At 41.0% G+C, this 128,502-nt stretch overlaps 4 protein-coding genes across 5 annotated transcripts; 2 read left to right on the forward strand and 2 right to left on the reverse strand.

Moving 5' to 3' along the window:
• Positions 1-10,491: 10,491 nt before the first annotated feature.
• On the forward strand, positions 10,492-21,450 carry LOC134205410 (peptidoglycan-recognition protein LE). The gene is made up of 7 exons (XM_062680641.1): positions 10,492-10,830; positions 10,904-11,068; positions 11,298-11,407; positions 15,966-16,218; positions 16,274-16,384; positions 16,446-16,725; positions 21,225-21,450. The coding sequence occupies exons 1-7, from the start codon at positions 10,776-10,778 to the stop codon at positions 21,355-21,357; spliced, it is 1,107 nt and encodes a 368-aa protein (XP_062536625.1). The 5' UTR covers positions 10,492-10,775; the 3' UTR covers positions 21,358-21,450.
• On the reverse strand, positions 20,261-44,806 carry LOC134205408 (WASH complex subunit 4). 2 transcript variants are annotated; one of them, XM_062680638.1, is made up of 10 exons: positions 44,661-44,806; positions 44,087-44,595; positions 43,741-43,965; positions 43,433-43,681; positions 42,843-43,352; positions 41,792-42,769; positions 22,307-22,550; positions 21,842-22,237; positions 21,492-21,763; positions 20,261-20,279 (listed from the first exon to the last, which is right to left on the reverse strand). In XM_062680638.1, the coding sequence occupies exons 1-9, from the start codon at positions 44,683-44,685 to the stop codon at positions 21,498-21,500; spliced, it is 3,402 nt and encodes a 1,133-aa protein (XP_062536622.1). In that variant the 5' UTR covers positions 44,686-44,806; the 3' UTR covers positions 20,261-20,279; positions 21,492-21,497. The 2 variants fall into 2 exon arrangements, with proteins under 2 accessions (XP_062536622.1, XP_062536621.1); XM_062680637.1 differs by lacking the exon at positions 20,261-20,279 and having other exon boundaries at positions 21,399-21,763.
• A 4,139-nt stretch (positions 44,807-48,945) lies between these two features.
• LOC134205414 (caspase-like) lies at positions 48,946-51,088 on the forward strand. Its single transcript, XM_062680643.1, has 3 exons — positions 48,946-49,256; positions 49,791-50,044; positions 50,201-51,088. Exons 1-3 carry the CDS (start codon positions 49,144-49,146, stop codon positions 50,740-50,742), a joined length of 909 nt encoding a protein of 302 aa, XP_062536627.1. The 5' UTR covers positions 48,946-49,143; the 3' UTR covers positions 50,743-51,088.
• Positions 51,089-51,614: 526 nt separating this feature from the next.
• Positions 51,615-78,935, reverse strand: LOC134205413 (delta(24)-sterol reductase-like). The gene is made up of 5 exons (XM_062680642.1): positions 78,497-78,935; positions 62,563-62,749; positions 62,211-62,499; positions 61,831-62,152; positions 51,615-52,522 (listed from the first exon to the last, which is right to left on the reverse strand). The coding sequence occupies exons 1-5, from the start codon at positions 78,677-78,679 to the stop codon at positions 51,989-51,991; spliced, it is 1,515 nt and encodes a 504-aa protein (XP_062536626.1). The 5' UTR covers positions 78,680-78,935; the 3' UTR covers positions 51,615-51,988.
• Between the last annotated feature and the right edge of the window lie 49,567 nt (positions 78,936-128,502).

Here is a 128,502-nt window from a genome sequence, read left to right on the forward strand (position 1 = left end):
GCAAGTGGCCAGCTTTTCCGGGCCCATCTTGATGAGCTCAGCTCCGATACCATCCTTACCAGCTGCTCTATTGGTCTTTAGCTGTTGAATGGCAAGGGGCTGGTTGGCTTCCATCGTCCGCTGAACTGACGTAGTCATCTCCTCCGCTGCCTTGACTTTCACTGCCTGTACTCTCAGCGCCATTCAGATGTTCCTCGTAGTGCTGCTTCCACCTTTCGATCACCACACGTTCGTCCGTCAAGATGCTCCCATCCTTATCCCGGCACATTTCGGCTCGCGGCACGAAGCCTTTGCGGGATGCGTTGAGCTTCTGATAGAACTTGCGTGTTTCTTGAGAACGGCACAGCTGTTCCATCTCCTCGCACTCCGCTTCTTCCAGGCGGCGTTTCTTCTCCTGAAAAGGCGGGTCTGCTGTCTCCGCTTCCGTCTATAACGTTCCACGTTCTGCCGGGTACCTTGCTGCAGCGCGACCGCCCGCGCTGCGTCCTTCTCCTCCAGAATCTGTCTGCACTCTTCGTCGAACCAATCGTTCCGTCGACTTCGACCCATATACCCGACGTTGTTCTCCGCTGCGTCGTTAATGGCTGCTTTAACTGTACTCCAGCAGTCCTCAAGAGAGGCCCCATCGAGCTCACCCTCTTCCGGCAACGCTGCCTCGAGATGCTGCGCGTATGCAGTGGCGACATCAGGTTGCTTCAGTCGTTCTAGGTCGTACCGCGGCGGTCGTCGGTACCGAACATTGTTGATGACGGATAGTTTTGGGCGCAGTTTAACCATCACCAGATAGTGGTCCGAGTCGATGTTAGCGCCACGATATGTCCTGACGTCGATAATGTCGGAGAAATGCCGTCCATCAATCAGAACGTGGTCGATTTGTGATTCTGTCTGCAGTGGTGATCTCCAGGTGTACCGATACCGGCTGTGTTGGAAAGTAGGTGCTACGAATGGCCATATTCTTGGAGGCGGCGAAATCAATTAGTCGTAGGCCGTTTTCGTTCGTCAGCCGGTGAGCGCTGAACTTTCCAATAGTCGGTCTAAACTCCTCCTCTTGGCCAACCTGAGCGTTCAAATCTCCTATGATGATTTTGACGTCGTGGCTTGGGCAGCTGTCGTACTCACGTTCCAGCTGCGCGTAGAATGCGTCCTTATCATCATCAGTGCTTCCGGAGTGTGGGCTATGGACGTTGATTATGCTGAAGTTGAAGAACCGGCCTTTGATCCTCAACCTGCACATTCTTTCATTGATCGGCCACCACCCGATCACGCGCCTTTGCATATCGCCCATCACTATGAAAGCTGTTCCAGCTCGTGTGTGTTGCCGCAGCTCTGGTAGATGGTATGATTACCTCTAAACGTTCGCACCATTGATCCCTTCCAACAAACCTCCTGCAGCGCTACGATGCCGAATCCACGGTCCTTGAGCACATCGGCGAGTATGCGTGTGCTCCCGATGAAGTTGAGAGATTTGCAGTTCCACGAACCGAGTTTCCAATCGCTAGTCCCTTTTCGTCGCAGTGGTCTTCGCCGATGGTTCCGGTCCGTACTCTCTTGTTGATTGTTCGTTGCTTAAGATTTTTAAAGGCTGGCTTGCAGGGCCTGACACCAAACCCCTAAATTTCCGGAGGACCATTCCTCCTTATTTCCGGTGGACCATGGTGCACAGTTTCACTTAGAGTCCCTCGCTGGCACTCGGACGATGATCAGCCGCCCTAGCATGGAGAACAGACGCTGTTGTGAGCCGATCCTGACATGGAGAACAGACGCTCAATAAGATTTGCACCTCCGAAGAGGAGCAAACCCCCTTCCTGTCAGCATACGACCATAGTTCCCACCGGGGTTGGTTACCCGATCTTCCCTAAGGTTGCTCGTATCCCGGCCAGCACCGCGGGGAGGTAGGGATAGGAGTTGCTGGGTAAGAGGCTAAGGACCGCAAGATGGGGTCTATTTTATTCCTTCAGGTACGCGAAGTACCAATGGTACGCTTTACCCAGCATTTGCCGTGCCAAAAATGTTACATATGCAGTTTCTCAAACAAACGGTTCAGTTTCTCAAACAAACGGTTCAATTCTGTTATCGATACCCTATTAAGTCATAAACTTGGTGTGCACAAGAAGTAAAATAGGTTCCAGAAAACAATACCAAAAATTAATATGCTAAATACTTCAGGCATAGCACATAGCACAATACCAAACGCGTAACAAATTATTATTCGTTTGGTTATAAAATACTTAAGTATGTTATGCCTAAAGTATTCTCGATATAAATTTTTGGCATTTTACCTCTTATGTAACGCAAGCTCATACCAACTTCTATCATTGAGGTCGTCGCTCCTGCTCGGGTATGGAAATGCTATAATCGAGATAACGAGTACTAAGGCAGGAGGATCCACTAAATGACATAGAATAAAGGAAACGTGGGATTTACATATCACAATATCTTCATTCCCAGAGCCAACTATTTGTTGATCTTTTAATTGCTAAATAACATACATCTGTATAGTTTGATTGTATCAATTTCAGCCACTGTGCACTGTCACCACTGTTACCACGTGTGTCTGGGTCTACAATTCATTACACTGCTCTGACTGCAACCTGCAGGAATGATTTGATTGCCCATCCATATCAACTGACTTGCAATGATGACGATCATTTTTATCTTACTTTATTACCGCTGCCTAGATTGGGTAGAATATGTGTGCAAATAACTATAAATTGTGGTTTTCAAACTGCGTAGAACGCTATGGTAGAGTATTAACAGGAACAATACCTGATGTTTTCGAAAGTTGGTAAACATTGTTTATGGGCACAAAGAAAGAGAGAAATGCAACAACCTCCAGGGGCGATCACAATAAATATATATTATATGTTGACGAACTGTGATAGAACCCTGATAAACATTTGTTTTCTACTGAATTTTAAAACCAGTTGATTGAACCAACATAATCAAGAGTTTCTGTAGTTCAGTTATAATTCACGCGCTTACAATGCTGAGAGTGAATGGGTTCAAATATTCATCATATCTAGGACTCAGAGCACAGATAGTATATCGTGATATACCAATGCATAAATGGATATACACCTTGGTAATCTCGCAGTGAATAATATTTCAATAAGGCACGCCTATTTTGTCGGGAGCATCGCGATATGTGAAAGAGTAATTTTTGTTTCCATTTGCTGTAATTTAATTTAATGTTCGTTGTGTTATCGTTTAACAGTCCAGGTAGATCGGAAGGATCACGAAATGAAGAATAATGACCATTCTCAGATGACCATCATCCTCAAGCTAATTTTCTCGAAGCATTAATTCAACTTGGAAAATCTCGTGCATAAATAAGTTTATGATTCCGCACATTCACTTTTTATGAGTAAATCTAAGAAACACAAATCCGTTTAAAAAAATCACATAGGGAAATAAATTCATCTCACCGTAGAAAGAAGAGATTGAGCGCCAATTTCGACAAGCGAAATCGATAAACACAAATCATCGCAAAACTTATACTAAATGCCTGCAAGTCTGCATCCCGCATGCTATGAGCTCAGTTGTGATTGATCTGATGTACAGTTAGTCTCAAAATTGAGCGAACACATTCGATTAAATGTAGCTCGATTAAATTGAATTGAATCGGTAGAGGCATTAGTACTAGAGCGCTAGTAGCGCTGTCGGTTTGACATTCATAGAACCAGTACATTGGCAGCTATGCCGATACAAACTAGATGTTAGTCATGCGAATAGGAGCGACACTAGCAATCTTATACTTTTGAATCAACTATCCATCAAACAGCTGTGCCTAGCCTTGAGCAAATCTACTATCTGATTGTTGTTCATCCTGTAACAGGGTGTCCATTCAAAATCGATTTTCATATTCCTGTTATTTACCGGTTGGAGGAACTGATACTAAGGCTGTGAACCATTCCACCGATTCGTTTAACTTTTAGTTAAAATTTGACAGATCGATGGTTATTTCGCCGTGGTTAAAAATAACCCTGCTCCGGAGCATGGTTTGATTTGACAGTTCGATAGTTAAACTTTGTTCGCGAGAAAATTGGCGCCAAATCCATTTCGTTCTAAATAACTATCAATCTGTCAAAACTCAAATGGGTCGGCTTCGGAGTAAAATTTTAACCACGATGGGAAAATAACCATCGGAATGTCAAATTTTAACTAAAAGTTAAACAAATCGGTGGAATGGTTCACAGCCTAAAATATCATATTAGCGGATATAGGGCCAATGCCCACGTAGCGGTTTTTCAACGCCACGTGCACGCAGCGTTAAAATAACGCTGGTATGCATCGGCGTGGTGACGCTGCGTTACCACTTTTTCCCGGTGCACACCTGCGTCTTTTTGACGCCACGTGCACTCTGCGTTGAAATGACGCTACGTGGGCATCGGCCCACAAACAGAAAATCAGCATTTTTTATGTTTGTTTCATTAGAGTTATTAGTTATTAGGGCTGAAAAATGGTGGGTTGACATCAAGGAAGAAGCGCCCAACATAGCTCTGGTCCTCACAAGTTCCTATCTCACGCTTTCACGGGTCATCCGATGACAAAAGATCACCAGCTAAGGGTTGTGTGCTTAGCTGGTAGTGCAGAGTGAGAAGGTACGTCTCGAGCGTCTGTTCACCAGGAGGTGTGGCTCAAAGAGCGTCTGCCTGGTACCCAGCGGCTGATTAACGAAATACTGTATCGCGTCAGCTATACCTAAGGTGGCAGCCCCAGAACCTGGACGAGTGAGTCTTCTGGCTCGTGAACTGCAGAAGGTTGGAGTGAACGTGGCCGCTATTCAAGAAGTCCGATGGCCTAGATCCGGAGAACGTGATTTCCGAGCCGTGGACCTCACTATATTCAAATATAATATTTATCACAGCGGCGGCGAAAAAGCAGGGCATGGATTTGGTTTCATAGTGATTGGCAAGCAGATGAAGCGAGTGATGCGGTGGAAACCCATTAGCGAACGAATCTGTGTGTTGAAGATACGGAGAAAGTTCTTCAATTACAGCCTAATCAACGTTTACGCACCGACAAACGATAAATCCGACGATTAGGAGAGCTGGTGTGCAAAGAAGCGGTACCATTCTCACAAGATTGCATATGGGATTCGCGGACGATATCGATATTATCGGGGTTGATCGCCGTGCCGTAGAAGAGGCTTTTGTGTCGTTTAACAGGGAGACAGCGAAGATTGGATTTGCTGGATCAATACCAGCAAAACTTAGTACATGGTCGCTGGCAATCAACGTGGGTTCATTAGAGGTGGTGGAAGTGAAATGGTGCTGGATATTCTTCCAGTGGCTGTATACGGCCATCAAATATGGACGTTAAAGGAAGCTGATCGGAGAGCTTTCGGAGTGTTTGAGCGTAAGCTGCTGCGGACAATACTCGACGGTAAACAGGAGAACGGTATTTGGCGGCATCGCACAAATCACGAGTTGTACCAGGTGTATGAAGGGCTGGATATTACTAAGCTTATACAACACGGCAGACTACGGTGGGCAGGACACGTTGTTCGTATGCCGGAAGAACGTCAAGCGAAGATAATATTTAGTAGAGAACCCGGAAGAGGCCGCAGACTTTGTGGAAGGCCGCGTACACGATGGCTTTTTGCAGTTGAAGAGGACCTGAGGGCGCTCAATGTTCAGGACGAGTGGAAGCGATTGGCCCAGGATCGAGTCCAGTGGAGAATTCGGCGTAGGTTCATCGAAGAGCTGTTGCCCATCAAAGTGCTTTATTAGAGAGAAGGCTCAGTATGAATCAATCCCATTTTTGTCACATGCGGAATCGAAGGAATAATCATCCACAATAATTTATTATGGATTCTAATTCTAAAACAGAGAAACACTAAAGATGAGCCAGCCGAGGGCTGCAAGTATCTTTAATAGGAATAATCAATAATTTCAATTTTCATTGTTCAAAAACACTTTCTTAAATCCTTTTTTTTTTATTTCTAGATTTTTCAAGATTTTTAATTCATTAAAAAAAATTCACTGCCAATTTTTCACCACATTTAAAGTTTGAAAATTATCATCTAATATTGCAATATTAGAATTTTCAAAGTAATGGAACTTTTTTCTATGAAATATTTTGGATTAAAAAAAAATCTCAAATTCCGATTTGCGATCAATTAAATCTGTTAAACAAAAGCAAGAGCAGAAAATTATTTTTTTTTGTTGGCGCTTGGTGTGATTTGGCAGAACCCCAACCATTTATAAATTATATAGACTCACTAAGCATCCATACGATATCTAAAAATATTCTTATTATAAATTATTTGCACAACAAATGCTGAGTTAGCATTAGTATTGCGCGTACCTGAAGAAAAAAATATACCCTCTTACCCAGCAACTCCTATTCCTACCTCATCGTGGTGCTGGCCGGGATACGAGCAATTTTAAGGATAACAAACCCCAGTTTAGGGGGTTGGTGTCAGGCCCTGCAAGCCAGCCTTTAAAAAACTCACGCAACGTATAATATAACAAGAAAGTACGGACCGGACCAATCGGCCAAGACCACAGGTAGGCGGGCAGCGTAGTTCGCATCCGCGCGGTGCTCGCTGGAAACGATAGCGTATCAACGGCAGTTGAAGGGTTAGGCGGCTAAATGGACAACAACGAAGGGAGCGCTGGTTTGCGAATTGAAACTTAAACTGCCAGTTAAGTCTCAATTACGGTTTACGGTACGGTTACGATTGTGTATTTTGGTATATTGTTATATTGTGTATTGCGAGGGCTGACAACCGAGTCATTCTACTCCCTTAGTAAAGCCGGGTGAAATCGACTCAAAACGGTGGGTGAGCTAATGGCAAGGCTGCCTTCCGTCCCATAAAACCGTGGCGGGCCTAGTGGCGGGCTGTCCAATCCTGCTGCCTGGTTGGTGACCAGACAGAAGTAGGCTCAGATGAACTCCCTGACTAACGCCGATCTGGCTCTGAACACGAGAGTGTCAACCCACGCATGGCCTCCCTGCTTGCTCGCAAGCATAGGCAACCATGAGATCACAGAGGCGACTACTTCAATAGGATTCGATGGAAGCGAGAAGGGGGAGACACGTACTCCGGCAGAACCATTCTCCTTCCTTGGAGGGAAGGTCTCGACGCAAGAGGTGATTGGCACCACCTCGAGTGTCGCGCTCCAAACGCGCCCGGCAGCAGTCAGAGGGTCGGTCCGGTAACGTTAAGCGGCGCCTAACTGTTACGGACAGCGGTACGGTGAGCTCGATAGGGCGCCCGATCGCCGAAAGAGGGCACCCAATCAGGCGAAACCACGAGGGAAGGGCAACGGTGCGGCCCAGGCTACTAAAGCCTAGGGTGATGGTAGCCACTCTGCGACGGCTGCTCAGCGGACTGAAAATCCCTGGCAGCTCGTCAGCAGAGTTAAGAAAAGGGAAGATGGTCCTCACCCCGCAAGGAAACTTAGGGACAGAGGTGAGGACTTGTTGGTCAAGACCGACAAAGAGAGGTATGCCGACGTTCTTAAGACCATGCGAGGTGCCGAAAAGCTTTCGACACTGGATGAGGACGTGCGAAGCGTCAGACGCACCAATGCAGAAGGCCCAAAGCTTCGACAGCAAAGTTTTCACCGCGGCACTGGGACTGGAGGGTAACACCGACAGTCTTACAGGGGACGCATTGACAGCTGTCCTGTCACGCGCATGCGATGCCAGCATGCAGAGGAGGGCACCACCGAGGAACGGTAGACCTCCAGCATACAGGTGGAGTGCAGCAATCGCAGACCTTCGGTCAACCTGCCTTAGGGCTAGGCGAAGGATGCAAAGAGCCTGCTTAGCTGTTCAGAGCTAAGGGATGAACGCCGCTTGACGTTCAAAGCTGTGAAGATGGCCCTTAACAAGGCCATCAGTAGTAGCAAGAGACTTCCTCTAGCTACTACTAGGGTTTTGACAACCTATGCCTGAACGCCAATGCTAATCCTTGGGGCGATGCTTACAGGATAGTAATGGCGAAGACCAGAGGGGGGCTGGCGCCTCCCAAACGGTCGCCGGAAAGGTTGAATCGCATTATCGAGGTTCTCTTCCCGTCCCATGCCACAAGTCCTTGGCCACCTCCAGCACCGCACAACGCGAGTGCTGAAGTGGCTGAAGTGGCAGCGGTGACGAACGAAGAGTTGTAGTTGGCAGCGGTGGCCCGAACCCTTGATACGAACAAAGCTCCGGGGCCCGACGGAGTGCCAAACCTCGCTCTAAAGGCAGCGATCATGGTTAACCCTAACATGTTCAGGACAGCCATGCAGAGATGCCTCGACGAGCGCAGTTTCCATGATAGGTGGAAGAGACAGAAGCTGGTGCTGTTGCCGAAGCCCGGGAAACCACCAGGAGTACATACCAATCTGCCTAGTGGACACCACAGGGAAGTTGCTTGAGAGGATTATCATCAACAGGCTGACACCGTACACCGAAGGTACGAACGGCCTATCAAGCAATCAGTTTGGATTTCGTAAGGGTATGTCCACGGTGGATGCTATCAACTCGGTTGTGAAAACTGCGGAAGTAGTGATACAACGCAAGCGGAGTGGAACTCGATTATGTGCGATTGTGACGCTTGACGGCAAGACTGCATTCAACAGTGCAAGCTGGGATGCCATCGCCCTCTCGTTACTCCGGTTGAGCATTCCGGTGGGGCTGTACAACATTTTGAAAAGCTATTTCCAGAATCGCGTACTCTTATACGAGACCGATGAAGGGGAGGGTAGTGCTTCTATCACCGCAGGTGTCCCTTAGGGATCTATCCTGGGCTCGGTGCTATGGAACACTATGTACGACAGTGTTTTAAGACTGAAGTTCCCCCAGGTGTTAAGATCGTTGGCTTCGCTGACGACATAACGCTGGAGGTTTACGGAGAGTCGATTGTTGAGGTGGAACTGACGGCTGCCCACGCGATCGCTATAGTAGAGGAATGGATGAGCTCAAGGCAGTTGGGGCTAGCTCATCATAAAACGGAGTTGGTTGTTGTTAACAATCCTAAGTCAGTACAGGAGGCAGTGGTTCGCGTGGGCGACTGAGATCATTTCCAAGCGGGAGGTGAAGCTCGAAGTCGAGGTATTCAGCTATCTTGAATCCTTGCTTCTTCTTCTTCTTCTTGGCATTACATCCCCACACTGGGACAGAGCCGCCTCGCAGCTTAGTGTTCATTGAGCACTTCCACAGTTATTAACTGCGGGGTTTCTAAGCCAGGTTACCATTTTTGCATTCGTATATCATGAGGCTAGCACGATGATACTTTTATGCCCAGGGAAGCCGAGACAATTTCCAATCCGAAAATTGCCTAGACTGGCACCGGGAATCGAACCCTCCTCAGCATGGTCTTGCTTTGTAGCCGCGCGTCTTACCGCACGGCTAAGGAGGGCCTTGCTAACGACTGATAATAATGTTAGTCGTGAAATACGAAGACGCATCATCTGTGGAAGTCGGGCCTACTACGGGCTCCAGAGAAACTGCGGTCGAAAAAGATTCACACCAGTATCATGTACAAAACGCTCTTAAGACCAGTGATTCTCTACGGACATAAGACTTGTGCAAGCACTCGAGGTATTTAAGAAACGCGCGCTTAGGACCATCTTTGGCGCAAGAGACAGTGTATTGCGGTGAAGGATAAACCACGAGCTAGCTGAACTCTACGGCGAACTCAGAGTTAAGAATGTTAGCTAAAGCTGGAATAGCTTGATGGGTAAGGCATGTTGCAAGAATGCCGAACAGAAACCCTGCAAAAATGATGTTCGCTTCCGACCCCCTCAGTACGGGTCGCTTAACATTTTGAGATTGGAGGTTAAGGGGTCATGTTATCAGCTTCAAGAGATCACGCCAGGGTTACCTCGGTCAGAGAAAACAATTTCGCTGCACAGGATTTGAATCCAAAAGAGACTGAAATTCTTTATCTCTTATAAGTGAGTCTCTCACTTATCATTGCGGCGAGCTTTGTAAAATTTTCAAGCAAATCATGGAAAAGTACACGGTCGAACATTTTAAGCGTGAAAATGTTTTAAAAACTGTCATAGCATTATTTGGCCTACTCAGCTCTATTGTATACAAAGGTGATTGTAAGGCCAAAGACAGGAAGCAACTCATAAGCAGGATCAGAAGCAGCATTCCGAAAATCGATTAGACGGATCCGTAGCCGTGATGAACTTATATATAAGAAAAAAAAATCACGTTGATAAAGTAATACAAAAAATCAACAAAGAATTGGAGCGAGTTATAATCTATTGCTAGACACCACATCCACAATCTAACAGATAGAGGAATGGACAGTCTGCTTCGTTTGTCCATAATCCTTCAAATTTTCGTATGCAGTTTCATAATCAGTTTTCAAGTCGTCTGGCATGGTATATCACAGAGAACAGATATCCAACTCGGATTAAAATTGCACGTATACAGCCTTTTTCAAATTAGCAATAATGTATATCAAATCCGTGGTGGCGCTACCATCGCTTAAAAGCTATGCAGATGTCTGAATTTTTATTTTCACCACTGAGCGACGCATCATACTGTATAGGAGACGCAATTGGTTCAATTCAAACATATTTCAGTTTGAATCCATACACAAGTTTCCAAACAAATTTACTACAGCTCGGACGTGCGTTCGAATACTTGAACTTGAAGTTATATGCGCCTCTTCCACAAACATTACGTCGATATCGGAAATCGATGATAAGATAAAGGAGCATGTGGTGCTGGTGGCCTATTGGTGCAGCTCCGCAGACTATAGTGAGCGCTCAATGTTCGACAAACGTGGATTTATGTGAGGTAAAACTTTGTGAGACTGCAAGATGAACCCCAAGGAGAATGAAGCTGTGCGAAGTGATACGCCTATTTTAGTCGATGGTAAAGTTTGATAACAAAATCAAGAATTTATGGCAACTGGATTTATTTTTCGCTCTTTGCTCTATCACAAAAGAAAAGTGCAAGCAATGGGTTGAAAGCAGCGAGTTTTCTGCGATAAGCGATGACGTATCTTCTTTATGTGGACGCAGTACCGAGTTCAGCTCAACCGTTGCCGACAGTGACGTGAATTCCATAACAGACGACATCGGAAATATCAACATTGGAAAGATTAATAGAGGTAAGGATTAATTTCTTGTTAGAAAATAAAGAAGAACCGATATTGGCAAATAAAGGTTGCATGAAGAAGAAGAAGAAGTTGAAAGATGATATTTGAATTTTTGAGAAGAGTTTTGAAAAATTTCTCGTATGCTTCCCCGTGAATTTTTTTTTAAATATCATCCTTCGACTTCTTCTTCATGCAACCTTTAATCGCCAATATGACGTAAACTGTTTATCTTGTATTATAGGGCACGAGTTGAAGATTGTTTCAAATGGTGGCCAAACCGATATCAACAACACTGAAATATTACAGAATGTGTTCCAGGGAAACAGTACTCAAACGTTTGGTAATATTCAGGTATGATGCAAGATGTTGTAGATCTATTGTAGCTTTACCCGTATCCTTAGTGTACAATCGATATCGGTTCGATACAGTTCTTGTTTTGTTGCACTCAAGAGCATCATGACAAGGTATTGATTTTGGGACAGTCACACAGAGCAATCTTATTGTAGGCGCCTCCCTTTCCAATAAGAAATCAAAATATATTTGCCCACGCTTTTTTAAACTTTATTTATGTGTTTTAGGATATTTGCTCATGCACTTATTATAATTTTCCTGATTCCTTAATTGCCTAATGCATATCTTAGTCACTCAATTTCTTAATTTTTCAATTTCTTAATATTTCAATTACGTAATTTTTAAATTTTTAGTGTCCGGGCCGATCCGGTCGCCAAACGATGAATGGAATTGCTTCCCTGCTCTCTCGCGACAAAACAAACACGTCCTGACATGTCAGGAAAGAAAATGTTGTCGCCCAAGCAGGAAGCCGTCGGGGTGGGTGAATGTTCTTCTCGGGAACTTGTGGAAGGCGAATTAACTCTCTTGCCCTGAAAAGAGCGGTTTGGGTTCCACAAGTCCGTTGAAGCAACAACTCGATGGCCGGCGGACTGCTGCTTATATGGACTCGGCTGGAAGGATGTCTAAAGGAAAGACTAGCCACTTTTCTTCCTCTTATGTCATTTTTATTATGTTTACACTTTGAATTACACATTAATACTGACAAAACACTCGTGGCGTGCGCCACTTTTATAATCTGATTTGTTGCATTGGCACCGACACGATTGGCACCTAAGCTCCGCCTCGTCATCGTCGTCGTCATCATGATGCTCGGCTCGAACAAAAGAGCGTTGCTTGCATCGCCGGCAGACTGGGGAATAATACTGATGGATGCTTCGCAACAAGTGGGTTTCAGCGTGAACACTTAGCTTAGGCTAGTTCTCCGACTGGATTGCTTATATCCACTGCTACGTTGTCTCGATCCCTCGGCGGTCGTGCCACAAACTTTCTAACTCGAATCCTCCTGACTCCCCCCGGCGTCGAGGGTGGTATACTAGTTCCGGTGAAGGAAACTTCCGTACTGATGGTGCCCGACTACCGGTGGATATCGCAGGGGACGCTTTCGCGCATTGCGCCGACTTCATCTTCGGATTGCAGAGGTGGTCCGACAGTTCCGGTGGTGGATGACGTTCGCACTGGCGGTGTCCTACATACCCGAAGCACTACCTTCTTTCTTTAGTAGGTTGGCGGTCGAGGACGGTCCGACGATTCCGGTTGGCAAAAGACTTCCGGTTCGCTGGCGCCCGACGACCCGAGACCAAACACTGCTCACTGTGCTGGATTTCCGTCCAAACCGACTCTTATTTGTGGGTCCCTTCTCCATCGACACTGCAGCTCTCACAGTATTTGCGTCACGACTCTGTTTACCGCATTCCACGTACCTTCATCGCGACACATTCGCTCTGCGATGTTCTTCTACGTACTTCCGCAAACCTTGGGCAATCGAATACCACGTGTTCTGGAGTCTCTTCAACATTTTCACATTCTGGACATAATGGTGAATTAGTATGTCCGATCCGATGTAAGTAGTTCTGGAAGCATCCGAGGCCCGACAGAAACTGCGTCAGGTGAAAGTTTACTTCACCATGCTTTCTGTTCATCCACACCGGCAGGTTTGGGATGAGCCGGTGGGTCCACCTTCCTTTCTCCGTACTGTCCCACTCCAGTTGCCATCTCGCCATCGAACGGATTCTCACCTCCTTCCTTACGTTTCTGGTGTCTCTTCACCGATAACACTCGAGGGTGATGCAGATGGGTAGCATCCCAGCAATAACGCATACTGCCTCCGACGTTATCGTTCTATATGCGGTCGCGACTTGAATGGTCATCAGCCGGAACACACTTTTCAGCTTTTCCCGGTACCGCTTGGTTTGCAGTGCATTGCCCAAAGAAGGAACCCCATATCGCAGTAACGATGACGAGACACAAGCTAGCAGACGCCTCATGCTGCTTCTTGGTCTGCCTACGTTTGGCATGATCCCCGCTATTGCGTTCATTGCCTTCGCCGACTTTTCACAGGCGTAGTCAACATATGGCTGTTGAAATTTAGCCGATCGTCGATCATCACTCCAAAGTGCTTCAGTGATCGCTTCGAAGCAATCGCATGACCTCCGACGACGATCTCCATCCGCTGGATCGCTTTGCTGTTGCTGACTAATAGCACCTCCGTTTTGTGGTTAGCTATATGCAGCTTCACCGTTCATCCAGCGCTTGATCATGGCTATCGTCTCACTCACCAACACCTCCACTTCTTCAAGAGTCTCGCCCATCACCGCTAGTGAAACGTTGTCTGCAAAAACCCACGAACTTTCCTGGGTAGCTGCAAAGTCAACAATCCGTCGTACATCCCGCTCCAAAGAGTTGGACCAAGTATGGAGCCCTGGGGAACACCCGCAGTAACGCGCATCGATTTATGCCCTGTGTTCGTATCGTACATCAGAACTCTACCCTGAAAATAACTTTTCAGGATATTGCACAGATAGTTGGGGACCCGCATCCTGTGCAGCGCCACCGCGATGGCTTCAAAGCTGGCGCTGTTGGACGCGTTCTTCACGTCTATCGTGTTTACTGCATAGTATCGATCACATTGTCTCTTCTGTTTGGACGCCTTGTCAGCACTTTCGAGCACTGTTCGAATTGCATCCACCGTCGATACTCTTTTACGGAATCCAAACTGCATCTTCGACAATCCGCGTTCCCCCTCTGTACATTTTGTCAGCCTATTGAGGATGATCCTCTCCAGGAGCTTCCTAAGCGTGTGTAATAGGCAGATAGGCCTGCAAGCGGCCGGATTGCCGGGTGACTTTCCTGGCTTAGGAAGCAACACCAACTTCTGGATCTTCCATATTTCTGGAAAATTGCCTTCGTCCAGGCACTTTTGCAGCGCCTTCCTGAACATGTCCGGGTATGCCAGGATCGCAGCTTTTAACGCAACGTTCGGTATTCCATCCGGACCTGGGGCTTTCTTCGCTTTTAGGCGTTTAGTAGCTTCTGCAAGTTTGCTATTGGACACTTGTCGATCTACGGGGTTTGCTTCTCCTTCTTCGTCGTACGGTGTTGGCGGCCACATGGTCGGATCATGTTTCGGGAAAAGACCCTTCACAATTGCCTTCAACTTGTCCGGGAACATTTCAGCTAGCGTTCGATAGGCCTTTGATCTTCGCCATCACGACCCGATACGCGTCCCCAGGGGTTGGCGTCTGCTTCTCGGCACAGCTTCTTGTAGCAGTCTGACTAAGTCGCTAAGTTGGCTAAGTTGGATAGCTCGTTTCAATGCGGTCTTAGCTTCCCGGAACACCGCCTTGCGTTCCTCTCTCTGGTTCCGTCCTTGCTCTCTGTGCCCGCTTCCGAGCTTTGAGGCAAGCAGCGCGTAGCATACTGAGCCTGTCGTTCCACAAGACGATTGCTTCCCGGTTCTAGTTTACGTGGCATTGTAGCGTCGCAAGCCCTTCCCTTTCTTCTTGTTAGCTTGGCCGCATCAATGATCTCGGAACTGCTCCGGTCGAAGTGCCTCAACGAATAGGTCTTTGTTGAAGGCTTTCGTTTTCCACTTCTGTTCACTAATTATCCTTCTTCGTGTTGCACCAGCAGGGTTTCGTCTGCCAATACGGTAGCGAATCGCCTGGTGGTCGCTGTGAGTGTACTCCTCGCAAACTCTCCAGTCCATACTTGCCGTCAACGAAGGACTGCAGAAGGTGAAGTCGATGATAGACTCCCTCCTATCTCTCCGAAATGTGCTCACCGAGCCTTCATTACACAATCGTACATCTAGCTTCGCTAGAGCTTCCTGCAGGATTTATCCTCTTGTGTTGGTCACTCGACTATCCCATTCCACAGCCCAGGCATTAAAGTCACCTCCTTTGACTACCCGCCTTCGTCCGATCAACTTATCGGTTAACTAATCCAATATCTGGCTGAACTGCTCCACGGTTCACCTTGGAGGTGCATAGCAGCTGCATATGAAGACGCTGTTGATTTTGGCTATCACGAAGCCTTCGCATGCACTCTCTACCACTTCTTGAATAGCCCATAACTTGTATCGCAGCCAAACCCGTTCTATCTGTCACACAGTCGCCGTTATCAGGGGGAACTCGATACGGCTCTGCAATTATCGCGACATCGCCCATCGTTTTTGCTGCTTTTAAAAGTTATTGAGAAAATATTAAAAATTGGGTTTTTAATTGCTGAATAATTACCTAATTCTTGACCTAATTTCTCAATTGGGCACATCGTTGACTTTTTGCAATTCAAACTACGTATCCGATCGACCTTGGTGGTTTTATGTTCGTGGTTTGGACGAAGATTGTTTTCCGGATGATTATTTTGATAATGGCAATTGTTATTTAGTTGTTTTTTTTTAAATCTCTAAAACAAATTATTATTAACAAACTGCAAAGAATTAATCATAATTGACATCCATGAACTTACACCAATCTCCCATAATGCCTAATTTTGAAACCAGTGCATCCCGGATGCGATGCATATTCGTTAGCTTTAATTTCCATCTCTAAACTTGCAGGTGGAAAACTCTAATAAAGTGCACGTTGGTAATGTAACCTATGTTACGGGTCCGATACACATTATTCACACCAGTGGCAACAACCTTGGATCCATCCAGCAGTTTGTGACGAATGCTACACCATTGGCTACCAAAGACGCTGAGCAGTCAGTAAGATCGGTTTCTGATGCAACCAGCGGAGAAACGGAAGAAGAAGCCGATTCAGATGAAAAAGTGGAACGTAATCGAGATGAAATTTTTCTTTCAAACGTTTGTATGTAATCCTGTTCTATTCGGTATAAAAAATCTGAAGACAAAACATATTTCAGCTAAAAAGATTATAGGCCGAGTATTGAGAATCGTTGACAGAAGGTCGTGGTTAGCACAACCTGCTCTTGAATACAAAGACTTGAAAACCCCTGTACCTTATGTAGTTATATGTAAGTAGCAAAAATTGTCACAGAACATCTTGAAAAATATTTAAAATTCATCAATTCACAGCTCACACCGCCACAGAGTCAGCCGACACGCAAGCCGGAATGGTCTACATGGTGCGAATGATTCAGTGCTTCCACATTGAATCGAGACGATGGAACGATATCGCCTACAACTTCCTGGTGGGAAATGATGGCAATGCCTACGAAGGACGTGGATGGAAACGGCTTGGTGCGCATACCCTCGGCTATAATTCTCGTGCTATCGGTATCAGCTTCGTTGGTTGCTACATGAACGAGGTTCCGGCGGATATAGCCCTGGACGCGTGTCAGGCTTTGATACAACGGTAATTGCCTAAAATAAGTAAACTCACCTTCTGTCTTTTATACTTTTTGTTACATTCCCATATTTGTAAGCGCTCAATAATGCATATTTGTGTATACGTGCATATTTTGTAGATACGCTTTTTGGAACTTAGCTTGGCCGATTAACTCGCAACAAGTTGCATTCGAAGCGTTCAATTCTCAGCCCCTCCACCAAGCCCTTGTCAGCCGCTGGAAGTGCAGCCCAAACGATAACGTTTTGGGGTTCGCGTCTTACCGACACGGCTGCCCGACGAAGACGGACAAATTGTTCGCATCTTGGGCAAAGTAAGAGCTGCGAGATGAGGCGTGAAGCAAAGTAGCGCGACTTTGAATCTCCCAACAAGCCACCGATCGATAGAACTGTTCTAATAAGCAGAATAGCATAATAGCAGGTTAAAATCGATGTTTTTTGTGGGACTTACTTAGGTTCTCACTTCTGACATGCCATGCGAGGCTGTCTTGGGTGCTCGCCCTTAACATACCATGTGAGTCTGTTTTGGGTGCTCACCTCTAACATACTACGTGAGGCGGACTTGGATGCTCACTCTACTCTCCTCTGCCATACTTCCAGGTGTCGATAACGATAGGTACCAACAGTGCGCTCAATCTTCTGCCATGCCTCGTGGTGGCGACTGCGGTTGCCACCCGCTGCAACACTCTTACCTCGACATATGCAAACCTCTCATTCACTTCCCCGCGCTCAGCATGTTTTTGCTCTAACTAACCAATAACATTAGAGTCATGCTAACCGATTGCTGCTCGGCGCGCCAGATTCTCTGCAAGCTGCAGGCAATCTGAGTGGTTGCAGTCAAAACTGCGTTTCACTTCTCCACCGCTTGGCACATCCTCTGGGTAAGGGTATCCGGGGTTGTGTCCCAACCGTAAATGTCTAGCATAGCTCTTCTTTCGACGTCGTCGACACCTGGGCAGTCAGGGCAGACGGGGTTCTCCGCGTACCGAAACCTGTAGAGGTACTGCCGGAATTAGGTCAGATGGAAGTGAACTTCCCCATGGGGTCTCCCACTCAGGTCGATATGTTAGGTATCAGCCGGTGGGTTCACCTACCTTTAGAAGAGTTATCCCACTCACGCTGCCATCTGGCACCCGAAGTCACCCTGATGCGTTCGCGGGCTCCTCTGGTGCCACGTAGCTCGAAACACTCCTCGTCTTCCCGGATGACCTGCCCCGACTGGCATCATGCTTGCAATCACGCAGGCTGCATCGTGTGATATCGTGCGGTAGGCAGACATCACAATGAGACACATTAAGCGGAACGTGCTCTCCAGCTTCCGCAGGTAAATGGTTATCCTTAGAGCTCTCGCCCAGGACGGGCCGCCGTACCTAAGAATAGCTACACACCTTGGAACTGTTGGGCATCATCCTTGATAATGCAGCAACATCAGTCGAAGCCCTCTTGCACGCATAGTAGACATGGCTGGCGCAGGTCAGCTTGTCGTCTATTACGACCTCAAGAAGCTTCAAACTCCGCTTTGATGCGATCGCGACTTCACCCACGTGAATCACTATAAGGCTTGTGCGCGATAAAATCTGGACACCTTTACACACGTATAACTTTTGAAATACCTTATCAACGAGTGAAATAGTTTGTAGAGTGATGAATATATGTCCATACTTACTGAAAATATATTTCTTATAACTGTTAGAAGTACTTAGTGAATGATTGCGTCGAAGAAATTGGAGATTCGAAAAGCAATTGTGTGCAGCCGCAATAAAAATTCGGGACTCTCAATCCGGAAACTGGCTGAAAACTTTTTGTATTCATGTGAACACTGCTCATAGCGTTTTGAAATTTGTCGATGCTTGTTTGACAATATCTAACACGTCGGAGAGTGGAACAAAAACGGATTTTATGAACCGCCAGCAGGAAGCGATGGAGAAACGTATTCTATTGAGGATACACGATCTTTCGGCACGTATTATTTCTCGGGAAAATCAAATGTCACCAACTTTCATGCATACATCGAAGCATCGACAATGAATGAAGCCATTTGAAGTAAAAACTGTGCTGGGATAAACCAACTACAGCTTATTTTCATTCCTAAAGATATGTGTCCAGATTTTGGCGCGAACAAGCCTTATGTTGAGCCGACTTGCGGTTGTTGACGATTACCACCTCCGTCTTATGTTGAGCGAGCTCCAGGCCTCTAGCACTCATCCAATCCGCCACCTCGGGAATTGACTCCCCGTAGACCCCCAAGGTTACGTCATCGGCGAAGCCGACGATCTTAAGACCAGGAGGGAACTTTAGCTTCAGAACACCGCCATACATAAAGTTCCATAATACCGGGCCCAGTATTAAACCTTGCGGAACTCCTGCGGTAATAGGAACGCTTCTCTGACCGGCATCGATATTGTATAATAGTACACGGTTCTGGAAATAGCTCTCCAAAGTCCGGTACAGGCTCATCGGCATTCTAAGACGGTGTAACGAGAGCACGATGGCATCTCAGCTTGCGCTGTTGAATGCGTTTTTCACACCAAGTGTCACTAACGCACAGTATCGAATACCTCGCCTTTTATTTTGGATCGCTATATCGGCAGTCTTTACCACCGAGTTAATGTACTTACCCTTGCGAAAACCGAACTGATTGCTTGACAGGCCGTCTGTACCCTCTGAGTACGGGGTCAGCCTGTTGCGGGTGATCTTCTCTAGCAACTTGCCTGTCGTGTCTATAAGACATTTTGGTTTATACGCCGATGGGTCGCCTGGCGGCTTCCCAGCATCAATTTTTGCCTTTTCCATCTTCCGGGGAATCTTCACTCATCAAGACATCTCTGCATAGTTAGCCTGAACATGTTCGGGTTCGCTATGATTGTTGCCTTGAGAGCGCTGTTCGGAGCTCCATCAGGCCCTGGAGCTTTGTTCGTTACCAGGGATTTGGCCACCGCGAGTAACCCTTTGTTCGTCACCGGAGCCACCATTTCGGTCGCACTCATATTGCCTTGCGGTGCAAGAGGCCAGAAACTTAAGTGCAAGAAATGTGTCACCAGTTCTAAATAAATTCAGCATACATTTGATATAATTTTTGGACCTCGCTCGTCTTGCCACGATGGGGGGAGGGGGGAGCGTATCGCCCCATATGATAAATAATGGCATCATAAAAATACCTTTTTTAAACCATAAGATACTGAAGCGTCATTAATCAGTGTTTTTTCAATTGCGTTTATTTAAGGCTCACTCGCTGCAATCAGCTTTACAGAGCCGATATCACTTAATACTACTACTCGTACTAGAACCCTTCCCATTTTTATTATCCAACATTTTCTTCCCTTTCTCTACAATTTCAATCTGTTCCGCGATGAGGAAACGCTGATTCGTACAAGTCTTTTTTGCATCTTTCTCTCTAATCCTCTTTGACCGCCGGCATTTGTTCGTCATCTCAGTGTACTAGGATGATGAATAGGAATTGTTGTTTTCGATGTCGGTCCACTCGTCATCGTTTTGAGGTCGATCTTTTGCTGCGGGTTCATTAAACGTTGGAGGCGATGATTGCTTTTGAAAATTGTGTGTCGGCTGGAAGTCATTTGAGGAAATTGGCTACGTCACTGTTGCTATTGTGATGTTTGCTTATTGACAAGTTTTTTTCGTGTGCTCTGCCTGATGACACTGGCGACATATTTTCCCTGAATACAGTATGTTACCATCGTATTGTATCATCCGATGGTTATGAACAACGGAATATGTTGGAGTAAATTAATTCGCAGCACTAATATACCATTTAAAATCCCCGGAAAGCAATGCTTCCATGCTTCGTTTCGGATAGAAATAACTTCGCCATACAGCAACCATTCGCTAACTGGGCTAGAACATCGGTCCAGTTAACAAGCCCGGCTTTTTAACTGGGCTGACGATGGGATTTACGATTCATTGTTATGATCGGTGTTAGCGAACTGTTGCTGTACTTGATCATTAACTCGTGTACACCACTGTGACTTATCGTTGTAGGTAGATCGTGGATTCTAACGACCACCGCCTTACTATCAACGTAAACCGGAATCTTGTGTTTCGTTTGAAGAACGTTTTTTAAAGACACATAATTTAAACTATGTACTAGGATTTCTAGGGGCCCTCCTTAGCCGTGCGGTAAGACGCGCGGCTACAAAGCAAGACCATGCTGAGGATGGCTGGGTTCGATTCCCGGTGCCGGTCTAGGCAATTTTCGGATTGGAAATTGTCTTGATTTCCCTGGGCATAAAAGTATCATCGTCCTAGCCTCATGATATACGAATGCAAAAATGGTAACCTGGCTTAGAAACCTCGCAGTGAATAACTGTGGAAGTGCTTAATGAACACTAAGCTGCGAGGCGGCTCTGTCCCAGTGTGGGGATGTAATGCCAATAAGTAGTAGACTAGGATTTCTAGATAGACGATGCAGATGTATATTACACTTTTCGTTAAACTATTTTTTTTTGTTCATCCAATCTGAATTTAATTAACAATTTTGAACTCTATTCCCAGAGGTGTCGAGCAAGGATACATCCAACCAGACTACAAATTGGTGGCACACTGTCAGTGTAGTGCGACAGAAAGTCCAGGGCGAAAACTATTTGAAGTGCTCAAGACGTGGCCTCACTGGACAGCAGATCCATGACAACGTAAGGATTGTTCTCATAAATTATTTTTGTAGCAGAGTTGTGTTATCGATCAGTTCCATTTGTAATAAACGTTCATTTCGGATTATCATAACATTATCTTACCTACTACAGTACGTAGATTGATACTCACTTTCCGTTAATCGACGGCATCGTTGAAGAAAATTTTCGCACTGCTCAAATTGCAAAACAGAAGATCGAATTCCTGCTGGACCATTTTCAGCCGCCTCCGTGTCAGAGCGAACGTTTGCATCAGCTTATCGCCATCGGCCGTTTTTACGAACTGCTGTTGTTGCTTTTCTAGTTTTTCGATTTCGTGGTTATACTTATTCTTTACTGAACGGAACCAATGCAGAGAGTTAAACTTCGCGGTTTGGTCCAGCAACTTGAGAATGTATGCAATTCCTGTAAAATAGAAATGATGTACATAAGTCATTTTGGAAAATAAGACGTGATCTAGGTCATTTTGCCGTTAATGCTTACCCATGGCAAATCCATCGTCAGTAAATAAGGCACCCACTTTATCCTTTTTTGTTATTTTTTCTTTTGCCTTCAGAATATATTCCACAAAGTTAATCGTTAGCGGCGGAACAATCATGTAAAAGTTTTGCAAATGTATGTTCTCCGCATGACGTAACGATAGGAAGGCATTCACCAGCAAGCGAAAATAGTTGGTATCAACTCGATAGTTTTTATACAAATTATTGATATCACTTTCCAAGATCTCGGCTGCCGAGATGGTCATCTCATGGAGAAATTCATCCTTGCAATAGCTGGAAAAATTCAAATCCCCATCTATAAGCGGTAAATAAACCGTTGCCTCCGTACATTCGTGTAAGGCTCCCGAGCGTATCATTCGAACGTATCCCATGGCGTTACCTAAAATGAAGAAAACAAGAAAAATGTGTTATTGGATGTTAAATAAAATTTTATGTTTAAAATACTTACCAATGTGACAAATCAACTTCCTGAATAAATCCATGTAGGTTTCTCCCGCTTCCGATAGACCGAGATTTTTTATTTTGCGATTAAATGCATGCGCTCGATTGTAGTCATACGTTTGGTTCAATGCCTCAGCGTTCTCCAGGAAATATTTAGCATCACTCGTTAATCGGGCTTTGATTTGCTCATCGTACAAGAAGTGCGAGAATGCAAAGAACTTTTGGCGCAGAAATTGGAATGTGTAGTTCACCTGTAAAACACGAGATTTTATGACAATTCAATTATAGTCTGTATAAGGTAAACCTCCTGAACGTGGTTCGCAACTTTAATTAAATTTCTTTTAGACAATAAACATGTGTGATATCAAGATATGTATGAGCGACCTTATTGCGAAGATCGGATCCGACAACTCGAACCATGGGACGCTATGGTCTCGAAGAAATGAGCGAAAACGGAGAGCTGTTCGCAAAATTCTGTGGTAATAACGACATGGTGATCGGGAGATCGCTCTTTCCTCTTCGACCGGTTCACAAGGTCACGTGGGTCTCTCGTGACGGCTTTACAGAAAATCAAATCGATCACATCTGCATCAGCCGAAAATGGAAACGGAACTTTCTTGATGCACGGAATAAACGTAGTGCCGATATCGCGTCTGATCATCACCTCCTCATTGGCGAAGTCTTCTTCTTCATTAGCAAAACATCCCCCACTAGGACATTGCCGCCTCGCAGCTTAGTGTTCATTAAGCACTTCCACAGTTATTCACTGCAAGGTTTCTAAGCCAAGTTACCATTTTTGCATTCGTATATCATGAGGCTAACACGATGATACTTCTATGCCCAGGGAAGACGAGACAATTTCCAAACCGAAAATGGCCTAGACCGGCACCGGGAATCGAATCCAGCCACCCTCAGCATGGTTTTGCGTTGTAGCCGCACATCTTACCGCACGGCTAATAAGGAGGGCTCCCATCGGCGAAGTACGCCTGCGCATTCGTCGGCAGGAGGAAAGAGTTGGACGATGGTTCAACACACACCGACTGGAAGATGCCACGGTGAAACGGTCCTTTGTTGAAGAACTGGAGATGCGTGTTGCAGATATTCCGGAAGGTGTCAGCGTGGAAGACCAATGAATCGCCATCAAGAATGCGTTCATCGCCACCAGCGAGAATAATCTGGGCGAACTGTGTACCCAGAGAAAACAATGGATCGCCGATGAGACCTGGAAGAAGATAGAGGAGCGAAGAGAAGCCAAAGCCGCAATAGAGCGATCAAAAACCAGATGAGCCAAAGTCTTAGTCCGTCTACGATACTCGTCACTGGAGAAAAAAGTGAAACGCTCATGTCGACGAGACAAGCGAGCGTGGGTTTACTCTTTGGCCGACGAATAAAAGAGCGCCGCAGCAAAGGGGGGACATTCGGCTATTGTACGATATCTCACGACGCTTAAGATAAAAGGGGCAAAGATGAATGCAACGATGCCTGCGAAAGACGCGAATGACCAGTCATTGAACGACCCAACCGACCAGCTGAAACGCTGGTTCGAGTACTTTGAATTTCGAACAACTTTTTCAAGTGCCAGCCAGGCCACCATCACCTCGACATGATCTGCCTAGGATCCGACGTATAACACGCGTCAATATACCGAAGCTTCATCACTGCTAGAGATTCAAACAGCCATCCAAAGCATGAAATCGCCCCAAGGGTCGATCGCATATCAGCCGAGATGATCAAAGCGGACCCCATGACATCCGCTCAACTACTGCGTTGGATGCAAGGTATCTTAATGGAGGAACTGGCAAGGCATTATGTTGCGTATACCGTTGTCAAAGTTCTATGCAAATTTATCCTTTTCTTGGTATTCATTGTGTTCGGTCGGGAAAAAAATCGAGTTCGGTGGACACAATGTGGACTGTATAACTTCGAGACTTCTGAGCACCATTCTTTGCGGGCGGACAACACGTTAATTTAGCGGTCGGAATAATTAGAAATCACGGTCGAAATTGAATTTAATAAACTTTTTTTTTTCTCAGCGCATAGAAAAACACTAAACTTGGGGCGCATCGCGATGTTGCTTCGTCGGTAGTCGGACTGAGAGTGATGCATAAAATGGAGGCAAACCAGATTCAAATTTTTCTTCTCCTTCCGTTGCGCGCGCTTTCGCGCCGTTTCTAATGTCGTTTTCGTTTTTGAGGTGTAGCGACACCGTTTAGTGCAGCATTTTGCACGGCAAAAACGAACGTTTTGAGTGCAGTTGGGTTTGTTTGTTATGGATACCTGTTGGATACCATAAAAAGAAAACAATAACAACGGGAGAAACTTGACAACAAACTACACTACACGGCACACTCTGATTTTTTCTGGTGCTACACTGCTTGTTTCAGTGCAAGAAAAATGCTACACTGGTGTAGCACGAAAATCAAAAACGAACATTTTTGGTGCAAAAGTGTAGCACGAGTGTAGCTACACCGCAAAAACGAAAACGACATAAATTTCCTCTTTCGTCCTTCTCACTTGAAACTGTTGAAACGCATATACATAGCGCTTGCGTTTGCTGATTCAACTGTGGCGTACACGGTAAAGTAGATCAGGTTGGCCTTGGTTTTCTTCAATTGGCAAAACAGATAACTTCGCAATGGATCGGGAGAAAGTTTTGCCTTCGCTGAAAACGTTTACAACACGGACCACACTGTCGGGACCAGGATATACTTTGGTGATACGACCGAGCTTCCAGTGCAGTGGAGGTCGGTTTTTGTCCTGCAGAAGCACGATCATCCCAGGTCGAACGTTCGATGCGGTGTTCCAGTTTTTCTTCCTCGGTTGCAGGCTGCACAAGTAATCGCGAGACCAAGCCCTCCAGAATTGTTCTCGAAGTAGCTGCAGATGTTGCCAGCGGCTAAGCCGGCTGATCTTGATGTCCTCATAGGTTGGTTCGGGTAAGGCAGTCATTGAGCGACCAATCAAAAAGTGTGCTGGAGAAATCACTTCTGGATCAGCTGGGTCTCCGGATATAGCGAAAAGTGGTCTCGAGTTGAGAACGGCCTCAATTTCGCACAATATTGTTACCATTTCTTCGAAATTTAACGTTTTATTTCCTATCACTCGTTTCAGGTGTGTCTTGGTACTCTTTACGGCAGCCTCCCACAGGCCACCGAACTCGGGAGAGTCTGGCGGAATGAAATGCCACTCAATTTCTTTCAAGTGACAAAACCTTACTATCTTGTCTACGTCGGGCTGGTTCCGGAACATCTCGAATACATGGTGAAGCTCATTCTTAGCACCATGAAAATTTGTCACATTATCTGAATGAATTTGCGAAACAACTCCTCACGAAGCGTTGAAAGGCGGCGAGAAATGCGTCGGTTGTCAGATCGGACACCAACTCCAAGTGTACGGCCTTCGTTGCCATACAAACGAAAACCGCGATGTAAGCTTTGACCACCTTTGGACTTCACAAGCAAGGAACACACCAGTAATGCTGAAGACGGGGGATGGTTTCACTCGTTGTTTTGGAAGATCGCCCATGAGCTGAGAAATGCCTGTTGGATTCGATCGAAAGCATTTCACGCATGACCTAGTCACCTGTCGAATGGTTGATCGAGCGCGTAGCAACCAAAACTGCTGTCTGATTGCAGAAAGAAGCCCAGCCGGTCCAACATGCAAAAGTTCGTGATGTATTTCTCGGATCAGGCGATGTGTGATTGGACTTGCGTTCGGAAGAATCAGCTGGTGCTTTGATTCGTCGGATAAGTTGGAATGCTTGAGTCGTCCACCGACCCTTAGCACACCATCATCGGTGTAGATAGGATTGAGATTTCCGATGCGTTTGCAAAGCGTTTTAGTTTTCACTCGCTGGATTTCATCGCGTAGTTCGATGTGCTGAACCACGCGTACGATGACCATCGTCGACCGTCGAAGTTCTTGCACGATTAGATGTCTTCTGGTGATGCGCTCCTTTTTAGGCTTGCGCGCGTTGTCCGAGAATCGCATTACCCATGCGATTATTCGTTGAAGCCGTCGGAAAGAACTGCAGGTTTCAAATATTTCCAGCTGCTCTTCGATGAGCGCCGGCATTGCTGCTACATTGGCCTTCAGTTCCGGTAGATCCTCGTCGAGCACATCATTCACCACCTCAAGACTAGTAACCGGTGAGTTGATATACTTGCCACCAGTCCAGAACAGTTCGCTAACCATAAGCTCGCATGGAAGCATCCCACGAGATACAATGTCCGCTGGGTTGTGTTGGGAACGAACATAATTCCAAAGAAGTCCATCGGAGTTGGCTTGAATCTCGCTTACACGATTACATACGAATGTTTGTAGCTGATAAGGATGCTTTTTCAGCCACGCCAAAACTATTTCGCTGTCGGAATATAACACTACCTTTCGTATGTTGATGCTGAGGGCTGGCAGCACCTTGCAGATCAGACGAACGAGTAACAACGATGCGCACAATTCCTTGCGTGGAATCGTAAGTGCTCGGAGTGGTGCCACCTTCGATTTGCTGATTAGCAGTCTGGATTTGACGGTTCCATCATCCATTATGCTTTGGATGTAAACGCAGGCTCCGTATGCCGCATTAGATGCATCTGCAAATCCGTGCAGCTCGTAACAAACAGCACCACGAAACGTTACTTGGCGAGGGATTTTTACCTGCATCAGTTGAGGGAGCGCGGTCTTGAGGTTGTTCATTCCATTTGTGTTTGGTCGTCAACGGGTTCGTTCCAATCCAGTGTACATTGCCATAAGCGTTGTACCAGAAGCTTTGCTAAAAGGATAGAAGGTGCGAAACATCCTAGCGGATCGTAGTGTTTCGCTACCTCCGAGTAGATTATACGCTTCGTAGCTGGTGGGTCGCGTTCAGTTGGCGCCTTTGCGCATTCGGCAATTAAAAGTTCATCGGTGATTGGCTCCCACAGTAGGCCGAGAACCTTGATTACTTGATTGTTGACATGGCGATCTGCAAGCGGCTTCAGCGTTTCTTTCTCGTCTTCCGGAATACGTGCAAGTAGCTCGGGTGAATTAGAGCACCACTTGGGAATCCACCACGAACCAACATCAATTGTAGCTGGTGTTGTGCTTCGATAGCATCGTCGATCGTAGCAGTCCCTGATAAGACGTCGTCAACATAACAGTCAGACTTGATGATATTTGCTGCTACCGGGAATGCCGCTTCTTCTTCGTTGGCCAGCTGCACCAGGCATCGAGTGGCTTGGAAAGGCGCTGAAGCAGTACCGTAAGTGACGGTCAGTAGCTCCAGAATTTTCAGCGGATCGTTCGGATTCTGCCTCCAATATATACGCTGCTCGTGTATGTCGTCGGGGTGCACATTAATCTGACGGTACATCTTGGTAATGTCCACCGAGAAAACAATCTGGTGTAGTCGAAAGCGAAGCATGATGGAGACGATGTCGCTTTGAACTACTGGACCTATCAGCAGCACATCGTTGAGCGACAGATTCGTTGGAGCAGATTTAGCGCTTGAGTCGAAAACAACCCGACATTTTGTCGACGAGCTTCCAGGACGAAGTACCGCGTGATGTGGCAAACAATATGGCTTGATGTTCGTATCGTCGTCGACCACATTTACCTCTCGGCCACGGTATACAGAAAACAAAGTAGGCTCGTTAGAAAAATGACACTTCGAACGTGACGCATATTTTATCGCCACATGTTGGAGTGCAAAAGTAAGCATGCTGCGACCGTAGAGCATCGTCTCGGTCCAGCTTGTGCGAAGATAGCAGTGACGTCACATGTTTACATTCAAACTGATTGTTTACATACGTGATGAGCCTGCCTTGTTTTTTGTATGCCGTGCCTCTCGGCAATGACCAAGTTGCAGATACTCTCGGATGAAGCCCACTTATTGCGCTTTCAGTTAGGGGTTGCGCTGTAGCCGATTTTCTAGCATGAAAAAGCGTCTCATTGCTAGATTTCGGCAGCTGTCCATTTGATTGGCGTTCTCTTTGAGCGGTAATCGAACCACAAATCGTCCACTGTTGTCTCGGAAGTGTGTTGATGTAAAATGGTCTTCACATCGTTGTTCTTCGGTCGAAGTAGTGGCAGCATTCGGAACTTCTTCAATCTTTCTTTCTTCAAAGTTTTTTAGTTTTTAGTTTTTTAGTTTTTTTAGTTTCTTTTTCCTTTTTTTTTTTGTGATTAGTCTCCTTTCTGTTTCGTAGAGCACCATAGCTCTTGCCATCCGGAAGATGCTCCCAGTCGAACCATTCCTCGAGCACGGCGACACGCCACATCGTCCCTGACGCCAAATACCCGGATGAGAAGCTGAAATTCCATGATCCCAAATCCTTAGCCCCGTCCATCCTTAAACATTGTAAACTAACCTCGAGTCACCACGAGTACGCTGGCTTCTACCCCTCTCTTACTAACTGAAAAATTAAATGATATTGATTGTATATATCATAAAGAACCATGGCTCCGTAAAGTGTTATACACGCCTGAGCCTACCAAATAAACGAACTTGAAAAAAAAAAACTTCTTCAATTTCCCAGAATTGGCGAATCATTTGTTCGACAGAATCGAGAGATGCAACATGGGAATACTAGATCGCTTCTTCTTTTCGTGTTGGCCGGTAAGCACCAGTTACTTGCCATCCTAGGTGCGAGTTTCGTAGCTCGGGAAGATCGTCATCGAGTGTGATATGTCCTGGTTTCATCAGTGCAAAGAACAACTCTGCACCAATCAGCATATCAACTTTGTTGGATTTGAAGAACGACGGATCGACTAGTTGAATACCATCTGGGATTACCCAATCAGTGACATCGATGTTTGTTGTCGGGATTGTTCCAGTGACCTTGAGGGTCACCAGGCATTCAACTGCTGCACGGAAATCACTGCATCGGGATTGAAAAATGAACTTCCACCTTGTCTCGTGCCAAACTCCTGACATTGTTGATGCCAGATATGGGAGCATTAGCACGCTGCTTTTTCATTCCAAGAGTGTTGGCCATGCTTTCGGTAATGAAGTTCGCTTGGGATCCACTGTCCAGAAGGGCTCTGCACTGATGGATTCGGTTGTCTCGGTCGGTCGCTAGAACTACTGCAGTTAGCAGTAGCACTGTTTTCGGAGCGTGGTCGTTGTTCAGGTAACATGTTGTCGTTACATTGTCTGACGAATCTTGTTCCTGTGGAATACACAATGAGGACGTCGATGTCGTTCCGAGATCCGCAGTTCTCAACTCAGTCGTTGCGATAATGGTTTTAGACTCCAACTGGTTCGTAGTGTCGTCATGCAGTTGCGTGTGGTGTCGCTTTTGACATTTTTGGCAGGTCTTTGATGAAGGGCAGGCATTAGAGCGATGTCCCTTTCGGAGGCAGTTAAAGCATATACCTGCCGCGCGTACTTTCTCGAACTTTTCAGCACTCGACATTGTGTTGAGTTTGTTGCACTGATAGTTTCGATGGAGTGCGTCACAGAAATCACATTTCTCGTTGAAATTTTCGGCATTCGTTGTCGCTGCGTGTGATCGCTGGTTAGCAACCTTAGCCGTTGGAATCTGAATCTGCTGTTTCGGTGCTGGCCTTGTTGATGACTGCAAGCAAGCAGCTTCGCACCTCTCCAGCACTTGACATTGCGACTTTAGAAAGGCGATCGTGGGGCGATATTCTGGCAACTTCCCTGGTTTCAGAGATTGTTCCCATTGCTTACGTGTCGACTTGTCTAGAGCTGCAGTCAACAGATAGACAATCATCAACTCTGATACACCCTTCAACTCCTGGTTCAAGTACTCGAGACTCTCGACGTGGTTGATACATTCGTCGAGCAGGGATCGCAGTTCTCTGTGGGATTCGGATGTCATTCTCCTTAGGGATAGGAGACCTCGGATGTGTGTCTCCACAATTACACGTTGGTTCTCGTAGCGTTCTGTTAGGATTGCCCATGCCTGTGCGTAGTTGCCTTCGTGTATCGTCTTTGCATCGAGTACACCTGCTGCCGCTCCGACCAGTGCCTTGTCCAGGTGGTAGAGCTTGATGGCATCCGAATCGCGGGATTGTGCCATCACATCCTGAAACATGGCTTTGAATTTTGGCCACTTTGTGTACTCACCATCGAAAGTCGGGATCGGTGCGGCTGCTGGTGTATGACAACTTGCGCTGGTGGGGCAACCTGAATAACCGGTTGTTGCATGATTCTTGCTTCCACTGCGGCGGATGTGTGGTCGAAATAGTTTTCGAAGCGAATGTATTCAATTTCTTGCGCTTCCAGCTCATCATCCGGAACAATGGCAACAATCTCACTGTGGTATTTCGAGTATTCAGTGTACGCTGACTGCAACTTCGTTGCGTACACTTTCAAATTAAATAACTCGATCGGAAGATGCACGTTCACACTTTCGTAGATGCGCAGAATCTTATTCATCGCCTGGTCCCTCTGGCGTTTGAGGGATTTAATTTGCGCAACTATTGCGGGATCACATACAGCAGCCGTCGGGGAACCGATCGAGTTCGGTGGACACAATGTGGACTGTATAACTTCGAGACTTCTGAGCACGGTTCTTTGCGGGCGGACAACTCGTTAATTTAGCGGTCGGAATAATTAGAAATCACGGTCGAAATTGAATTTAATAAACTATTTTATTCTCAGCGCATTGAAAAACACTAAACTTGGGGCGCATCGCGATGTTGCTTCGTCGGTAGTCGGACTGAGAGTGATGCATAAAATGGAGGCAAACACGATTCAAATTTTTTCTTCTCCTTCCGTTGCGCGCGCTTTCGCGCCGTTTCTAAATTTCCTCTTTCGTCCTTCTCGCTTCCTGTTGAAACGCATATACATAGCGCTTGCGTTTGCTGATTCAACTGTGGCGTACACGGTAAAGTAATTCCGTACGGAACACATTGATTCATAGTCAATTTAGCTTTATCGTCTCAATCACGAGAATATGTGGGGCGCCCTGAGACGCAAGAAGGTTCCTGAGAAAATCCTCGGCCTCATCGAGGCACAGTTTCAGCGCCCCAAAACTAAAATTCTCATTGGGTTTCCGTACTGAGGATCAAGAATACAAACAAATTCAAGCTATAGAATATGAGTCATGTTCGAAATTTGAGTTGAGAATTTGAGGAAACGGTACAAAACACGTTCTATCGCACACTTTTTCATCGAACGCTAAAAATAGAACTAGAAACTCGGATTTCGATAATATTCTACGTCCTAGCTAAAACACGTCCTAAATCGCGCGAACTGTTTGCTTACTTGACAGAAATACGATAAAACAGGACCTGATTTATTTTAATTTCGTCCGTACAAAACAACAAAATATGACCGCCCGAACTATCTGCTTATTGTCAGATTCTGTAGATGTAATACACTGGACGGCTGTTGTAATGCTCCAAAATGGGTGCTTGCAAAAAACTTCTCGCTGCTAATCACTGTTGAAAAATACGACCGCGCTAAACGATACGCCACAATGCTATTTACCAGGGTTTGCAGAAATCACTTTCAATAGATAACGAACAACGATAAAAGAGAGGCACAAACCTCTTCGATAACAAGCCATGAAAACAAAACTATCGCACTTGTATAAATACAAGTTGGAATAAAACTGATTCAGATAGGCGGCGGGTTTGATGAAACGCGTTGTTCTCGCTCATTTTATGTTGGGGACCATATTTTTTTGCCCAGTTGTGTAAAACAAGTTGAAATGCATCATCAGAACAGGTGCCCCCGCAAATGGGGCTTATTAAAAGAAATTTATCATGGGTTGTAGTCCCCCGAATCCACGGGCCTCATACGCCTGTCACTGGCGAACAAAGCTCGTGTACTCTGCATCGAAGCTTAGAACCACTGTTAGGGCGCAATCGTTAATGCGAACATTTATTTTGTATATTCGGTTAGTTACTGCAAATAAATTCTTTTTCGAGTCTTTTCAATCAAGCAGGTATCTCAAGCATACCACATCGTTATATTGCTACATGATTGAGTGTTTAATTTTGATAGAATATCGAAAACAAAAGTGTGCATAAAAATTCCCTCGCCATAGCAAAAAGGTGGTAGAGAATTAACACTGTTGTTTACATTTTAGAACCAGCACATGTCGAGGTAGGGATTCAGTGCTTCGCCTTCTCCCCCTGCCCGAATTAGTTCATTATCGTAACAGCTACCGATAAACTTCTCTCACGGTGTGCTACCTATCGAGAGTGTATGCAGACGTGATAAGTGAGAGATTTTTTCATTCTCCTTTGGATTCAAATCCTGCTATTTACTCATAAGAATCAAGTAAACGGGATGCAGAAAGCGCAGCCTGAATGGTACGCCGCGTACATTTTTTAGATAATCAGACAATACTAAGCAGAAACACGACAAAACAGACACTGACTGATTTTTATTTAGACCGCACCGAACCAGAGTCTATTATATAGAGTTGCGCAAAGAGGATCTTCTTAATCTTATTCTGATTGATGCTCTTGTTATTATGTTGAAAACTTTCATTTTTGTTCAACCCTTCAAGTGACTTTACGGGAGTGATCACTTCTAAAGCTTTTTAATTCGATAACCAAAGTCACCTACAGAGTGCAAACACGTGTGATTCTTGTTGCAACTTTATTGGGGGTGTATTGAAGTTTTTGAAGCTGTTTCTAGAACAAATCTAATACATTTCAATTCATGAGTTTTAATTCGCCATAATAATCATCAGGCGATAACAATACTTCCGTCTTACCAACAATCATTTGTTTACTTTGCTCGATAGGTAGACGGTTTGACAGTTCAATAGGTAGATTTGGCTTCACTCTTTGCGTAACTCTATATATAATAGACTCTGCACCGAACAACAAAGTCGGACCGCGGAAGCTATCTGCTAACTGAGTAGAAACCCGACAAAACAGGCACTCTCGTTTGGCCAAATTATTGTGCTTCCAGTTGAAGTTTGAGTTTTTCCTTATTTCCTGATGTCGTAACTGCATCGCGAATAGTGCGCATCTATGCCACCGCCGTGCGCTATGATGCGCACTAGTCGCGACGTAGTTGCGACAAAAGGAAACGGGAGAAAACTCGATTGTCGCGAGAGCTCACTTCGGTTTTCAACTGGAAGTACAATATTGGCCGAAAATATCGTACTCCGAAATAGTCTTTTGGACGAAAAGGTCTTTTGACCGAAAGGGCTGAATGGCCATTTAGTCGTATGCACGGAAGATGGAGAATACCCATTTAATGGAGTTTATTTACCCGTTTTTTGGAATTGTTCTGATATGTCATAAAATGGGTTTTTTTTTCGAAAACAGAAAATGGGGGTTTTATCCCCAATAATTAGGATGGCGCATCAGACATAATTATGGGTAAATGGTACTCACAGAACTATTTGAGCACAGACAAACAGACATAACACTCTTCAAACTTCCATCGTTCACTGATTTACTGGTCAATTCAAATAATCGTTAGTTGGCCAATCGATCACTCGTGGCGCGCGCATCGTTTTTGCTCGAGTTTGACGTTTGCTCACTACCGCCATCAGGTTCGTGATTTGCCCAACTAACGGAAATCAACAGATGTCGCTAGTGTTTGAACGACGATGAAATTGATGAGTAAATGTTCAATGTGTTATGTCTGTTTGTCTGTGATTTGAGTAAAGCGAAATCGCCATTTTTCTTTCCGCGAAAATAGCGTTGTTATAAGTTTATCCTCGAGTTTATCGATAGAAAATAAGATAATAAATTACGATTTTAATGGAGAAGCAACGATGTGTCGTATTTTTGTAGGATTCGAGGTAAGTTCTGAATGTTTTCAATTCTGAATTATTTATTATCCTCCCGCTGTTATCCGTGCAGTAAGTGAATACAATCAATGTTCTTTCTAATTTCATTATCTTAGAGTGAATTTGTTGACCAACTGTGACAGTAGCAGCAGAACTAATCGTCGGGAGCAGATGTTTGCAGTTCACACAAATGGTTCCGGTAAATGCATTCGGACACCATAACAGTGCCTCCCGCTGCTGCGGTTCCACAGAATGGAATGGATCCCAAAATCGGAAGAAATGGGCATGAAACCAGCACATACTGCCCAACCCAACATTTAAACTGAATCTAGGTGATTGCATCAGCGGCTGCAGAAAATATTCCCACAGGAATCATCGTTTCGAAGCGAGCAAAATAGTCGTTTACTGAAATAAAACTATTTGCATGTTTAGGAAACGGCTGTCCCACGGGCTGTGCCCATTTGACAGTGTTTTGAATGTCCAAATACGATGAAAATTGATGGAATAAAGATAATGAGTGATGATTAGAGATACTTTATTCGACTTTGATTCAATTAATGTATTTTTGATTTCTATATCCGATCCTGAACCTTTTGTTTATGAATAATGAGGATTTTTTACCCATTTCTGATCGAAAATACCAAGAGTGAAAAATACCCATTTAGTGAAGTTTGGTGAGCTTACCCATTAATGGGTAAACGCGATTTACTCATTAAATGAGTTATGCCGCTTTTCTTCAAAATGGGTACGAGAATACCCATTAATGGGTACTTGAAAATGTCCGTGTGATCCATTCCGCCAAATGGCCCTTTCTATCTAACGACCAAACGGCATTTTCAGCTGGCCAAACGACCATTTCGACCAAACAACCTGTTAGAATTGAATTGAATTGAATTTTTGGTCAAACCGTTTTTCATGTAATAACCGTTTCGCCCGAAATGTCTTTCGCTTTCCGCGCAAAAAAAGCTTTCCGCGCAAATTCCGCAGTCTTTTCTATGTTTATTTTGTAAAATATCCGACAGAAATTCCGAAAAACTTTCCGTGAATATTCTGAAAATTTTCACACAGAAATTTGTATCGATTTCTTGCAGACATTCTGAAGAATTTCTCACGAATAAATTTCCTTGCGAATTCCAAAGAGATTCCAAAGAATTCTCGAAATTTCAAAGTAGTTCCGGTGAATAATTGGGAAATAATTTCGGAATGAATATTTTAGAAAAACTGAGAATGTTAGCTAAATTTTTGAGCACCCCCACTTTACATTCCATGCATGTTCATCCCACATGCCACTCTTGTTTTACCTTTCGTAATGTATATTTCCCTTTTTGCTAATACATCAGTTCATTCCTATCGTTCGTGACAAACGGTCGTACATCGATGTACTCTCGAATCCGAAAACACCCCGATAGTAGAAAATACAGTCCACTGCTTCCGGCAAGCGGACATTGTAGTCCTTCAGTCCGGATTTCCGTGATATAACCAGTGTTTAAGAATCGGGACAGTGTTTCGTCGCGAAATATATTAAATATTTGAGAAATTCAAGAGCATTCGTCCATCGCTTTTCGGCCGAATGTAACGAGGTGCTGGCGGCCATTTTGTGCTTCGCACGCTCGTTCGCCTAACGAAAAGAACCTTGTGATAGTGTTTGTGAGCATTCGTCCGTCGCTGACCGGTCGAATTTCTAAGAAAGTGTATGTGAATGTGCGCATACATCCGCCGCTGACTGGCCTGTTCATTGTGAGAATGTGAGTGTGTGCTGAAATGATACACACACCGAAGAAGTCGATTGAAGAACAGAAGTTGCAGCAAAAGAAGAAAGAAGAAACGAAGAAAATGGATGAGCAGTTGAAAGTGTTCATTCATCAGAGAGGGGCAGTGAAGGGGAAGCTCACCCGAGTGAAAAATGCGCTGGAGCACAGTGAAGAAGATCCGAACCCGAATATAGCAAATGTACATTTTCTGCGAGTCCATTTGCGCACAGTGGAGACCTGCTATAGTGAATTCAATGATTTACAAAATAAGATCTACGCATTGCCCCTCTCTGATGAGAGAAGATCAGAGCAAGAAGACAAGTACATTGAGTTTGAATTCTTGCACAACGATCTCAATATACGCCTCAATATGCTGTTGGAGAAAGCAATTCAACCAGCTACCAAGCCTCAAATTGTGGCCTCGAGCGCCGCTCCATCGTTTGTTGTACCTACTCAGTCCCACTTGCCACCTCTACAAGCGCCTCTACCGACCTTTGACGGGTCCTACGAGAAGTGGTTCTCATTTAAGTCAATGTTCACTACACGCTTAAAATCAATAACACAGAGATGTGTTTGCATCACACAAAACGGACCTAATGCGGAACATCCCCTAGATGAGCGATAGTTACACAGCCACAAAAATAGCTCGTGTGGTTTTATTGAAGCTTGGATTTCAATATTTTCAACAGTATTTGGTTCCTCATGAAACAAGGAATCTGTTCAAACGTTAACATGTTGAAAAGGACCGTTATCACGACCGTACGAGGCATTTTTGTGCCTGTGTAACTGTCGCTCATCTAGGGGATGTTTCGCATTAGGTCCGTTTTGTGTGATGCAAACACATCTCTGTGTTATTGATTTTAAGCGTGTACTATTATAAACCGCTACAAACATGAGGAACCTGCGATTAAATTATTCCATCTTCGAAACTCTCTTGTGGGCGCGGCTAGCGGTATTATTGACCAAGACATAGTCAACAATAATGACTATGACGCCTCAGAAGAAAGGCGTATTTCCTCAGTACGGTTCTACAGTCGACTTCCTGCAAGAGCAGTGCAGGATTATGGAGAAGATTGACATCAACCCAAAGTCGTCGATGGAAAGTGTTAAAGTGAAAACGATGAACAAAGGTCACTCTCTGGTGACTACGAATGAACAGAAAAAGGAAAACAAGTGCCTAAAGTGTAGAAACAATCATGAGCTCTGGAGATGTGAGCAATTCAAAAACATGACAATAAGTGATAAATACAGTGCGTTGAGAAAGTGGGGCTTATGCTTTAATTGCCTGCAGCGGGGACATCGCACGAATGGATGTGCTTCCTCATTTAATTGTCGCGACTGTGGTAAACGTCATCACACTATGCTGCACAGCGACAGTCCCTCAACGCTGGTATCAACGGATTCCACTGCGAAACCCAGCAGCGAAATGCAGTCATCGACAGACAAGAACAAGAATACAGAAGTGGCGCATTTGGAATCGGCCACAACTCTGTGTATCAGTATTCTTTCTTCCAAACAGACGCTTCTTTCCACTGCAGTCGTAATGGTCCACGGAAACAGCAGCGCACTTTATCCCTGTCGAGCTCTCTTAGACTCGGCATCGCAGATCCACGTTGTAACCGAACAATTTGCGAATTTGCTATCGCAGCGAAAGGAACCTGCCGATTTTTTGGTTAGCGGTTTAAACGGCAGTACAACCCACCTACGGAAAAGAATCCGTACTACAGTGAAATCTCGCGTAGCAGGCTTTACAACCGAATTGGATTTCTTGGTTGCTCCACGCATCACCGATGAGGTTCCGATGAAAACGATCGATGTCTCCAATTGGCCAATACCGAAGAAAATCGAGCTTGCGGACCCTACATTCAACCAACGCGGACGCATAGACATGTTGATCGGCGCTGAAATCTTTTGGAACCTACTGCAAGGAGGACGGATCCAAATCGCACCGAATCTGCCAACCCTAATAAACACAGAGTTTGGATGGATTATTGGTGGAATCGTGGATGAAGAAGGCCCTGTTATCGCTCGCTCGTTTTGTCAAACTGCGAACGAAGAGCGATTAGAAGATTTGCTCAGCAACTTTTATCGTCTAGAAGCCTGTGATGAGATCCAAACTACCACAACTAAATCCGATCAGCAATGCCTGGATCATTTCAAGTTGACGCATTTTCGGGACGAACAAGGAAGGTACTTCGTACGACACCCATTCAATGCACGGAAAGATGAATTGGGTGATTCTCTAGAAATGGCAACTCGCCGATTTCTGAATCTTGAACGACGACTGGACAGGGAACCGGAGCTCAAGCTACAATATAGCGCATTTCTTGATGAGTATATAAGATTGGGTCACATGCGGGCCATCGAGATTGACGATACCTCTTATTCAGAATCAGCGTTCTTCCTCCCGCACCATTGCGTGTTAAAGCCGACGAGTACTACAACGAAATTAAGAGTTGTTTTTGACGGCTCTGCGAAAAGTTCATCTGGTGTATCAATTAACGATGCATTAGAAGCAGGCCCAGTAGTTCAGCGAGATTTAGCATCTATTCTGGTGAACTTCCGCGCATTCCGATACGTCATAACTGTCGATATCCCTATGATGTTTCGACAGATTGGTGTTGCGTTTCCCGATACAAGGTATCAAATGATTCTGTGGAGGAAGAATAAAACTGAGTCACTAACTGCGTGGGAACTACAAACCGTAACCTACGGTTTGGCGCCGTCACCGTTTCAAGCTACGATGACATTTAATCAAGTTGCTGAAGATCATGGTGATGAGTTTCCTTTTGCTGCGTGCGCCATCAAGAAGGGCGCGTACATGGATGATATTTTGATGGGATCGAACACGTTACCGGAAATTTGTCAGCTGCAAAAGGATGTGACCGATCTTCTCGCAAAGGGTTGTTTTAGAGCACATAAGTGGTGTTCAAACGCAATAGAAGTTATGAAGCATATACCGGACGAGTTACGCGGAATCGATTTTGAAGTAACTGGAGACAATCCGAGTATGACAGTGAAAACCTTAGGTGTAGTCTGGAATCCGACAGAGGATTGGTTTACTTTCCGCGTTCCGGACGGTGATCTGAGTTCCTGTACTAGGAGACAAATTCTCAGCGAGATAGCAAAAATCTTCGACCCTATGGGGCTCATCGGGCCGGTAATCACATCGGCGAAGCTTATACTGCGTGAAGTTTCATTGCTGCGGGTGGATTGGGACGACCCGGTCCCACAAGACTTGATTCAAATTTGGAGGTCGTTTTGACTAGAACTGATGCATTTGAACGAGTTACGAGTTCCCAGATGGATTTCTTCCGAAATTGCAGTAACAGTAGAGCTACACGGGTTCTCCGACACATCGGACCACGCCTATGGTGCATGCGTTTATACCCGAATGGTCCATCCGAATGCAGAAGCTACAATGCACTTGGTCTCCAGCAAATCAAGAATTCTTCCTACGATCACTGATGACAACGAAGAGAGCCGGTGTTACCTGATGGGGAATTACCCGAACTACGAATAAATTTGGCATTGGAACGAATGATACCAGGGAGGTTGAAATTTTTCGACAGATTGAGTAGTTACGATAAATTGCTGCAATCCATGGCCTACGTTGTCAGATTTGTAAATTACATAGTATCAAAGCGACGGTCTATCACCAAGGGACCGCCTACTTCTTCCGAAAGAGCACAGGCACTAACATTAGTGGTGCGGTTGGTTCAGCAAGAATCATTTCAACCTGAAATTCTAGCACTGAAGAAGGATGGTAAAGCAAGGCATCGGTTGTGTGGACTAAAACCATTTTTTGATCCAGTCGACGGTGTACTGAGAGTTGGCGGCAGAATCAAACACGCATTCATCCCCTATGACAGTCGTCACCAAATGTTGCTTCCGGCAAGGCACCCATTCACAACGTTACTCATCCGAAGTCTGCATCGTGCCAATTTGCACATCGGGCAGAAGGGTCTGCTCGCAGTCATCAGGCAGCGGTTCTGGCCGCTGAATGTGAAAACAGCTATCCGAAAGATTATTCGAAACTGCACCACCTGTTTCAAGGCCAATCCAAAACTGTGCAGTTAATGGGCGACTTGCCCTCTTACCGTGTGCGGCCTGCTCCTACATTTGCTAACACCGGTGTGGACTTTGCTGGTCCATTCCTGCTAAAATCGACATCTGTTGGACGAAAACCATTGATCACCAAATCGTACGTATACTTGTCTGTGTGTATGTTGACTCGAGCCATACATATTGAGCTTGTCTCGGATTTAACTACGGATGCATTCCTCGCTGCACTTCGGCGGTTTACTAGTCGGCGAGGAGTACCAAGTAAAATGTTTTCGGACAATGCGACTAATTTCATTGGTGCGCAGAATGAACTGGAAAGATTGGCAGAAATGTTCCGAAACCAGAAGGAAAAACGTAAAATCGCCGAATTTTGTAGCAAGTTGGGATTCGAATGGTCGTTTATTCCACCTCGGAGTCCTCACTTCGGGGGTATCTGGGAGGCAGGGATAAAGCAAGTTAAATACCACCTCACCAGAATAGTCGGAGATCGTAAACTTTCGTACGAAGAGCTGAATATACAACTCTGACCCAAATAGAAGCTGTGTTGAATTCGCGGCCGCTTGCCCCGTCATCTGATGATCCAAATGATTTCTCTGCAATCACCCCAGCCCATTTCCTCATTGGGCGAGAAATGCAAGCTGTGGCTGAGCCTTCATACTTGAACCTACGTGAGTCGACTCTCTCGCGATGGCAGCTGGTCCAAACCATGCTACAACAAACCATACTACAACGCTGGATTGCCGAGTGTTTGCCGGAGATGCAAATCAGATCGAAGTGGCTAAAACGAAGCAATATTCCTTTGGGTGCACTCGTACTCATCGTGGATAAGAATGCCCCACCGTTGCATTGGCAACTTGGGCGGATTACGGAACTACATCCTGGACCCGATGGAGTGACGCGTGTTGTATCATTGAAGACACCAAAGGGGGAGTATAAACGCGCAGTCACCGAAATTTGTTTGCTTCCTTTAGACGTGGACAATAATAATTGAAATAAATTTCAATGGCGGGTGGATGTTAGCTAAATTTTTGAGCACCCCCACTTTACATTCCATGCATGTTCATCCAACATGCCACTCTTGTTTTACCTTTCGTAATGTATATTTCCCTTTTTGCTAATACATCAGTTCATTCCTATCGTTCGTGACAAACGGTCGTACATCGATGTACTCTCGAATCCGAAAACACCCCGATAGTAGAAAATACAGTCCATTGCTTCCGGCAAGCGGACAGAGAATTTTGTAGGGAAGCTCCTCAGACTTCTCCGGTTAATGTCTTAAAAATATAGAAAAAAAATGAAAACCTAATGAAATGAAAAAATTGCTACACCGATTCACGTCGTCGCCGCCGCCGGCCAAAATTATGACAAACGCCGCCATCGACGATTTGTGGACCGGCGCAAACCTCTACCCAGAATAAGGCAATAATACAGATGACGCTCATAAATCGAGCATCAGTCTAGTAAAAACCCTTCTTTTAGGTCTGTCTCATTTGGAGAATTAAACTGAAATTAAAATTAAAAGTGACATTTCAATAATTATCAAATAACCCTGCTCGCAGAGCAAGATCACTTTTGACAGATATCGAATCATTTTGCATCGATGTCTTATTGGAATTGCTAGATAGCACCAACCATTCTTATGATTGGGTTATTTGCTAATTTTCGAACTGTCACTTTTAAGTTTAATTCTCCAAATGAGACAGAGCCTTATGTTTATGCCAAATGGTCATTATGCCAAATGGCCCTGAAATCAGTATGACTAGTTTTCTTTATTGTGCCAAACGGTCGTTATGCGAAATGATCTTTATGCCAAATGACCTTTGGCTATTCAACACGTTATGCCAAACGTGGGGTATCGTGCCATTTGGGGTAGCCCTCAGTTCGCCAAAGATTTTCTCCAACAACCCGTGAACGATTACTTCACCCTGTTATAGGGAACCGAAAAAATAAATGAATTTCTTCACTCACCGTTGTATTGATGATGCCATTTCCGTGACGCCGCAACGAGTTGGCAATATGCCCAATGTTAACCGTATTAAGGAAGTTGTTGTTACTCGACTGCTCGATGAAGATTTGGAAGTTCATGTTGTACACGTAATGGCTGACAAAGTGTTCGATGTTATGCATAATCTCCAGCACATCCAACCCCTGTTCGAGCGTTTGTTTTGGCAGCTGATCCTCGATGGTGTCGATCCCGAAAGTGGTCGCATGGCAACGCATCTCTTTGTAGATCTTCCAATCGTGCTGCGAGATTGAGGCCAACGTGTAGTACGTATTGCTTAGGTAACGTTCGACGTGTTCCTTCACACTGAAATACTGACCACCGACGAGAATGGGCTCCATTCTTACTAGGGAGTAGATCTTACTCAGGGCCATAGTAGTGTCGGTGAAAGGATTGTAAGGCTCAATCTGGGCAGTCTTGCCGTAGTAGTCCAAGCGGATGTACGATTCAATGTGGTTACTGATTTGACAAAGCAGTTTCTCTTGAAAAGATTTTCGATGATTTTTTGCCAGTGTTGTTACCGCTTTTTGCATGCAATCGTTGGAAGCGACCTTAGCTACTGAATCACTGCAGCCCGAAGCGGATTGCAGCAAGTATTTCAAGTTGTTTTGAGCTGTACTCTGATCGTAGAAATCCGAAATGTATAGCGAAATGAATGTCTGATGCCAGTAGAGGAATTGCGTATCGCTGAGATGTTTCAATTTAGTTTGCAGATTTGCCAGAGTGTCGAGTTGATCGAGGAGAATACGCATTTTTTCGTAGCTTTCTGGAGAGAAAGTTAAACGTGGATCGCTTATGGAAATTGCCAAACGGGCAATAGTTAGACGAGTGCGATTGGCAGGTCCACTCATGCAGCGTTCGATCACGTGGAAGGCCGAAAGTTTATCGATGAATATTTCACTCTTTTTGAGCTTTGCCTGCTTGGCGTCGGCTATTAACTTTTTCTGTAAATATTAGAGAATATATTACTAACTTTGATCATTCTTTCAATCATATTTTTAAATGATTAACAGATACCTTGGAATGCGCTACAATAACAAAAACTTTATGCTGCAAATGCTGGATTATAAACTGGTTGTTCTCCGCGATGGCTCGCTGATAACTGTCGAAAAAATTCTGAACAACTTGCAGATACTCCAGAAGCTTTCCCACCGCATGAAACATCTGCTGACTGATGGATTCGTGCATCAGCAGATGCAAAGAGGTTATCGATTGCACAAGAAAGCTGATTTCCTGCGCGTAGTGAACACCCTCAAAAATTAGTCCGCATTTCTGACGCAAACTGTCCAACGTTGTGTCATGCTTTGTTGTTTTGAAGGCCGCGGTGGTTCGAACCAGCCAGCTCGTTATCTGGATGCAATACACGAGTAACTCCTTAACCATGCTTTTCTTTCGGTAGGTGAGAGCGGCCTCTCGTGCTTTGCGATAATCATTACGATCGCAATCGCGTATGGATTTGTGACCATACTTTCGGAAAAAATCATCCGGAATCCACATTACCTTCCCAAACAATGGAACAGCACAAAACTAGAAGAAAAGCAGAATGGTGAAATTAGGTGATTTGGAAGATAAGATACTGCTATTAACAGTATACAATCACAATGTACCTTATCATTGATTTCCATCAAATTTTTAATCACTTTGTTGTCAATGCTCACAAAAATATAGTGATACAAGTTAACCATGGCATTCAGCTTAACTACGTTAGTAGTTTCATCAATGCTGGACAGATGCGCGCTGTAGCTACCAACTTCAACCAATCGTTGTCGAAGGTATTTCAAAAACTTCTCCGAAAGTATCGTTGCCGACTCAAGGACCAGCTTCTGTTTTGCGTTGAACATGGCCTCCAAAATACGCTGAAATTGTATAGGCCTAAGCAACAAAGTATTGCTAAGATGCTTCAAGTTTAATTCACCTTATAAGCATTCTCGTCGAGCCACACCGAAACATCATCGATAGCTTTGTTCAAATCGTAGATTTGATCCGTTTCGACCGGTTTTGTCATTTTCTTTGGATTCATTCTTAGTGCTCGCATTTGTTTCACATAAAACTTCCAGTACGTTTTGAAGACTGAACTTCCGAGGACACAGTCAAACAATAACGGCATATACATAAGTTCAGACAGGTAGTTGAACATAAGCTGGAATGGCAATATATTATTTGAAAACTTTGTTGAAGGAACGCCACATTAATACATATCGCAATAGATAGCCCGTGGATCCTGAAATTAAGAAACCCCATCCTATTATACACTTACTTACATCCATTTCCCAATTGGTATAATTGAAATTTCCCAGCTTATTCGATGGATCGAAAAGCGCACCTAGCTGCAACACGATAACCACGGCCACCTCTACGATTCGCTCGAAGTAGCATTTAATCCTGGCCAGGAGTTCGATTTTCCCGCTAATGGCCAGCAGAGATGATTTGTCCACCGACACAGTGCTGTCCTCCCGCAGCTGATCCGTACTATCATCCAGCGATTCATCGAAGCAGAGAAACTCCCGGATGATCAGCTCAAATTCCTCCTTCAACTGATCCACTTCATGGCATAGGGCACTGAACGAATACAGGATCTTGTTAAGAATTTTGTTGTCGGTGTCGATCAGCTGAACGCTGCTGAGACTTTCCTTAGATGAATCCAGCTGGACCGATATCGTTTGGGCTGATTGCTCGTCGCCATCTACGGCGGATGAAAGTCTTCGTAGTACAACGTCGTAGTTTTCGAGGAACATTCCGAACTCTTTGATTTGTGTTGCTCCATAATAATCTGAAAATGTTTGCGCGGAAAAAAAAAGTTAGCCGTCAACATAAAGACGGCGTATGATAACTTACTCAAGTTCTGCTGATTCCGGTGCATTGTACATGGATGTAAAATCACAAAATCTTTGCCGAATTCCGATAAAAATATCACACAAAATTGGAGCACAAACTAAACAAACATAAAACTGTAGGTAAACAATTGAAAAAGGATTGTACTTTATTTTATGTATCGCCAAAAGCATCGAATTGTAAAAAAAACTATTGTTTATGAAACATGAGAAAACAAATATTAACAATTTCTAGTTGGATTTATATTAAATACAATTTGAACAAAAATAAATAAATCAATGATAAATTAAGCAAAAATAATCGTACAATTTCTAATTTACATTTAGGACATTTTCAATTGGTTCAATATGCATGGCGTTACTTTTTTGACGTTTCGTAACGTAAACATGACCACTGAAAAATAGATGGTATTGGTGAAAGAAGAAAAAAATGCACGGAAAGGGAAACACAATTATTTTGTGTTTGAAACATGTTTGAAAATTCAACCAATTCAACCCGCACAATTTTTGTTGTTCTAAGAGCACCTCCACGGGAGTCCCCATCTGGGGCCCTATCGCTATTTCCGGGCCCTTTATAGGGACCCACTTTTACACCGGAGGTATCTAAACGGGAATGTAAAATAAGAACGCAACTCAAAATTAGCCGTGAGTTTCCAAATTTAGCGCCCCATACTGGGTCTATAGACCTGCAATACGAAAATATATATGTACTTGAGAATCGGTATAACTTTTTTATTCATTTAATAAGCAAAGCTATTGTAATTTTATTGTTTTCAATTGTTATTTCATCAATATAATAAATCCATGAAATATTCCAAAATTACATTAATACAATTACATCAGACCAATCATTAGACGGATTTCTAGATCATACACCGAATACTTTTAAAATCTGTTTAGTTTTTGGATGAGCAATACTAAACATAAGCGAATAATAAAAATATAATAGAATGTATCGGTAACATTTAAATATATTGTTATTTTAATGTACGTACAATAAAGATCTTTAACAACCGTGAACATTTTACAATAAGCGTACAATAGTTTGTATCGTTTGTCACACAATCTATTGTATTTCAATGGGTTATGTCATACAAGTTACTGTAAATTTTTATCCGGGGACAGAGTCATTAAAAAACATTCATAGCTGAGTTACGACGAGATGTTGAAATTAAGTCCATAATACCGATTTGAACTAAGCATCATAACTACACATCTTCTGTGTGAACAAATGTCAAAAAATGAAAATGTTATCTTTTTTTTTGTGAAATCATCCTGACAACATGTTTTATGTCGTGAGAATGTAAAACAAAACATCTTGAAAAACCAAACAAATGTCAAAATATGACATGTTATCAGTAAGTGGTGAGAATGAAGTCCAAAACATCTTTTAAGATCAAACAGATGTATGTTTAGCAAACACCTTTTCACAGCTTCTTTCAAACATAACATGTTTTCTATTTCATCTTTTTAACCGTCATACAAATGTCAACCCGTCATCAAATGTAGTCGTGCATACGTTTACGGCCCGATGAACACGTAGCGTTTTTTCAACGCTGCTGGCACGTGGCGTTGAAAAAACGCAGGTGTGCGTCGGTGCGGCGACGCTTCGTTACCGCTTTTTCCCGATGCACACATGTGTCCTTTTAACGCTGTGTGCACGCAACGTTACGTGTTTTTTTTTTTTTTTACAAGAGAGAATGCATTTACACACTAACCCAGTACACGTGCATTGTAGTTGCCAAACTACCACACGGAAGTGTACTGGAGTGTCGGACTCGACCATACCGGTAATACCGACTAAACTCCCTTGGGCTCCACCATCGTTTCCCCCAGGAACTACCTCGCAGTACTACTTCTGGGGGGATGGCAGTACTAAGCGTACTCGCTTATTATCGCTCACACAGGCACTCGTCCCACGCGAGACTGACTTGGGTGCTCGCACACCATTCACTCCATTTGAGTCTTACTTGGATGCTCTCCCGAGCGCTCCGCTGCCATGCCTCGAGGTGTCAATAGCGGTAACTGCCTGGGCCTACAGATATTACGCTACGACACTCCTGCCTCAGCACGAGCAGATCAATCACACCACTGCCGAAGCAGACCACACGCTACCCTGCCGAAGCAGACCACACGCTACCCTGCCGAAGCAGGGACACTCCCCATGCACCACATGTGCACAACTGTAGGTGTGTGGGTACAACCCACTGCTACCCTGCCGCCGAAGCAGCTTCTCCAAAGACCATTCGCTCCATGTGACCCTTTTTCGGGTGCTCACTCTAACACTCCACTGCAATGCCTCGAGGTGTCGATGGGTACCTCGACTCCTACCTCAGCATGTGCAGTCCATACTCAGACTTCTGCTGCGCTTCGAAGTGACAATAGCGGTGACACGCTATGACACTCCTGCCTCAGCACAACCAGATCACTCACTCCCTGCCGAAGCAGCTCACGCGCTACCCTACCGAAGTAGGGACACTCCCCAACTCACTCTAACACTCCACTGCCATGCCTCGAGGTGTCGATAGCGGTATGTAGGGACAAATCAACCATACTACGCTACGACACTCCTACCTTAGCATGTGCAGTCCATACTCAGACTTCTGCTGCGCTTCGAGGTGACAATAGCGGTGACGCGCTATGACACTCCTGCCTCAGCACAAACAGATCACTCACTCCCTGCCGAAGCAGCTCACGCGCTACCCTACCGAAGTAGGGACACTCCCCATGCCAATTGGCACTCCCTGGGCTTGTGCTTTTGAAGCGGCACACAGTGCTTTGATAGAGTCTGATTACGGGCACTTTTTTGGGAGGGATTTTAGCAGAGCCCACTGCTAAATCCCACCACGCCCTAGGCAGTTCTCCCTGACTCGCAGACAGCTGGGGAGGGGTCGTCAAGCCCTTGGACATGGTCCATGCTGTCCCTGCTGTCCCTGCTGCCCCCACGCAACGTTACGTGTGCATTACTCCATTTGATGCTGGGTACCTTGCGTGAACGCGGCGTGCACGCGGCGTGCACGCAGCGTGAAAAAAAGCTACGTGGACATCGGCCCTAATATGCACACCTGCGTTATTTCAACGCTGTGTGCACGCTGCGTTAAAAAAAAATGCTACGTGATGGGCTTCGGGCCTATGCAAGATGAATACAGTACTATAGGTGCTCCAATCTGCCAAGTTTGTGGAAGAGAAAAAGGCGGGGGTGAAAAATTCATTTTCAGTGCAAAACGAAAACAAACCGGCTGGCTCTCCCATACTAAAATCCAAGATGGCTGAATCGTGAATTTGGTAGATTAGAATCTGGGAGCTGCGGATAGAGTCAAAACGAGTGTCAAAGAATCTCCAAAGTAAGCTGTCAAAAAGTATCCATCGCATCGAGAGAGGTTTTGTGCATTTTGAGCGCAGCCGAGAGAGTACACGTATAAATCAACTCATACTAAGGCTGTGAACCATTCCACCGATTCGTTTAACTTTTAGTTAAAATTTGACAGTTCGATGGTTATTTCGCCGTGGTTAAATCGGAGCATGGTTAGATTTGACAGTTCGATAGTTAAACTTTGTTCGCGAGAAAATTGGCGCCAAATCCATTTCGTTTCGAATAACTATCAATCTGTCAAAACTCAAATGGGTCGGCTTCGGAGTAAAATTTTAATTACGATGGGAAAATAACCATCGAAGTGTCAAATTTTAACTAAAAGTTAAACGAATCGGTGGAATGGTTCACAGCCTAAATATAGCTAGTTTTGAACAAATTTCAATTTTCTGGCTTCATTTTAAATATATCGACGGATTAAAAAAAAAAAGATATTTTAGTTACTAGATAAAGATTGTCGCTGTCGCTGTCCGAAACATCTTTTGCTGGCGAGGATAGGGGAGCTAAATGTCAAAGAAGGAAAATCCATACGATTTGACAGGTATGTACCACACATGTTTCGGACAGCAGAACAAAGGGAACCGAAGCGACAATCTTTATCTTATGCGACACGTTAATTTATGCGATGCAGTAAATTGACGAAATCTTTGTAATCAAGTTTATAAAGATAAACACAATGATAATTCAATGTGAGAAAATCGTAATGTGTACATTGAACACCGAGAATAAATTTGCGAGTTTCAAGCAAAATATCTTGAAAATTGGATTCGAACGAGTCCGCAGCTCCCAGATTGGAACACCTGGTGTGGTGTAAATATTAATCTTGGGCGTATGATTGGATGGTATTCGCATCTAATTTTCATTGGGAATGTGCATGACTTTTGCGTTGCGGGTTGCGGGGTTTGCGGGTTGCATCGGCCAGAACATAACGCCTTGCAACGTTTTCTGCATCAGATCAGAAAAGCGCATCATTCTTCTCTGTTCTCTGTATTCTAGTAAACACGTATCGACTTTGAAGGAATTTAAAAAAATCTTCTGGGATTTACAATATTCTGTGAAATCGTTCATAAGTATCGTGAAATTGTTGGTGACAAGGGGTGAAATAAAACTAACGAAAATGAGTGAAGTGGGTTTGGTTGAGGTTGAGCCACAGCAAGTGGAATTGCAGGATTCGAACAAAATCAGCAAATGCACGGATGTTGCCGACGCTTTGGGGCACGGAAATGGCCTGTAAGTTTTCTGTTCTATCTTTTATTTCGTTGGTCGTCCTTTTCGGGATGTGATTTTCTACCTGAACCATGCAAAAGATGTAGTTTTTCTTGTTACCTTCGGGTATCCTTCGAAGATGGGAATATGGAATGACGATGGAAAACAAAGAAAAAAACATCAAGACAAAAAGCATAACGATATGCACCAGTGACTGTCAACGGTTTAGTCGCAACCCATAGAATTTGTAAAATTTTGGAATTGTAATTGTACATAATATATTATCATAACGGAATCCTATAGGTTACCCCATATTTTAGGTCAAGGAAGAAACACTGATATTAAAACACATTATTCTATAAAAAAATATTTGAAGGTTGTTTTGTTCTATTTCTTCCCATTGAACTTGTCCTGATGTAAAGCTAACTAACAGGTCCACGTATAGTTAATAAATTACAATTACAATAGGAAAAAAATAGTGTGTGGACAATAGAACAAACTTTCATCTTTCTGCCGGTCTATATAGTACAACGATGAGTGATTCTTTTACCGTTTCAGGAATAATTCTGGGAATCGGTACAAAATTCGCATGCCGGTGGATCGCTATGCGTCGGAATATAACATGAATCATCCAAAGCGCGGGCTGGCGCTGATTTTTAATCATGAACACTTTGAAATCCCTCAACTGAAGGCTCGAACCGGAACCAACGTGGATTGCGAGAATCTGGCAGCCACGCTAAAGTATCTGGACTTTGATGTTCGCGTGTACAAGGATTTAAAATTGCGGGAAGTGCAGAAGGAGGTGGAGAAAGGTTAGTGGAATTGGTAACAATATTTCAGTAACAGGATTGATTTGATTGAGGTTAGGGAAACGCCAGTTGAAATAATATAAAATTCATTATACATGAATGGAATTCTGAAAATCCCCAAAAAAACGTTTTAAAAAGAAAGGTTGTTTGTCCTTTCAGTTGCCATGATGGATCACTCTGATCACGATTGTGTCTCCATCACTATCCTTTCCCACGGTGAGTTGGGCTATCTGTACGCAAAGGACTGCCAGTATAAGTTGGACATAATTTGGTCTTACTTTACCGCAAATCGCTGCCCAACGCTGGCCGGCAAGCCGAAAGTGTTCTTCATCCAAGCTTGCCAGGGAGATCAACTAGACGCAGGCGTCACCCTAGCCGAACGCACTGAGACGGACAGCGCCGGCTCCATGAGCTACAAAATACCAGCCCATGCCGATTTCCTGATCGCCTATTCAACCATCCCGGGATTCTACTCGTGGCGCAACACGCAGAAGGGCTCTTGGTTTATGCAGTCTCTTTGTCAGGAGATGAATCAGCATGGCAAAAAGTACGACCTGCTGACACTGCTGACGTTCGTTGCTCAACGTGTGGCGTACGACTTCGAGTCCAACACGCCGGATATTCCTATGATGCATCAGCAGAAGCAGATCCCGTGCGTGACCACCATGCTCACGAGGCTGTTGCGTTTCACCGACAAGTAATAATGTTGCGCGTGATCGCTTCTTTGAATCTGCTTTGAGCATGACACCTAGCGTAGGCACCGTTGAAATTCAAAATTAAGTAACACTTCCAAATCACCTGAGCCTGTGCACTTCGTTCACGTTCTAGACTGGTGGATTTGACTGAGAAATTGGCTGTTTATTGATTCGGATGTTTCACGTATGTATTTCCTGTATTGATATTCCTTTGTTTTACGCTAGACTAGGTTCTCTTAAACGTCTAAGTTAAATGTCAATTTTATAAACTTCAACTATTACACTCTGTATAAATCATTCTTTCTAAAGTACCTATGGATAGGTACGCATTAAATTGTGTATCGCTCGAATAGCCTATAATGTTTTCAACTAGCTTTCAATCCGTTTTTTTTATTTGTTGCCCAACAATCACAAAAGTTGTAAAAAAGTCGCTGTTGAAAAAGAAATCAACTGTTCAAAAATTGCCTTTTGGTAAGTGAAGTTAATACTAACGGAATATAGTGCGTAACCTCATACATTTTTATTTAATTAGAAGAAACAAATATTAATTGGATGTTCAGAAGTTTACTGTTGTGCAAAACAAGGATGTTTAAGTTTATCCTATGTTTTGCATATTAGTTAACAAGAAGAAAGAAACTCAACTAAAACCAATAGTGAAAAACTGACAAAAGTCCATTAAGTAAACTAAACTGCCCAAAACATGAACAAACTCAGAGATAACAACAACGTCAAGGAACCATACATTTTGTAGAATGAGCACAAATAAAACAAATAGTAAGCGGATAAGCAAAGCTGTGAGAAAAGAAAAACAAAAGACTAAAAGTGATCGAATTCGTAGGCATAGCTACTCGATTGAAAAGAATGAAAGACTTCATTGATCTTGTGGGAAGCATTTATTGACACTACTTGATTTCTCTCTATTCGGGTCTAGGTTCGATTCACCTGCATGTTCAAACATAATTGAACCTAGAGCTGAATTTCTTAGTATGCAATATACATTTGATTGATAGATCATCACTAGAATGCATTCGTACCAGATTGAAATATGTTAATTAAATATAGATACAATAATAGCTCGTAATTTTAAGAATACCATGTTCCGATTCTTCGAAATGAACAGAAATATTTTTGCATACCAACAAAACAAAAAACTGCAATGCATATATCAATCAGATACAAGATGGCGTATTCTATTCTACACTACGAATAAATGCATATTAAAGAATAAATTGGTGCCAATAGTAGCTTTAATTTAATCCCGAACATTCTTGTTAACCTTGCCGTACACCTCCGGGAAGGCCTCCTCGCATTTATACTTCTGGCGCATCTTGTCATACAGGCCGTGGTCGAACATACGGCGGAACTCCGCGCGGCTGCGGTACGTATCGGCGTACAACATCTGGAAGCCCTTGCTCTTCTCGACCAAATCTTCAATCGCACGGGTCGTTTCCACCGGGTGGAATGGACGGTTCTTTGGAACGCCGTACACTCCAATATCCACGTACAGATCGCTCTTCATTCCCTTGGCCGGTTGGAGCATTCCCGGGTTGTTGGGCAACAGGAACGGACACAGCCACACCGGGTAGACGTTCACCAGGCGGTCGAATTCTTCGCAGCATTTCTTCAAGGTGCTGGTCGGAACCAGAAGATCCTGAATTATGTGATTGTTTTCGTACAGCTTCTTTACCGTTTCCGTTTGAGTGAGCTTCAGCAGGGAAACCTTCACTGGCAGCAACCAGCCGAACAGGTAACGGAAGATGATATTGTTCCCGAATGGCACGATGTCCTGTGAGTAATAGAAAATAGTTAATTTGTTATAGAAACGTTTCCATTTAATAATGACAAATATTTCTCTCGGAGTCAAGTTTTTCTGGCCAGGGCAATCGGACGTACAAATTAAAAGCCTAATAAAGTAGTTGTCCACAGTCAACCAGCTAGCGATCAGATTACGCACCGTAATCAATGAGACCGAACAACAAAGTGAACCGATATTTGTGATAAGCAGTGAATGAAGTAACAGACCACAAACTCAACAACCCAGTGAAGACCCTTCCCCACAATGCCGCCCCAAGTATCAGGTTTCAGATCGTCGGCTCCAGGGGCACGTTCACCTCAATTGGTGCCATCGCCTTCACAGCCTTTTTCAACGCACACCTGATAGAATAGAGATGAGTGACGTTTAGCGCTCGCACACTAATGTGCAATTCGTCATGTGTAAAGACATGTTTGTTTTCCTTCTGCTCATAACCTAAAAAATGACCGGGTCATCACAATGATTTCAAAAGAGTCAAAAAATATATGGAAATATACTCATTTTTACCCAATCTTTGCTGAGTTGCACCATCTAGGAGTGTTTGTTTTCCTTTTATCGCCACTCACACATTCGGACGTGAGAATCTCAATAGGAAGTCAACAAAAGGAATGCACAGTGGTGCGTTTGGCTAAAATCGTGAACTTTTTATTTTACCACTTCAGGGTGTTATTTTTTGGCATCGGTGTCTTTGGGAATAAATTTTAGAAAAATATGGCGCATCGAATGACGAAAAGTTGTAGCTCCAATTTTTGCCACAGGTGGCGCTGCAAAATGTAACTTCTTTTATAAACGATTTTTAAATATGGTGTCTTTGGCATAGTTGTAGTGTAATTTATTATGAATTTTTATTGCTGAATACACCGAGTGTCCATCTATCATCGTTTTTGAAATACGGGCGTTTTTTATGGACAGACCCTAAAAAAAACAGTATTTAAAGATATTTTCGAAATTAACAGTTTCAGGTCAATACAATGTTCTACAAAAATGTATATATAATCAAAATAGACCACTTTCTGGAAGAAACCAGGGATGTTTTTTGCAAACATGACTTGTTATCGGCGATTTAGGGTCGAAAATAGTGATATTTGAAGACTTCATTGTCGTGACTTCACGTAGGAAGAGCAGGGAAGAGCACGTCTATCTACCAACACAATCGTTTCAAAACTGACTCATTCGCATTCATTGCTAAGAGCATACACGTTTAATGAAGAGTGCCTATTTTTGCAAATTCAGGCAAACTTTTGAAAAACTTTTGAAAAAATATTCATATATTTTTTTTGCTTAATCTACTCTGTCTCTACATTCACCTTCTCCCCCACTCTAACGGAACTGATTATCGGTAAAAAAATCTTCAACTTGCAATAATTCTCTTTTTAATTCTCAATATCAAGCAATCGTTGATTTGTATGTCCTTTTGGATAAGCTCAAAACACCATTCCAGGATCAAAATCAGAAGATATCAAACATTCTTTACCGCAATAATAAATCTCATATTCTAAATCTCTACATCTAACAATAGCTATTTTATGCCTTCTTAGGTTGAGTTCGCCATGCTCAAATGGTCATTCCAGCATCTCTCGAGTATTCCAACTCTAACTAACCAGCATTTCCAACTCTCGAGATCTAACCAGATATCTAGATTTCAGCATTCTAACTCTCAGTAACTAACAATATCTGATTTTTGTTATGCCTTCTTGGGTTGAGTTTTCCAGGCTCAAAAATCATTTCAGCATCAAAATCAGAAAATATTTAACTTTCACCTCCGCAACATCAATTCTTATATTCTAACTCTCGATGTCTAACAATAGTTGATTTTAATTATGCCTTCTTGGGTTGAGTTTTCCAGGCTAAATAATCATTCCAGCATCAAAATCAGCAAATAATAAACTTCCACCTCAACAACATCAATTCTCATATTCCAACTCTTGATTAGCTTATTCTGCTTATGCCTTCTTGGGTTGAGTTTTCCAGGCTCAAAATCATTCCAGCATCAACCAGAAAATATAAAACTTTCACCTCCGTCACATCAATTCGCATATTCCAACGTTCGATATCTAACAATAGTTGATTTTAATTATGCCTTCATGGGTTGAGTTTTCCAGACTCAAAAGTTATTCCAGCATCAAAATCAGAAAATATTAAACTTCCACCTCCGCAACATCAATTCTTATATTCTAACTCGCGATATCCAACAATAGGTGATTTCGGTTAAACCTTCTTGGTTTGAGTTTTCCAGGCTCAAAAATCATTCCAGCATCAAAATCAGAAAATAATAAACTTCCACCTCAACAACATCAATTCTCATATTCCAACTCTTTTACATCTAACAATAGCTGATTTTGTTTATGCCTTCTTGGGTTGAGTTTTCCAGGCTCAAAAATCATTCCAGCATCACAATCAGAAAATATTAAACTTCCACCTCAACAACATCAATTCTCATATTCCAACTCTTTTACATCTAACAATAGCTGATTTTGCTTATGCCTTCGTGGGTTGAGTTTTCCAGGCTCAAAAATCATTCCAGCATCAAAATCAGAAAATAATAAACTTCCACCTCAACAACATCAATTCTTATATTCCAACTCTTGATATCTAACAATAGCTTATTCTGCTTATGCCTTCTTGGGTTGAGTTTTCAGGCTCAAAAATCATTCCAACATCAATCAGAAAATATAAAACTTTCACCTCCGTCACATCAATTCGCATATTCCAACGTTCGATATCTAACAAAAGTTGATTTTAATTATGCCTTCATGGGTTGAGTTTTCCAAGGTCAAAAGTTATTCCAGCATCAAAATCAGAAAATATTAAACTTCCACCTCCGCAACATCAATTCTGATATTCTAACTCGCGATATCGAACAATAGGTGATTTCGGTTATGCCTTCTTGGGTTGAGTTTTCCCGGCTCAAAAATCATTCCTGCATCAAAATCAGAAAATATTAAACTTCCATCTCAACAACATCAATTCTCATATTCCAACTCTTTGATATCTAACAATAGCTGATTTTGCTTATGCCTTCGTGGGTTGAGTTTTCCAGGCTCAAAAATCATTCCAGCATCAAAATCAGAAAATATTAAACTTCCACCTCAACAACATCAATTCTCATATTCCAACTCTTGATATCTAACAATAGCTTATTCTGCTTATGCCTTCTTGGGTTGAGTTTTCCAGGCTCAAAAATCATTCCAGCATCAATAAACTTGCACCTCCGTCACATCAATTCGCATATTCCAACGTTCGATATCTAACAAAAGTTGATTTTAATTATGCCTTCATGTGTTGAGTTTTCCAGGCTCAAAAGTTATTCCAGCATCAAAATCAGAAAATATTAAACTTCCACCTCCGCGACTTCAATTCTTATATTCTAACTCGCGATATCTAACAATAGGTGATTTCGGTTATGGCCTCTTGGGTTGAGTTTTCCAGGCTCAAAAATCATTCCAGCATCAAAATTAGAAAATATTAAACTTTCACCTTCGTCACATCAATTCGCATATTCCAATGTTTGATATCTAACAATAGTTGATTTTGATCATGCTTTCTTGGGTTAAATTTTCCAGGCTCAAAAATCATCCATCAGAAAATATTTAAGTTCCACCTCCGCAACATCATTTCTTATATTCTATCTCTCGATATCTAACAATAGTTGATTTCAATTATGCCTTCATGGGTTGAATTTTCCAGGCTCAAAAATCATTCCAGCATCAATCAGAAAAAATAAAACTTTTACCTCCATCACATCAATTTTGGATTTTTTGTTGACCCAACTAGGCCCGATGGCGATCCTGGCCACCGACCAACTCACTCCAGAATTGGTTTTTTTTTTACCCAACTAGGTCCGATGGCTATTCCGGCCACCGACCAACTCACTCCAGAATTGGATTTTTTTCTTGACCCAACTAGGCCCGATGGCTATTCCGGCCACCGACCAACTCACTCCAGAATTGGATTTTTTTCTTGACCCAACTAGGTCCGATGGCGATCCCGGCCACCGACCAACTCACTCCAGAATTGGATTTTTTCTTGACCCAACTAGGCCCGATGGCCATTCCGGCCACCGACCAACTCACTCCAGAATTGGATTTTTTTTCTTGACCCAACTAGGTCCGATGGCGATCCCGGCCACCGACCAAATCACTCCAGAATTGGATTTTTTCTTGACCCAACTAGGCCCGATGGCCATTCCGGCCATCGACCAACTCACTCCAGAATTGGATTTTTTTTCTTGACCCAACTAGGCCCGGTGGCGATCCCTGCCACCGACAAACTCACTCCAGAATTGGATTTTTTTTCCTGACCCAACTAGGTCCGATGGCGATTCCGCCCACCGACCAACTCACTCCAGAATTGGATTTTTTCTTGACCCAACTAGGTCCGATGGCGATTCCGGCCACCGACCAACTCACTCCAGAATTGGATTTTTTTTTTCTTGACCCAACTAGGTCCGATGGCGATTCCGGCCACCGACCAACTCACTCCAGAATTGGATTTTTTCTTGACCCAACTAGGCCCGATGGCGATTCCGGCCACCGACCAACTCACTCCAGAATTGGATTTTTTTCTTGACCCAACTAGGTCCGATGGCGATCCCGGCCACCGACCAACTCACTCCAGAATTGGATTTTTTCTTGACCCAACTAGGCCCGATGGCCATTCCGGCCACCGACCAACTCACTCCAGAATTGGATTTTTTTTCTTGACCCAACTAGGCCCGGTGGCGATCCCTGCCACCGACAAACTCACTCCAGAATTGGATTTTTTTTCTTGACCCAACTAGGTCCGATGGCGATTCCGCCCACCGACCAACTCACTTCAGAATTGGATTTTTTCTTGACCCAACTAGGCCCGATGGCTATTCCGGCCACCGACCAACTCACTCCAGAATTGGATTTTTTTTTTCTTGACCCAACTAGGTCCGATGGCGATTCCGGCCACCGACCAACTCACTCCAGAATTGGATTTTTTCTTGACCCAACTAGGCCCGATGGCGATTCCGGCCACCGACCAACTCACTCCAGAATTGGATTTTTTCTTGACCCAACTAGGTCCGATGGCGATTCCGGCCACCGACCAACTCACTCCAGAATTGGATTTTTTCTTGACCCAACTAGGCCCGATGGCGATTCCGGCCACCGACCAACTCACTCCAGAATTGGATTTTTTCTTGACCCAACTAGGTCCGATGGCGATTCCGGCCACCGACCAACTCACTCCAGAATTGGATTTTTTTCTTGACCCAACTAGGCCCGATGGCTATTCCGGCCACCGACCAACTCACTCCAGAATTGGATTTTTTTTTTCTTGACCCAACTAGGTCCGATGGCGATTCCGGCCACCGACCAACTCACTCCAGAATTGGATTTTTTCTTGACCCAACTAGGCCCGATGGCGATTCCGGCCACCGACCAACTCACTCCAGAATTGGATTTTTTCTTGACCCAACTAGGTCCGATGGCGATTCCGGCCACCGACCAACTCACTCCAGAATTGGATTTTTTTTCTTGACCCAACTAGGCCCGATGGCGATCCCGGCCACCGACCAACTCACTCCAGAATTGGATTTTTTCTTGACCCAACTAGGTCCGATGGCGATCCCGGCCACCGACCAACTCACTCCAGAATTGGATTTTTTCTTGACCCAACTAGGCCCGATGGCCATTCCGGCCACCGACCAACTCACTCCAGAATTGGATTTTTTTTCTTGACCCAACTAGGCCCGGTGGCGATCCCTGCCAGCGACAACCTCACTCTAGAATCGGACTCTTTTTCTCGACCTACCTAGCTCCGATGGCGATCCCGGTCATCGACCAACTCACTCCAGAGTTGGATTTTTTTGACTCAACTAGGTCCGATGGCGATTCCGGCCACCGACCAACTCACTCCAGCGTTGGATTTTCTTGACCCAACTAGGTCCGACGGCGATCCCGGCCACCGACCAACTCACTCCAGGGTTGGATTTTCTTGACCCAACTAGGTCCGATGGCGATTCCGGCCACCGACCAACTCACTCCAGAGTTGGATTTTCTTGACCCAACTAGGTCCGAGAGCGATTCCGGCCCGCGACAAACTTACTGCAGAGTTGGATTTTCTTGACCCAACTAGGCCCGATAGCGATTCCGGCCACAAACCAACTTACTCCAGAGTTGGTTTTCTTTGACCCGACTAGGTCTGATGGCGATTCCGGCCAACGACCAACTCACTCCAGATTTGGATTTTTCTTGACCCAACTAGGCCCGATGGCTATTCCGGCCACCGACCAACTCACTCCAGAATTGGATTTTTTTTTTCTTGACCCAACTAGGTCCGATGGCGATTCCGGCCACCGACCAACTCACTCCAGAATTGGATTTTTTTCTTGACCCAACTAGGCCCGATGGCGATTCCGGCCACCGACCAACTCACTCCAGAATTGGATTTTTTTCTTGACCCAACTAGGTCCGATGACTAATCCGGCCACCGACCAACTCACTCCAGAATTGGATTTTTTTTCTTGACCCAACTAGGTCTGATGGCGATTCCGCCCACCGACCAACTCACTCCAGAATTGGATTTTTTTTTATTGACCCAACTAGGTCCGATGGCGATTCCGGCCACCGACCAACTCACTCCAGAATTGGATTTTTTCTTGACCCAACTAGGTCCAATGGCGATCCCGGCCACCGACCAACTCACTTCCAGAGATGGATTTTTTTCTTGACCTAACTAGGTCCGACTGGATTATGTTCTCACAAGTTGAATCTCTTTAGCCCAACTAAGCATGGTGGTGATTTCAGGTAGTGATCCAGTTGATCTCGAGTTGCATTTTCTTAACCCCATTAAGTCGAAAAGCAAATGAACCGTTGTAACTTGTTTTATATTTTCTAAACCAGTACAAATCTTTCCTGAATATGTTTCACATCTATTTGGGTTTTCACCTACAATGTAGTCAATTTGATTCGGTCGTACCTTGGACAAAATAGTTGATTTAAAACTGAAATCGAGGCCACTGCTAATTACGTAATTAGCGGCGACAATACTGTAATGCACCTGCTTCCTATTTCGATCATTCCAGGCTTGTTTCTGATAAAATGACACTTCTAGACGAACATGTACAATATAATATAATTGTTCATAAGCTTAAGAATAATCCTCTTGGCCACAAACTCCACCATGCCAACATCAATGCTTTCACCAACAATCGATAAGCGCAAACATTAGCCATCTACAATGTTTTTTTTTAAATAGTCAAATCACATAAAGGAGATCCGATAATACTATTGTGAACGATGCTAACCCTATTAGTTTTCAATCCAATTTTCAAGCGAACAAATGAAATTCCTGTTGCTGCCCTGTTATGAGACGCACTAAATGTTTTTTTTTTCAAACAAATTTCACGTTTCAGCTCCTGCATACCAATTCGTCACAATTAGCAGGTGATAATTTGAATGATAACAATAATTCCACAGCATCAGCAACTATTTGTATATTTTGCTGGAAACGGTTTGACAATTCAATAAAGATAGAACTCTCTGAAATGTGTAAGCATTTCCTCCATAGATCCAAATACGAACTATTTCATTTAAATTCAGTTTCCAATCAAATAGCCTCTTGTTACCCTGTATGTAAGTACTCCTGTACCACTTCAAGCCCAAGAAAACTTACCTCGAAATGAGTCGCATTCTACTACATGCTTCCACACAAATCATCCCTTCAGCAACACTAGTAGCCCAACTTTATTAATTTTGAAGGAACTATGATTTCATACCTTAATTCCCGTTTTCAATTTTAATTATGAATACTGGGTACGTACATTTTTGGTTCCCTCATTTTCAGGCCAAACAACTTCACAAGGCAACACAGATCAGCCATTAGGTTTTCTTCAAGCATGTACGTACACGCACATTTCACTCACACTTTCACTGTTTGTTTGCAACCACGAGCAGCTGTCACGGCAAAATCAAATGGGATTGTTTGCAACCATTAACCGTGCGTTCGTGTTTGTGAGGAATTTAGGCGAGAGCCTATTGGTCCTGATCTGTTATTCCATTACGCACACAAGCAAAAATCGCTAACCCCTCTCTTCACCATATTTTAATCGTCAGCAACCCAGGTCAAAATAAAACTATCACAAAAATATTCTCCTTTTGCTTCACAATAACAACAAAATAAGCATTCGCAATTCAACGACGTACACACAGCTGGAAGAACTGGACAAATCGGCCGAGCATTTCTTCTGGGAGCGAAAAGGTCCGCGTACCAACCGCGACATTGTCGTGACTTCACGTAGGAAGAGCAGGGAAGAGCACGTCTATCTACCAACACAATCGTTTCAAAACTGACTCATTCGCATTCATTGCTAAGAGCATACACGTTTAATGAAGAGTGCCTATTTTTTGCAAATTCAAACAAACATTTGAAAATGGAATATATTTTTTATTTGCTTAATCTACTCTGTCTCTACATTCATATGCAACAGAGGGGCAAATTGGGGCAAGGAAATCCCCACAGGATTTAAAATATCTGGTCTGTAGTTTCATATGCATATAATTATGTCTGTCTCCACGTGTATCCAAACAAGTATTTCTGAATTTCATAAATCGACATTTTCAACTGATATTTATATAATAATTGAGATTTCACCACATTGCATACCACGCTGTTGAATGTTAATGTCAAAAGAAGTGCAGCGTGAAGCTATTTTTTTGTTCTCTACATCCAATCATTTACAAAATGCAAATCTCGGTTTGATTTAGATTCTCGGTCTGATTTAGATTTTTTTGGTAGGAAACATTCTCGTGTTAACAAAAGAATGGGTGCGGTATGCAGATCTGGGAGGTTCCCGTTGTCCGCTACGATTTACGACTCCTCCATATTGTGGCCAATAGCAATATACGTTACCATATACAAATCATTCGCTAACTAATAAATAACGTTTCACCACGACCTCAATATGATGCTTCAGAATTCGCTTCGTTGACTGCTGTTAGTAAAACCAACGTGTAGGGATTGAGACGGGTATTGATAATATAAATATAAACAGAATAAGAGGGCATATACATTGGACACGAGTGCCAGATGTGTGAGTGACAGATGAGCGGAGTCAGCTTCAGTTTTGTGATGTATTTCGCGGGAAGCAGTAAAGCTTCGGAGCTGCTGCGGATCGAGCAGCAGCTGGAGACGGCTGATTCGGATGCAGCCGTCTCCTGAGGACACGACACAACGTTGCAGGTTATTGTCGATTATCGTCTTTTGCACAACGGATAGCAATTCTCGAAGATGCTTCTTCTTAATTAACTTACCTGAATTTCCCAGAACAACGCTCTGGAGTGACGGTGGTAGTACTCCCTCAATGGGATATATTCGTATGTCTTTTCACGACGTTTCAAAATATCGCGAACGTGCACAAAGAACCACGGCTTGTACCATTTGCTGATATCGTTAACCTTATCCGGTTCGACCTCACTGTCTTTGACCATTTCTCCGGTCATAATGACGGCTTCATCGAGAGTATACAGCAAACCTTCCACGTAATGATTCTTCTTCGAGTCTCGGCAAGCGCTTTCGAACCTGTCTACAACGTTTTTTAGACCAACTACTGGCTCGTAGTGCAACCGAATGTACCTGTAATGAAAGTCACAATTCTCTGCTTTCGTCTAGTCCCATGTTGTTTTTCACTTACGTTGTGGCTGGGATTATTTTGATCTCAACGGCCGTCAGCAATCCAAGGGTTCCATATGACCATGGTACAGCATAGAAAAGGTCGGCATTTTCCGTTGCAGAACACTTGACAACGCTTCCGTCAGCTAGAACCAATTCGTACGACAGACAAATGTGCTGGAAAAGGCCGTAGATGTGTGAGCTGGATTCGACGCCGGTTCCCATGACCAAGCCTCCCACAGTCAAATCATCTAGTTCAGGTACAATCGGAATGGTCCATCCTAGAGGAGCCAACGTTTCGGACAGTTGACCTGAAATACAATGTTGGTCGTACTGATATACTGAGATGCTCTAGAATCATTGCCCTCACTTACCCATGTTAACAAGCGGTTCACAGCGAACTACTTTACGGGTGGTGTCGACTTCCAGAACATCTACTAAGTTGCAGTTGATTTGATAGGATGATTTTTTATACATCGGTTTTCGGAAGCTCATCGTTTGCCAGCCAGGTCGTGCGGTGCACATTTTTGTTTTCGATCCGGATTCTTTCCATTTTTTGACCTGCATGAGAAATGGAAGTTATTTTTGGGTTACACATTTATTTATCTTCGAACTTAGTGATCTATTGAAATAAACATTTGCTGTTCAAGGTACAGATACAAAATTAAAGCAAAAATGGCTTTAAAAGTTTGTGCTCAACGCAATTTGAGTTGAAGCATTTTTCACATTTGGTTTGATTCAAAAAGCTCCAAAACGGAGACCCCCGCCCCCCCGAAGCAAAACGCCTTTTGTGGTTTCCCTCATATTTACCGTCATTAGGATGCCCGTAACAAAACTAGATCTAAAATTATGTAGGTTAGGCGAAAAAAGTTTCAAAATAGTGTATGGGAAGGTCGGAAAAACCGAAAATTTCCACATTTTGAAGAAACATCTATTTGGCGAGGCAAAATACCCTAGTGGCATTAACCTACAATGTACTTGCGTCTCCACCCACTATCCATACCAGAATGCTGATTCGCAGACGCGTGGTGCTTTGTTCCCTAGAAGCTGCCAGCTAAAAGGCGTTTTGCCTCATGAGTTTTCCGGCAACAGAATATCACCACTTTTTTGAAATGTCAATATCATCAATATGATTGAGATTTTTGACAATTTTTGAATGGCATCAACTAGCTATCTTGTTTAACTGATGCATAATGTGAAAATACCCATGAATAGCGTTACAAATAAGACAATGAGGCAGTGTTTGCTTAGCTAGGGAATATTGCCCCCCCTTTCCCCTATTTGTATTTTGTACATAGAAATCACACTCAGTACAGAATCTCTTTGCGTATCGAATATACCGTGGACCCCCGGCAATAAGATGGATGAGAATAAAATTGAATTTTCTCAATTACTTGGATTTTCACCAGTCCAAGTAATTAAGATGAAAAAGAAATCCCACTCTGGTTCTTCCCAGAGGGGCATTTCTCAAGAATTTTATTTAGTTCATTTTAACAAAAGTGAACTAAATAATATGAAAAGTTTGGAAAAGGCCTGTATTATGTCTCATGTCCGTGTTACATGGGAACATTTCCGAAGGCCTGGGGGAAATTTCCAAAACCCCACCCAGTGCCGTAAGTGCCAAAAGTGAGGTCATGGAACCAAACATTGTCACATGGATGCTAAATGCATGATTTGTGGTGGAACCTCTCACGTCAAGGACGCATGTCCTGTGAGAGAAGATTCCAATAAATTTAAGTGCGCAAATTGTGGGGGCAATCATAAATCCAATTTCTGGGAATGCCCTTCACGCAAAAAAGTTTTGAATTCCCGTGCAAAATTGATGACGGGAAATTCCAATCGGATCCCAGATTCGACGGGTAGAAATTTTTCAAACGCTCAATGACAAAACACCGTTCATGGAATAATGCTCAAAGCAATCCCAATGGTAAAATTTTATTTGAAGATTGTTCTGCGGGATATTATACTATTCAATATACCAACTTGTTTTTCTTCCAGTCGAAATCCTTCTACAATTTATTTAGTTTTAACTAGGGATCCTATATTAAGAGATGTGCGAATACTTTTCCAGACGATTTAGCAACGCTGTTACTTTTGTAAACAAACGCTGCCAGCACTTGCCGCAGTGAAAAATGTTTAGGCTTGCACATGACTTTACATTCGATGATACTTTTTGATTATGTTGTCTATCCTCTAGCAGTGCATTTTCGCTAACATTAAAGAGCAATACGAATGAACACGATATAAGGCATCAACTAGACTACTTTCACTTACGAAAGCAAAAATAATTGTTTATTCAATAAAACTTTTCATGAAATCTATTTCACCAAAATCGCAATACCTTTCGATGTACAACAATAACGATGTTCATTTGGCTCAGATTTTGACAGTTCTCAATGCTCGATTGGCTCAAGATGGCCGTTTCCGCATATCTCTGAATGTAGGATCCCTAGTTTTAACGGATTCAAGTCAGCTGTGTGGCCAATTGGTAACTCATGCTGACTTTGACTCTGATCACCTTCCTGTGACGTTTGAAATCTCACAAGAAGCCATTTATAATCCAATCAGCTCATAGAGCTGATTGGGATTTATATAAAACGTATATCGATAGGAATTTTGATGTTGATATTCCTCTCGATACCAAAAGTGATATTGATAATGCTCTCGTATCTTTGACAAATTTAATTGTCGAAGCCAGAGGCATTGCAATTCCGAAATGTGAAGTTAAATTCAACTCCATTATTATTGACGACGATCTTCAGCTACTGATCCGTCTTAAAAATGTGAGAAGAAGGCAATACCAAAGAACTCGCGATCCCGCGTTGAAAGTTATTTGGCGAGATTCGCAAAATGAAATTAAAAAACGTTTCGCTATTCTGAGAAATACCAACTTTGAGAATAATGTCTCGAAGTTGGATCCCAGTTCGAAACCCTTTTGGAAATTAACAAAAAATCTTAAAAAACCTCAAAAGCCAATTCCAGCGCTTAAAGAGGGAAATCAAATTTTATTAACAAATGGCGAAAAGGCTCAAAAACTTGCTCAGCAGTTCGAGAGTGCCCATAATTTTAGTCTAGGTCTCACTAGTCCAATTGAGGATCAGGTTACACGGAGCTTCGAAGACATTCTCAATCAAGAGAATGTTTTTGACCCTTCTTTGGGAACTAATTTGGATGAAGTGAGATCTATTACTAGAAAATTTAAAAATATGAAAGCTCCGGGTGATGATGGTATTTTCTACATACTTATCAAAAAACTTCCTGAGAGCTCTTTATCCTTTTTGGTTAATATATTTAACAAATGTTTTCAATTGGCATACTTCCCAGATAAATGGAAAAACGCCAAAGTTGTTCCTATTTTGAAGCCGGACAAAAATCCAGCTGAGGCTTCTAGTTATCGCCCAATCAGTTTGCTTTCTTCAATAAGCAAACTGTTTGAAAAGATTATTTGAAATAGAATGATGGTTCATATTAATGACAATTCTATTTTTGCTGATGAGCAATTTGGTTTTCGCCATGGGCATTCAACCACCCATCAATTATTAAGAGTAACGAATTTAATTCGGCTCAACAAATATGAAGGATATTCGACTGGAGTGGCTCTTCTTGATATAGTGAAAGCATTTGACAGTGTTTGGCATGAAGGTTGGGTGTCAAAAATCTTTGTTTGCAGATGACACAGGTCTCTCAGCAAAAGGGCGAACCCTTCGTGTCATTTGTAGTAGATTGCAAAAACGTTTGGATATTTTCTCCACTTACTTGCAAAAATGGAAAATTTCCCCGAATGCTTCCAAAACTCAGCTTATAATTTTCCCACATAAGCCGAGAGCTTCTTATTTGAAACCTTCTAGCAGACATATTGTCACTATGAATGGGGTTCCAATTAATTGGTCTAGCGAAGCTAAATATTTAGGACTTCTGCTAGATCAAAAATTAACTTTTAAAAATCACATTGAAGGCCTTCAAGCCAAATGTAACAAATATATTAAGTGTCTTTATCCACTTATAAACAGAAAATCAAAACTTTGTCTTAAGAACAAACTTTTGATTTACAAACAAATTTTTAGACCTGCCATGTTGTATGCTGTGCCAATATGGACTAGTTGCTGCAATACCACAAAGAAGGCACTCCAGAGGATTCAAAATAAAATTTTGAAAATGATTCTGAAGTTGCCTCCGTGGTATAGTACCAATGAACTTCATAGAATTTCTAATATTGAGACATTGCAACAAATGTCCAATAAAATAATTTCCAATTTTAGACAAAAATCGTTGCAATCTTCTATTGCAACGATTAGCTCCTTGTACCCTTAGTATAAATTAGGTTAAGTTTAGTTTAAGTTGAAAACATTGTAATTCCTACATGGTTCAATTCAACCAGAGGAAAAATTCTAACTGCCATAGGCAATTGAAATGTATTAATAATAACTAAAAATATAACATAGCAAATAAGGATGATAGTGTTAAGAAAACACGGAACACCTAGTCTAAGAGATGAATGCATGTATTAGATAATTAGCAAATAAAATTAGTTAAAAAAAAAAAGAAAAAAAAGTGCTTGGCTTCGATCGCGCCATCGGCGAGTGAACATCCGTCCAGTGTGTGCTGCCAGAACCATTAGCCGGCGACACATCAGTGTGAACGCAAGTATCCGTTTTAGTGTTTTTGACGTAGAATTACGTCCTTCGATAAGATAGGGAGAGGGTCATTCCAAAGTTTCAAATTTGGGACCATCACGAAAAGAGGTCAGGAAGTACGAACCAATAACTCAGCCGTTTTTCAACGGATTCCGGAGATTTTAGTATGAGTCGATCAGTAAACTCTCTAAGATTATTTACAACTATTGTAATTCGCTGATAAAAGCTGATAAATGCATTAAGGTACCCCGGGGCAAGTGGGACCTAAAAAAACGCTAGTTCAGCAAAATTGTTAACGCATACTTAGAAAACAGGGTATTTCAGGACATTAACCACGGATACATCATTATATGCTTCCGTTGTTGAAGTGTAGACGTGTTGTAAGCCATTTATTCAGTTTCAAAAAATATTGTTTGTGACATAAATAAATTTACCTATGGAACCCACTTACCCCTTCAAACGGGGCAAGTGGGACCTATTCTGCTTTATACTGTCGAACGGAACTTATTTGAAGAATGTAGATAAAATGTTCATATAATTTCTGAGTCGTAGTATTTCAGATCATGGATGGAGGTTTATTGCTTGTCAGACTTTTGTTTTTTGCAAAAAGAAAGGGATTACAATGTTAGCAAATATAAAAACAAGACAACAGCTTTCCATTAGCTTACTTTCTTACCAAATGTGTTGGATGGAAAGGATAAGCAAATCTTTGTTCACTTTTCGAATGAATGTTTCTCTGTTTAGAACACAAATTATTACATAAATTAGAACTTCAAAAGGAACGTTTTTTATTCAGGCGATGCGCAGTGTTGTGAATTTGTAATAGAACGAAATGGCCAATTTATGTCTTAAGCATTTTATTTATCTAAAAATCTGTTAATATGATGCGAAGTTTAAAAATAGCAAAACACAAGACAAAACCTGTTGATCTATTGTAGAATAAATAGATTGTTTGCACTGTCAACGGAAAATTTCGCATATTTATAATCATTGTTTTTTCCATGAGGGAGATCATTTTCAGAAAGTAAAATACATATTTGGTTAATCAACTGTATACTACTTCTTAACAACGAAACCAATGATATCAACTGCATTTGATTCAGATCCATATGATATATGAGTGTCGAAGTTATTTTTCACTAGACATCAATTTAAAAACAGGTAAAATGGCTCTATCGAAAATGTTGTTCAAATATGTCCCACTTGCCCCATGTATGTTAAAACTCAAGGGCAAGTGAAAATTGCAGATTTTGGCTTTAATCAAAACTTTTAAATCGTTTTCGATGTCACACAATTATTTAATTGCTCAAAATATTCACTCTCCACATCAATGATGAATTTAGAAATGACTATTTTGTTGGAAATCCATTGGATTAAAATAAAAGTAATAGCTTTTGCCGGTAGTTCAAAGTCATGATTAAACAATACCATTAGTATGGAGCCGCAAATGGTTTTGATTCCAAATATTTTTGTGTCAGGCGAATTCGTTGATAGTTCTGCTTCATCTTTCTAGAACATTGTTATCATTAAAAACGTTCACCGATTAATCGGCAGCCATAGTACCCACTTACCCCGTATTTTCACTTGCCCCGGGGTACCTTATTTAACTATTGAAAAATTCAATTTTGTCAGCCAATGTTGAAATTGCACTTTAACGTTAACTGCCTACATTTCGGCTGTCAACCATCCTGTATGAACATGCATAAAATGTTGATGATTTTATTTCGTATCTATTATCGCATTAGGCCGATACAAATATTTAAAATCCATTTTGTCTCCCCCCCTTCCCCGGATTTTTTTTGCCAAAAAATAATATTTTGAGGGGGCATCAAAATAAAATTCGGATAATTTTGAGGATTTTCAAAACATTCTTTAACAAATCCGAGGAGTTTTTTGTTTTTTTTTTCATTTTAATATTTATTTTTTATTATCCCCCGCCCCCTTGACCTTTCGGAGACCAGTAGGAAAAAAAGGTTTATTAATTATTTGTAACGGCCTTATACGTAATTCTACGTTAGATTTGCGGTCGTATCTTTGATACAACCCTTCACTTTTTGCCTTTCTCGTACAACTAAGTTGTACCGAAAGGCTATCATTTCACTCCGAAAACGGACTTTTTATAGAAGCCTCTGAGACCCATAGTATTATATACCAATCGACTCAGCTCGACGAGCTGAGCACATGTCTGTCTGTCCGTGTGTATGTGTGTGCACAAAAGCTATAAAAAACATTAGACAACTTTTCGTACAGTAATCCTTAACCGATTTTCTCGCAACAAGTTTCATTCGACAGGGGACAAAGCCTTGTTGATCACTATTGAATTTTATAACGATCGATCATTGCGTTTAAAAGTTGTGAAGAAAATGGTACATCGGAACATATAAACCCCATATAAGGTTGGTGTCTTAACTAAATGCGAGAAAGGCACCACCAACGCTAGGTGGATTAATCTGGGTTTTTTCATTCTTTTTTACTCGTCTTTCCCTGTGTTCCCAATCATTATTTTGTTTTTTTTTTGTCCCCGTGATAAGTGTCTAGTTTTAGAATTGATTATGCCTCCCTGCAGCGGCGCATTTCGTGTCCGTAATGCACGAAGAGATGGGTCTCCAGTAGTCTTGCGAACAAAGGCGTAGGATTGCCAATCCGAACATGGCGAGTTCGATTCTCGGTCCGGTCTAAGATGTTTTCGGGTTGGAAACATTCTCGACTCCCTGGGCATAGTGTATCAATTGTAAATACTCATGCAATGGCGGGCATAGAAAGCTTTCAATTAATAACTGAGGAAATGTTAATAGAATACTAAGTTGGAAAGCAGGCCGAGTTCCAGTTGGAACGTAGAGCCATTGAAGAAGAAAAAGAAGAATGCACGAAGACAAAGATGGCGGGGGAATTTCGAAACCCTTGTTAGATGTTTCGTTGCAATCTAGTGTACCTATTCTGACTCCTCTCCTGAAGCAGTTGGCTTCAAAAATGCCTCTCCTTGAGTCATTTGTATCCTGCGATGGCTAATTTCGTCGATAAGGTTAATATGATTTCGATTCTATAGTGGAACTGTCGAAGTATTCTTCCAAAATTAGATATTTTTAAATTTTTAGTTACACTGTAAACCCAGCAATACACATTAAAGAGTTTAAAAAACCCATTTTTTGATGGTATATGAAGCTGTCAAAATAATGGGTACTTTAAAATTTTGTATAATGCGTATTTTTACCCCATTCCTTAGAAAAATGATTTTACCCATTAATGGGTGAAAATCAACTTAATGTATTGATGGTGAATAAACGCGAAAGGCTTAACCAATTTCGAGTGAACGGAGTTAACGTGAGTACTATTTTTGTTTTATTTAGATTTGCAGGATAAAATTAAAGAATACCTTTTGATTATTTCAGCTAACTATTCTTCTATGTATTTGTTGAAATTCGAAAGCCAGCGAATACCGATGAGAACACACCCCTTCCCTTTTCAGGGTGGAACGCCGCGTCAGGAACTGTTGGTGCTACGCTATCCCATGTTCGCTGAAAACTCACGGAGGACAACAGAAGGGATCTAAATACCCGTGAATCCCTTGATCCGCTGACGGAAAGCGCATCGATTAGTTCAGATTAAACGCCGGGGTTGTACGACTTTGGATGATGGCTTGGTTTTCTAGTGAAATAGCGCTACTTACGCTAACAGCAATAAATGTATCATACTTGATGTATCATAATGTTGATTATGTTGTTAATAAAATGGTTTCGAATTATTCCAGTTTTTAATGAATCGAAAATTAATTACATCCCAGTTCGCATTATAGTAGAAGCTTTTTGAAAAAAAAGGGTTAATTTCACACATTTTCTGGCCAAAATTTTCGGTGGTAGTGGGTAAAAATCACTCGCTAATTTGACGTATAAGCGGTTTACTCATTAATGAGTAAACGCTCTTTACTCTTTTAATGAGTTGAACTATTTAACTTCATAATGGGTACTTTTTTACCCATTAAAGAGTACTTTAGTGGCACAGTGTAACAAATTACAATGCGATGCTTTTGCTTTATGTGAAACATGGCTAACACCAGATGTGAACCTTCATTTTCCTGATTTCAACATAATCCGCCGCGATCGGGCAAATCGATATGGAGGGATTAAAAAACAGCACACCTTCTATACAGACGATCTTGCGCTAATGTCTGGCACAGAAGCTGTCGCATGTCAGGTGATTATTCGAGGAAAAGACCTCAGTATTGTCTCGATATATATTCCTCCAAACACCGCGATATCTCATAGAGATCTCTCGGACATCTGCTCGGTTATGCCAGAGCCACGGTTGCTCTTGAGAGATTTTAACTCCCATGGAACAGGCTGGGGGGAACTTTACGACGACAACCGTTCAACAATGATATACGACCTCTGTGACGACTTTAATATGTTAATTTTGAATACAGGAGAAGTTACAGGAGTGACTCCCCCAGCAAGAGATAGCCGTCTAGATCTTTCCATTTGTTCGAGCTCATTATCGTTGGACTGCACTTGGAAGGTGGTCCAAGATCCCAATGGTATTGATCATTTGTCGATCGAAGTCTTGATTTCCAATGGACGTAATCAATCTGTTTCTATTGACCTCTCATATGACGTCACGAAGAACATCGATTGAGAAAAAATGTGCGGAGGCCATCATTTATGGCGCACAGTCGATAGAAGCACATCCACCGCGAGAAGAGTACAAGTTTATATCCCAGTTAATCCTTGACAGCGCTCTTCAGGCACAACGCCGGCCAGGGCCAGGCTTCGATTCGTAGGAAACCACACAGTCCGTTGTGGGATATTGAGTATAGTGTAAGACACCCAGAAATCGCCCTCCCCCCAATTTTCGCCCACCTATTTTAAAACCTTCATTTCTGGAAAACTCGTTGTTGGAAACAGTTAAAGTTCAGGTTTTTTCATAATTGATTGATGCTTGTATGAAAAAACTTTAACTGTAACTGTTTACGACAAATGAAGATTTTAAAATAGGTGGGCGAAAACTGGGGGGAGGGTGATTTCTGGGTGTCTTACCCTACATAACTTTATCGCGAGAAATCCGCCGCGTTCAAAGAATTTCAGAAACACGCTTCGATCGTACTTCACAAACGGTACATTGCGCTCGAGATCCAGTTCAAGAAGGTTGGCAAAGTGAAGAAACGCGGATATTGTTTTTTTAGGGCTTCTGAATCGTAGTTTTATAAAAACACATGAATATGGGTGTTTGGTACCTTTTCCTTCTAAGTTCCAAAAACTTTGAAACTAAATCCACAACTAACAGTAAAGGCTGGATCATAATAGCGCGTTGCGCGTCGCGCTGAGCGTTGAAGTAAGCGTTTTATACTAAAACACAACGCCAATAAACGTGACGCATTACAACGTTCGCGTTGTGCGTTTATTGAACAACAATAATGATTAAAACAATAATAGATTTAAAAAGGCATGATTTATTGCTCTTCAGATATTTTTATATTTACCGGCAATGGATTGACTGTATGTTTAATTCTATTTATTGAACGGCTACTCAGTCTTACAATTTTCGAGTTTATTATTTACCCGACGTTTCGACACGGGAATTGTGTCTTTTTCAAGGGGAAAATATTTCTAATGTTTGTCGTCGTATGTTTAGTCTAACCTGAACCGTCTGTTTGTCTAATTGTCCGTATATGACTTCGGAAGCACTGTTATAAATTTTCATTTTTTAGCTAAGTTTTCTTTTTCCGAAGTCAATTACGGACAACAGGTATTTTGGGAAGATTCATTAATTACGTAATGCAAAAAATGACCATTTTCACCCCCCCCTCGTTACACTTTTTGTATGAATCACTTAAAATTTTTGTATAGATTGTCACACTTCGGTCAACCCCCCCCCCTCTAAGCGTTACGTAATTTATGGATGCTCCCTTTTCTGGAAAACATTTTGGCTTTCTTCAGAAATTTGGCTGGAAATACCTCCCGAAGTTCTTCCGATACTTTCTCCGGGAGGTCCTCTAGGATTTCTTCTGGGAGTTCCTCCTAAAATTTCTCCGGGAGCTCATCCGGCAGTTCCTACGGGAATTCCTCCGGGAGACCCTCCGGTAGTTTCTATGTGCATTCCTCCGGAAGTTTCACGGGCAGGAATTTCCTGTGAAATTTCTGGAGGAATTTCCGGAGGAACTATTGGAAAAACTCCTGGAGGAGCTCCCGGAGGAACTCCCACAAGCACTTCCAGAGGAATTCTCACAAGGAAGTCCTGAAATAGTTATTGGAGAAGTTCATAATGGAATTTCTGGAGAAATATCTGAAAGAATTCCCGGGAAAATACCAGGAGGAACTAATGCAGAAATTCCCAGATGAAATCCTGAAAGTATTCCCAGATGAAATGCTGAAGAAATTACCGGATGAATTCCCGGAGGTTTGTTCTGAAGAAATTCCAGGAAGAGCTTTTGGAAGATATCCTGGAGGAACTTTCAAATTAATTTCCGAATGAAATTCTGGAGTAAATTCCGATTAAGTAAATTCCGATTTGGGGCCCTCCTTAGCCTAGCGGTAAGATGTGCGGCTATAAAGCAAGACCATATGCTGAGGATGGCTGGGTTTGATTCCCGGTGCCGGTCTAGGCAGTTTTCGGTTTGGAAATTGTCTCGACTTCCCTGGGCATAAAAGTATCATCGTGTTAGCCTCATGATATACAAATGCATAAATGGTGATGTAACTTGGCTTAGAAACCTGGCTGTTAAAAACTGTGGAAGTGCTGAATGAACACTAAGCAGCGAGGCGGCAATGTCCCAGAGGGGGGTGTAATGCCAATAAGAAGAAGAAATTCCGATTGAAGTCTGGAAAGAATTCTAAGAAAATTCCGCGGAAAAATTCCCGGAGAAATTCCTAGAGTAATTCCTGGAGAAGTACCTGAAGGAATTCCCTGAAAAATACCTGATGAATTTCTGGGGAAATACTTGGACGAATTCCTGGAGAAATTCCTAAAGAAATTTCTTGAAAGATATTCTGAAGTAATTACGGAAAGAATTTCAGAATGAAATCCTAGAGGATTTCGCTATTGAATTGATGGAGGTATTCCCGGAAAAAATCCTGGAAGTTATCCTGAAGGAATCAAAGGAAGAGTTCGTGGAGGTATGCCCGGAGAAGTTCCTAGAAGAATTTCTGAAGTAATTTCTTATAGATTTACAAGTGAAATTATGGAGCAAAATCGGAGGATATCCTTCATAAATTTTTAAAGAAGCTTTTAGTGGAATTTTGGGAGGAAATTCCGTATGTATTCTTAAAGGAACTCTCGAATGCATTCCTGAAGGAAATGTCGGAGATTGTTCTAGAAGAATAACCGAAGAAATATATAAAAGTAAAACTTGAAGAGAAGAAAAGAAATCTTCAATGAATATCCTCATGAATTTCCAAAAAAAAAATTGGTGAGGGGTTTCTAGATAAGGGGAAATTAGAAATATATAAGAAGGATTTTCGAACGATTTTCAGAGGAATTTGTGGATAACTTTCCGGAGGAATTTTGAAGTTCCCAGGGGAGCTTCTAGAATGATTTCAAGGAGAATACTTGTGTTTTTGGACATGAGCTTTTGATTCAGTTTGCGTCGATGTCTTATCTGACAAACTCCACGCACAAGTCCACACTTTCACCAATTTTAAACAATTATTTCTACAATCTGTTGTCAGAGAAGCGTATGAGTTTTTCTCATGATGACTCGGGAACTTCACGAATTAGCTACATGGGTCTCCCCCAGGGCTCACGTTTAAGTCCCCTTCTTTACAATTTTTAAGTCAAAGGCATTGATGAATGTATCATGCCAAATTGCTCGTTCAGACAGCTTACGGATAATTGTGTTGTTGTGTTCATTGGGCAAAACAAATAATTCTTGCACAGCCTGTTTGCAAGGTTACTAAAAATCCGAGTCGAAGTGATTTTTTATGCAAGCTTATTACGTTTATTAGTTGAAGAAGTAGGTACATGAATGTAGCGTAATAAAACTAAAATATGCTTGATAAACTTTTTATAAATGAAGCATTAATAAATATCTCTATCAAAACGATGTATTATCGCTGAATTATTGATAAATGAAATATTTTGCATAATAATTGTTATTTCTTTGGTATTTTACCTTTTATAAAAATGCATGGCAAGTGAACAGCAGAGTAAGATTCAAATAACAGCTACTTGGGATGTTTTGGAACTTCTGGAGTTTCATGACCAGTTCGTAAAATACGGATGCATCATGCGACGCGATGCGGGTATCATACGCGAATCGAAATATTTAATGGGAAATGGGAGGAAAAGGAAAGTCACGGTGCTCCCCTGACCGTTATAAACAAAAAAAAATCTACATCAATACTTATACCTGGAGCTGAATTCTGGGGCTATACTGCGTCTCTGGACGAAGTTTTAAAAAAATCGTGGAGCCCGTTTTGGAGTTACGCCCTTTTTAAGACGTATCTGCATGATTTTAAAGAAAATCAATATAATATCTCGTCATGTGCATATTCAACTTACAATGAGTCGTCAGCAATAAAAGTAGTATACTACAATGATGTACACCCGATTCTGTTTTTACACGGATTTTTTTTTACAGGTCCGTGTAAAAAAAATCCCATACCAAATTTTTGCAAAGTTGCTCCATTTTGCATGATTCGAGAAATCATAGAACTTTTTTTACACGGATTTTCAAATTTTGAACTGAAAACTTTTTTCACACGGAACGCATCCCCCGTGTAAAAAAAAGAATCGGGTGTACTGGCTTTTATTCAATGCATTAAAAACTGTAGCCATATCCTCGTCGAAAATGTGTTTATTAAAATTGGTAGATTATCAAAATTAAACTCTCCATGGTTTCAAAAATTCCAGATCAAATCCAAAGTTTCAAAATCTGAAACTCGTACATTTAAGGCTATTGGTGATAATCGGCTACGAGTACTGTCTTTGGCTCCACACTTGCCTGAAAAATTCGAACCTTGTTGATATGGAACAGCTTGTTAAAATTGAACGATTTGGAGTACATTATTACAGGTGCCCTCAAGATTATAAACCTGATAATATGAATAATGGCTTATTCCTAAATAAATTCCTGCCTACATTGTGAGGCAAAAAACTCGAGAACGGCGTTCCCAGGAGAATTGGAAGTATCCGTGACTAGTTGACCCGGCGAACGTTGTCCTGCATAGTAGCGCGTAGTAAACTGCCGATGCAAAATACATCTTATTCCCGGCAAGGACAGTGGTTCAATATTAATGAACTGTCCTCCTCTTTCACTTCACAGTGTAAAAACGAGCTGGGCAAATTTAAGGATTTATGGAGTAAGGTTATGTCTGACACCTTAAAGGTGCTCTAAGGGTACAAACAGCTTCACTGAGCATACCACGATCTTCTTGATGCTGCGTACATTTTTGAAAAATGGCGGATTTGATAAATTTTGTTGACGTAAGTATGGATGGAGCTTTAGTAAAGAACAAATTAGCTTACTGCTCCTTGAATTCATATTAATATCAATCAAAAACAAAGAATTGAAATTGCGTTGTTTCTCATTTTTGCAAGTAACAGTAAGCATGCACGAGAGCATTAAAAATGACACAGATCAAGTCGAAATCATTCATTTTGCAAAAGTTATTGGTATATGAGCAGTGACGGGAAATGTCATTTCGATATCATTTTTGTTAATAACTTTTGACTAATTTGTTAATAACTTTTTCCACATGGTATGTACAATTGTGTTTTCATTTAAACATGTATCCCTCAAAGAACCTTAAAACTTTTTCTAGTATGTCCACTAGAGTGATTCAAATTTCGACTTTTTCGCTCCTCTATGCTTAAACGATGACATTTGGTGTTTTATTAACCCTCCTAAATTTTTAGCTAATTTGGATGTAACTAGACTGAGCACGCGCAGTTTGAAGTTTGTATGGAAATTACTATAGGAATTGCCACATAAGTGAAAAACTGTTCCGTGTTGCGACCCATTAACTATTCAAATGTAATCGACACGATGTTTTCATAGAATACTTCCCAAGCGAGAGGCCAGTTGTTGTTGCGAAGCGATCTGACTTTTGTAAGCAAAGTTATCAATGAAACAAAAATGCTCATTATTGATATTGATGTTATTCTTTTACGTGTTAAATTGAATTTCCCACGATTTAGTATTTCTCTAATAACTTATCTTGCAAGCATAGAATCGTTTCGCAACAAAGACGATCAGTTTCATTGCAAAATTTTCTATATTGGCAACGTATTTATATATTTTTAGAGCCTAATGAGCAACGTTGCGGAACGGTTTTCGACAAAAGTGACTGATTTCATAGTAATTTTCATACAAACTTGAAACTGCGCGTGCTCAGTCTAGTTACATCCAAATTAGCTAAAAATTTAGGAGGGTTAATAAAACATCAAATGTCATCGTTTAAGCATAGAGGAGCGAAAAAGTCAAAATTTGAATCACTCTAATGTCCATTTCTCTGAATCTGAAATTGGCGGCGTTATTGGAGCATGTTATGAATATCAAATCAAATCCCCTATGTGAATAACATCTGTTGTTTTTGTTTAACGGTTTTGAATGTTTTTCAATTCTTACTTTTCATATGAACTTCCACCTGGATTCTATGTCGCAATTGATAAGCTCGTTGTCTCTTGGGAAAGTTTGGATCTTCCGAAGACCTCCGAATATCATATCACAAAGTTTCATATGGAAGGATTTTTTAATACATTCGGTAGGGATGGCACAATGAGCATATATCGGTTTTCGTTCACATCAACTTTAACGCCACATGTAGAACCATAACTTAGAACATCAGAACATCCAACTCTTGCAAGCTGGAATTTACTGCAAAAAAAGGACATGTGTACATTTTATATTGCCCATTTATTATTTAAACGTAAAGGGATAACCATACTTAGTGGGCTATAGAATTGAATGTCGAATAAGATGAAACTAATCTTATTTTTTAAATGTTCTTTGATAAATCTCATTTTACTTATCGTCGTGGTCAACATTTTTGTATAGAATTCTATTGATTGTAACAAAAAAAACTATTTTTATCGCTGACGACACCTTGGAAGTTGAGAAATATGTATTTGACGAGATGTTATATACAGAATTCTGTTTTACACGATTTTGTTTCAGTTGTATTTTTAATCGTGTAGCTTGAATTTAGGACCAAAATCCATGCAACATGTTCCTAAATTCACAAAATAATCCAGAGAAAAATCAGATGGTTATTCATATACGATAAACATTTTAGATGGGGGCGAAACTGAAAAATGTAAATCGTGTTGGAACAGAATCCTGTGCATTTCTTCGATATATGACAGATACGGCTTTAAAAGGGCGTAACTCCAAAACGGGCCTTACGATTTTTTTAAAACTTCGTCCAGAGATGCAGTATAGCCCCAGAATTCAGCTCCAGGTATAAGTTTTGATGGAGAATTTTGTTTGTTAATAACGGTCAGGGGAGCACCGTGGAAGTGTAGACTAGAGGCCTGGATAATTATTATATATATACAAATTATCCAGGCGTCAAGTGTAGACTTACTTGGTGCTATCAATCATTCTGCGCATCGTAAGGCTAATAACTTTCTATTCCATCCAACTATAGTGAACACTAAATTTAAGGAGTGCAGAAATTTACTTTGCGTAGCAGTTGCGGTTAACCTTCCAAGGTCATTTTTTGGAATTTTCATTCATTCTTACCTGTTTCTGGATACCTGCCACCTTTGCATCATGTTGCTTGGGCGCCGAATGTAGCTTGAAGATTATCTTGCTTCTAACACTGTAGAACAAGTTGTAGAGAAAGGATGCCGGTAACAGGAAAAATACAACAACTATCCACCGGTAGTCTATGAGCAATATTTCAGTAAGTGTTTTTCGAGGCATTTTCAAAATCACTGCCTTTCTGGAGCCTAATCACTTTGCCCGGTACACGACTCCACCCAGATAGACGAGGATGGAGAAGAGAAAAAAAGTCAATGGCAATGACCTGACCGCGAACAGATGCGCAACACAAGTGAATTAAATTCGCGAATGCGCTCACCGGAGCTGTAGCTTATTGGCAGTTGTATTTTTGTCGTAGATTGCCGATTTTTTTTTATTGCACTCTACTTCATCCTCGCTCCCGTTGGTTGATATTTATTTTATCAATTCCATTCTATGTGGAAGCATGTTTCGTCGTTCAGTACAAGCATCTGGTCTACACCATTACAAGGTATGGGTTTGTATTGTACAATTTATTAGTCCATGAAATAGTAGGATTATTCTTTAGGCAAATTAACCAGCAAATTAACCTTCAGGATGACGGATTTACAAATTGAACGACACAGCTTTACAAGCGTACTGGAGGTAGGGGTCCCATTTTTCCCTGGAATTAACTTATCGGGAAACGGGAAATAATAAATAATAAACAATTATGGGAAACTCTAAATTGTAGCTTACATTTTGTCGTGGGATATGACTTGAAAAAATAACTTATGCATTTACACAGCACATGTTTCGAAATGGACAAATTGATATGAAATTTGCGAAAAAGAATCGTGTCTTGGAGAGATTCGAACCCTCAATCTCCTACTCTCTAGATAGGCGTGATAACCCCTACACAACAAAACCAATTTAAGGTCCCGTTTGCGGAAAAGCCATCAGAATCCGAGTTTTTTCGTGCGGCCGAGTTGCCGAATAATATACAATTAATTGTAATCAAGTGTAGGTCTTCCCCCTTATTATTCGTTATTATTCGAGTACACGCGATCGCATGCGTAGAACAGTCACACTCAGGGAATCAATTTTCGAGCAACGCTCAACAATATACTCTTTGTCATCAACAGAGTTTGTTACTGACAAATGCGCCTCGCAACAAGCCTTTATCAGAACCCGAACAATCATTGTTGCTGACAAAAATTTTCGGATCTTTGTCATTATTGTCTCCGACAACAAAAAAGCTTTGTCGTTGGTTCTTTTTTGTCGCTTGTTCGCATGCGCATCCAAGAAAAATTGATTCCCTGGTCACACTCATCAAATGCTTTAGCCAAGCAAGACTTTGGCACAGTAGAGTGCCCAGCCCGTTGTTGGGGGCATAGAGTGTGATGTTCTCGCTAATAAACAATGTCAGTTTGCTTGACTGTGGATATAGGGTGAAGGATGTATTTTGGATTACCCTTGCAGGTTTAGTAAACTTGGGACTTCGATCAAATTAAATGAAGATGTGGTTCGATTCGTGGTTGGTAAACTAATCATCTTTATTGTCAATCTTATTGAATAGGAAACTTCTTAATTCTAGTACATCATTATTTCTTCATTATGCTTTCTCTGTCTATGGAGTGAGAAGCTAGGAACAACTATTTACTAATTTACCAATCAGAGAAGCGTAAATCGTAAAGGGAATAACCGATACGTAAATATAGTCATATCGAAGGGCGTGTTCACTTTGGTTGCGTTGGAGTAGGTCAGTTGTGTAAAAGAAAGAACATAATTGCTCAGCGCTCTAGGCGACATGAAATATGAATCCAAGGGATCGTGAATGAGTCATGTTGTCATTGAAGAAAACCAGCGCCTTGCTCAAGTTACCAGCACTTGTGTGGTATGGGAATCGATAGGTGTAAAGTGACATGACACAGAATTATTCTTGGAAATGTTGTATGTCACCTAAAGGAATTTATTAGTTATGGAACGTTGTGTTCCAGATGAATTCATGGAATTGTTGTATTCCACTTGAGTGAATGTGAAGTAAGCGCATCTGACTTGCGCGTGGGAACATTCTGAAATTGAGCTGCATGTTTGCTCTGTTGGAAAACGACAAGATCTCTAATTTATGATCTTTGAAGATGAAAAGGATATTTAGTATGCTACACCATCCCCTTTGGGTGAATGATGCAATGAAATGAAATCATTCAATTGTTGTCAACATATATCGAGAAAATTTCAAAAAAATGTTGTTCCAAATCTTCTTTACAATATTTATTGATACACTACACTTTTTATTTTGTTATTACTAGGAGGGAAAAAATAAAATCAAACTTAATTTAAATCTAACTGAATTGCGCACTTCTTAGCTATTGCCAAGAATTTTTACCTATCTCATTTTTTGTTTATTTTTTTTGAAGTTCAACTTTTTTTTTTGAGATTAGGCTCGGTATTTTTAACACTTCTTAAGCTCTAATTAATCTATTTTTATGTACTAATAATGATTGATTTGTCTGTAAATGAATTATCTCGCAATTTGGTTCATTAACGTTTTTGACCCTATATGGACCTCTATAAAAGGAATCTAACTTTTTTCTATTTTCGTTTTTAAGATACACTAAATCTCCTATATTTATGTTTATTGGATTTACAAATTTATCTGCTAATTCTTTTCGTAGATGTTTTTGCTCTAAAAGTTTTTGTTTAACTATTTCATGAGATTTTTGCAATTTGTATTTTATTTCTTTACTGTAAAGATCAAAATTGTAAACAGGTTCAATGTCGTTAGCAAATGTTTCCTGAGGTAGTTTAGCCTTGACTCCAAATACAAGTTCATAGGGTGTATACCCATGTTCTGTATGTGGGGTAGTGTTATAAGTAAATGCGTAGTATTGTAACCAATCATCCCAATCAGATTGATGGTTATTTACGAAAGATCTCAGGTATTCATTCAAACACCGGTGATTTCTTTCTAACGAACCAATTGTCTGAGGGTGATATGCTGTTGAAAAAGTTTGTTTGATTTGTAATAATTTACATATTTGATCAAGAACCTCGTTTTGTATTCGGTTCCTTGATCTGATTTCAATTCTAAAAATATGCCGTATATTAAAATAAATTGTCAACTAAAGCTTTCGCAATCACGTTAGCTTCTTTAGTTGGAATTGGTATTAAAATTATATACTTAGTCAGTTCACATTGTATAGTGACTGCATATCTATTGTTATTACCAGATTTTGGAAGTGGACCTATTGTATCAATGGATACCACTTCAAAAGGTTTTGATGGTGTGTTTATAATCATTAATTTCTCTTTCGTGTGTTTAGTAATTTTATTCAATTTGCACAATTCACAGGCCTTGATGAATTGAGCTATTGAACTTTTCATGTCTTTCCAACTATATATTTCTCGTAACTTTAGGTACAGTCTGTGCTGCCCTATGTGTCCTCCGGTAGGTGTTGTATGATGTTTATTCAAAATACTTTGAATTTCACAAAGATCACTAATGAACTTTGGTGGATTAAATATGATTATTTGTAGACTTTTCATTGTTTCAAGAACTAGTTCTTTAAATGATTCTTTGGGTACCCATTCAAAAATTTTATCATGACTTGATAATGCAATTTTATATATTTTCTTCATTTCCATTTCTTTTTCCAACACTGAAAGTGCAACCACTAATGATTGTCTTATGCTTTGCAAATGTGTTGTTATTCGTATTATTATGTTATTCTTCTGCGTTCCTTTAAAGATTGTTAATATCAATTTATTGTTCTCAATTGTACTTCGAAGTTTTGGTATTTTCCTCGTCTCAGTCTGGTTTTCAGTAGTATAAATAGTGAGTTGATCAGACTCGCTATTGTCTTCGTTTTGTCGATAACTCTTGTCAAGTTGCTCTTTGTTTTGTCTAAGTTTTTCATTCCTTTTTCGTGTCATTGACCTTGTATTAACGATAAATATATTTTCTGTCTTTAAATCCTCTGATGTTTTTGGTATACGTGATAAAGCATCCGCTGTAACGTTTGTTTTACCCTGTATATACTCAATATTGAAATCATACTCTTCCAAGTCCAATCTCATTCTTGTCAGTTTGGACGTTGGATTTTTCATGTTGTATAAGAATACTAACGGTCTATGGTCTGTATAAACAGTAAATTTTCTTCCATACAAATAGGCTCTGAAATAATTTATAGCCCAATGTATTGCTGTCAGCTCTTTCAAAATAACTGATTTATTTTTTCACCGGGAGTAAAACTTTTACTGGCAAACGCAATAGGTAAATCGTTGCCATCAATAATTTGAGATAAAACTGCTCCACATCCCACGTCGGACGCGTCAGTTGTCAAAATGAAAGTTTTTCTGAAATCGGGATACTGTAATAATTTTGGTGACATCAAAAACGACTTAAGAGCTCTAAAAGCATCTTCGCATTGAAATGACCATTTAAATTGTGTATTTTTCTTTAACAATTGATTCAACGGATACGCAATTGTTGCAAAATTTGGTACAAATTTTCGGTAAAAAGCTACAAACCGTCTAACTTCATCACTACTTTGTGGCTTTGGATAATTTTTTATAGTTTCAAATTTTGAATCATCAGGAAGAATACCTTTATCGGTTAATTTATGACCAAGATAAGTGACTTCTTTGTTGAAAAATTTGCATTTTTGTAAATTCAATTTTAAATTATACTTTCTTATACGATCAAAAACTTTGGTTAAATTATGAAAATGATGTTGTATAGAACATCCAATAACAATTATGTCATCAATATAGACAAAAGCATGTTCTGGTGTTAAACCAGCCATTGCGATCGTCATCATTCTTTGAAAACTATTTGGACTTATATTTAATCCAAACGGTAATCGTGTAAATTGATAATGACCTGTCTGGGTTGTAAAAGAAGTAGATTTTCTAGAATTATTGTCTAACGGAATTTGATGGAATCCAGACATTAAATCTAGTGTTGTAAAATATTTTGCTCTACCAAGTTGATCCAGAATAGAGTCAATTCTTGGTAAAGGAAATTTATCAGGAAGAATCTTTTATTTAGCTGCCTGAAATCTATAACTAGGCGCCATTTTTTAGTATCATTATTACTCTTTTTAGGTACGAGTAATATTGATTATTATAAGGTGATATTGAAGGTTCAATAATGTTTTCCTTCAACATCTTGTTAACTTGTGTTTGAATTTCTTCACTTTGAGAGTGAATAGTTTTATAGTTTGGAATATAAATTGGAACTTTGTCATTCAAATGTATATTTTGTTCATAGAAATTATTGATAGTAATCGATTCATCAGGTAGTAAAAAATGTCAGAATAGTTCGTTATTAATTTTTTAAATCATCCTTTGCATAGTCAGGAACATTTGTCATATCAATTTCTTTTAAAATATCCTGGTTTCTTTTTGATTATTACATTTAGTTTTATTTACGTTCATAATTTTATATTCACTTAAAGGTTCCATTTTCAGTTTAAAACCCACATTCGATACATTAATTGGTTGAAATGTTGTGTTCATCAATTTTATATATTTACTTTTGGGTGAAATTATTGTATTACCACAGAATAGACCAGGTTTGATCTCTTGTGAAAACAATACCATATCCTCTGTAACGTTTAAATTTTCAATTTTTCGGACCACTTCACATCTTTGTGGTATGATGTAATTTCCATCTACTGTATCCTGGATATGAATGGACACAGTTCTATTCACAATGGTGAAATTAAGTAACCAATATTCATAATCGATGTTCCATTTAAAGGACGACAAAAGATCTCTCCTGAGAATTCCATCTGTTAAAATAGGGAAATCTGGTTTAACTAAATGAAATTCGTGTTTCAATTGTACATTATCTCCAAAATCTAACACTGTCTCAGTAATGGCTAGTGTTTCTATTTCTTCTTCAGTAATCCCTGTCAATTTAGTTTTAACCCTGTTATCTATTTGCTGATGCGCAAGTACTTTATTTGATTTAAAAATTGAAATTTCTGCCCCTGTATCTACAAGTAGAGTACAAACAGAATTTGCCATACGCACTCCAACTTTAATAAAATTTGAGGCGCTTATATTCATCGTTAACACTGATCTAAAAATGTCTTTCTTGTTGTTGATTTTGTTGTGAAACCATCCTATTGGACACTCCTCTTTGTACCTCACGATTTTGATGTATCGGTTGTGATTGACCATTTGGTTGATCAATATTAACCAAATACATTCTGTTCCTCCGATCAAATCCTGGGCGATCATTGTTATACCTGCCGTGGTTATTATAACCTCCACGTTGATATCTTCCGCTAAATGAACGATTATTTCTAGAGGAATACCCTCCTCTAGAGTAATTTCTGAAATCTCGACTTCTATTAAACCATTTCCTCGAAAATTGTTTCTATTGAATGCGTTTGGACGCGCATTATTTTGTTTATTTCGAATGTTAAAATTTGCGAATTGCTTGAATTGTCAATGCTGAATTCTTGAACTTTCTGCAATGCATCTTTTATTGAGGCAAAATTCCTGCCTTTAAAATCAATTTAGTTTCACTGGCGCTAGTACCATTAATCAAGGCATTTACGCCTGCCTTTGTAGTCATTGCCTTAGCAACTTCTTCAGGCACTTTTTGAACAATGTAACTATTTTCAAGTTTTATGCAAAGATTTTCAATATCCTCGCAAAACTTGTAATTTGACCACGCTGTTTGGTCGAATTTAATTTAGCTATTATTGTTTCTGGAATGGCAATATCTCTACATTTATTTTTACATGATCAATAATATCATTTATTGTAACAAGTGTGTCAGGAAGGCCACTACGAGCTTTCCCTGACAGTCGGGTTCTTATAAATTTCACGGCCATCGCCATATGTGTTGGCTGAATTAATTCTCCAAGTAGTTTTGCTGAGTCGATGAAAGCATCGAGCCCGGTTGCTGAACCGTCATATGGTTGTAGCAACGACGTAGCTTGGCGTAAATCAAACCCAGTTTCATTTGCTTCCGTCATTGTGTACTGTTTTGTTTTTGCTGCTCTACAAGTGCTAAATGTTGTTTTTGTACGACTTTGTTTTTCAAATGTAATTTTTCTAATTTACTTTTTACAATATTTTTAATTTCTATATACCACTTGTTTGCATTAGCTATGAACAAATTTGAATCCTCTTCTGAAAATTGGTCTATATTTTCGTAAAATTTTATTTCAAGTATTTTATATAATTCGTCGCATTCCTTGAGTTTACTCCTTAACGTATTCTCTTTTATTGTAGTATTTATTGACTTTTTAACATATGTGTGCAATTGCTTCAATTGCTCATATTCATTCATTAATAAAATCTTATCGTATTCAAAACAATTATAAAGAAGATACACAAGAAAATAGATAAAAGGGTACATTACCAGGTAATAAATACTCATTTACTTCCTTATGCTGCTACCTTCGCCAAACATTCCTGCATTCGCCGCTCTGCTGCATGCACACTTCAGCTACTCTGGTCGGTCACCGTTGCACACTCAAACTCCCAGCCGTTGAAATTCAATACATGTAGTTTTTTTCTTCTCTGGCTGTCCACAGCACATTATGTTTGCTTTCCTGATTAACTGTCCAAATTATTCCGCTTCAATCCGCTTTTGCAATTTTCTGTACTTCTCAGTTTTATTCATACATGAGTTTTGTTCTCGTAAACTTTTGAAATATTCACTCTAGTCTTTACACTGTAACCATCATTATCGACGTAGTCAATTTCTAATGTATAGCTTGTTGCACTCGATTTTGTAAAGTTTTTATATGCACTACTGTTTTGAAATTCTTTACTTTAATGTCAATAAGTCTTTCGACTCTAATTCTCTCAAGCACATCATTCCAAATATTGTTTTCCATTTTAAATTTTTAATCACTACTGTTTTTCTGTGTTGACCGGTTTTATCAGACTTGCCGCATAGTGTTAATTTGTAATTCTCGTCGAGCCACTTCACTCACTGTGCTTCTTATGTATTTCGTATAGATTTTGGTACACAAAAATATCACTATAATCATAACAATCACTATCAATGTTACTGCGATCAATGTATTATCACTGGACGTATTTGCACTGGTGACGATCTCGTCACTGCTGAAAAATCCCATCTTCTATTTGTTATACTCACTTCACGAAATGCACAAAGATACTTTTTTTGAATTTCAAACTTTTAATTTACCACTTCTAACTGTCTGGTCGCCATTTAGTAAACTTGGGACTTCGATCAAATTAAATGAAGATGTGGTTCGATTCGTGGTTGGTAAACTAATCATCTTTATTGTCAATCTTATTGAATAGGAAACTTCTTAATTCTAGTACATCATTATTTCTTCATTATGCTTTCTCTGTCTATGGAGTGAGAAGCTAGGAACAACTATTTACTAATTTACCAATCAGAGAAGCGTAAATCGTAAAGGGAATAACCGATACGTAAATATAGTCATATCGAAGGGCGTGTTCACTTTGGTTGCGTTGGAGTAGGTCAGTTGTGTAAAAGAAAGAACATAATTGCTCAGCGCTCTAGGCGACATGAAATATGAATCAAGGGATCGTGAATGAGTCATGTTGTCATTGAAGAAAACCAGCGCCTTGCTCAAGTTACCAGCACTTGTGTGGTATGGGAATCGATAGGTGTAAAGTGACATGACACAGAATTATTCTTGGAAATGTTGTATGTCACCTAAAGGAATTTATTAGTTATGGAACGTTGTGTTCCAGATGAATTCATGGAATTGTTGTATTCCACTTGAGTGAATGTGAAGTAAGCGCATCTGACTTGCGCGTGGGAACATTCTGAAATTGAGCTGCATGTTTGCTCTGTTGGAAAACGACAAGATCTCTAATTTATGATCTTTGAAGATGAAAAGGATATTTAGTATGCTACACAGGGGCTCTTATTTTGGACCACCAAGAGGAATTTGCACGTCGAACTGGTGGTCCAAAATACCTCCTTTACCCTACAACAGTAAAGCACATGTGAAGATTGGACAAATCAAGCACCCAGCGTCGTAGCGTGTGGTTGGCCAGGTTGGCCCCCGCCAAGGGTGCCACGCCTTAGGGGGGCGCCGAAATCAAGAATGTCGCTATGGAAAATGATCATGATAAATTTTTCTCAAAAGTGAATCAGACGATTTTTTTAATTAAGGTAATGGAAATCTACAACCAGACACCTGGGGGGCGTAGGTAGTGTGGGGATAGGATCACCCCTCCCGACCCACTAAAACCATCTCCTTCCTGTCCAGTCATTCCCTTATTTATTTATTTATTCAGACTAAGGCCGAAGTGGCCTGTGCGGTATATAAGAGTCTTCTCCATTCGGCTCGGTCCATGGCTACACGTCGCCAACCACGCAGTCTACGGAGGGTCCGCAAGTCATCTTCCACCTGATCGATCCACCTTGCCCGCTGCGCACCTCGCCTTCTTGTGCCCGTCGGATCGTTGTCGAGAACCATTTTCACCGGGTTACTGTCCGACATTCTGGCTACGTGCCCGGCCCATCGCAGTCGTCCGATTTTCGCGGTGTGAACGATGGATGGTTCTCCCAACAGCTGATGCAATTCGTGGTTCATTCGCCTCCTCCACGTACCGTCCGCCATCTGCACCCCACCATAGATGGTACGCAGCACTTTCCTTTCGAAAACTCCAAGTGCGCTTTGGTCCTCCACGAGCATCGTCCAGGTCTCGTGTCCGTAGAGGACTACCGGTCTAATTAGCGTTTTGTAGATTGTCAGTTTGGTACGGCGGCGAACTCTATTCGATCGGAGCGTCTTGCGGAGTCCAAAGTACCGTCAACTGGGGGGAAGATGATCATTGAGGTGAAGATGATCATTTGATGTGTCAGTCAAACGTGCCAAATTTTTTCATGAAACGGAAGTCAACAATATTATCCGTTCAAGTAATGCTACCGCTAGGTAGAAATCCGAGTTTTTCAATTATAATCATGAAAATGTATTTTGTGGAAGAAAGAGAGAGATAGTCATAAATGACGCTATTTCCGTTTCAAATATTGACTTCGTAGACTTCTTTACGTAGTAAATTCAACATTCATACAAATAACCTAGTGGATTTTGACTACTAGGTCATAATGATTTTAGTAGAGCTGTCTTGATCAACTTCACCCCAAACCAGATTACTCAAAAAATGTGTGATAATTTAATTTATTTTAATAAATGCGAACACATTTCAGAAAACTAAAGTTGTTGATTATTGCAACGTATAGCAGTACATGTTTTGAAAATATTTGTTTCGATTTAAAATGTAAACACACATTGTTATTGCATGTTTTGTCTTAAATATGATCATCTTCCCCCCAGTTGACGGTAAGTACGATTTCCAGCCACTATGCGTCTCCGAATTTCTCTGCTGGTGTCATTTTCGGCAGTCACCAGTGAGCCCAAGTACACAAATTCTTCTACCACCTCGATTTCGTGACCACCGATGCAAACTCGCGGTGGGTGGCTCACATTGTCTTCTCTTGAACCTCTTCCTATCATGTACTTCGTCTTCGACGTGTTGATGACTAGTCCGATCCGCTTAGCTTCCCTCTTCAGTCTGATGTAGGCTTCCTCCATCTTCTCAAAGTTACGTGCCATAATATCTATGTCGTCGGCGAAACCAAATAGCTGGACGGACTTATTGAAAATTGTACCACTCGTGTTAATCCCTGCTCTTCGTATTACACCTTCCAAAGCGATGTTGAATAGCAAACACGAAAGACCATCACCTTGCCGTAACCCTCTGCGGGTTTCGAAGGGACTCGAGAATGCCCCTGAAACTCGAACTACGCACATCACCCGATCCATCGTCGCTTTGATCAACCGTGTCAGTTTATCCGGAAAACCGTGTTCGTGCATTAGCTGCCATAGCTGGTCCCGATCGATTGTATCATATGCGGCTTTGAAGTCGATGAATAAATGATGTGTGGGCACGTTGTATTCGCGGCATTTCTGCAGTACTTGGCGAATGGCAAACACCTGGTCCGTGGTGGAGCGGTCGCCCATAAAACCCGCCTGGTACTGCCCCACGAACTCCCTTGCAGTTGGTGTTAGTCGACGGCATAAAATTTGGGAGAGTACCTTGTAGGCGGCGTTCAGCAATGTGATTGCGCGGTAGTTGCTACAATCCAGCTTATCGCCCTTTTTGTAGATGGGACACACGACACCTTCCATCCACTCCTGCGGCAAAACTTCCTCGTCCCAAATCTTGGTAATGACCCAGTGCAGCGCTCTAGCCAGTGCCTCACCACCGTGTTTAAATAGCTCTCCTGCTAGTTGGTCAACCCCAGGGGCTTTGTTGTTCTTGAGCCGGCCAATCTCCTCCTGGATTTCCTGGAGATCCGGTGCCGGTAGAATTATGTCCTGCGCGCGTTCTCCCAGGTCCATCACCATACCACCATCTTCGTCTGCCACATCGCCATTCAGGTGTTCTTCGTAGTGCTGCCGCCACCTTTGGATCACCTCACGCTCGTTCGTAAGAAGGTTCCCGTTTATGTCCTTACACATATCGGGCTGTGGCACGTGGCCCTTACGTGAACGGTTTAACTTCTCATAGAACTTTCATGTGTTATTAGCGCGGTACAGTTGCTCCGTTTCTTCACGGTCTCGATCTTCCTGCTGGCGCTTTTTCCTCCGGAAAATCGAGTTTTGTCTGTTCCGCGCCTGTTTATATCGTGCCTCGTTCGCCCTCGTGCGGTGTTGCAGCAATCTCGCCTATGCTGCATTCTTCTCTTCCACTAATTGTTCACATACGCCGTCATACCAGTCGTTTCTCTCTTATCCGGGGCACCGTGCCAAGTGCAGCGGTTGCGGTGCTACCAATGGCGGATCGAATATCTCTCCAGCCATCTTCAAGAGATGCTGCGCCTAGCTGCTCTTCCGTTGGAAGTGCCACTTCCAGCTGCTGCGCGTGTTCTTGGGCTAGTCTACCGTGTTGTAGCCGCCCAATGTTAAGCCGCGGCGTCCGACTTCGACGCGTGTTGTACACCGTCGAGAGTTTTGAGCGCAGGCATACTGCAACGAGGTAGTGGTCGGATTCAATATTCGCACTGCAGTAAGTGCGGACGTTCGTGATGTCGGAGAAGAATTTACCGTCGATTAGAACGTGGTCGATTTGGTTTTCCGTTTCTTGGTTAGGTGATCTCCATGTGGCCTTGTGGATATTTTTGCGGGGAAAGAAGGTGCTTCGGACTACCATTCCGCGGGAGGCTGCGAAGTTTATGCATCGTTGGCCGTTGTCATTCGATACGGTGTGCAGACTATCCGGTCCGATGACCGGTCTATACATTTCCTCCCTTCCTACCTGTGCGTTCATGTCGCCGATGACGATTTTAACGTCCCGCAGTGGGCATCCATCGTATGTCTGCTCCAGCTGTGCGTAGAACGCTTCTTTCTCGTCGTCGGGTCTCCCTTCGTGTGGGCAGTGCACGTTGATGATGCTATAGTTGAAGAAACGGCCTTTAATCCTCAGCTTGCACATCCTTGCGTTGATTGGCTGCCACCCAATCACGCGTTGGCGCATCTTACCCAGCACTATGAAGCCGGTTCCCAGCTCGTTGGTGGTGCCACAGCTTTGGTAGAAGGTAGCCGCCCGATGCCCGCTTTTCCACACTTTCTGTCCTGTCCAGCAAATCTCCTGCAGCGCCACGACGTCGAAGTTGCGGGGATGTAATTCATCGTAGATCATCCTGTCGCAACCTGCGAAACCTAGCGACTTGCAGTTCCATGTTCCAAGCTTCCAATCGTGATCCTGTATTCGTCGCCTAGGTCTTTGCCGATTATATCGAGTCGCATTATCTCTTATATTGTTCGTAATGATTGGTTTTCTAGGCGGCTTATTGGGCCTGCGCAAACCTCCTGTCTCGTCGGAGGGCCGTCGTGTCAGGGCTGTTTAGCGTCCCACCTAACACCAGGACTTGGGCTTGTGCGCTTTGAGCGGTCCAGTCATTCCCCCGGCCAGCAATTAAGCAATACTTCTTGGGATGATTATTGGGCATTCGGCCCCATACATGACGTACACAAGTGCACGTATGCGCCTCGACTCTCCTAGCACTCTCCATGCACCACATGTGCACAAGACATACTGGCACCACATGTGCCCCAACACTCACCTGCCTATGCCGCTCGAATGATTGTATGAGTCATACAGGTACCCTGCAGGGGATACCCCATGCCGCCATCTCACAACATAGACAGTCCTCATTCAGTATGGTGTTCACCCCGCCCTGCAAAAGGGTGGCACCACTTGTCTACCAAGCCGGAGGCGACCCAAGGTTGGTGGCTCCTATGCCGCTCCTACCTCAGCTACGAGACAGACCCTTTCATGTCTCCTATTTCTGAGGTGCCGCAGAAGCATCAACCCCCCGACACTCCTACCAGGCATAGCGAGGCTTTCGTTTCCCCTAATTTTGAGGTGCCGCAGAGGTATCTGCCCTCCGACACTCCTGCCAGGCCTAGCGAGACTTCACTCAATCCGTCACTGGCAGCCGGATCATACTACTGCCTAAGCAGTCACTCTGACTACACGTACCATGCGAGGCTTACTTGTGTGCTCACCCATATACTCGGTCCCTCACTCTGTGGGGGTATTACGAGTAATAACTCCAGCTCCCATTCGCCTGCACCACTTGTGGATGGGTGGGTACCACCCACTGCCACCCGCTTGCTGCCGAAGTAGCCCTCACTCTGTGCAACCTCCACAGGCTCCATTAATGACCTGGCTAATTGTTTCACCCCTCGGCACGGGTCGCCTGACACCTTGGGATTCGGGGTTAGGGACGCCAATTGTCAGCTTCAGGGAGCCTGACGATATGGCCGAATTTACACCGTTACGAGTATCCATATCTCAACGTAACGGGAATTACTTCCTACCTCTATAATGGAACATATGAAGGTTATAGAGGCTTAAGGAATTCATAAATAAATAATCAGGAATATTAAAAAAATAATTGATTTTAAATCTCCCGGCTTTTATTGCGGTTTTTGTTTTGAACATCTGCAAGAAAATAAGGGGCGCCCAGTAAAGGTTTCGCCAAGGGCGCAAGGAGACCACGCTACGGCTCTGCAAGCACCCCAAAGATATTCAATTTGCAAAAAGAGTTAACCGCGGTGATCTTGTTGTGTAGGGGCTATCACGCCTATTTAGAGAGTAGGAGGTTGAGGGTTTGAGTCCCTCCAAGACACGTAGATTCTTTTTTTGCAAATTTTATATCAATTTGTCCATTTCGAAACATGTGCTGTGCATATGCACAGCCAAGATATTTAACATAAAATGATTTTCGTACAGCCGAGTTGCCGAAGAATATGCAATTAATTAAATAAAACAATTAGACACCCAGACTGGACCTCTGTATAGCAGTATTGAAACCGCTACGCTTACCAGCACCCTGCGCACCCTAGATCTGTTCTCGACAGTGCCATTATCGCCGTCGACGCACGCTTGCTGACGGAGTCAACATTACTTTTGTAGCTCAACTTATTGTCGAGCATCACTCCATTCCCAATGAGGTGATGTCGCAGCCGCTGACTCGAATTGTCGCCTCCTGCACCGATCTCCAGTTGTTGACGACTACTGTTTTATGATGTGCCAACTGTAGCTTCTTGCTGCGCATCCATTCCTAAACAAGACTAATCGAATGGGCTGCAATTAATTCGACCTCTTCGATGGACTCTCCGTACACGATCATGGCTACGTCATCGGCAAATCCCACTAACTCGACTCCCGACGGGAACTTCAACCTCAGCACGTCATCGTACATCACGTCCCACAGCAAAGAACCCAGGATTGATCCCTGCGGGTCTCCTGCCGTGATGGGGGTGCTAGTCAAGCCTTCCTCTGTCTCGTAAATCAATACTCAATTTCTTGAAGTTGCTTCCCATAATGATGTACAGCTCTACCGATAGTCCTAGCCGGAGCAACGAGTTCGCGATCTCCACGCACTGTTAAATGCATTCCGCATGTCGAGTGTTATTACTGCGCAGTAACGGATACCGAGCCGCTTGCATTCGATGGCCACTTCTGCAGTTTAACCACCGATTTAATGGCACCAAGCTGACCTGAACATGTCAGGATTTGTCATTATGGCTACCTTCATCGCCATTGTTCTGGATCCCGTCAAGACCAGGTGCTTTACTTGGGTCGAGGGACTTTGCCACCGCCATTAGCACCTCTACCATCGGGTTAGGTACAAAAGGTCGAAAGGACAAAACGTCGAAAGACAAAACGTCGAAAGACAAAAGGTCGAAAGGACAAAAGGTCGAAAAGGACAAAAGGTCGAAAGGGACAAAAGGTCGAAAGGACAAAACGTCGAAAGAAAAAAAATATCAATAAGAAATGCGAGAGGGACAAAAGGTCGAAATAGACAAGAAACTGAAACGGAGATAATCAATCTCGCCCGGAGTTGGCCTACACAGTTGGCAAAAAATCTGCTCTTTTATTTTTCACAATTTTTAACAGTTAAACAAAATTAATACAGTAAGTGCAACTAATATATGGATGTTTGAGTTTTCTAAATGTCACTTCGATTTGTCAAAATGGCGCAAGCCGCACATAAAATATACCGGCGTGTATTACACAGGTGTATTTTTAATGCACGCGTCTGCGTGGCTGAGGCGTGCACTATTTTAACAGATCAAAGTAACATTTAGAAAACCTAGATAAACATCTATTATTTGCACTCATTGAATGAATTTTATTAAAAATAGTGTAAAAAGTTAAGTGAAAGTGAGTGAAAAAAAAAAAATGAAAAAAAAGGAGTGTTTTGCAAACTGTATAGGACAACTCTGTCTCGCGCAATACAAATTTTAATTCAACATTTTTTTTTCATCTCTAACAGAACAATCTATGAATATAATATTGTGAATATAATATTGTTTCATAGTCATTACTCCTTCTTTGAAAATTGCTCATTCTTCAACTTTGATTAATGAGATGGGTGTGTAATTTCTGCTTGAAGTTAAATGCACTTCACAAATTTCTTTGGAATACACAAAATTTGTTATCAACTTATTCTTGATCGACCTTTTGTCCCTTTTGACATTTTTATTCTTTTCGACCTTTTGTCCCTTTCGACCTTTTGTCCTTTCGACCTTTTGTCCTTTCGACCTTCTGTCCCTTTCGACGTTTTGTCCTTTCGACCTTTTGTCTTTTCGACCTTTTGTCTTTCGACCTTTTGATCTTTCAACCTTTTGTCTTTCGACCTTTTGTCATAGATTCTCTACCATCACCATCGCCATGTTTTCGTCGCCTGCTTCTACCCTCGCTGCTGGCGGTCAATGCACAATGGGGAAATCCGATTTCAAAGGTGGAAAAAATTGATAACTTTTTTCACGAACAACTTACAGAAGAGATCACGAGCTTATTCGAAAGAGAATTATGCAAAGAATTCAGTGAGTGCTCTTTCATGGACGTGGAACGCTGCTGTATGTAGTTATCGAGCTCGTTTTGCCCTAATGTCCCATATATCGCGAGTTTCCAAACTATTTGTCATTTTATCTTTAAGACATTGTTCTAAAATTGTGTTTATCTCTTCACTGTGGATCCAAAGAAGGGCACTAAATATATTTTGTTTGTAGAAGTTGGAAATTTAAGGGATTTTGGGGTGAAATAAGCATCAAAGTGCATTTTATGTGCAATTTTCACATATTCTGTAAAAAATAGTATAATTTACAGATAAGTGTTGATATTATTGGCTAAAAGTATTGAACAGATATTGATAAATGTTTGCCGAATAAAAATTAATGAAATAAATCGTTTCACAAATGTTTTATTTGGTTATTTATTGAGTAAAAAACGATTTTTAAAAACTTTTGAATGGCACCGATGCCAAACATTTCCAAACCATACCCGATAGCACAACTAGACAAGAATAGTCATATGTTATGAGTCTTGATGTGATCATTAGACTGGCCCAGATTACTATGGGGACAAAAAAAAGTTGTCGAATTCCACGGGGCACCCCCCAGAATTGTGTCTTTGGGTGAGAAAATCAATCTCTGAAAATTTCAGCTCAATCGCTCGTTGCATAAGCTGGCGCATTTGATTTGAAGTTTGTATGGGGATTTCAGCCAAAATGTATAGGAAAATACACCTCCGTCACTAATTCGATCTGGAAATTGGTTCTGATTGCTCGATTGACCTCAGAATTGCAGAAACGGCAGTTGGTATGCTACAGAACAATTTGACAGAACATTGCATGATGATTAAATGAACTTTTATATAATTTTTGGCTGATTTATTAGGAGCTGATTTGTGTATTTTGGGTTTTTGATCGAATCGCATCAGCCGAAACCTATATAAAAGTTCATTTAATCATCATCATCATGTTCTGTGAAATTGTTCTGTAGCATACCAACTGCCGTTTTGTAATTCTGAGGTCAATCGAGCAATCAGAACCAATTTCCAGATCGAATGAGTGACGGAGGTGTATTTTCCTATACATTTGGGCTGAAATCCTCATACAAACTTCAAATCAAATGCGCCAGCTTATGCAACAAGCGATTGAGCTGAAATTTTCAGAGATTGATTTTCTCCCCCAAAGACACAATCCTGGGGGGTGCCCCGTGGAATTAGACAACTTTTTGTTTCCTGGGCCAGTCTAGTGATCATAGATAGGAGGTGATGGGAAATACTCTTTTTTCTTACCTTTTTGCCCAAATTCCCCTATGAAATAATATGGCTCAATGATTCTGAGCAACGAAATGATGTAGTAATGTTAATTTATTTGGTATTTTACAATGATATAATGAAAATAACAAATAATCATATAATTCATTAAAAATATTGAAGTATAGGGGATTTTGGGGTCATACAGCTTATTTAATGTGATTTTGTATTCAAAATAGTATAACATTTTTCACGGACGACGCACAGATAAGATTAAGGGCTTATTCGAAAGGGAGTTTTCCAAGAAATTCAGTGAGAGATGTTTTATAGACGTGAGACACTTCTGTATGTAGTTATTAAGCTAGTTTTGCCCCAATGTCCCATACATCACAGTTTATCATATTTTTCGTGCTTTTATCTTCCAAGTATTGTACTAAAGATGTGTTCTCCTCTTCATTATAGAGCCATAGAAAAGCACTATACATGCTTTGTTGGTAAAAGTTGGAAATTTAAGGGATTTTGGGTTTAAATAAGTATTAAATTGCAATTTACGTGAATTTTTCATGTATTCTGTAAACATTAATAGAAATATTATTATTCTCCCAAAATGTTCTACAGACATTGATAAATGTTTGCGAAACAATTACTAATAAAGTTAATCATTTCGCAAGTGTTTTGTTTTGTGGTTTATTGGGTAAAACCCGATTTTTTAAATGCTTCTGAAAATTTACCGATGCCAATCATTCCCAAACCATACCCGTTTGCACAACTAGATAAGAGTAAATATATTAGTCGATGTGATAATAGATACGAATAGTTAGGAAATGTTCTTTTCTCATGACGTTTCACCCAAAATCTCCTTATGAGATAATATAGCTCAATGATTCTGGGTTAAGAAATGATGGAGTAACATTGATTCAATTATAATTTGTCAATTATACTATAAAATAACAAATATTCGTAGATCGCATTGAAAAAAAATCCGGGCCCAGAAATTTTTTTTTAATACATAATTAATGAATTTTTTCACTTATTTGTCCCAAAATGCCTTAAAGATCCATTTTCAATGTAATATATGGATATTTGTTTTTTTATGATATCAATTTCTGTTAAAAAATTTTTTGGCAATAATATCAACTATTATCTGTAAACATCTGAATAATCAATAGGCTGTAGATTTCGCCAAAATTGAACATATGTAGAGCTACATCAATGCTTACAAGTTTTTAAAATCACCGTATATTAACCCTAAATGATCATTCGACGTAATATAGTGCAAATGATTTCTTGGGTATTATTATTTTTTACAGAATATATGAAAAAATCACGTAAAGTGCAATTGAATACTTATTTGACCCCAAAATCCCTTAAATTTCAAACTTTTTCCAACAAAATATGTATAGTGCTATGTATGAATCTACAATGAAGGGGAAAACAGGATTTCAGTGTAATTTTTGAAAGATAAAAGTACCAAAATATGAAAAATGAAAAATGAAAATCAGCTCAATAGCTTACGTACAGAAGTGTCTCAGGTCAATAAAACATCACTCACTGAATTTCTTGGAAAATTCGCTTTCGAATAAGTGCTTAACCTTATCTGTGAGTCGCTCGTGAGAAAAGTTATCATATTTTGTATACAAAATTACGTTTAATGAGCTGTATGACCCCAAAATCCCCTATAATTCAATATTTTTAATGAATTAAATGATTATTTGTTATTTTCATTATATCGTTGGCAAATATCAGTTAAATTAACATTACTACATCATTTCCTTGCTCAGAATCATTGAGCTATATTATTTCATAGGGGAATTTGGGCAAAAAGGTAAGAAAAAAGAGTATCTCCCATCACCTCCTATCTATGATCATATCAAGACTCATAACATATGACTATTCTTGTCTAGTTGTGCTATCGGGTATGGTTTGGAAATGTTTGGCATCGGTGCTATTCAAAAGTTTTTAAAAATCGTTTTTTACTCAATAAGTAACCAAATAAAACATTTGTGAAACGATTTATTTCATTAATTTTTATTCGGCAAACATTTATTAATATCTGTTCAATACTTTGAGACAATAATATCAACACTTATCTGTAAATAATACTATTTTTTACAGAATATGTGAAAATTGCACATAAAATGCACTTTGATGCTTATTTCACCCCAAAATCCCTTAAACTTCCAACTTTTACCAACCAAATATATTTAGTGCCCTTCTGTGGATCCACAGTGAAGAAATAAACACAATTTTAGAACAATGTCTTAAAGATAAAATGACAAATAGTTTGGAAACTTGCCATATATGGGACATTAGGGCAAAACGAGCTCGATAACTACATACAGAAGCGTTCCACGTCCATGAAACAGCACTCACTGAATTCTTTGCAAAATTATCTTTCGAATAAGCTCTTGATCTCTTCTGTAAGTTGTTCGTGAAGAAAGTTATCAATTTTTTCCACCTTTGAAATCGGATTTCCCCATTGTGCAATGGGTTGGGCCGTGGTGCGGGAAAAGTACTTCAGCTTTGCTAGTGCTAGTGCTTCCCTTGTTTTGGCCATCACCACTCGATAGGCGTCTTTTCATGGGTTAGTCTATCGAAGCAGTCTGTATTGCACTCTTTGATGGCCTTGGACTTGTTTAGGGCCAGCCTCGCCGCTTTCAATATCTCGATACGTTCTTCCTTCACTACCGCCGAGCGTGACCTTTGTAGTATTTTTCTAGCTCTGATGACTGCAATTTACTCGTTCTACCAGTATACCTGTGGCCTGCAGTTCCGTAGTCGAGCCTTCCTCGGTGTGGTAGCGTAACACGCTCGTGACGGGACCGCAACCAGTTCGTCACCGCTCAAACTTCCCGTGTTTTTTTTTCAGACTCATAGCTTTGCGCTATAAGCGCCGATTAATTCCTAATGATATGAGATATGAATTCAGTGCATTGGTTTGGCACAGTTTTCCAACTGGCCAGATGGTCAAATATTAATTGTTTTATGGCTCATTGTCGGCTATCGGTCCAGCTTATACTTTATCAGTACCAAGCAATACTCATTTGATCAACGTGTATGATTTGAATTTCGCGGTTCAGTTGACCTGACTGATACTGAATTAGAAAGGTGTATTGGTTGCCGAGATGGATAAAGAGTTAAGGTATTTGCTCGTTTGTTTTATCAGATTAGAGCTTATCAAAGGTAGATGCATTTGAATTATCAGTGATTATGATAGAGACAAATAAAAGGTTGGTTTACCTACTCGTCATAATTATTTTGAGCACAGCTATTAATGCTGTTTAACATGTTGTTTAACATGCATTATGCATTTTATCTTATGATAAATATATTCATAAAATTATTTTAGGCTCTTAGTCGAATTAAGTATGAGACACTGCAGACGGCCTTACTGTTGAGGTCGAAGTACGTATCTGTCAAAGGTACAATAAAGTAGTGGAGTTAAATGAAATAGTACAAACTCGTCTTATGGCTTATGATAGAGTGATGCCTTGACGTTTAATTTTCTATCTCCATTTGAATGATGAAGCTTGTAATCTGAATAGACTATAGTAAATTAAAACCCATGAGGCTTCATAACACAGTACTGAATCAAGTATTTTTTCATTTAATAAATTTCCTTCTATTTTCTAAAGTATTCCTTTTTCATTTTATGTTCATTCGTTTATTTTTTTTAATTGATATCGCGTTAAAATAGATTTCTGTGCATTATTTTATCAAATGAAAGCCCCAGTAATGTAAAAAGTGTGGATCTCACACATCTGGAGAAGTATTCAATTATTGACCTTGAAACACTATATCAATCAATTGATTGTCCCAATGCCAAAACTGAAAACGTTAGTTTATGTCGTCGTCCACTCCGGCAACCACACCATAAAGTCTGAATTTCTAAAGGACGGTGAAAGGATGCACTTTTCCTTCATGCACGGGTTTACCAATCATAATGGTTGGTAATCGACACTTCACAAGTTTGAAAAATAACTGCTGAAAAGCATGTACGTGCCGCTGAAGTACAGACGAATCTCGGACTGAAAACGATGCATTCCGCCAGCACGCGTTTCTAATGGAATGTGACATGTGTAATACATGTTGACCGAGTAACATACCGGAGACAAGCCATTTCAAATTTACCGATAATAAATAGCCATCCTTAACAAGTGGCTCGTCAAGACGACAATCTACCTAATGAATAAGAATGGTATGTTTGTGAAACCCGTAGGAGGGAAACCACATGCGAGCTTGCGAGGGTCAGATTTCAATGCCATTGTGGATCCACTGCTGCTAAGGATGTCATATTCCGATTATATGCAGAAAATATGATATATGATATTTCAACAGATGGTTTTAACTATTAGTAATGAACGAGGCTAACTGCTTTGCGAGCAAAGGAGTATGCTTTCCAATCTAGTGATGGCGAGTTCAATTCTTGGTTTGATCTACGATGTTTTCAGAGTCAATATACAATTACTAGCCACATTTTCCCCCGTCACATGCAAAAAATGGGCCACAACGTTTGCCGTACCACTGCTAACCCTGCTTAATAAGGATTGCAGAATTTACTTTCAACAACAATAAACGAGAAGCATGCTGCCGTAATCTGAATACACTATTTTCCAAAAATTGGGTTATCGAGTAGTACTCATCGAGCTCCATGGTGACCAGTGAATCGGGAAAATCGGGAGAACCGGGAAAAAAACGGGAATTGAAAATCACCTGGAAAATGTTGGAAAATATGTGGAAAATTCAATAACCGCCGGGAAAATTTTCAAATCTGCATTTGTCTCTTTGTAAAAAATAGTGCAGTAATCCAAAAAATTATGAGAGAATTGGTAAACTCATTCGCTCATTCCATTCTATTTAAGAGTTTACAATTTTTCGTACAAACCGTGAACTCATACAAATTTCTAAAGCAGGTCATGTATTTATGAATTTACATACCCCAGATACCTAGCTAGATAGTAGATACCCTGAATTTATATAAAGAAGTTTTTTTTTTAAATTTCATCCGTAATCTTGTTTACGGACGAACTATACTTTCAAACGTTAATAAGAATATGAATTTTCGTTTAATAATTTAATTTCGATTGTACACATGTTCTTAGAAAATTAGGTTTATTATCAAATTGTCGAATGGTTTGAATAAATGCGATACAGAGGAGATGTTTAAAAAATTTACGTAGAAATCGTATTTTTTCTGCACTGCCTTTATACGCATAACCGTCCCATGTATATAGGAAATCCCAGCAAACATGAGACAAATATGCGTATGATGGCAGTGCACCTTTGCAAGGTCTTGCTTACAATTCCTTCCAGAAATTTTGCAATGAGATATAAGTTGTTGATTAAAATATGTATAGCAAATTCAGTCTTGAAAAGTCGAGTTTCTGATAACGCATTGGTGGACACAGATAATAAATATAAATTTGAATAATTAATAGAAGTATGTATGACAAGTTTCCCAAAGCAATCAAACAATACCTAAGCTTTGTTGCTTTTTTGAAAAAGTCTATATAATTCTATTTGAAAATGATTAATACAAATTTGTTATTATATTATCTTTATTTTAATTATGTATAAAATATCCAACTAAGATAAATTTGAAAAAGCTTAAAACTTAGAACTCATGGACGATTTAAACGAAATTATGTAGATTCGATCAACCGTTTTGATTTGTGATATTTGTTGCAGGAATTTTACGTTCTTGGCGTAGCATATGTGATAATATTAAATATGTGAAAAATAAAGTGCTTGTTTGTTGTTGAGAAAAAAAAATTCTGGCAAATGATAGGATGATAACATTTTGCATGAAAAATTCAACCGCGATATTTTTCTGCAGAATCGCAATGTCTTAATAATTTGTCATGAGCTCATACTTACTTGAATAAAAAAAATCGAACTAATAAAGCTAAAAAAATAGTATTATTTAGGCGAGCAAAAATCACTCTTCTACATTTAATTTGGCAGTTGCAGTATAAATATTTATATGGCATTTTTTTCTATTTTTAATATTTATAAATCCGTGAGGTCTTTGAATTTTTTTTTCTAATAGTTACATTTCTTTTTGGAATCGGGAAATTTTTCATAATACCGGGAGAAAACCGGGAACTTGAAATTCAAAATCCACTGGCCACTCTGACGGACGAACTATACTTTCAAACGTTAACAAGAATATGGATTTTCGATTAATAGAACGTTGTACACATGTTCTTAGAAAATTAGGTTTATCATCATTGTCGAGAATAAATACGATACAGAGGAGATGTTTAAAAAAAATACGTAAAAATCCTTGTAAAAATCGTAATTTTTCTGCACCTTTGCAAGGTCTTGTTTACAATTTTACACTATTTCAAGAAAACAACAATAAACTGTTTTTTAACAAATTTGCACCGAATCTTTCGATTTCTTCGATACAGATCAATAGTTTTTGGCAAAACTCAACACCCTGGGGCATTTACAGTGCAAATAATGTAAGCAGTACTCCACAATTGCTCTTCAAATTACGTGGACATATGTAGTTTCTCAAACAAACGAATTTTTTTCATACATTCCTGAACAAAATATTTTTTTTCGTATTTTTTGCAAGAATATGTATTTTTGGACGAAGATTCAGAATATGTATATAAAAATCTCATTTTGGCCAAAAATGTTACATATGCAGTTTCTCAAACAAACGGTTCAATTCCTTCCAGAAATTTTGAAATGAGATATAAGTTTTGGATTAAAATATGTTCACAAGTTGTATACAAATTCAGTCTTGAAAGGCCCTGTTTCTGATAGCGCACTGGACACAAATAAATATAAATTTAAATAATTAATAGAAGTATGCATGACAAGTTTCCCAAAGCAGTTAAAAATGCCTAAGCTTTGTGGCTTTTTTGAAAAAAGTCTATATAGGGGAACGGTTCGGCACTTCATCCTATAGCTCCCATTTCCATCCAATCAAAAACAAAGCAATGAAAAGGTATTTGATTTGTTATTTATTTTTGTGATTTTTTTCAGCAGTGAGCACGAATGTTAGTAAAAATAAGCGACAAGATTGGTACTGTATTTCTCTGTTTTGCGATGAGATGAATATATGTACAGTGAGATGGAAAACGGAACAGTTCCCCTAATTATATTAAAAAGGTTTAAAACAAATTTGTTACTATATTATCTATATTTCAATTATGTATAAAATATCCAACCAAGATAATTTGAAAAAAAAAACTCAAAACTTAAATCGCATGCCCGATTTAAACGAAATTATGTAGATTCGATCAACCTTTTTGATTTGTGTTATTCGTTGCCTAATGCAGGAATTTAACGTTCTTGGCATAGCATATGTGATAATATTGAATATGTGAAAAATAGAGTGCCTATTTGTTAGTTTAAAAAGCCATTTTGTTATGACAAATGACTGAAATGATAACATTTTGCATGAAAAAATTCAACCGTGATATTTTTCTGCAGAATTGTAATGTCTAAATAATTTGCCATGAGCTCATACTTACTTGAATAAAAAATCAAACTAATAAAGCTAAAAAAATAGTATTGTTTAGGCTAGCAAAAATCACTCTTCTGCATTTAAATTGGCAGTTGCAGTATAATTGTTCATAATATGGAAATTCTTTTCTATTTTTAATATTTACTCCCAGCAGACGTTGTCTTGCATAGTAAGCGAAAATGCGCGGTATGATCTGCCCATGCAAAATTACCATTCGAATGTTAATTTTAGTTTTTCATGATTTACTTAACCCTGCCTATGATTTTCACATGAGGAAATATCATATAAACCCGTCGGAAACTATAATGAACGTTTCCGCTGAAGGAATGAAGAAAATCCTTCCAGCCGTTTTCGAGTTATGCGGATACGAACACAACCATTTCATTTTTATTTTATAGTAGATAAATCTGTGGGTTATTTGAATTTTTCTCTAATAGTTATATTTTTTTTGTATCGGGAAATTTTTCATAATACCGGGAGAAAACCGGGAAATAACCGGGAATTTGAAATTCAAAATCCACTGGCCACCCTGGAGCTCGAAAAATTGAAAACCTGCATGTTGTAGTTTGGCGCTTACGTCACTTTCTCAGATTACGGTAGCATAAGCTTCCCTCCACCCTTCTGAGCATAACAAGTCATGAAAACAAATTTATTGCAAAAAAAAAAAACAAAAACCCTAAAATGAACTGGTAGTCTGGACATTCTGTTCTCATAATAAGGCCGGGTGGCACCGACCTGAAACGTCGAATAAGCTAATGGTCAGACTGTCTTCCGTCCCATAAAACCGTGGCGGGCCTTGTAGCACACGGTACAATCCTGTCACACAGTTGTCAAACCTGATTAGCGCTGATCTGGCTCGGAACACGAGAGTGTCAACCCTCGCATGGCCTCTCTGCATGCCGCAAGCTATGCATAGATAACATAGGGATCAATAATGCGACTACACCAGCAGGATTCGACAGCAGCCGCAAGGGGGACCCAACTGCAATGATTATTTCAACAAAATTAAAAAAAAAGTAGATGGAGGAGCGGTGTCTGGCGGTAAGGAGGACCCTTTTGCTAGACGAGGTAGCCTTAATCGGTCACCCCAAAGGTCGCCGGGGGAGGCGAAGGTGATGGCCATGGTGGGCAGATGAGGTGCCGGTCGACGTAAAAATGGACGGCCCAACTCTGACCAAGGTCATAAACTTGGTGGATAGCGGAGGCCAGACAATGGAGGTGATTACTGACGTTTCAGATGTAATTATGTCACTTCTGGATACCCGCGTAAACTATAGTAAGTATTTGAAACAAGCCGTACTGACCCTCAGCGCTTTAGTCGTGGAGGCGAAGTCAGAGTTGAAGACTTTGCTACAAGGATGTTATCGATCATTTAGTAATCTGCCTTCGATCATTTAGTAGTTTGTCAATAACTCATTCCAGAGGCAAAATTTCAAAATGTGTTGTATGGTGGACTTGTAGTGCAAAGGTTTATCTACAACTCTGCCTAACAGTTCGTTGTTTGAATTCAATTAATAACGAAAATATAGCGCTAGTAGCAGTAACTTAGACTAAATGATTGCGTATTTTGTTATCATTTAGTATAGGTAAAGCAACTAACACCATAACTCCTTTGATAGTGGAATTCGAACATCGACCTGTTAAGGAGAGTTGAAGAAAAACCTTCGCACTGAAAGTCCACCATACAACACATTTTGAAATTAGACCTCTGTAATGAGTTATTGACAAACTACTAAATGATCGAACGCAGATTACTAAATGATTGATAACATCCTTGCTTTGCTAGAGTCCGGTAAGAAGGTGGAGCACAAGACCACATTCTTACTGAGGAGAAGGAGTCGGCGGTGAAGGCCAAGAAGGAGGTCGAATCAGAGATACGTCTTCATCTTAAGAGAAGCGGCTAGCGGAGAGCCAGGTTGCGGAACTCCAAAAGCGGATGGTCATCAGCGGTGCAACTTCGAAGCTAAGTAAGGTCACGTAGGTCACGTAGCAAAAAGGGTTACAGTGCCGCCTAAGAGGAGAAATGCGAAAACTCGTCCGGAAAGGATTGAGCGGACAGTTGGTCCTAAGGATCAACGGAAAACAGTGCCTCCACCAAAGAGGGTAACTGAGAATCGCCGGGAGGAGGACCTTTCGTGGACGGAGGTCGTGAATCTCAAAAAAGCGAAGCGGAGTCGTCAACGAGCCGCAAGGAGTGCGGCAAATGGAGAGGCCACTGCTAAGAAGGGTAGAGCCCGTGAGAAAAAGGGTGCGCCTTCCAATGGCAGTGGCAAGCGAAAAGATAGAGGTTAGGCGATTTTCCGCAGTACTGTCGATAAAAGCTACGTCGACGTCTTGTAGAATATAGGATGCAACGAAAAGCTTTCTAGTCTAGGAGCAGATGTTAACTGCATCCATCTAGAAAATGGATTGTGGTTTGGAAAATCACAAAGCGCGTCTGGAAGACCGCTGGAAAATGGATTCAATGCGCTATTAACGTTCAAAATCTTACATGATTTCGTGACGGTCTTCAATTTTGAAATTTGACTTTGACCATTTGACTCCCTGTATCCAAGCCTCCCCCTTAGACGTCAAAAAGTTTCGAACATCCATTGCAAAGGCCTGGATGAGATAACCGAGGCCGGACATCTGGTAGGCGCACTGAGAGATCAGTTCATTGTCTAGATCCAAGAATCTGCGATTCGGTTACGCATAGGCTATGCGGGAAAGCAGGTTGCCTCATTCCAAGTACCTGTGGCTTAGGCCAAGAAGGTGCTGGATAAGGCAAAATTGAAAGTGGGCTGGTCGGTGTGCTCGTTGAGCACAAGCCAACCATTTCAGACCTGTTACAGGTGCCTTAGCCACGGTCATAAATCATATGATGCTGAAAGAGTCGACAGACGCAGGTATTCCAGTCAGCGAGCAGAGCTCTGAACTACGAGATAAAATGTAGCAAGAGAGCCTGCTTTGAGCAGCTGTGCATGATGGCCAATGACATCCCATGGGGAGATGCATACAGGGTAGTGATGGCTAGGACCAACAGCACGCCTCCTGAGAGATCCCCAGAAATGTCAGCCAGAATAGTAGAAGAGTTGTTTCCGAAACATGAATCATCGAACTGGTCCGCTACACCGCACGAGTCTGTCGAAGTGGTACTGCTAGTGACTAACGAGGAGTTTATCGTAGCTGTAAGAAAATATAAGTTCAATAAGCCACCAGGCCCGGATGGTATTCCAAACCTGGTCCATAAACACGCCATTCTTGCTGATCCAGATATGTTTTGGAGCTACCTCCAGCGATGCCTGGATGAAGGAAACTTTCCAGACCGTTGGAAACGGCAGAAATTGGTGCTATTGCCGAAGCCCGGCAAACCGCCGGGAAATCCTTCAGCATACAGATCAATTTGCCTACTCGAAACAGCTGGAAAGTTGCTAGAGAGGGTGATCCTGAATAGATTGTCGAACTATACGGAGTGTGTTGGTGTCTTATCTAGCAACCAGTATGGTTTCCGTAAAGGCCGTTCTACCATCCAAGCAATTCGGTCGGTAACGGATACGGCAAAGGTAGCGCGTGGTTCGAATAGGCGGTTACACTTGATGTAAAGAATGCGTTTAACAATGATAGCTAGGTAGCTACAGCTGACTTGCTGAGTTGAAAAGCAGGCCAAGTTCCCGTTGGAATGTAGAGCCATTGAAGAAGAAGAAGAAGAAGAAGAAGAAGATGGCTCGTAAATGATAAGATTCTTTTAAACTATTTGAAAGGCATTTAGGAACGATGAGTAATGAACTTCTTAAAGAGCGCGCATGTCTGAAGAAATCTCGAAGGTCAATTGGAGGGTCGTTTGAAATTTTGAATGTTTGGATACAGATTCTAAGCCTTAAACGACTTGTAAAATCATATCCAAGTATTGCCTTTTTATAATTAGATATATGGTCGAACTTTTTAGATTAAATGCATATCTGGTGACAGCATTGAACACCTGGTTAAGTTTTCTTGATTTTTTCTTAGTTACAAGGCCAAACAATATCTCCATATTTAATCAAACAATGGAACTAAGAGAGACCTAACCAATTGAACCCGGATGTGTTAAGGAGCACAATGTCTCAGTAAGACAAGCGAGTGTAAGGCATTATAAATTTTACTGCAAACGGTATTAACCTGGGATATTCAGTTAAAATTAGAATCCATCATTAGGCCAAGATTTTTGACTACATTAGAATATTCAATGATATCCCAGACCTACTATATACAATAACGACACGTTTAGTGTGAAAAATAATCGTATGAGTTTTTCCTCCGTTGAGTATCAGTTCGTTATTCTCGCTAATCTGAATGTCAGAATTAATTTGATTTACAGTTTCAGATATTGTATCAGGCACTCCTGATATGTATAATTGACATAAATGAAATCTACAATATGACAGATTCAAAAGTAGATCATTGAAGTACATCGAGAAAGGTTCGGTCTAAAAATTGAACCTTGTAGAACCCCACGTAGGACAGGAATCAGTTCGGATTGTTGGTTTTTGAAATCAACGTATTGCATTCGATCGGATAGGATTAATTTTATGGAAAATTGGTCTAAGTAGAAATTATACTTTAACTTGTTACACAACTGTCTGTGATAAATAGAATCGAATGCTTTACTGAAATCCAGAAGATAAAGTGACCATTTTGTTGTCTAATGCTTCTCTAATGTCGTTTTCAATTTTAATAAGAGCAGTCACAGTGCTGCATGTTCCTCCTCCCCCCATGTAAGATTTTTCCCATACATTTTTTTGTATTTTATGGAGCGTAAGAAAATGGCAGAATCATTAGCGTAAATAAGGGGGGCTAGGGAGGGGGCTTAGCCCTCCCTAGAAAAAAATTAGCCCCCCTAGGATTTGAAAAGTTAGTTAGCATTGATATCAATTTTCAACATACAGCATAATGAATTACTGAAAAAGTTTGAAGACAAAAGATTTATCTCCCACATTCACCCTATCATAATGAAATGAAGACAAATGAGCTTGTTTCTTATTTCTGAGAAAGATTCCTGTGTGGCAGTGAAATGGCACTTGGTGTTAATTTTTAAAAGGCAATATCTAATTGATTTGAAAGCATCAAAGTAAGCTTGATATGAACAATAACGGAGGGCCATTAAAATATCAATCAAAGTAATCTTGGTACTTCGCCAGTAGTCAAAGACATGTGGTCACGGACTGGAGTGACAGTTTATCAGCAGACTTCCGCTTGCCTAGCAGCATGATAAGCTCTACAATTCCCATCAGCATTTAAGAAAAATTCTCATCAGATTCCGAGAAGCATTTTCATTGGAAACTCTAAATAAATCCTCTCAGAATCATCGAAGTCCGGAATCCAGAAGAATTCACACTGAATTCCTTTCGGATTTGCTTAGGATTTCCTTGCCGATTTGTTTCAGAATACTCCGATGATTTACTTCGGAATCCCTTGAATATTTGATTGAATATTCTCTCGACAATTTGCCCGGGAATCCCTCAATGATTTCCTGAGGAATCCCTCTTATGATTTGCTTCGAAATCCCTTGATGAATTGCTTCAGAATCATTCGACGATTCGCTTCAGAATACATCGACCGTTTGCTTCGGAATTCGGACTCCCTCAACGATTTATTTCGGAATCCCTCAAGGAATTGCTTCGAAATCCTTCGATGTACGTTGGAATTTCTGGAGCATTTTCAACAGAATCTCTGCAACATTCCCGTTGGAACTCCTGCAACATTCCCGTTAGAATTCCTAGAGGATTTCATTCGGAATCTCTAGAAGATTCTAATTGGAATCCCTGAAATATTTCCGTCGGATTCATTCCCGTTCCAATTTACGAAATATTATTCCAGGAGAATGCAAGATGCCTAGAAGATCCATTGGAATTACTTATCCTTGGAGGATTCCCGTCGGAATCCCTGGAGAATATTGCATTATTTTTTATTCTTTTGAGATAGAATATTTATGAAATGTGCAACAATATTTACTGCCTCGGTTGGAACCTGACGGCGCGCGGTCGATCACATATTGGCCTTTGAGTGTGCGGAACAAACTAGACCATCATTTGAAAAGGGCGTAACAGCCAAAATTTATTTCTTCTGATTCTTCGTCTACGCATATAGCTATATATGTGTACGAAGAATCAGAAGAATTCAATTTTGGCTGTTACGCCCTTTTCAAATGTTGATCTAGCAAAGCCGAGCGTTACTACACTTAGTTGAAATAATCATAGGTTGTATACTATTTCGCCCAGAGGCGCGGCCACGTTCCGAGACGTGGGTAGGACAAAAACTCGAGAATATAGTTTTATTAAATTTCAGCGACTTCCGGAGATAAAATATTGAATGATTTCAAGCAATTGTCACTAACTTCTAGGAATTCGAACCTTTAGAAATCTTCAGAAATTTAACTACGATCTACCAGTAAAGCTTATGATCGTTTAAGAATTTTTAAGGGTATTCAGTACTATTTACGGGCTTTCAGAAATCTCAGGAACAATGTTACGCCGAATTTCAGACTATTATGTTTCTAACTTCTAAGATTTCAAGCAAACGTAGGTATATTTGTGATTCCTACAGATTCCAATAAACTCTTAGAAGCTTGGAGAATTCTTTTTTCTCATAGGCCTGCTACCAGACATCCGGATGTGCTACAATCATCATAAACTGCTTCATATTCGAATATTTCTGCTATTGTTCTCTCATATCCTTGTCTAGTTTCTCAACTTTGGAAACAACTTTCAACTTTCTCAAATTTATTTATCGTCGTCCAGCAAACTGAATTGTTGGAATTGCTTCCGTAAATTTCCTGTTACATAAAAATTCATCTAAGTTAGTTTTGTTAGCTGAAAATCCAGCAATTCTTTGACATTGCTGAACATCCAGCAATGTATAAGCCGAACACTTATATCACAGACAAACAGACATAACACTCGACAAATCTCCGTCGTTCACTGATTTACTGGTCAATTCAAATAATCAATAGTTGGTCAATCGATCTCTCGTGGCGCGTGCACCGGATTTGCTCGAGTTTGACGTTTGCACACTACTACCATCTGGTTTGTGGTTTGCCCAACTAACTAAAATCAACAGATGTCGTTAGTGTTTGAATGATGATGAATTTGATGAGTGAATGTTCAATGTTTTATGTCTGTTTGTCTGTGCTTATATTTTTATTCGATCATTTCATTTGCCATGTTGCGACAGATGATAAAAGCCAAAGCGAAAGCTGAACCGAGGAATAAATTGATAATTTGTGTTTTGGAGATGACAACAGCAGTTCGTAAGCAGTTTGCATCCTACATATTTATTCAAGACTTATTGAATGGGGGGAGGGGGGTCTCATGTTTTTATCATATTTTCAATGAAAACTAATGGCAAACACAAACTTAAGATTTTGCTGAAAAATCAGTAACATTTTAGCCACGATAAGATTGCTGAAAACCAGCAATAGTTCTGTCAAAACGCATTGCTGTCTTGATTGTTGTAAATACAGCAAAATATTTTGCCGAATTTATTGCTGGCTGAATAGCACAAAAAAAATCAGCAAAAAACTGCTGGTTTCCAACGAAAAAAAAATAGTGTGTATATACAGTAGGTTTGGTATAGACTACATCGTAGCGCAATTTACACTAGTTCTAACCAGTCACGGAGAAGCAACCATTAACAAGTACAGTCAGTCTTAGCTAAGTTGAGCTAAGCTATAATCTTGTTTAGATATTCAACTTTTGATAAATTGACAGGCTAATTCTTATGAAATTTCAGACATTCTCTGAACCTCCTTGAGCTAGCAGAAATAATTACGTACTTCCAGAAAGTTTTCAACCATTTTTATGGAAGAGCAGATACTATTAGAAACTTCACGACTTCTTGGAAAATCTCAATGCATCATTGAGCACCAGAGCCGTAGCGTGGAATCCCGGCGCCCTTGGCGAAACATTCATTGGGCGCCCCTTTTCTACAAAGGAAAAATGTACAATATTTTACATTTGGAAAAAAATTTACATTTCAGGAATTGTAGCTTGCAGAAAATCCTCCTAATTCCTAATTCTAACATTGAATTTTTGTGGTATTTTTTGGTATGGTATTTTCATTCTGTGACCTTAGCAGAACCATGTTAAGAGATTTGAGAATAGTGAGGGGGTGAAAATTAAAAAAAATGATTGCAATGCATTATATTCCTTCAATTATTTCTGAAAGCCCTCTGTAGTCTATGTACGTATATAGTCAAGGCAGTATGGATTGCCAAATATCCATTAAATAAAAAATAATAATTTCCGAACGATATAATGAACTTACGCAAATCAAACAGAAAAATGTCGGAGCTAGTTGGATCACGAAAAGCCCTATGGTCGAGATCCCGATCGGCCCTATTTGGATCAAGATAAATTCTAAGCCGGACGATGATTTGAAGGAATATTACTGGACTTGGACTGGACTGCAGTTAAATCCAACTCTGACGTAAGTAGACCGATGGTAAGAATCACCATAACCCTGCTTGTTATCCATACCCGTATCTGGAATGGATCTGTTAATGGCCCAAACCACCATCGGACCTGCCCTAACAAACATTGGAAGCTGGTAAAGCGTTAAAATATTTAGTGTGAAATAGACTTCTTCATCCAAAAAACTTGCCAAATCAGCTTAATTTGTTTGTTGAGACTAAGGTCAAGAAAAAAAATCTAAAGTATATCAATGGTTTGGAAACACCATTGGACCTGTTAGTTCAATGATATTCAGCTAAAAAATGGGTTGATCGATGATCGAAGTTGGACCATAAAGAAAAACCCAACTCTTGAGTAGGTTGGTTGGTGACCGAAATCGACATCGGATCTATTCGAATTAAGTGAGTGAGTGAGGCTGTCGGTCAATTGGAGGCACTACTGGGCTCTGTAAATTGTTGAGTCAATAAAATATAATTCTAAAGTGAGTTGTTTGATAGTCGGAGTCGTTATCAGAAGCAGCAGGACAAGGGAAAAATACAACTTTGGACCAATATCTGATAGGTTTTTTAGGAAAAATCCGTAATGAACACTGAGGACATTAAAATGATTCTCATGGCCTTTTTTCAGATACATGAACATTTTCTGAACAAAACAAGCAAATTTATTTCAGAGATGAGCCATTTTTTGGCAAGTCTTTATAATAAAAACAATAATAATAATCTTGAGTTTACACAAAACCCATACCGCACATACTAGTTTTTCCTGGTTAAGTTTTTTTAGTTAACCAGCTGAAGCCCCTGAAAGAATGTGCTGAGAAAACTGAGTTATATCAAATAATTTAAATTGAAAGTAAATTATCCTCACTACTGGATTACATCACGGTCCCTGGGTGATAGTGGAAAAATGGAACTCATCCGATTACGCGGTGCAGGTATTACACTCAAATAATAATTTGAAGATGATACTTTTGGATACTTTTTATCAAATTGGCCCCTTGTAACCGCTTCCGGAAGTCCAGAACCAGAATAGATATTAGGACTTCAAAGTTTTCCATATAACATGTTGATGTGGAAATAAAGAAATATTATTGTTTGCTCTACATGACTCAAAATATCTCTCCTATCGATCTATGGACTTTAAAGTCCAATTTTTCTGCCTCTTAGTAAAATTCTGTTCATACGATGATTCTTGATTTCAGCGCCCCCCTAGTGGCTGGCGCCCTTGGCGGGGGCCAACCCGGCCAACCGCACGCTACGGCGCTGTTGAGCACTTATTCGAATGAAAAAATCTCTCACAAACTCTGGGAAGTCTTTCGAAATAAATTTCTCCTTTACAATCCCTGGAAACCTCCACGATTGTTAGTTTAACCTCTGATAAACTTTCAAACCTCCCTTCTCCCTCTAAGCGTTACGTAATTTGTGGACGTTTCCTATTTTACTTTTTGGCGCTAGAGTTCTAGAGTTACGTAGTGTAAATCAACGCCATCGCTTGGTGAGATTGAATTTGTATGTCGGGCAGTCTGCGTTGGAGACGCTGAAGAGCTTTACACACGTTTTCAACAAAATTTTGTATGAGCCTCCATGTCTGTTCTGTGGTATTAGATCTTTTAGTTATCTATATGGTATGTTCTTACCATAATCATGGGTAGGACAATGCTTCGACTATCCTACCCAGGTATTTTCATGCGTAGGACATGTCCTACTTGTCCCACCCACTCCCGGCGCCACTGATTTCGCCGAAAAACATTTCGCGGATTTTTTTTTGCGGTACGACATTCCGCGGAATGTATCAACTCTCCGAAACACATTTCGCAGAATGCACCTTTTTTCCGAAAGACATTTCGCGGAATGTACCTTTTCACCGAAAATCATTCCGCCGAATGCCATTTGGCCGAATTCAGTTAGAATAATTATCATTCAAATATTTACCGATTTCTGCTTAATTGCATGCAATCCGGGCATTTTTTTGGATTTAATGCTAACCCGACCCGTTCTCGAGAATTTTTGCATTCGTAAAACCGTACTCGACCCGAACCCGACATAATTTAATTATTTAAGCCCGCACAAAAGTTTTCCCCGTAAAATTTAAACTAGATATGTGTAAAAAAATGTAAGTCCAAACAACGAACTAGCCTCACAATTAGCAAAACTGAATAAAATAATTTTCAGTATTTTATTTCTTAAGCCGGTACGCGACCCGGACTCACAAACCCGTACCCGACCCGAACCCGATATTGTACTAATTTTTCAAACCCGAATCTGGCGATTCGGGTTGCAGGTTTCAAAACCTGAAACCACACCATATGTTCTGCCCGGTATAAGGCGAAAGGAGTTGCTAAGTTGTTGCTGAGTTGCTTCTTTAAAAGAACGCGTCTGTCCGGTATAAGGCAAAGGGAGGGGTAATGCCTTCTTTAAATGAATGCATCTGCCCGGTATAAGGCGAAAGGAGTTGAAAATGCCTTCTGAACGGAACGCGTCTGCCCGGTATAAGGCGAAGGGAGGGGTAACGCCCTCTTTATATGGATGCATTTGTCCGGTATAAGGCGAAAGGTGTTGATAATGCCTTCTTTAAAAGAACGCGTATGTCCGGTATAAGGCGAAGAGAGGGGTAATACCTTCTTTAAATGAATGCATCTGCGCGGTATGAAGCAAAAGGAGTTGATAATGCCTTCTTTAAAAGAACGCGTCTGCCCGGTATAAGGCGAAGGCAGGAGTAACGTCTTCTTTAAATGGACGCATCTGCCCGGTATAAGTCGAATAGAGTTGATAATGCCTTCTTTGAAGGAACGCGTCTGCCCGGTATAAGGCGAAGGGAGGGGTAACGCATTCTTTAAATGGATGCATCTGTCCGGTATAAGGCGAAAGGTGAACATTGACTCGCTTCCTCTTTTGTCCCAGCTGAATCTCAACGTCAGCCAACAAAACCTTCGTTCTAGACAATTCTTTTTCCTCCGCGGTGCCCGAACGAATTACGGGCACAACGAACCATTTTTGAGCATGTGCAGAATTTTCAATCGCTGCTCAAATGAATTCACCCTGTCACACTTTTAGAAAGGTTAGTTTAAATTGTTGATACTAGATCTAGACTAAGTTAATCATTGTAAATAGTTGTAAGAAATAATTGTATTGTGTATCATTTGGAGTGAAATTGTATTCTGTTGGTACGAAAAGACGAAGAGGTTTTGCGCCCATTTGAGAGAGAACAAAAAGAGTTCAACTCAAACGGGCTTTTCCCTTTTCCTAAAAAATAAACAAATAAACAAAATAAACGAAAGGAGTTTATAGTGCCTTCTTCAAAAGAACGCGTCTTTCCGGTATAAGGCGAAAGCAGGAGTAACGTCTTCTTTAAATGGACGCATCTGCCCGGTATAAGTCGAATAGAGTTGATAATGCCTTCTTTAAATGGATGTATCTGCCCGGAATAAGGGACAATTGAAATTTTGAAAACTACTTCTACATATTCTGGGAGGCCTTCCTTAGCGGGAAGATGCGAGGCTGCCAAGCAAGATTATGCTGAAGAAGGCTGGGTTCAACTTCTGGGCCGGTCTAGGAAATTTATCAAAAAAAATTTTTCGACTTTTTAGGTATAAAAGTTTCAACGTGTTAATCTCGTGTTAAACAAATGCAAAAAAATAGTAACATGGCTTAGAAACCTCGCAGCTAATGATTCTGAAAATTCTGAATGGACAAAGGCTATTATTATTATTATTCCGCGAAATGGTGCAATCCGCGAAATGGTACATTCCGCCAAAAGTCATTCGGCGAAAAGGTGCAAACCGCCAAATGTCGTACCGCGAAAAGTTACAAACCGCCAAATGTTATTCCGCGAAAAGTTCAACCGCGAAAAGGAACTCCGTGAAATAGTTTTCGGTGAAATGTTATACAATCATAACCATACGCTATCAATTTGAGTCGTTGTAGCAATCATCGGCAATAAACACACTTCGATACTGTGGGCTACAACAGAAAGCACGTGCTTGAGAAAAGAGAATATGGATGAGTGTGATTGATCCGCAATTGCCTTAGGTGGTTGGACCGGATTTATCACATTACCACTAAAGCCCGCAGTCCACTGTTTATCATTTTGACAAATATTTGTGAAGTTTATCCGCACATCTATCAGAGTGATTAGAAATCGACATAGGTTTTAGGCTGACTTGACAAATATTTGTCATCATAACAAACAGTGTACGAAGGGCTTTAGATAACTTAATGAGGTGGTAAAATGTTCCAGATTTTTTTTATAAGAAGCTCAAAGTAAAGTAAAAAGATGAAGGGGCAATAGCCCCCTAGGCATTAAGCCTTATCTTAAATTTCTATAACAAAATTTGTTAGAAACTTGGTGCAGGAAATTTATAACAGAATCAGATACAAAATATATTTGTTTACTGAGCAGTTGGAAATTTTTACAGGTCGTTATAAGTCTCGAGATTGTGACCAACAATAAGATGTTTTTATTTCTGTTTGAACAAGATAATTTTTCAAGAACATAAAACTAAGCGCATTGCTAAACAGGATAAAGTACCTAGTTATAAAAATGTTTTGAGAATTCAATATTCTCGATATATTAGAATGTTATGTATTCGGCTCAACAGACTGAGGTCGTCAGTTCATTTTCTTTGCGAGCCACTGTATCGATATGCACTAGATGCGAATTGGTCAATGCCCAGTTGTTTGATCTCAGAGTTTGCCACACGATAGCTTCTCTCGACCTACAGAGATGCGCTCGCAGCATTACGAGTCACGATGTAGGGGCAGTTAGTTTTAATTCGACCGCCGGTGATACCGATCGTCGGCAGTGCGCCGCGTGTTAGTTCTATAATAAATTACAGTCCACAAGTCGTTGAATTAACAGTTGTCGTTTTCCGTTAGAAGTGCATCAATAAACTTTTATTCATTTGTGACCGTATCACATTGGTGGTTTCGCGTAGTTTATCCGAAGATTGATTTGCGGGTGCTTTCGCTGAAGGGCGAACCGGGAGTATCCCACAAGGCTAACATGATGATACTTTTATGCCCAGGGAAGTCGAGAAAATATCCAACCCGAAAATTTCCTAGATCGGACCGGGAATCAGCATGGTCTTGCTTTGTAGCCACGCAACTTACCGCACGACTAAGGTATCACGCTGTTTTATCCGGTGGCCTTATACGGTCATAAAACAAGGATGTTAAAGATGGCTGATCGAAGAGCTTTCGGCGGGAGAGAACAGCATCTGGTGGCGTCGTATAAATCACGAGTCATACAAGGTGTATAAATGGATATGGATATGTTTGAGATTATACAACACGGCAGACTATCGTTGACTGGACACGTCGTCCGTATGCTGGAAGAGCATCAAGTGAAGATAATATTCAGTAGAGAACTTGGAAGAGGCCGTATGCTTCCTAGCAGTCCACGTACAGGATGGCTTCTTGCAGTTGAAACGGGCCTGAGGGCGCTGGGCGACTGGAAGCGTCGGTGGGTGTCACTAGTGTAGGAATAAACCAACAGAGAATAGACACACATAAAAACTTGCAATCCTGAGAAATTTTCATGGACATTTCGAAAGGAATCGAAGGCAGTGACTAGTTTCCTACCCACTTCTACGATCTGCAACATGGCTCTAACTTTTATGTCTGAAAAGTAGCTACAAGTTTTATCACTAAAAACAGCGAAACTGAATTTCCTCAAAAGTACGAAAAAAAATTTCTCAAATAATATTGATATCAAATAATAAAATTTTTGTTTTAGCAAATCAGACACAAATATCGAGATTGCAGCGTTTGCAGAATAAGATTATGCGTTTGATTTTGAGATGTAACAGATTCACTTCCTCAACTTTTTTGTTGGATGCTTTGCAGTGGCTCTCGGTGAAGCAAAGAATTGTGTATTTGACAATGGTGTTCATTTTTAAAGTAATTAACGGATTGCTGCCTCGATATTTGTGTGATCGAATTGAAAGAGGAAGTGACATTCATAGATATAACACTAGAAACGCGGAAGATATAAGAACACCATACTTTTTGCATGGAGCTTCACAAAATTCTTTGTTTTCTAAAGGTATCAATTATTTCAATTCGATGCCTACACATATCAAACGTGCAACTACATTATCACAGTTTAAGAGACTTTGTGTTTCACACGTAAAAGCTGCCTTTTAAGCAGCTACTTAGTTGACTTTTTATAATTCAATAAATTTTGTATCTTGACGAAGTTTGACCTACGGATTGTTTGTTTGGACAATTGTATTTTATATTTATTGAGGCCATGATAAACTGTTTTGTTCGCCTCGATGATGATGATGGATTTTATATATATTGACGTAATTGTAATCTGACCTTTTTTGTGTAGTCTACAAAAGTTTGAGTCTCGCGCGCAAAGCAGATATGGATGATTTTAAAATTTATGTACAGACTTGCGCATTTTCAACTGTTTGAATGATTCTTCGGATTAGTAATGGGCGATCTGGTAGAGTTTTGTTCCTGTGGCTGATACCGAAACTTTTGATATCGACGGAGCGGTAACACAAGTTTTAGTTTTGTTGACGACTTAGATTATTAATTTTATTGATGCTTACGAGTGATAAACGTGGTCTTGTATAAACATGAAACGCGATTCTTGGTGGAACTTTTGAAATCTGTGCGAGAGGTATCACAAGTTTTGCATTTTAGTATAAACTCGAAGTATCACTACCGATGCTTATGAGAATCTGTAGATGAAAACAACAGTTTTTTTTTTTAATTTACATTTTTTGCTGGATAGTAATGAAAAGTTATGTAATTCATATCTGTGATGGTAATCAGATCGTTTTTGTTTTTTTGCAAATCTGATTAAATTGTTATTATATCATTCAATTAATTATCTTAAAGATAAATCGTCTAGCTCAAACCTTTGTAGGGGTATGTGGCGGGACCATCATCATCATCAAAAAATTAAAAATAAAAAAATAAAAATATTTGTGAGCGTTGAGCATCAAATTGATATATTTCAATGATCAAGCTCAAAACAAGTAAACCTCAGAATTCTGTTCCTTTGCCTTTGTAGCATTTTTCCACACAAAAGTAAAAATTTTACTATTATCATTGTTTGCTTTGACACAAATTCCATTTAATAATTATACGATTAAAATTCGAAACCTCTATTGTTAGACGCCATGTAACGGGTATATTGAACCCAAAGATTGAAGCGAGCGACTTTCCTTCTGAGTTCAACACATGTACCTTAATTATTATTTGCTCAGCAAACTTACTATCGAAACCCAAAGCTCATATCGACAATAACGATGGACGATGATGACGTCAAATCTGCAGCTAAGTGATCTTGCATGAGCCACTCACGGACTTTCAAACGAATTATTCCGTTCATCGACGGCATGAGGTTGGAGCAAAAATCCTCAACAACAGCAGCAGCATACGCATGGCATCTCCGAAATGTTCGGTTTTGCTTTCGCCCGATTCCCTGCCGCCGCCGCCGGTACGCACCGAAGGACCGCGGTTTTCCTCTTCTTCCGATCTGTTCTATATAAAGTCGTCCAAAGAGTGTCTCTGGCCAGCTATAAAGTTTCCGGTTACAGAAGAAGTTGTCCCCCACGGAAGGGCCGAAGTGAAGTGAGAACGCACGTGCCGTTTCTGGTGTTTTTCCTTTTCGTTGGCCGCTGGCAGCGAATCTTCAGTCCCTATTAACCAAACTCAGAACTGGGACCAGTGTCTCTTCAAAGCGGCAATTGAGGTGTGAGTGTGGTGGAGTGCACTTTTAACAACTATTGTTGGCAGTGACCGAAGACAGGTGTACCATCGCAAATATATTGATTACAAGCCGACCGGAAACAATACATCATGCGCCTATAATTCAATATCCACGCCACATCCAGATAGTTCTGTGTTCTGCTGAAAGGTTTGTAAACGCAATCATTTAATAACTGTTTCAGGGCGATTGCTTTATCACTGGTTGGGTGCGATACATCCGAACCAAAAAAAGTGAAAGACAACAAAGCAAGGATAATTACATCGTTCCATATCGTGATTTGATTGCTCGGATTATACAGAGCTACGAACCTGAATTTGCGGCGTGCTAACATTTCAGAGATCAATTAGTGCATTTTATCACTTTCAACGTTTGCGAGTCCTTAAAACTAATGTCCGTTTATTTAGTTTGTTTAGTTATTGACTTAATCGTGGGATAAAATGGAAACAGGAAAAAGATTTAGTTGTATGGCAGCTTCTGCCGCCTTTTATTCTACTCAGTTCAGTTTAACCACATAGCTCGTTTTTCTGAAAGTCTCTTGAAATCAACATATAGGTACTAACCAGGTTTGAATTAAAAATCAAATAATTCGATTGAAATGGGGCTGAGTAATAAACGATGGGAATATAAATTAATCCTGCCTAAAAGATATTTTCTCTATAAATATTTAATGTGCAATCAAGAGTCCAAGCGCTTATTGGTCTATTTAAAGTTTATTATTTCAAATTCCTTTTATTTTAAGATAACAGAGCATGTTTTCTAAAAGAAACATCTTACGGAATTCCATTATTATATTCTCAGATAATTCCAGGCAGGATAATATAAGATTAGAAATCTGAGGGAATTTTTATCCTGAATTCCAGAACTACGAGGCCGGACTCTCGAGGAATTTGGAAAAAGAAATTAAGAGCTTCAGACTCTATTAAAACAAAAATAAGCTGGTTTTGGATGAATCACCTATCCAAGCAATTAGTCGTTTGTCTGGCCGATTATATGACCTAACAAGACATGACTCTTTCTACTTTATTATAAAAAAATAAAGCAGTCACCTTTTACCTATTCATATATGTATTTCTAAAATCTGATGTACAACTATGGCAAAATAATTGCAACTAACAGAAATTATTCATTGATCTGTATAAAATAATGCTATGACGAACAAATGTCAGTAAAAACATGAGTGCTTAAACAACTTAATTCAAGTGTTCTAATAATAATTCACATACCGTCGTGTGGGTTTCTTTTGACAAATCAGGGGTTACTTTGGACATTTTGAAACAAGAATTACAGCGTAAATCACTATCTTGTTATCACCATCCGGGTGTCTTGTTGATAGTTGGATGGCAACGTTCTGTTTTCAAATTTGGTATTTTTCGCGTAATTTTGTTAGAAAATCAAAATTCAAAGTAACTTCCAGGGTCAAAAAGCCCCGATGAGTAATCCATCTGAAACAAAATTTAATCGATGAACTTTTGAAAACTGCATTGCATCTTTACTTACATCTTACTTTCATCTTTAATCCTTGTGATATACTCAAAAAAAATATTTATGTATGTAACTCCATTGCTATTTGTTCTTCGACTGACGGTTCTCGATGGGGTTAGGATCGGGTGATTGAAATTCCCTCGCCATTAGGTTGTTTTCTCTAAAACCACTGTTAAACTATTTAGGTGGTATGTTTTAGACCATTGGCTTAAATAAGGGGAGCTAGGGCGGATTTAGCCCTCCCTAGAAAAAAATAATCCCCCTAGAATTTGAAAAGTTAGTTAGCATTAATATCAATTTTCAATATATAGCATAACTAATTATTGAAAAAGGTTGAAGACAAATCACATATTCACCCTAATGAAATGAGTGCAAGATTAATGAGCTTGTTTCTAATTTCCAAGGAAGATTCCTGAAAAGGAAATATCTAATTGATTTGAAAGCATCGAAGTAAGCTTCATATGAACAACAACGGATAGCCACCAAAATATAAATCAAAGCAATCGTGGTATTTCGAGTCGAAGACATATGCTCATCCATCACGGACTGGACTGATGGTTTCAAGCAGACTTCCGCTTGCCTCAGCATGATAATCTCCATCATTCCATCAGCATTCGAAGGATTCTCATCAGAATCGAGAGGAATTCCAGTTTTCGAATTCGAGAAGAATTTTTATTGGAATCTCTGAAGAAATCCTTTCAGAATCATTGCAGCATTCCAACCGGAATCCAGAGAAATTCACACTGGATTCCTTTCAGTAATGTTGAGGAATACCCTTCGGAAATCTGCGGAGGATACCCTTCATAATGCATGGAGGATATGCTTCAAAATCTCTCGTTGATTTGCTTCGGAATTCCTCCGGAATCGTTAGAAGATTTGTTTCGGAATCGTTCGGATATTTGCTTAGGAATTCTTTGACGACTAATTTTAGGAATACTTCGACGATTTACTTCGGAATCCATTTGTCGATTTGCTTAGGAATCCTTCGGTGAATTGCTTCGGAGTTCCTCGAAGATATAGATCGGACTCCCTCAAAGATTTGCTTTGGAATCCCTCGACGAATTGATTCGGAATCATTTGACGATTTGCTTCGAAGTCCTTCGATGATTTGCTTCGGGATCCCTCGAAAGATTGATTTTGAATCCTTCTACGATTTGCTTCTACATCCCTTAAACATTTCCCACAAAATACCTGGAACATTCACGTTACAATTCCTGGCAGATTTCCGACGAAATCTTTAGAACATTACCGTTAAAACTCCTTGGAACATTCCCGTCGGATTCCCTGGTGGGTTGAATTCCTGGAGGTTCCGTTCGGTATGCTTGGCGGATTCCCGTCGAAATCCCTGAAGGAATGTTGTATTATTATTTTTTTCATTTGATGTAGATTATGAAATTATGATTTATGAAATATGCAAAAATATCCACTGCCTACTTGTGGGAACATGCCGTTGATCCGTCACATATTGTCCCTTGAGTGTGCGGATCAAAGCCGAGCGCTACTACACTTAGGGCCGATTTCTTCACCTCCGCTTAGTGCTTAAACCAGGTTTAAGCATATGGGAAAGCACCGCTGAAGAGTTAAGCGGAGGTGAAGAAATTGGCCCTAGACAATAGCCATACGCTAATCGTTAATTTGCTGAAGTGTGCAGTTTATTAGCAAATACTATCCAGCGTCAGGCAGCGTAAGCGATTAAGTATGTTGTTGCTTATGATCGATTCATAATTTCCCGATTTGATCAATCAAACTAAGGCCGTTATAGAACTATGATCGTATGCTGACAGGGAAGTGGAGGGGGGTTTGCTCTTTTCCGGAGAAGCAAATCTGATTGAGCGTCTGTTCTCCATGTTAGAAGTGGCTCACAACAGCTTCTGTTCCCCATACTAGGGGTGGCTAATAGTCGTCCGGACCAGCGAGAGTTCTAAGCAAAACTGTACACCATGGTTTACCGTAAATTTTTGGGCGTTTGGTGTCAGGCCCTGCAAGCCAGCCTTGAAAAGGAAAAAAACCCACGATCAATCAGTAAGGAAACATGGACCGTAACAATCGGCGTAGACCACTGCGAATTAAAGGAGCTATCAATTGGATGCTCGGTTCGTAGAACTGCAAATCTTTCAATATCATCGAAAATGCTCCAAATTATGGTGATCGCAGCACCTACTTCCAACAGTTCAAAAGTATAAGATTCCTAATGTCGTTCCTGTTCGCGTGACTAACATCTAGGTTACTTTGACCTGACAGCCAAAGTACTGGTACTACAAGTGTCAAACCGATGTTGGCGATGGAATTAAACATGCACTACAACATGATGCATAAATTATGGCCAATTGAAGCTTGTTGAAGCATAATTTGGCAAAATAACTTAAATGACTACAGCGCCACTAGCGTTCTAGTACTTATGCTTCTACTAGAACTCTACACAGCCTTCCGGCTCAATGGGGCCCTTTTTGGAAACGGCTGGATCACAGTTGAAGCAGCAATTGACGACGCAGCGATGAACAAAGTCGACGGAACGATTGGTTCGACGAAGAGTGTAGAAAGATTCTGGAAGAGAAGGACGCAACGCGGACGGTCACGCTGCAGCAGGCAGAAACTCCGCCTTGAAGAAACGGAGTGCGAAGAAATGGAACACCTGTGCCATCATTAAGAAACACACATGCTCTATCAGAATTCTTAAGTTCAGCGTGCTTCGTGCTGCGACCCGAGATGTGCAGGGATAAGGATAGGAGCATCATGACCGACGAATGTGTGGTGATCAAAAGATGGAAGCAGCACTTCGATGAACACTTTGATGAAGCTGAGAGTACATGCGGTGAAGATCAGGGTAGCAGAGGAGACGACTACGTTAGTTCAGCGGACTATGGAAACCAGAGAAAAGGTAAGGATGTCAACTATTGGAGCTGAGCTCATCAAGATGGACCCTGAAAAGCTGGCCAATTGTCTACACAGGCTGATAGTCAGAATCTGGGAAACAGAACAGCTACCGAGGTGGAAGATGAAGAGGCATACCCCATCTACAAAGAAGACCAAGCTGTCTAACTTTAGCAGTTACCACCCAAATGTCGCCAACAATATATATCCTAGATCATCTTCCGCCATCTATATGTAATCAATAGTGAATGAGTTCGTGGAGAACTTACCAAGCTGGCTTCGTCGACGGCCGCTCGACGACCAAATTTTACTATCTGGCAAATCGTCAAAAATGCCGTAAATAGAACTTGTGTTTATGAGCTTTGAGCGGGGCAAACAAATATTGCACTAGAAGGTGTCATATGTAGAGCCGGGTGAAACAGTCGGGGTACGATTTTCAACAGATCCAGTCAATTTAATTGTTTTGTGGATGATACGGACAATGTCGGCTGAAATGTGAAATGTGACAGAACTGGTACCGGACTAGCTCAGGGGTTCCTTCTAACAGGGTCGGCGTACTCGGGAAGACAAATGGACAACATCTAAAACAGATAAACAAGGAGGAACAAAAAAATTTAACAACACCATCTTTTAAAATAAATCATAAATCATTGCGCTGAACAGAAATAATATTTTCAAACATGGATACATATGAACCGTTTGTTTGAGAAACTGCATATGTAACATTTTGGCCAAAATGAGATTTTTATATATTCTGAATCCTCGTCCAAAAATACGTATTCTGGCAAAAATACGAAAAAAATTTTGTTCAGGAATGTATGAAAATTTTTCGTTTGTTGAAAACTCATATGTCCACGTACTTTGAAGCAATTGTAGATGTACTTTCATGTTTTTCGTGCCCAGTGTAGTTTTGCCAAAACTATTGATCTGTATCGATGAAATCGAATGATTCGATAAATTTGTTCAAAAACAGTTTCTTTGTTTTCTCGAAATAGTGTAAAATGGACTTATGCAGTTTCTCAAACAAATGATTCATATATTAACTGGAATAGTACCCTAACACCCCCTAAGGAGGTAGAGACAGAGAGGGTAAGAGTCGGATTACTTTGGACTTGAGGCAGGCTACAGCTATCTCATTGGGTATTACGGGTAGTTTGGGAGTTCTGTACTGTCGTTCCACGGGCTCGGACACGGGATGCTCAGTGGCTCATCGACTATTGGGGAAACCCGCGGACCTCACTAGCCCCTCACATCTTAAATGTCCATCACTATCAGGTGGGAGCTTGCACTGAAACCAAAATATGGCAAAATTTTAGGCATATTAGCACAGACAAGAAGTAAAAAGACAAGAAGAAAACAGACGTTCATCTTAAATCCTGTAACTTTGTTACACTTTGTACTGGTCATTTTGAAGTATGCCCCCGTTGCTCGGTACTAGTGTGTTGATAATTTTGGTGAAATTTCACCGTAGGTATTATAGTTTTTAGTGCTGGTGTTCATTCTGATTCGCCACTAGACGGTAGCTTAACCTTGAAATTTTTTTTTTCAGCGGCGGCGCGACAGATCCGTTGATGATCAGCGGCGCAGATCCGCGTGAACCAATTTTTCCGGATTTATTTTTTTTAGGAATTTCACGGAAAGTTCCTGCAGGATTTCTTGCGGAAGTTCCTTCAGGAAGTCCTCCGGAAGTTCCTCCAGAAAGTCCTTCGGAAGTTCCACTAGGAAGTCCTTTGGAACTTTATCCAAGAAGTCCTTCGGAAGTTCCTGCATGCATTCTTTTGAAAGTTCCTTCAGAAATTTAATCGCAAGCTCCTCCTAGAATTCCTCAGAAAATTTCTTCAGGAATTCCAAGTAAAATTCTCCGGAAGTTCCTTCAGGAATTCTTCCGTAAGCTTCTCCAGGAATTCCTCTGCCAGTTCTTCTAGAAATTTCTCCGGAAATTCCTCCAGGAAGTCCTCCAGATGTCCCTCCATGAATTCTTCCGGAAGTTCCTCCACGGAGTCATCTGGAAGTCTTCTGAAATTACTCCAGAAATCCCTCCAGAAGTTCCTGCAGCAATTTTCACGTCTACGTATCCAAAATTTCCACCAGTATTTTCTCAAGAAATTTCACTGGAAACTTTTCCCGATAAATCTTCATAAATTACTTAAAGAACTCTTCAGAAGATATCTCGAGAATTCTTCAGAAATTCCCTCTGAATTCCTTCCGTAACTCACGGAATTCCTCTAAATTCACCTGGATTTCTTCTGGAAATTCTTCCAAGAATTTCCCCGAAAATCGTTGACATTTTTTTTCATTCGAGAATTTCCCCAGAAATTTCTAGAAAAATTCTTTTGCAAATTTACTTGGGTATTCTACCAAAAATATCTTCATGAATTCTCCCAGAAATTCATTCATGAACTCTTTCGAATTCTATGAATGCCCTCACAATTCCTGTGGAAATTATTTGAAAATTCCCTGAAGATTCTGCCAAAAGTCCCCTAAAAGTTTCGTATTCTCCCAGAAATTTCTCCAGAAATTCATTCAAAAACCCTTAAGCATTTTTCTCAAGCTATTTTGCGGAAAATTTCTCAGGAACTGCTTCAAGGAATTCCTTTTTCTGGGTGAATTTTTGATATAAACATATTGTGGGAGCATCCGAAGGAGTAATCGAATGTTTCCTAAACGATTTTCTGAGGAAATTACTGAAGAAATTTTCGAGGGAGTCCCTATTCTTGGAGGAATTTCCGATGGTATATCGGGTGGAATTTTTAATGGACTTCCTGGAGAAATTTTCAATGGGATTCCTAGAAGAGCATGTGGAAATAAATAAGTCCTGAATTTTACAGGTCAAGTAGAAAGAATATTAAGCCGGAAATCGGATGCTTTGGCATCAACGTTTCTTATTCAATTGTATTGGGTGTATATCGTTCATTTGTCTCAGAAGGTCCTTGTGTGTCCAAAGTATGATTTTTTTTTGGCTCCATGATACTTGCATTTGTGAGTAGGTCGTCATCCAATGATTTCGATTTTTAGACTTTATCGGAAATAAGAATAAATGGCGCAAAACCGCAAAATTGTGAATGGATAATTATCATACACTAAGCACGAGCTCGCAAAATCTTCGGCTAAAAAGTTCGTTTATTACTGATTTTCATCAAAATATTTACCGTATCTTAGCAATCAGAAACTCATTTAACAGATTTTGGCAAAGATCATGTTTGCTGAAACTTGGCGGTGCCACCTCGAAAATGAACAAAAATGAAAAAAAATTAATTGTATGAACTTGACTAAAAATATGTACTTACGACAGGAAATACTATTCAGGATAATGACTACAATTTATAGTAGAGCTGGGGCTGAACTTCGCAGAAAAATTATATGTAACCTTAACCTACTGTATTGAAAAGACATCGGCGTGGTTTTTACAGCGTGGTTATATTTTTTTATTCGGCGACGTGGTAATTTTCCATACGGCGCGCGCCGATTTATTTTTGACGACTGCGGCGGCGAGAGAGAAACAACAGACGTGGCGGCGCACGGTCGAAATCCATTTTTTTAATCATTAGACCATTCAGAGACCATTGGTTGTAGCTCTGCTCGCTCTTACCCGCAGAATCAACGGAAGGTCCTTAAAACAAGGATGCACATTTGAATAAGCTACCGATTACCGATAATTGAATAATTTGGTTTCCCTAAAACTGAAAGTAAGACATTGATTGGTTGGAATACCGTTGATGACTATGACTATTTTTTATTGGGTTTCCAAAATTGCTAACGGATATACTAGCGAAGTAATTTTCTGGATTCATTAAAACTTTCCCAAACTCTTAGAAATTTAAAAAATCATGGGCTATCAGATATGTTTATGGATTTTAATACTTTCACATTTATGTTATTCGAATTGGAATTCTAGTATTTCCACAGGATTGCGAGTTTCTCAATGAATCATTAATAACCATGGTGAACATTCACAAAGGGTTTCTATTTTCGAAATCTTCTGGATTTTATAAGAAACTCTGGAACGCTCATGGATTTGCAAAATTCCTTACATATTTTCCTGGTAGCATGTCGCTATATAATGTTGAATATTCATTCATTGATTCTTTGATACCCCAGAAATAAGCCAGCCAGGGTCGTGGGCCCTCCAGCCGTGCAGTAAGACGCGCGGCTACAAAGCAGAAATGCTGAGGGTGGCTAGGTTCGATTCGTGTCGGTCTAGGCAATTTTCGGATTGGAATGTCTCGATTTCCCTGGGCATAAAAGTATCATCGTGTTAGCCTCATGATAACGAATGCAAATGGTAACTTGAAACCTCGCAGTTAATAACTGTGGAAGTGCTTAATGAACACTAAGCTGCGAGGCGGCTCTGTCCCAGTGTGGGGATGTAATGCCAATAAGAAGAAGAAGAGGGTCTTAAATAAAGACATAAAAAAGCAATACGTAATAACTTCTAG

The sequence above is a fragment of the Armigeres subalbatus genome, chromosome 1, assembly GCF_024139115.2.
Source record: "Armigeres subalbatus isolate Guangzhou_Male chromosome 1, GZ_Asu_2, whole genome shotgun sequence".
NCBI classification, from domain to species: domain Eukaryota; kingdom Metazoa; phylum Arthropoda; class Insecta; order Diptera; family Culicidae; genus Armigeres; species Armigeres subalbatus.

Excerpts from the sequence above, each read along its gene's own strand:
- LOC134205414 (XM_062680643.1), top strand. The coding sequence starts at position 49,144 with ATGAGTGAAGTGGGTTTGGTTGAGGTTGAGCCACAGCAAGTGGAATTG. Across the intron at positions 49,257-49,790 it reads TTGGGGCACGGAAATGGCCT|GAATAATTCTGGGAATCGGT; the intron begins GTAAGTTTTCTG and ends TTACCGTTTCAG. Across the intron at positions 50,045-50,200 it reads GCAGAAGGAGGTGGAGAAAG|TTGCCATGATGGATCACTCT; the intron begins GTTAGTGGAATT and ends TTGTCCTTTCAG.
- LOC134205410 (XM_062680641.1), top strand. The coding sequence starts at position 10,776 with ATGAACCCCAAGGAGAATGAAGCTGTGCGAAGTGATACGCCTATTTTA. Across the intron at positions 10,831-10,903 it reads TACGCCTATTTTAGTCGATG|AAAAGTGCAAGCAATGGGTT; the intron begins GTAAAGTTTGAT and ends CTATCACAAAAG. Across the intron at positions 16,219-16,273 it reads AATTTTTCTTTCAAACGTTT|CTAAAAAGATTATAGGCCGA; the intron begins GTATGTAATCCT and ends AACATATTTCAG.
- LOC134205408 (XM_062680638.1), bottom strand. The coding sequence starts at position 44,685 with ATGCACCGGAATCAGCAGAACTTGA. Across the intron at positions 22,551-41,791 it reads ATGGCATCATCAATACAACG|GTGAACTACACATTCCAATT; the intron begins GTGAGTGAAGAA and ends CGTGTTTTACAG. Across the intron at positions 21,764-21,841 it reads TGACGATGGATTTGCCATGG|GAATTGCATACATTCTCAAG; the intron begins GTAAGCATTAAC and ends TCTATTTTACAG.
- LOC134205413 (XM_062680642.1), bottom strand. The coding sequence starts at position 78,679 with ATGCCTCGAAAAACACTTACTGAAATATTGCTCATAGACTACCGGTGG. Across the intron at positions 62,500-62,562 it reads TGAACCGCTTGTTAACATGG|GTCAACTGTCCGAAACGTTG; the intron begins GTAAGTGAGGGC and ends ATTGTATTTCAG. Across the intron at positions 52,523-61,830 it reads CGTTGTTCTGGGAAATTCAG|GACATCGTGCCATTCGGGAA; the intron begins GTAAGTTAATTA and ends TATTACTCACAG.